General features: G+C 33.7%; 11 protein-coding genes and 1 pseudogene across 18 annotated transcripts; 5 read left to right on the forward strand and 7 right to left on the reverse strand.

Moving 5' to 3' along the window:
• Nucleotides 1-7050: 7050 nt before the first annotated feature.
• Nucleotides 7051-9212, reverse strand: LOC118031538 (protein DETOXIFICATION 48). The gene is made up of 2 exons (XM_035035975.2): nt 8931-9212; nt 7051-8790 (listed from the first exon to the last, which is right to left on the reverse strand). Exons 1-2 carry the CDS (start codon nt 9072-9074, stop codon nt 7267-7269), a joined length of 1668 nt encoding a protein of 555 aa, XP_034891866.1. The 5' UTR covers nt 9075-9212; the 3' UTR covers nt 7051-7266.
• Nucleotides 9213-11409: 2197 nt separating this feature from the next.
• LOC118031539 (sucrose transport protein SUC4) lies at nt 11410-22528 on the reverse strand. Of its 3 annotated transcripts, XR_004684545.2 has the most exons (7): nt 21627-22526; nt 18714-19459; nt 18131-18194; nt 17996-18039; nt 12947-13106; nt 11927-12019; nt 11410-11462 (listed from the first exon to the last, which is right to left on the reverse strand). XR_004684545.2 is itself a non-coding variant. In XM_073412693.1 (5 exons), exons 1-5 carry the CDS (start codon nt 22144-22146, stop codon nt 12948-12950), a joined length of 1533 nt encoding a protein of 510 aa, XP_073268794.1. In that variant the 5' UTR covers nt 22147-22527; the 3' UTR covers nt 12946-12947. The 3 variants fall into 3 exon arrangements, 2 of the variants coding, with proteins under 2 accessions (XP_073268794.1, XP_034891868.1); XM_073412693.1 differs by lacking the exons at nt 11410-11462; nt 11927-12019 and having other exon boundaries at nt 12946-13106; nt 21627-22527; XM_035035977.2 differs by lacking the exons at nt 11410-11462; nt 11927-12019; nt 12947-13106 and adding an exon at nt 13121-14946 and having other exon boundaries at nt 21627-22528.
• Nucleotides 22529-42336: 19808 nt separating this feature from the next.
• On the forward strand, nt 42337-45275 carry LOC118031540 (receptor-like protein kinase 7). Its single transcript, XM_073412441.1, has 3 exons — nt 42337-42802; nt 42892-44388; nt 44570-45275. The coding sequence occupies exons 1-3, from the start codon at nt 42424-42426 to the stop codon at nt 44971-44973; spliced, it is 2280 nt and encodes a 759-aa protein (XP_073268542.1). The 5' UTR covers nt 42337-42423; the 3' UTR covers nt 44974-45275.
• A 3320-nt stretch (nt 45276-48595) lies between these two features.
• LOC118031541 (NADPH--cytochrome P450 reductase-like) lies at nt 48596-53502 on the forward strand (annotated as a pseudogene).
• A 2775-nt stretch (nt 53503-56277) lies between these two features.
• On the forward strand, nt 56278-61339 carry LOC118031542 (uncharacterized). 3 transcript variants are annotated; one of them, XM_035035979.2, is made up of 6 exons: nt 56278-56691; nt 56772-56964; nt 57055-57144; nt 57940-58332; nt 59638-59791; nt 60058-61339. In XM_035035979.2, the coding sequence occupies exons 1-6, from the start codon at nt 56621-56623 to the stop codon at nt 61197-61199; spliced, it is 2043 nt and encodes a 680-aa protein (XP_034891870.1). In that variant the 5' UTR covers nt 56278-56620; the 3' UTR covers nt 61200-61339. The 3 variants fall into 3 exon arrangements, with proteins under 3 accessions (XP_034891870.1, XP_034891873.1, XP_034891872.1); XM_035035982.2 differs by having other exon boundaries at nt 56279-56691; nt 60109-61339; XM_035035981.2 differs by having other exon boundaries at nt 56281-56691; nt 60061-61339.
• A 772-nt stretch (nt 61340-62111) lies between these two features.
• Nucleotides 62112-66798, reverse strand: LOC118031544 (protein NETWORKED 2A). Its single transcript, XM_035035983.2, has 2 exons — nt 65687-66798; nt 62112-65124 (listed from the first exon to the last, which is right to left on the reverse strand). The coding sequence occupies exons 1-2, from the start codon at nt 65778-65780 to the stop codon at nt 62288-62290; spliced, it is 2931 nt and encodes a 976-aa protein (XP_034891874.1). The 5' UTR covers nt 65781-66798; the 3' UTR covers nt 62112-62287.
• Nucleotides 66799-66949: 151 nt separating this feature from the next.
• On the reverse strand, nt 66950-70423 carry LOC118031547 (uncharacterized). Its single transcript, XM_035035987.2, has 3 exons — nt 70240-70423; nt 68943-69511; nt 66950-67559 (listed from the first exon to the last, which is right to left on the reverse strand). Exons 2-3 carry the CDS (start codon nt 69391-69393, stop codon nt 67510-67512), a joined length of 501 nt encoding a protein of 166 aa, XP_034891878.1. The 5' UTR covers nt 69394-69511; nt 70240-70423; the 3' UTR covers nt 66950-67509.
• A 2262-nt stretch (nt 70424-72685) lies between these two features.
• On the forward strand, nt 72686-76866 carry LOC118031545 (argininosuccinate lyase, chloroplastic). The gene is made up of 6 exons (XM_035035984.2): nt 72686-73287; nt 73384-73764; nt 74132-74280; nt 74808-75099; nt 75399-75563; nt 76350-76866. Exons 1-6 carry the CDS (start codon nt 72991-72993, stop codon nt 76602-76604), a joined length of 1539 nt encoding a protein of 512 aa, XP_034891875.1. The 5' UTR covers nt 72686-72990; the 3' UTR covers nt 76605-76866.
• Nucleotides 76867-77171: 305 nt separating this feature from the next.
• LOC118031546 (kinesin-like protein KIN-4C) lies at nt 77172-81332 on the reverse strand. The gene is made up of 12 exons (XM_035035986.2): nt 81059-81332; nt 80632-80754; nt 80454-80564; nt 80258-80338; nt 80060-80131; nt 79793-79886; nt 79670-79701; nt 79047-79120; nt 78757-78819; nt 78502-78643; nt 77928-78332; nt 77172-77680 (listed from the first exon to the last, which is right to left on the reverse strand). The coding sequence occupies exons 1-12, from the start codon at nt 81200-81202 to the stop codon at nt 77492-77494; spliced, it is 1530 nt and encodes a 509-aa protein (XP_034891877.1). The 5' UTR covers nt 81203-81332; the 3' UTR covers nt 77172-77491.
• Nucleotides 81333-82281: 949 nt separating this feature from the next.
• LOC118031548 (kinesin-like protein KIN-4C) lies at nt 82282-92897 on the reverse strand. Of its 2 annotated transcripts, none has more exons than XM_035035988.2 (28): nt 92740-92897; nt 92444-92590; nt 92170-92316; nt 91922-92074; nt 91590-91843; nt 91159-91337; nt 90891-91015; nt 90554-90590; nt 90365-90456; nt 90160-90276; nt 89964-90077; nt 89796-89879; nt 89503-89710; nt 88995-89095; nt 88518-88616; nt 88320-88433; nt 88139-88255; nt 87968-88048; nt 87574-87645; nt 87424-87499; nt 87309-87340; nt 87100-87185; nt 86785-86856; nt 86450-86677; nt 86139-86283; nt 83765-83839; nt 83118-83654; nt 82282-82970 (listed from the first exon to the last, which is right to left on the reverse strand). In XM_035035988.2, the coding sequence occupies exons 2-28, from the start codon at nt 92552-92554 to the stop codon at nt 82557-82559; spliced, it is 3870 nt and encodes a 1289-aa protein (XP_034891879.1). In that variant the 5' UTR covers nt 92555-92590; nt 92740-92897; the 3' UTR covers nt 82282-82556. The 2 variants fall into 2 exon arrangements, with proteins under 2 accessions (XP_034891879.1, XP_073268433.1); XM_073412332.1 differs by having other exon boundaries at nt 92694-92885.
• A 10344-nt stretch (nt 92898-103241) lies between these two features.
• On the forward strand, nt 103242-109743 carry LOC118031549 (mechanosensitive ion channel protein 2, chloroplastic). 2 transcript variants are annotated; one of them, XM_035035989.2, is made up of 13 exons: nt 103242-103863; nt 103981-104031; nt 104246-104403; nt 104757-104880; nt 105005-105102; nt 105187-105300; nt 105647-105707; nt 106364-106513; nt 106662-106772; nt 107005-107172; nt 107290-107403; nt 108017-108073; nt 108558-109743. In XM_035035989.2, the coding sequence occupies exons 1-13, from the start codon at nt 103786-103788 to the stop codon at nt 109398-109400; spliced, it is 2127 nt and encodes a 708-aa protein (XP_034891880.1). In that variant the 5' UTR covers nt 103242-103785; the 3' UTR covers nt 109401-109743. The 2 variants fall into 2 exon arrangements, with proteins under 2 accessions (XP_034891880.1, XP_034891881.1); XM_035035990.2 differs by lacking the exons at nt 103242-103863; nt 103981-104031 and having other exon boundaries at nt 104265-104403; nt 104757-104855.
• A 125-nt stretch (nt 109744-109868) lies between these two features.
• LOC118031550 (O-fucosyltransferase 31) lies at nt 109869-113695 on the reverse strand. Of its 2 annotated transcripts, none has more exons than XM_073412565.1 (10): nt 113409-113695; nt 113267-113329; nt 113075-113156; nt 112889-112959; nt 112685-112773; nt 112388-112591; nt 111560-111830; nt 110972-111199; nt 110678-110815; nt 109869-110315 (listed from the first exon to the last, which is right to left on the reverse strand). In XM_073412565.1, exons 1-10 carry the CDS (start codon nt 113532-113534, stop codon nt 110106-110108), a joined length of 1482 nt encoding a protein of 493 aa, XP_073268666.1. In that variant the 5' UTR covers nt 113535-113695; the 3' UTR covers nt 109869-110105. The 2 variants fall into 2 exon arrangements, with proteins under 2 accessions (XP_073268666.1, XP_034891882.1); XM_035035991.2 differs by having other exon boundaries at nt 110618-110815; nt 113409-113694.
• Nucleotides 113696-117383: the final 3688 nt, after the last annotated feature.

Genomic DNA, 117383 nt, shown 5'->3' on the forward strand with positions numbered 1-117383 from the left:
GTGATTAATGGTTTTTTTTTTTCTTGGGATTTCCTTGATAGAGTATTGACTTGCTTAAGCATTCCAAATATCTGCCGGCAGATTAACAGTGTGTTTAGAAGTATGGCAGGGATTATTTTTTTAAAAATATTTTTTATTTTTAAAAATTTATTTTTAATTTAAATACATGAAATGATTTAAAAATTTTTAAAAATATTAATTTAAATTTTTTTAAAAAATCAATTATTTTTAAAAGCGTTTTGAAAGGAAATTACAAAGAGAGGAGATTAAACCCTGAAAATACTCTGCACATTCGTAGTCAACGTACGAGATCAGAGCAAGATGTCTTCTCCTAGCTAGCTAGCTAGGGAGTCTTCATCAATATGATGGATATAATTGAGTGGATGGTCGAGCCTCTTCTAGAGTACTGGAATTAGATTCACCCCATCACAAAATAAAATAAAATAAAAGCAAAATATACAAGGAGACTATAGCCAGGGTGCTATATTATTCTGCTGAGAGTAGGATATAAAAAAATAAAATAAAATTGAAAGCAATTAGAATAAATAAAAACAAATTTAATGCGTTCCTTGTCTTTATATTTATTTGTCAAAATAGTTGTTTTGCTAATAAAAGCCTGAAAGAAAGTCTTAACAGAACGAAAGATGTTTTGATGACCCTGACCAGGGGTGGAGCAAGAAAAAAAAGTTTGGGGGGCTAAAATATAAATTAGAGGGGTCAAGAAATATTATAAATATTTATAATTATAAATATATAAGGGAGGGGCAAGGGGCCGGGAATATAAATTCTATAAAATTACAATTAGGGGATTTTAAATAAAATTCTAATTTAAATTTTTGAAAAAAATACAGCCTTGTTTGAACTATAGACTTAAAGATAATATATATTTTTATTTAATTATACGAAACTAAAAATAGAAATCTGCAAGAAAACAACCAAATAAAGTTTAAGAAAAAACATGAAAGCTATTTAATAAAATAATACTCCAAATATATATTCTAATCAATCTATTTTAAATAAATTTAAATATAAATTCAAGATGAAAAAGGGAATAAAGGTGAAATAGAGGCAAGCACCCTGGTGGGCTAGTGTGCCTAACCCATAAAAAGACCACACTCGTAAAACTTTTTAATATTTTTTATAGGCTAAATGGGAAAGCAGCATTAAAAAAAATTAAACATCACATCATTTGCATGCAGAGTTTTCAACCATCAAAAAAGCAGGTCAATACAATGTAAAATGATTAAAAAAAAAAAAAAAAAAAAAGTCTCATCACGGAAAAGAAAAGGTAGAGGAGGAGAGGAGGAGGAGGAGAAAAGCAATATTACAATTCAAAGTATTTTCCCTCACGTGGTACAGTAAAGTTACCATACCTTTCAAGTTTTTGTTAATAGTAGTAAAAAACCTCTAATTAAATCATACGTTAACGGGAGCCAAAGTGGATATGCGGCAATGGGACACCCAGATTAGACTTTATGATAGACTCTATAAAACACATTAATATTATGCTGCTGTACTTTCAATTGGGGGGGGGGGGGGGGCACCCCATTTAACAAAAACCGAGATACATCAGTACCAATGTGCACGGACACTGACCAAGACAGTGTCCTCTCTAATTTCAACTCAGATATGTGTAAGAATATAATAAAAAAAAATAACAAAAAAAAAAGATAAAAATCAATATGCGACTATCTAGAGTGTAAAAAACCCAGTAGGGAAGAGAGAAACTGAAAAAAAGAAGAAGCAAGAAAGCAAGAAAAAAATCAACTTAAACTAGTTTGACTAACAAATTTTGTGACAATAAATATAAGATTTGGGATAACATTAAAAAAAAAAAAAAGATAAGTAGAAAAGGATGACTTAAAAGGAAATGAGAAAAAGCATAAAGATTGATTTTTAATACATTTGAATGATGAAATTAAAATAAACAGATTTAAAAATATAAAAAAAACTAAAACCAACTCTTGTTAACTTTTAAAACCGGCGGCTCCAGTCATGAAACGTAAGCTTATAGAAATCAAACCGAAAAAATAACAATGCAAAACTCTAAAAAAAAAGGTAAAAAGGAACGTTGGCTTAAAAGAAAACTAAGCAAATCCGAGCAAACCTTCTAAACTTGGTTAAATCTCTAAACTTACAACTCATGAAATATTAGACCCGAGCTTGATCATGAAGTTTAATTTCTAACCAATTTAATTTTGTAGGATGAAATCGTAAAAAGAAAAATATCAACTTTAAAAACCTACAGAAACAAAAAAGACAGCAATAAAAAGAATATGGATCAAATTTGATTTAAAAAAATCTATAAAGGATGAAATTGTAAAATAAAATAAAAACCTAAAAGATGACCCAAAATAAAACAAATAACTATAAAAAAAATTGGGATTGAATTTGAAAGATAAAAATAAACAAAAAAGGATGAAATTAAAAAATACTTATAATTTTATGATGCAACTGAGAAAAAAAAAGCTGATATATGGACAAACCAAAAGGATGGGAAAAGAGCAAGAATGCACGGTTAAAAAAATCACATAGAAAAGAGATTAAAAAAATAAATCCAATCACTAATTATGTAAATGTTGAATAATAGTTTTTTTTTTAAAAGCATCAACTAAAAAAATATTTAAGAAAACTTGAGCGAACATTCTACACCTAGGAAAAGGTCTCAAACTTGTAACCCATTAAATTCAAAATCTGAACTGAATCAAGAAGCTCAATTTCTAACCATTTTAACATTGATTAGCCAAAGTAAATCTAACAAACAATAGCAATTAAAAAAACCCAAGAAAACCCGAGGTATTTTTGAAATCAATGAAAGATCATAGAGAAAATAAATAAATAAAACAAACAACAATTAAAATAATGATAAGTAAATTTGAAAGAAAAATAAAATAAGAATGGATGAAATAGAAAAACAATTCTAACCTTACAAGATAGTTAAAAAATTCAGGCATGAAAGAAGTGACTGGGCATAAAAATATAAATTTAAGAATTAGTAAAAAAAAAAAAAAACCCAACAAAGAACAATAAATAAAAAGACCTTAGATAATCGGATCATTTTCAAGACCAACAAAAAATTCTACGGAAAGCAATATAAAAAAAAAAGAAACTTAGTCTTCAATTAAATAGACATTGAACGATGAAATGAGAAAATAAAGTAGCTTACACAAAAGAAAAAAAAAACCCGATAAAATATTCTAAACCTAATCAAATTTTAAAAATTCACAACCCGTGAAACCTTGGATCTCAGTGAAATCAAGAAATTTACCATGAACCAATTTTTAAAACTTGTTAAAGCAAAATAATTATCAATCAAAAGAATAAAGAATTAAATTTGATTAAAAAAAAAAGACAACAAAAGGAGGTTGAAATTGTAAAATAATTTCGAACTAAAAACAACAATAAAAAATAACAAGAATCAAATTTGAAAGATTAAAAAATTTAAGAAGGATGAAAAGGCATATCAATTTTATAAATTATTCAAGATAAAAAAAATCATAATAAAAAAAATGAACAAACATGAAGATTCAACAAATTAAAGGGTTGTTATTGAATTTTTAAGGGGTTGACATGAAAATCTAGATGAGAAAAAAAGAAAAAGAGGAAAAAAATATGGGATGTAGGTGCTAAACAGCCGTGAACTTGGAACATGCACCGCTTCATAAGGTCAGGAACATTGAGATCTTGTTTCAAATGCTGTCATGAAAAACTGTGTTTAGTTGTCGGACAACCACAAACCCACCACTCGAACAGTGCAAGGGTGTCCACATGGTAGTGAGTGTCACACATGCATCATTAAATTTTTTATATATTAAATTCAAGAACTTCCTTAAACACCCATCAAATCTATAATATAATCAATGTAAAATAATAAAAAAGTTGATTTTATCTTTAAGAAAATCAAAGTGTTTACAGTATTTTAAAAAATAAAAAAGACCAGAATATTTATAAGTAACAGGCATTATATTTCTTATTCAAAGATTAAATTTGTAAGATTACCATCCATAAAAAGCGAAATGATCAATTCAAACCTATATTATTTGTAAAAAATAATTGTTCCATGAAAAAAAAAAATTGTAAATGAGAGTCGGAATTAGGGTTCACGCACGCACCGTGGATCACAAACGTCCAAAAATCATATAACACTCCAATGATGATAGTCATGACAATATACTTTTGATTTGATGTTGCTGAAAATTCCAGATGGGAGGAAAATTCAAAGTACTCTCTAAGTGAGATAAATATTAATGTTTATTTTTTCTTTCTCCACAATTTAATTTAATGTAATTTAATTTTAACCTCTGCTGGAACCCTATGACTCCTCGATCGCTGGCTAGTTCCCAGCATGCATTTACTGATGTAGTTAATTTCTTTTATATATATATTGAAGGGTTTATTTTATTTTTATTGGGTTAATTTAATACTGTTTTTCAACTAAAATATATTGGGGGGATCACACCTTTCTCGTCCAAAAATTAATTTAATGTTACTTGTAATATATTGTGTTGTTTGTAGTTTCATAATGCTTAATGAGAAAAGACAAGACATCATGGACGGAAATAGTAGAATAACAAATCGTGAAGCTAGCTTGCAATAAAACTGTACAAGGCGATTGGTCCACACAAGTCATGGTCTCAACTCCGTGGACAAGATGATCTAATTAATGCTCACGCCATAGCACATCACGCCACGCAATTGATTTGATTTTAGAAATATAATAACGGTTATTTTATAAAATTTATTTTTAAAATTAATATATTAAAATAAATTAAAAATATTTAAAAAATAACCTGAAGTAAACAGAAAAATATTTTTAAAGTACAGAAACAAACATTACAATTTCTTGCTACAATTACAAGGTTATGGAGTCATACGAGGATGACTATCTAGATGGAGACGGGAGACATAAAAATAAATTGAGGAAAAGAGAGCAGAAGATAAGGAAAAGTGAGAAGTGGCCTAGCTTGTAAGACTACCTGCACACAAGAACACTACAGCATATAAATATTAGTCTAACCTGTACCACTCATGAACAGCAATGAAATGGGCCATCCCCCATGTTATCACCCTCTTTTATGGGTTTGTTTACATACACGTAAATATAAATTTATAATGTGATTTGAATTCACATGCTATATATATATAACTTGTTTTCTTCTTGTTGCTATTATAAACAGTATGCGTTTTGAATCCATATATATAACGAAGAAATGCATATTATTTAACATGCTGTGGCCTTGCGGGAGGAGGAGGTGAGCTAGTTATATTGCAGAAGCAGAGCAAAATGGAGCCTGGGATGGTGGGGCGTGGGCGGAGGTGGGGAACTGGGAAGCGCAGAGGCACTGCTCGTATTTTTGTCATCTGAGAAGTAGACAGAGGCAATAATAGCTGGATTTTGTTTCTTCAGTTTGAAGCAGGCCCCCCCCCCTCACGCCCCATCCAAGGCCTTCTTCTGTAGATACTGCTCTGATACTGCTGCCCATAATCATCATTCTTCACTGCCTCCTATGTGTGGGCATTCTTCACTGCCTCCTATGTGTGGGCGTGTGGGCGCGTGTTAACTCCTCTCTCTTCATCTGTGACTGTGTGTTGCCATTATTTCATACTGCGAGGGGCAACTTGACAGTGCAAGCGAAACCAGCAATATATTAATTACAACTTTACAAGTACAAATCCACGATATGATAAATTAAAAAATCATTGATTCCATATATAAATACGTGCACTTATGTAAGATCTAATGACATACGTACATTACATCATGGACAGAGCAGATGAGGGAGTTGCTAATTACCAGAGTGCTGTCAAAATACATACAAAAGTGATGCGTTTGAAGCACCAAGGGAGAGTATAGAACGAAAAAGGAACAATTGCTGGTATATTTTACCACAGCACTGTGCACATTGATAGTTACATGCATTAGCAAGCAATAGTTTTCGACAACAACAACACCTTAGGGTGCATGAAAAAGAAGAACATTTCCCTTTAAATGGTGAGAGGGATCCTCCTCATGAATCCAACTTGCAGAATATTTTAGAGGATGGAAAGGGATGAGGAGTGCTGCACCCCCGATATTGTCCTGTCAAAAGATGTGAATTACCGAGGGGAAAAAAGGGGGGGAAATGTGGATAACATACATTGCCATTGTCGGGCATATAACGGAGAGATAATGAAATAAAAAGGTGCAAAGTACAGCCCTTATCGATGAACCCATCAACCACGTGACATCTTCTTCTGAAAAGAAAAGGTAAAATTCTGCGGCATCTGTAATTTTTTGTATCTAATTAAATTAAGGGGAAGGTTGTTAGAAACTAAAATGAAAAAGATCACACCACCGAATATTAATTATTCCACACTTGAATTGATTATGAAATATTGATGATACAAGAAAGGTGGAATATATATATATATATATATATATAGAGAAAGTATTCTATGTCAAAGAACCATCTCAATTCAATAACTTAAGCTATTAGGTGAGGTTCTTGGATATGATTTATATTATTCTCTAACACACCCTCTCAAGTGAAAGCCCTTTGAACTTGAAACTTGCATAGGTTCACATTATCTTGTACTTAATTTTTATCAAATAAATAAGGATGGTGAGATTCGAACTCGTGACCGCTTGGTCATCAAGGCTCTGATACCAAATCAAAGAACCATCTCAACCCAATAACTTAAGCTATTAGATAAGGTCCTTGGATATGATTTATATTATTCTCTAACATTCTACATAAAAACTTGAATTAAGATATATATATATATATATATATATATATAGAGAGAGAGAGAGAGAGAGAGAGAGAGAGAGAGAGTGTGCGTGCTTTGGACAAAACTTAGAGGGTATTACGCTAATTTTTCCATTTTAGGCAGCCTAGGTTGTTACCTTATATGGAAGGCAACAGCGAGAAAGTTAAGCAAGATCCTCTCTCTCTCTCTCTCTCTCTCATCCACGCTTCAAAAACAACCGACAGATTAAACCTTTCCCCCCCCCCCTCTCTCTTTCCATCTCTCCTTTTCCTCTCAACTTGACAATGTGGAGAGCTTAAATAATTTCAAAGTATGTAGTAGTCTACTCTACCATGTTATTAATAATACATCATGGAGAAGAAAAAAGAAAAATAGAAAAAGGAGATGAAAGATAAGAAAAGAAAGTTGGTTCTACAGTACAAGTGGGAAATCAATGGGAAGTCTAATAAATAAAATTCACATTATCAGCTTCTGAAGAGCGGGGCAAAAATGAGGAATTCAAGTGTAGAAGTCTAATTAATGCACGGTTTGTGTTGTGGATATCAGTGGGTCTGTTTCAAGTGAAGCTGACTTCACAAGATCGTCATTAATGCACAATATGTCTTCAAGATTAGCCTTGTTACTGTTAGCTTCCTTAGTGGTCATAACCTCTGGCTTGGACGATGATACTGGTAATATTGGGGTAGTGCACGCTCCAGATGTTTGTGTGAGCAATCTTGCTCTGTCTACTTGAACCGTCCAGTCTGTTGTGCATAGAGCATAGAGCATCAACAAGGCACAAGAAGCTTGAGCTGCAAGCAATCCGAGCCAGAGTCCTGCAAACCCCATTTTAGCCACGAACCCCAGAAACATTGCAACTGGCATTCCCACCAAGTAAAACGAACCTAAATTGATATTTGCTCCAATGGTAGGCCTAGCACTCCCTCTTAAAACCCCACAACCAGTTGTCTGGGGGCAATTTCCAAGCTCGCAAAGCCCAGCAATTGGCAATGCTATTGATGTGAGCTCTAGGATTTCAGCATCGTTAGTGAAAAATCTGCCCCAATGATGCCTCATCAATGTTGTGAAAAGCATGGCCATAAGGCCCAAAGCGACCGCACATACCAGGGAAACAATCATGGAAACGCGGGCTTTTGCAGGGCGGTTGGCCCCTAGCTCATTTCCAACTCTTGTCGAGACTCCAAGGCTTAGAGATGATGGAAAAACATAGACTAACGACGTTGTCTGGATAAGAATTCCCATTGAAGCTACTGTCGCTTTTGGGTTAATGAGTAGTCCGCAAAGCATTATCATGAACTCATACCACCACCACTCAAGGCAAACAGAAACACAAGTGGGCACAGCAAGGGCTAGCAAAGATGACCATCCTCTAAGGCAATCCATGCTCGGAGAAACCCATGAATCTTTATATACACCAGAGAAGTAAATGAAAGAAGCGAGTGAGAGAAAGAGATTGAGATTGGTCCAAACCATGGCTATCGCCACCCCTGCAATTCCCATTTTGAAATGGACAACAAGAAGGAAATTCAAAGGGACATGGAGAAGAACAGAGATGGCTGAACAATAAGTTATCGGTAATGTAATGCTTTGCGTCCTGAGATAGATTCTTAGCGGGTGAAGAAGTGAAAGAAGGAAGAGATCAGGAATGGAAAAAAGAATGAAAGTATGGGCCACTGAAGATATTTCTTTGTCTTGACCACACCATAAAAGGATGCTCTTCATGTTTAGCCACATGAAGGATATTGGAACAGAGGTGGAGAGGAGGAGGAGAACAGTTCTTTGAAGAGTCAAGCCAAGTATCTTCCAGTGTTTTGCTCCATAAGCTTGTCCACAGATGGGTTCCATTCCCATAGCTAAACCAGAGAGCACAGAGTAGCCAGTGATGTTGGCGAAACCTATAGAGAGTGAGCCACCAGCAAGTTCAAGCTCCCCAAGATAGCCAAGAAAAAGCATGGAGATCATCGCTCTTGAATACAGAACAAGACCAGTCATTGCTGTTGGGCCAGATATCTTCGCTATTTCTTTGATTTCTTGCAAGGCCTGAAATTATGCAAACAAAAACAAAAAGGAAATGAGAAATGATGTGTGCTGTTGTCTTGTTTCTTGACAGGCCATCGGTACATCTTTGCTTATATGTTCATGTAGTTAGATAGCAAATGAAAACAGGTTATTATTGTTACCTCAGAAGGAGTTGGCCATCCATGTAACTGTTCTTCCTGATCATCATCGGTGTAAGGATCCATAGTTTTGTTTGGTTTATTACTGAACTGAGGTTTCTTGGTACAGAGAAATGAGGATGGTTTAGCTGGGGTTGGATTGCACATATTTCTCTGACAAAAAAAGAAAAAACCTCAAGAGCAAATGTTAATGAGCAAGCAAGCAAGCTCGGCTTGGGGGGGGGGGGGTGCCCTACAACTTCGCAAGTCCTGCAGGCTTCGTTGTTTGCTTTGTGGGGGTTTGAATATGAATACTGCTTGCAAGAATTGTGGCTCTATATATACTCGAGGGGCTTGGGTCCTACTGTTTGCTGGGAAGGAACGTGTCAACATTTTGAAGAGAAATTGCTGTTAAAAAGCGTTACTGGATTCTTGAGTGCTAGTGGGGGCCGACTCTTTACTCTTTTAAAGCCTCTCTCTCACGGCACAGTTGAGGTTTAAATAAAATAAAATTCCGCTTTCGAGGATTGGGGGAAGCAAACAGCTCTGGCTTAGGAGGTCTTATCGTGATTAAGATGGTCAAATGGGTGGTGATTGGTGGATTAATTTGTTTTTAACCGCCACAACCCGTTTGTCCATGGATGTTTGCTTGCAAAGTGATAATGGGGGGCTACCTTTTGTTATGGTGGACTTTGTTTTTGCTGATCGGACCTTTTTGCTTTAAGCGGATAATATTCTTTTTAAACCCTTCATCCATTTAGTGTTTTTTATTCTTACAAGAAAGGGATAATAAAGGACTTTATCTTGCGTGCCAAGTGGACGGGGTGCTGGATGGAGGAGCAAAGACGCCTATTTTCTGAAGTGACGGGGGCATAATGGTATATTTCTCCTGTGGGCAGAGAAATGCTTGCATGTTCTAAGGCATCCATCGATGGCATGATCCAGTCGTTGCAGTTTGCACACCCCATGTGGTTAAATTCACTAAGACTATGATCTTTGTTGTCTGCAAACACTTGAACATGAAAACGTCGCTTGGCTATTTTGCCCAAGTGGGGAGGTGACACGCTCTGTCTCAGGCCCCATCTTTTCTGGATTTCTCTCTTCTAACTCGTTCATTTGGGCTCATGAGTTGAGATCGGTGGAGGAGGGAAAGCGTTGTGGGGAGGTATAATAAAATAATACCAACTTGTGGTGGGAGTTTCGCTCTTCGGAAAGTGCGAAAGAGATGGGCTGAGATCTGTGTCGAAACAGATTCTGAAGAGATCCTAATCCTCCCAGGGGCGTTCTAATCTATTCCTAAACAGACGGTCAATCTCTGTATACCAAGAGATTTATAGAGATCCTAACTCCACAAAATCAAATTTCCAAGAGATCTGTAGAGATCCTCCTAACTCCACAAAATCACGTAACTTTCGAGTTGTCTTAAGGAGTGAGGGATCGTCCTTGCACCGTCCAGGTAACAGCGTTGGGTGATCGAGGACATCGCCGAAATTGAGAGAGAGGCACTGGGCTTGAGACACCAGCCATGCGATGGAATTAAGGGACAAAAGCAAGCCATGCTTGTGGAGCTAACTCGGGTTTTAACCGATGAACAAAGAGGCGGGTTTTGGGAGGGGCTTCCGAGGGATTAAAAATGTCAAATCCAGTGGATATAACAGTTTGCTCTTTCTTTAACAAATATAATTTGTTTTCTTTTAAAAAGGTTATCTTCTTCACGAGATGTGGAGGTGGATAATGTGTCATAAATGGGACCACGAGATTAATGGAGATGACAGTAGATGGCTGTATGGAGAACCGGCAGATGGAAGAAAGGGAACATTTGAGAGACAATTACGTGCTCCAATTGCAACCATTTAATTTGTATCCCTTTTCCCACAACAGAAACGAGACTGTCTCTCTGTAGGAGAGAGCCTTGGCTGTGTCTGTGAGGCAACAGAAGCAGCAGCCCTACCATCATCACCCTCCCAAACAAATTGAGTTCAACTTTTTTTGCCTTTTCCAGAGACTGGCCTGCTTCAAGAATCAGTTTCCCTCGGTTTCCCTGCATAAGATATTAGTTCTCTGAAATCCATACCCACCCATGTCAGATTCCATGTGTCTCCAGCTCAATAAATTGCTGTAGATGAGAGCAACATGTCATAAGATTGTACCAGTGGACAAAAATTAGTGTGTGATAATATGAACGAAAACCTATTTAGAATCCTAAAGTGGGGTTTTAAAAAAATGTTCCCCACCCCCGCTCCCATCGGATTGTGAACATACAAATTGACATTATTTAGGATCACATGGCGATGCCAACGCCTTTCACATTTATCATTTTACACCAAGTTGTTGTCATAGTGGGAATTCAAACAGAATTTTCTTGGGATAATAATAGTAATAGTAATAAAAAAAGAAAAACCAAATACAACGCCAAATGCAAGTTTCAATGTGGAGGAAAAGGATATGCAACAGCGACACGACCTTCCAGGATTTGACATTTAATAAAGATTATACTCCTCTAGAAACTCGAACAAATTCACAGATTCCATCCTCCTCACCCTGCCTCTTTCTTTCCTGAAAAAAGGTTGATGCTTAATTTCAGAATTAGTCACTGGTAGGAGATACCAAGAAATCTCTGCCTCTAATCACCATGTCAGCATGCTAATCTGTTCTTAGCTGGATGCGATTTGTGTTGATTAACAAAAACCACACATGTCAACATGAAAATCAGTTTATATCCGGATGCCATTTTTGTATGCATTGCTGATCTTTGCACAGGTAGGCTACACTGTCCCCCATGATGTGTTACATTCCCAGCACTTTTTTCTCAAAGCGCCCGCCTAGATTTTTTTAACATGCACATGCACGCATTCTAGTGTCTGAAGCACAGGTCAAGTATTTCCAAAACTATTCTGATGTATTTCAGAGCAAATAAGTCCAATGATGATATAGTAATACTACTGCCATGCAAACTTTTCCAAGTCTTCTGCCATGTCTTCATTTAATAGTTAACAGTAATTAGCTCAAACAATTTTTACCTGAGGCAGGTCTTTTAAATGATTCCCAGGCCTTATGAGAAAGCATTGTATGGAGGCATTGAAAGCAAAACAGGCTTTCATAGATACTGATAACTGCAATAAACACAAGAATTTATTCCAAGGTTCAGACACAACCAATGACAAGAAATACTTAATTATTATCACAAGTAGATCGTCCATAAAAATCAAAGAAGCATTTCAAAAAATCAGAGCATAAGAGACATGTCCCCATCAGGGTTTCAATCAGCACAACTCACATACTAACACCAAGCACAACTTTCACATGGAAAACTCAGGCACAAAATGCATGCGATTGGAATACATCATGCTAGGACCACCAAAAGCCAATCAGTAACCTTTGGAAAATGAATATTTTTCCATCACGAATAAATCCCAATCAGCAGCAACTTATCTTGGTTGGTGAGGGAGTGGTATTGGGAGCAGTCCAGGGTTTTGCTTTCTTTCCCATGGAAAAAGGAGAACTTTTTTTCATTTGGAGAAATTCTTCCCCAAATTTAGATGGCTTGTCTCACCCATCATTCACTAACAGCTATAATATATGTTTCCCTACTTGTGAGTTGCAATTTCGTGTTGTGAGTTGCCATTTCGTGTGACCATTGCTTTACATATGCATGTCTTCCACTGTTCCTAATACATGTTGAATGTATTGCAAACAGACACGCCTATCCACCGAGTCTTTTACATTTTTTAAGTAGAAGAGATCTGTAGTTGGCTAGGAAAAATTCTTAAAAACTACCCAACAATTCAAATCCTCCATGAAATTTCCTGTTTCAAAGAAACTCGGACTCGCAATATGCATATTGAGAGCACCTTCTCTCAGATCCACCTCATGGACTATGCTGACAACTGATCAGATGAAATTGCCACAAAAAAAAGGCCTTTAAATTGCATTATGGGAAAGCAATATGTTACAGAGGAAACTGGTAAACAACAAATTTTTGCTGCCCGTTAACATTTTGAGTTTTATCAACATCCAAAAAATAGGCGAAAAAAGAATACCTCATGAGAAGACCATGGGCTTTTGAACTCCTGATCGACGAATACCCAAGATGGCTATAATTCCAGCAGCAAAGGCAGCAAGTGCTCCAATAGCAATAGCTGGGGAGTTTCCACCACCAAATATTTGATCCCATGGTCCACTTCCGACAGAAACCACCACCTGTTTTTGACATCAGATTTTAACAAATAAATGACAACATAAGAAAATCCTAACATGATGTTTTCCTGCAAAAAAATTTTATCACATAAATCGTAGGGAATTCACTATGTAAAGGCATAAGAAATCATTGGAAGTACAATCTGCTGGAAAAAAGGATGTGTACTGCACAAGTACTCGCATTAACTGAAAGCATCTATCCGTCACCTGGAAATTTTCTTTGCAATTTTTCACACATTGCATCAGCATAAACATATAATCTAGAATTCCGCCTGGCATGGATTGAACCAGCTTTTGATTTATTTTATCTAGTTTGCTAAATTTACAGATGACAAAGGCAATATTGCACCAGTTCATGCCAGGCCACGTATCTATCTATCATAATCATGGTGACAAACTAGTTTACAACATTGCCAATTCTCCAATGGGATAGAACTGACATGTGAATAATAAAATGCAAAAGAGAGAGATTTTCACATCTTCTCAAAAGTTTCAGCAAGAAATTGCCAATTATGATTTAAGGTGCCCACCATTCAGGAGAGCTTTCCATATTTGACAGAGGACACCACTTCTTCTTTTAAGAGAACCAAAAGTACACAAGGTTCTTAATTGCAACAGATAATTGATTCAGAAAGGATAATGTTGCTTCACAAGGGCAGAACTTATTTCATCAGACCGAAAAATACAAGAGTTAAGCGGGTCAGAACACTTTTTGACAATAATTTTACGCAACATACAAATTATCTGAGTAGAAACTCACTTTTTGGCGGAGAAGTGGAGTATCAATATTTTCATTTTTGTGATATAAATTAACTATGCATTAATGTAAAAACAGTATTTTTTTTTAATTATAAGGTGCATAAAGAGTTAACATATATTAGTTATATATAGTTGTCAATTGGTTAGCTGATTGTTAACCTAACTTTTACCTCTTAGATTTTAACTCATTTAATTGTATAGTTGACTTACCTAAATGATTGATATGTATCTTGTATAAATACCACTTAATGATATGGATAAAAATAATTCAGTCTAATTCCATTTTTCAATTTCGCACCAGGGTTTTAGGCTAACCTAACTTGATTTCTTGACAAGATTTAATGACACTAGACAACTTTTAATGACACTTCATCCTGTTTTTTCTTACAACCACTTCAATCAACCCTAGTCTTCTATGTTTGATGAGCAATCAACTATGTCCAACAGTGACAGTTTTTGTAGATTCAGAAATCAAGATATTATTGCATTCTTCTCAGATCCATATTAACTGGATGGTACAAATTATCATGATTGGTCTAAAATTCTGGAAATGCATATTGTTGATGGGATGAAGGATTATATTATGGGAGGAAAGGTTGCACCCGTTGAAAATGATCCATATTATGATGAATGGGAAAAACAGGATGTTCTAGTTGAGCCATGGCTTATCAACTTTAGGACTCCTAATCTTATGTCACACTTTGTTAGAGGAGTTATCTTGATGCATCCAACTCTTCCCAGGTTTATAAACTAATAAAGAAAACCTTTCAATTACTTCAGGGTGGCAGACCCTCACTAAATACCATAATGAACTGAATTCCATTTTTTATGAAACTTCACTATCGAATGCCTAATCATAAAGTTGCTAAGACAATGTGGAGAAACAGAGAAAAAAGATGATTGAGGATTGAGTTTACATGTTTGTTGCAGGTCTTGATCACAATTTGGATCAAGTCAGCAGTTGTGTCCTAGCTACCTCTCCTTTACCCAGTTTGGAAGAAGCACACTCCGTAGTTTGTCGAGATGTGCAAAGATTGGTTATCATGAGAACTAAAGATCATATTGAGGCTTCGGCCCTTGCCATCTAGAACAATAGTTACCATTCAGTCCCTCCTTATTCATCACATAGCACCAAACACATAATAGATACTTGCTGGAAGATAGAAGCATGGTAATCCATTGTGGTTTAAGCTTAAGCAAGCTAAGAGAAAAAACAGGAAGTCCTCCCATATTGTTATTGACACATCTCAATCTTTTGCTTCCCATGTATCACAAGTCTTCTTGAAGAGGTAATTCTAGATTAGCTCTTGTTGACACAATTGAAAACAAAAAATAACAAAGTTTGTTATAAGACAAAACCTCCAAAGACTAAGAATACCGTAGCTATAGGGAAACACCCAAAATATTTATTTTTTATTCATCCAAGTCTACTTGTCAAAAGGCTAACACAACCTTTTCTATCGAGATTTTTGAAAATCCTAACAATTTTAAATGTGAAAAATAAAATAGAAAAATTATTACCTTTAAATAGAAAAACCTAATAATATTGAATAGGAAAAAAATAAAATTCTTAAATTGATTAAGAAAAAACAAAATTAACCTAGGAAAGTATTTATTTTTCCAAAAATCTCAACGTCATTAATTCTTTTGCTAATAACATATGGATTATTGACTTAGGAGCTATTGATCACATGACTAGCAATTCTTCCTTATTTGATTCACTAATGTCTTTGTATGTCAAATCTATTCAGGTTGCTAATGGGGCTCCTATGCTAATTATTGAAGCCGAGAATGCCTCACTATCACCCACACTCTCCATATCTTTTGCTTTACTTGCTCCTACTCTTTTTAATAATCTTCTCTATATTAGCTATATTGCCAAACATCTTAACTATTTTGTAATATTTTATTCTACCCATTATGTGTTTCAGGACAATCTCACAAAGAGATTGATTAGCATTGGTAAGGAGAGAGGATGTCTTTACTACTTGGAGGAAGCTAGAGCAAGTTCAACCAAAGTCTTCAAGTAGAGAAGATGTCAAGGAAAAAAAATTCTATTATGACATTGTTGGTTGGGTCATCCTTCATTTGCCTATTTAGAATATTTCTTTCCTAAGTTATTTTGTGATATTTTGTTTCTAGCTTACGATGTGAGCAATGCGTTTATGCTAAAATCATCTTGTTCCTATTCAATGAAAGTTCAAATCCTTTTAAATGACATTTATACTTGATGTTTTGAGTCCTTTTTCTACCCTTTCTGCTTTAGGTCTGAAATACTTTATTTTTTTATGATGATTTCACTAGGATAATCTTGGTATATTTACTATAAAATCTAAGACTGATATTATCCATGTTATTCCTTAATTTTACAAAATGATTCACACAATTTCATAGGTCTTTCATTCTGACAATGGTCGTGAGTTTGTGAATCAATCCCATGTTGATTTCTTCAAAGCTCATGACATACTCCACCAAACATGTGCCTACACACCACAATAAAACGGCATAGCAGAATGCAAGAACCAATATCTCCTAGAAGTAGACCTGTCATTATGTTTTATTATGCACGTTTCTAACCATTCCTAGGCTAATGTTGTCATGACTATTGTCTTCCTTATTAATAGGATGTCTGCCAGTATTATTGACAATCAAACCCTTTTCAGGATGTTATTAAGGTTTCACTTTATTCCTTCTACTCTCGATCTTTTTCCTAAGACTTTTGGTTCTGCGAATTATGACCATATTCACTCTCTTCGTAGGGATAAGCTTGATCCTCATGCCCTTCGATAGTTACACTAATTCCCAAAAAAGATACAAGTGTTTTCACCCCCTAAAGATAAATACTATATATCCATGGATGTTTGGTATGTGAAAAAAAGTGTTATCTTTCCAAGGATGTGTCCTTTGTCCCTCTTTTAGGGATGATTCGTAATAAGGCAGGACATTTATGATTGGCAAAAAAGAGATTGTGGAATTCAGGCAAGAGGGAGGATTTAGCTGCTTTGGTTGAGGAGATATCTTTGATACTGTAAAAGAAGAAGTATCCAAATATGAAGAGGGTAGGGATGAAAGGCCCACTTAGCTGTTCCAAAAGGGTCATAGAAGGAGGAACAAGAATGTAATTGTGAAGCCTCCACCTCCTTTTGATTCCAGTACTTCTCTTAATGATTTCAGGTAAGCCAAGATTCATTGTATTCCAAAAGGTATACTTGTAAAGCATGAAAGTTGAAAAAGGCACTGTATGGACTGAAACAATCGTCAAGCTTTTGATTTGGCTAGTTGAGTCAATCAATGAATAAGTACGGTTTTAAGCAAGCTTTGTTAGATCATACAATGTTCTATAAAATGAAAGGTGATAGTAATTTATTGGGATATCTCAAGCACTTAGCTAAAATTGTGTTTCAATACAAGGATTTGGGAGTTAGTTTGGATTTATATTTCCTTCATCACATTGTTAGATGTAGGTTAAACAGCACATGGTAATTCAGATTTGCTACTAATAGAAGCCAGAGAGAATGCATTTGCAGGGCTGCTGCCATATTTACCAAACTGCCACATTCTAAGATCTATAACTAACAACGTAGCTGAAGTCAAGGGTATTTCATGAAGTCACCTTTCACTCCATTTTTAATATTGGACTTAACCTGATTATCATGTGTATAAATTACTGAACTCTGGTCGAAACAAGAGGCAAATTATAAAATAAAACAAAAATTTGAGGAATCATTAGTCAGAAGGCAGAAGGAGACTCTGCATGGTTCTAAGTATCACTGGGGTCTGACAAGTACATGGAAATCGCAGCAGCAGGACCTATTATTATATGAGGAACATACTCCAGCAGGAAGAACTTAGTTTATGTCTTTAGAAGATTATATGTAGTTTGTGTCTTCAGGTGAAAGTAACTAAAGGTGATTTAATTTCTTTCTAATTAGTTGTTATTGGTGTATTTTGACTGCCATCAAAAGGCATGACAGTGAACAAGTCAGCATCACATTCAGGGTCGGAAACAAAATTTACAGATTATTTTCTTCAACAGTGTTTTTTTTTTAAAGAAGAAAAACTTTCTTTACTATTTGTCCTATTTTCAGCAGGCAGGAAGACAAGAGACTAAATAAGTGAGAGGAAAGAGAAACCTGTGGAAGCACAATTGCCAGATTAAGAACACCCATTGACAACCCTGTAAGAACCAATTATCGATTGAAGTGATTACTTAGCCATATCACCGAAACATAATTTTGTAAATACAGGCACAAAGGAGTAGTGCCCACCTTGTCCAAGTCCCAAGGATTCAATACGTGAGGAAACCATAGCATATGGAACACTGTAAGTGATCTGCAATCAAATATAATGACATCAGTTTTCTTCTGGAATAAGCCACAGAATAATACTACGATCAGGAAGCAAGCACAGCAAACAAATCTATATTTCCTTATCAATAGAGTACGGTCAAGTCCCAGCACATTGGCCCTATTCTGGCATAAAACTTCAATAAATGTAAATGTAAACAGTAATTCTCAATTCCCTTCTTTTCTTTTGTTCCTTCTCTTTTATGACTCCCATCATAATAGTAAAAACATTAATAATAAAAGGACTATCATCATAAATCACATGTTTCAGGTGTCATATAAGAAGAAAGTTCGTACTTTAGCCTTTCAACCTAAAAAATCAACAACTTGATATCAACTACATGGAGGGAGTGACCCTCAGCAAGCAGAGCCCACAACATACAGAGGACGCAGAACCCGTAGAAAAATGCTATTGTTTACTTGATTCTTGACTGCTGACAAAACATTTGACTAGAATATTTAGCAGAAAATCTAAAGATCCTTTAGTAGGAGTTTTGCAACTTACCGCCAATGGCATGCCAAGCACTGCAAAAATCACTAGTGCAATTACTACAATGCTATCTGGCGGTAGACTATGTCCCATGTAGCCAATATGGCTTGCCACATAGGAGAGTACAAGCATTGAAAGAAAGCAGAGAGCCATTAAGATGTTCGAAAGGCCCCATAAGAAACCTGCTCCCCACTTGCTGCAGAGCTTCTCCATGAGCACAGATGTCACTCCAAGAATTACTGAATTGAACATCAGACCAAATGCACCCATTCTGACTCCAGTGTTATAATTCTGTCCTTCATTTGGCTTGCCACCATAAATTTCTCGACCCATCCAGTCAGTGTCGAAGAGCAGAAATGGAAACCAACCAATCCAATTCAGAGCAGTAACAAGCAATATTATCCATACAGTTGATGGGAAACATCTAAAAGTCCCAAATAGCTCCCAGATGAAAGCCTCTTGTTCAGAGTTTGAATGGCCTGGCGTTTCCTCATCAGCGAGCATAGATCTGGCAGGTAAATCTAGAGGTGATTCTTGAGCTGCTGCGATGCTTATGCAGGCAGTAATTGCCATGAAAACAACATCGAGATAAAAGGCAGACTTGAGATTCGCACAGTCAATATTGCATGCAGAAGTAACAGTAAAAGGAAAAACCTTGTACCACCCATTATATGATCCAGTGGCAAAACCAAGAATATTACCAACAGCCATGAAAAGTGAGAAATAAGCATTTGCGACTCTAGTTCTTCGATGATCTTTTCCTACAATGCCAAATCACCAACAGACAAAAATCAAATTGCTGCGTATTTTTCCTTGTTTGATCTTTTTATACATAGCATGTACAAGCATATGGATCTTGTGCTTTGCCAGAAGAAAGAAGCATGACGCATGCACGTAGTCATTTTATCTATAGGACATCTCTTTTCTTAGGGAAAACATATAGATGATTGCCCATATCCTTGCTAGGTTTTCAGTTGAGAACCACAAAAATAACACCAGCAATTCGGAACTCTCTCCGCTCCTTATGGTTGAAGGTATTTTTGTTTAATTAAATAAATAGTAGTGTTTTGAGCCTCAGAGAAAAATAGCAGAAGGATTAAACACTGCTGCAACCCAGTATATAGATCCCTCTGCCTTACACGATCATGGCATTAAACCTTTTTTTGACTATTATTGTCAGAGATACATGCCAAACACAGCACAATTCATAAAGGCTTTGTTCCAGGTAGTATCCAAGAATTAACCACATTATGACCTCAAGTCCAATTCACATAGCTAAAGAACTTCTCCTTGGGACAAACACATTGAATAAATAAATAAAAATTGACAGGTTTAGGAACAATAGACAAACTTCAAATACCAAAGATTCAGCGATGCATGCCATTACAAATACCCAGTATCCATATGAATGAACTTTGGGTAAAACATAAGAACAGTGAACACATGAGCAGTTAAGAATCATTTCTTATAAAAAGGCTGTGCAAGGTACTTGGCATTACAACAAGGAAATTTGACAGTCAGTAGAGAAGTGAGGAGGTTCATTTAATCAGTTTGATCCAGTACTTAATCAGTTCCTGCTTCACAAAACAGTCCCGGCAATACCATAAGAAAGCACTGGTGTTAAATATTGATTATGACCCACTTTACATTGCATCATTAGAGTAGATATATTTCGATTCACTGAGAAGAAACAAGCCACTGACAAGAAACAGGCCATTCTCCCTGTTAAGAGTACATCAATGAGATTCTGTTCCTTTCGGGAAGCTTTAATAGCTAAGGTAAGCTTGAAGCTTCGGCTCCCCATGTTCCAAAATAGAAGATAGCAAATTGATCAAACAGGCACACATGTGAAGTATATCTTTCAAAGCTACAAATGAGCTGGATTGAAAATGCTCATTCACCACCCATTTCTTCCACAATCTTCCCATGTGCGTCGTACAGCATTTGTTCACAAATCCCAAATTCCAGAAAATGACTTCAAAATGCAAAATGAACACTTGTTACTGTTGTTAATCTCGAAGAAGATTTAAGTATGAAAGCTCCTCTGCCTGAGCCACGTCCAATATGACTTTCAAATTGTAAATTCATTTCATTTGAAATTCCATACTAATTACGGAAACCTAGTATTTAACGAATTATAATCAAGAAAATAGTTTTTTAATCAGAATGATATTCGACTGTCCAATTTCCCCGGTCGACATGGAGAAAGCGAACATTTTATAAACTGCTTTTAGTTGCCCCCATCTCCATATCTATTTAAATGCAAGGAAAAATAAAGAAGAAGAAGAAGAAGAAGAAGACGACGACGACAAGACAGAAACAAAGAAGCAAACTCAGATCACACAACATGGAGTACGCGGATCCCACCTAGAATTGATACATCTTTAATCATGCTATTGGACGATCAACACAATCAACCATACATACTAGGCCAAACCCACATTGGTCAATACCCACCACAACAGAGACTCCAATTGCTCACCAACCAGTCCGGCCCCACCAACCGATCTGACCCCACCAAAAATTCTAAACGCCGTGTAGCAAACCGAAATCATGTGCCATGGACATTATCGTCCGTAAAATGATCAAAAGTGGTTCCGTTTAGCACTCGTCAGACAACAACGGAATCTTAAAAAGATAAAGCAGCATCAATAATGAAAACTTAAATAATTAAAAATCATCAAAAACCCCTCTAATGATTAATCATTTAAAAAATAAATAAAAATAAGATGCCAAACGTAAGTCCGATAGGACACCTCACACCACCACATAAAAAGTTAAAAGGAAAAGGAAAACGAAAACGAAAAGGAATCGTAGCAAAATCATATTCTCAATTAGGGTTTTGATTTCATTTCAACTAAATTAATCTAATTCGCATAAAATCAAATCAAAGCAATGAACAGCTTTAAAATGAATTATAATAGTTACCAGTAAGATCAGCGAGAAGAGCACGACAAGGACCCTGGGTCATATTATTAGCAACATCGAGAATCCAAAACCCAAACACAAAAGCGCCAATTGCTCTTGGTCTAACACCTCCTCTATCGCCTAACCACCACCCAATGTCAGCGGAATGACCGATAATCAAAACCGATATCGCAATCAAAAGCGAACCCGCAAAAATAAACGGCCTCCGCCTTCCAAACCGGCTGGTGCACCGATCGCTCATGACGCCAACAAGAGGTTGCACAAACAATCCCGATAATGGGCCGCACAACCAGATTATACTGGCCCATTTGTGAGGGATTCCTAGCTCCTGCACGTAGGGTGTTAAGAGAGAGAGCTGTAACGCCCAGCCGAATTGTATCCCACCAGCGATTGATGTCACGCGGAGGAGTTGGCGTAACGGAACCCTGCTTGATTGTTGTTGATGGTGTCGAGTTGATGGGGGTCGGTTGGTTTGTCGAGACCTGCTGACTCGATGTGGCTCTGGGTTAGCGACTGACATGGTGGCTGTTTATTTTGTAGAGATGGTAAGCGGACGCAATACCGCGCGCTCGAGCCCGCTCTTATGCGTTTTGTGTTTGGTTTTGTTTTCCCCTCTCTTCTCTCCAGAACTGTATTTTTAGCTCCTGTAAGGTTGATTGAAGAGGCGAAAGGGAGAGTGGAAAATGGCGGTTTCTGTTGATAGATATAATTACGAAACTACCCTTATCGGTGTTGAGCACCTTACGTGTGGAACGGATCAGGATAGAAGCGGGTAATTGGGGGAGGGTATATTTCAGTAAATCATGGCTTAAGACGAGGGTAAGTAGTTGATATATGGTTATATTTGAACGAGGATTTTGGAGAGAGTGTGGTCGGGCGGGTTTGAAATAACTGGAATTACCGTATAAATAAATAAAAGATACAGCTAAAATGGGGTTATAGTTTTTGGTAGAAAGCGCTTTTGGTGCGAAGGACACGTAAGTGGTTGATCGATGTTTGGACCGGGGAGGTTCAAGTGTCCGAGATCGGCTGCCATGGCCCACCGGGACCAATTGATGTTGCTAACGTTTTCGGCCTGGCTCGAACAAATATCTTGTTTATAGTAGTTTGCTTTTTAGCTGTCAAGGTGCTTCATATGCGACCCTTGATCAATTATGTCAAATGATTATGCTGCCCCAGCAATCAAAAATGTCTAGGCTTCGTTTACGTGTTGCATTTAAAATAATATTTTTTAAAATTTAAAATATTTTTTATTTAGAAATATATTAAAATAATATATTTTTTATTTTTAAAAAATTATTTTTAATATCAACACATCAAAATGATCTAAAAACACCAAAAAAAATATTAATCTAAAACAAAACAAATAAAAAAAATTTACTTTTTTTTTAAATACAAAAAACAAACAAATATTAATCTAATACAATAGCTTCTTACCTCGTTATTATGCAAGAATGGCTTGGAGAAAGGGTAGTTGAAGATGTCACTCTAATATTAAACTAATATTTTTTTAATTTTTTAAAGATTGTTTTTTATATCAATATAAATACATTTTAATAAAACACTATTTGGAATGAAGTTACTAATACAGCCTTGTTTCGTTATTTTTGTCAGTAAGGGATAAAGAGAGAGGAAAGAGGTAACTGTAGCCACCAGGAGGAGAAACTGTTTGCTGTGATGAAATCCATTTTTCTAGCTATTCCGGACTCTGTTTGTCCACGTGTCGAAATTCCTGGGTCTTTATTTATATTTCTCTACATTTTTCTGTTTCAACATGAGAAAAATATGCAGTAAAATCAGGAAATGGACAGGAGCAAATAACCGAGCAAAGGACTGTTTGCATAGATCCACAGTAACACGTGAAACTCTATTGATATTTATGACGATGTCAAGAAAAAACAATTCGTCAATTTTTTTCTTCAGAATTAATTATCCTCAACGTTATAGGATTTGATTGGTTAGATTTTTATTATTATAGAAATTTACCTGTTTTTTAAGTTTAATCATTTGTTTTACTTTATTTTTATTTTTTAAAAAATTACAGTTTTCATCCTAGAAATTATATCGTTAAAATTATAAAATTACCGTGGAGTTAAAAAAAAAAAAAAAAACAGCCACTAAAACTCCCCCATATCTTCTATTCTAGCCGCCGCCGCCTGTGCTTGCATGCAAATCCCTGTTGCTTTTCCATCTTCTCATTGTCACCAATCTTCTTTTTTTTTCACTATTCGCATAAAGTTTCTACTTGGAGGATCGTCGCGTACGATGCAAATTCTACATGAACATGATAGTGGGCATTGCTTGACGAATTGGATGACCCATGCAATTAACTGCAGTTTCGTGCTTACTGGTGGTGATTTGCCCCTTTTCTCGCGTTTGTTTATGTTACAGTGCTTCTCTGTTTGAACTCTGTTTACCCTCTCGAGTTAATCATTATTTAAATCAGTGATCGAATTTCTTTTATTGCTTTATAAACATGATTTGATTTGATCTGCAGCATTGCGAAGACACCAATCTGGAAAATTCTCAAAACATTGATGTTTTAGGTTTGAAACTCGTAATATTGAGGCCCTCTTCATCTTACTTTGATGCATTTAGGAGAAACATATTCTCGATCTCAAGGTTTGAGCTCGGAAAGCTAAAGGAGGGAACAGCAATCTGGTGCATGTGTCGGTTGTGCTATGCTTTTCATGCACGACTACTGTAAAAAAATAAAATGTTTAGTCAGCACCCGTTTTGCTTCGATCAGCTTCCAACTTTTTTTTATTATTGTTAATAAGGTATCGGGTTAGTTTAAATGTATCTCAATTAATTCTACGAATCTTAAAATTAATGATCATATAAATTTTTAATGATTTTAAAATTTGTTAAACTTGAACTGATAATTTTTAAAAAATAATTTAGAATTTATACAGGACTAACATTTGATTTGCTTAAGAAACAAGTAATTATCATTTAAAAAAAAAAATTGATTGCTTCTAACACAAAGTAGAGTGTCCCCTGCCTTTTACCAAAAACAGAGCCTTTTGTTGCTAGGATATATTTTTTCTATTTAAAATGTTAAATTTCTTTATTATTTGTTTTAATAAATTATATAAATATAAAAAATTCAGTATTTTACATGATTGATATGTTTGTAGATAATAATTATAGTTGTTTTTTAAAGTATTTTTCATGCTGAAATATATTAAAATGATATTTTTTTTTAAAAAAATATTATTAAAATAATGTATGAAAATAATCCAAAACATAAATAAAAATTAATATTTAAATTTTTATAAAACATGATTTATATTTAAATCATTTTAGACCGCGTTTTCAAATAGCAGCTTCATTCAAAGCTTTTTTCTCTCTCTATATCATTGATTATGTTAAAAAGATGCGTGTGTTGTTATAGTATTTAACTTTCTTTTTTAGATTCTCGAAATTAACAACCACTCTGACAAAAAATATACATATATGCATGCACTCATGTTACAGGAAGACCAAGATGTTATAAATTGTTTAATATAAATAAAATATCTATAATTTAACATGGCAGGGTTTTTGTTGGTCATATAATTTAATCAGATACTATTTTAAATATTCTTAAGCACGTAGATAATCAATTATCAAACGCTGTTTTTGCCATTCAATACAACTTTCAGAGCATAATATCATATAAGAATACCAAAGAAACTCTCGACCATCAGACATGTCTCTTACGTTAACTAAATATATGGTTTGGTCACCAACAATGACATTAATTTAAATATTAACACATTATTATGATTTTGTTTGTATTATGAGTTATGACAAATACTTGACAGCTAAGTTTGTGTTCTTGCAGGCTCGTATATATAATAATTCTGGGCTTGAATCTATGATTTGAACCTCTTACCTCACATCAAAAATATCTTATGGATAGAACCTTATTATTTATTGGAAAGAGAAAAAAAAAAGCCACTCAACCTGGAAAATAAAAAGGAAAATTCTCAAAATGCCAGGATGAAGGTGATGGGCCTTCATACACGAGAAGGGCTTCCCAAGCCCGTCATGAACGGGCCCTTTAACGCTCTTCAACCAAACACCAATGGAGCACCCTCAAATGACCCCAACAGCTTATTCTATTGAACGGTACCGTTATAAATAAACCGTGGGCTTACAACATACGACGTCGAGGCAAGAAACACATATTGGATTCTTCGCTAACGGGCCGTGTCGGTCCTATAGCCACAAAATCCAGTTGGCGGTGGATTTTATCAGCAACGTTCTCGAGGCCTACCCTTCCGGTATAGTATGTTTGGGAGGTGTTTTTAAAAAAAAATTGATTTTTTTTAAAATTTATTACTATTATTATTGTAGTTTTAAATTATTTTTATTTATTTATATTAAAAATAAAATTTAAAAAATAAAAAATATATTATCTTAATACATTTCTATGTTAATAATTTTTTATTTTTTTTTAAAATAACATCTTTCCAAGCTCCTTGTCTCCTCTGTCCTATCGAGGCCTTCAAATATCAACCCTGTAACCATTTATTTTTTTAAGCAGAAACCATGAGTTTTCACTAAATTTTATAAGGCATTCCTCTAGAACTGAGGAAATTCAACAGTAAGAAATTCAAAAACAGACAACACAAGTTTTTTTTTTTTTTTTTATATGTAATGGCAAAACACACACAGGCACCTCACTCTCTCTATACACATACGGTCTCTTGCTTCCATACGTGCATGACTTTAAGTTATTTTCATTGTTAATATCAATACTCACTACAATAATAACTTTAGTTATTAGTCAACTCAAGCGAATTGTCGCCGATGATAATAAACTAACATTAAAATGCATTGATAGCCTAAAAGTTCGAAAAATATTACATTTATATATAACGATTTCAAGCTCGAATCTCAATAGCATTAAATCTTTTTTGATCATGAGCCATAGGACTTAATTTTGTATAAAAACTTTCAGATTGTAGGGATTTAGTTTGGTACAGGTAGTATATTGAGATGGAATGGTGGTTAGCAGAAACAGCCTGGACTCTTGGAATTAGTTGAGCACAGATTCTCTGCTGAGAAGATTCGGTTACCCTGCACTTTGAAAACTCTTTTTTTAAAAAAAAATTGTAAAACTAGTTGAATGATTCCTGAGTTTTTTTTTTTTTTTAATTTTTACCCGTGTTGGGTGAGGGTATCAGAATTTTATTTTGATTTGAATAATAATTTTAAATTTAAGTATAAATAGTAGGATATCCAATTCATAAATATCCATTTATCATCTATATTTAAAACTAATTTGATATAATGGTAACGATTATTTTTGAAAATAATTTTTATTTTAAAAAATTTATTCTTGATATAGCATCTTAAAAAAATCTAAATACACAAAAAATTAATTAAAAAATTAAACAAATTAATTTTTTTTAAAAAATACATTTAAAACACAAAACAACATTAATTTCATATACGGTGCGCATTATGGTCCCAGTCTTTTCTTTCCGGATATAATTCGCATGCGGTTGCTCAAGCGAGCTATCCGGGCGTCCATCAGAGCAAAGCCCATGTTGATGGAAGCAAAATGATGGACCTCAAATCTGCGACGAGCCCAATTTCAAGTGAAACTTCTGGCCCAAGTCCAGAAACTAATGACGGTAGACACCGTGTCAATAAATGATCATCGTCGATAGCTTGGGGTAATATAAGGTAGAATCTGGATGGTGGAGACTGACCTAAGTGGCAGCTTCAATTTTAGAGAGTGTTCAATATATTCTCTTCCTATCTATGTGGTCGACGGGGGCGATTTTGTCTTTTTAAATATGTTTATTTATATATAAAAAAAGAATAGTCTTTGTTTATTATAAAAGGAACTTGTAACGAAGGAGACTGGTGTTTTAACTTTCAACGCGAGGCCTGCTTCAGGTTTTGAATGGATAGATCTGTCCTATTCCATCCTTCTCAATCTATTAAACTAATATTTAATATAAAATGAATGCAATTTTAAAAATATTCTATGATTAAGATATAGGAATTGTTTATGTGTCATTGCATTTAAAAAAATATCAACAAAACTTTATCCTCCAATGAGAATCTAACACGAATTAGGTCCCTTTTACTGTACATGCAAATAAAAAGTATCAAAACATTGATATCATTTTTTTAAAAGAAAAGATTATGAGAAAAAACTCAAACTAAAAACTTTAAATTCATAATTTATTAGTATATATTTATTGTAAATTATGTTTACTGTCCTAAGTTTTAGTTTGAGATGTTTGGTTAGCTGTGAAAGCTAAGAAATCAAAATATAAAAAAATCAAATAAATCATGTTTTATAGTTTACAAATCCAAGTCAAGATTTTTAAGGTTACTCAAAAGTTTTAGTAGCATAATGTTATAAAATTATATATTAAAATTTCATATCACAATTTAAGTTATTGATTGACATGGTTTTTTTTATATATAAAATTTCAATTATAATACTATTTAAACCCTTATTATTTTTCAATTAAAATCTTTTGTCACAATAAAACTATGAAATCAAGTGGTAAAGTAGTGTTTATTTTCAAAAAATAAAAAATTTTATTTTGATGTATTATATATTTAAAAAAAAACACATTATCTTTTGATTTTAGTATTATAATAGAAAATTTCTGAATGCAATTTTATTAAATAAAAAAAATAAAATGACATAAAAAATATAAAAATCTTAGTTTAAATTTTCTTTCATGTATAAAAAACATATTACCATTGTTGTTTAAACACCACCACCATAACAACAACAGCACTTTATTATTATTATTATTATTAAAACAACTAAACAGGATTATAATAGTTTAATGAAATTTAATTAATTGATTATAAATGAAATTGAGCATATAAATTATACCTGTTGACAATACACTTAATCACGAAATCTTTCGATTAAACGCTGCATAGGGAACTGGCCATGACACCAGCCTCTGAAGATACGTATAAAACCTTGGTTTGTATTAAGTAACAAGCTTAAAAGGCTCCGTATCGCAGCATGACATCAAACTTCCGCACTAAATTCCAAAACTGAATGAATGAATAAGCGAATAAATAAATAAACCGACAGCACGTTATTTTTTAGTCTAACCATTTAGATTAGTTTATGTTCAGAGACTTAGTTTATTCGCACGCACTACCTTTGCTGACAGAATAAAAAAATTTAACTTGAAAATAATATCTAATTATAAAAAAATATATTTGATATTATTATTAAAATTAGTTTAGTGAATTAATCTTCAAGCCTTCTACTCTACTCCTTTATCTCATTTATATTTAAAATTAAATTGTGTATAAGTTATTCTATATAATCTAATTAATTTTATGAATCTAAAAACAAATTAAATAATTAATAAAAAACATAATTGACTTTAAAAAATTTTAAAATAATATTATTTTTAAATATCAAAATGATAATTAAATTGACCCAAGCTTTATAGTTTAACTCGTTAAATTTATAAACCAGGTTATGTAATTCATTAAATTTAATAGCTTTTTAAATATTGTATTTCTATTATATTTTAAAATTTTATCTCATAGAATTGGTTGATAAAATGATTAAAAAAAAATACAAGGATAGATTTTTCTTATAAAAAAAAGCAAAAAAAATTCCTGCTTGATGTTGACACATGGACATGTGATTTTTACTTCAAATCTTTAACTTGTCTTGTTAGTTAATGTCAAAGTTAATAACTGAGCTCCGTTTGATGAAAATTATGACCTAGGCATCTCATCTGTAGGAGCCAACTCAAGCAATTATCAATGACCAGACAAATGTTTCTTCAATATTCGTTTTCAGACAATGAACTACATGTTCTCTAGCTTATGCTAATTAACAGGGCAAAAACCCGCGATCAAAACTCAAAACAACCGCTGCCCCGCCCCAAACCTCCCTGTCAAGCTACGTGGAAACCTCCTTTATTTTTACTCAGACGACCATATTTGATTCTCGAATGCCCTTGTCCTCGGGGGGAGATGGCAAGTTGGGCAGCAACCTCTTGTAATGACGGGGGAAAATGACTTGCTATCAAGATACATAGACACCCATGTATAGAATCCAACACAGATCAGTTAACTGGGTTTAAAGGTCGAGGGGCCTCGTGAATTGTTTAGAGCTTGTTTAGTAGTATGGTTGTGGTTGTTTTTTAAATAATTTTTTATTCTAAAATGTATATTAATAATATTTTTTATTTTTTAAAAAATTATTTTTGACATCAGCACATAAAAATTATTTGAAAACACTAAAAATATATTAATTTCAAGTTAATAAAAAAAACAATAAAATTTAAATTTTTTCAAAAACACTTTTAAAATACAAAAATAAATAGTATTTTATTTTAATTTTATCACTTAAAACAGGTTACAGGCACCATGTTTTGACAGAAAGAAAGTGGTAATTGAAAGAGGAAAAGGTTCATTCAAAGTTGGATAGCTCACTGATAATGTGGTCAAAGTTGTGTGATGAAGTCGGACTGGTTAGATCGTGAGTGGATATGTCGTCGACAAAAGCTGGTCAGTGATGGCAATGGGCAGTGACGCACCCTGCACCAGACTATTTTTTGTGGTGTCCCTAGCGGTAATGGGCCCGATGGGCCCGATAAAAGCCTTATGTTCAACGTCGAGGAAGCACATTTTCTTTTCTACAGTCGGTGGAGAGCGAGAGAGATGGAGGGTTTTAGTTGTGAGAGGGCAGGTGACCGTTGAGGGTGTGCGAGAAAATGTGAACGAGTGGGTGGAAGACCAAGACCTTCCGAGTGGATTTATGAGTGTTCACGTTCCTCTTCGAAGTGGCAAGTGCTCAATTATTGGCCATATCTCGAGACTGGTCATCTTTGTCTCTAGTGCTTTTCCCCTTCTTTATATCATGATAATGTTTGAAGGGAAGAACTCACGATGGTGTGTTGCTTTTTGTCCGTTGTTGGGTCTGTTTATGGCTACTCTCGCGGGAATTATTGACAAATATCGAAGAGATCATGTGCTTGCCAATGTTTTCCTGTTAGGGTTCTCGGTTGTTGTACACTAAGCATTTCCATTGCCCCTATCCTCTACCTAAATATTCCATCTATCAATAGCAGTCATATATGTCTGATTATCTGGATTCTCAAGAGCATGTCTGCTTTCCAAAAGCAAAAAAAAATAAAAAATCAATGATATCCTTTAATAAACAAGCAAATAATTGATGAGCCCATTGGTTAGGAGTGGTATCATCAATTTCTAAAAAAAAAACTTGTTTAAGAATATGGTTGTAATTATTTATAAAAATATTTTTTATGCTGAAATGCATCGAAATGATATTTTTATTATTATTTTTTAAAAATTATTTTTGAGATCAACGCATTAAAATGATTTAAAATATATAAAAAAATAATTTTACTAAAATAAAATTTAAATTTTTTTAAAAATATGAATTGATTCGCATTTCCAAACATTCTCAACATCGCAAGGGCCAAACAAGCTTTCATATCGATTGTAAAGTAGCTTATTGTTGGCGGATATCATTTCGGAATTGAGTTTAATGGCTCCTCCGACAGTAATTTAAGGTTTTTATTTAATAAAAAAATTCAAGATTAAATAAAGTATATTTATTAATTATGTTTTATAGAATGAAAGTCGACTCCACTTAACAAAAAACACCAGGTATAAAATATAAAATGAAGATTAATCAAGGCTCCACTTGTTAAACATATATTAAAAAAATAAAAATAAAAATAAAAATATTTCTTAATTTTTTTCTTATATATAGTTTTTGCATAAGATCTCCGTTTACTTTAAATCTGCTACGGAAGACATACTTGGTTGGCCTTAATGCTGATCCTATTCATATTCTGCTATAAAATCAAGTATAGTGATTACATTATCCTTTAATTCATTCCGTTCTAATTAAAAGAAAACTACAAGGACTGTGCTGATAGCATGTGAGGTGAAGTGGACTATAAATAAATGTGGATTACAATAATAAATGACCAATTTTGCCCTCCACTACAAGATTATTGGGCCCTGCATTGGGTAAAATCATCCTTTTCAAATTGTCAAAAAAAGATCATGTACGAATTGAATAGAGAGATGAAGGTCTTTACACATGTCTTTAGCACAGTAAAAAAAATATCCTTAAAAACAAAACTTTCTAAGCCCTGGCTTTAGGCTCTTTATCACCATTTCATCTTTTTTACAAGTTAAATAATGCATTTGCCTTTAAAGTAAAAAAAAATCTGCATCTTTTTATTTTGGGTAATAATTAGATTGTTAAAAGGCTCTTTAGTAATTAAATTAATATAAATATTATTAAAAAAAACTTGATTAGCATATGTAATAGACGTGCTAGTATGTGAATTGTCCCCATGCTTTTTTGCTTTTTTGGTAGTGGGTGGGATGCGACGTGGTGATCATACAATGGCTTCTAAGATAGCGTTTAATCTAATATAAGAATTTTCATTAATTTTAATAATATCTCATGTTATCTCAAGTTTTTTTTTATTTGTTCTCTATTTAATCTAGCTTTTTTTTAGAATTTTTTTAATTAAATTAATTGATTAAATATAAACATTATATGCTCATTTTATTATATTTTAATTAATTTATTTTTGGATCGATGCTCTTATGATCGGTGTATGCGGTCTTTCTTTGGTAACAACATGAAACCTTTTGTAATAATGTTTGAACATTCTTCATAAGCTTTTTCTAGTGGCTAAGCAGTGTCTATAATGAAACAACAATAAATCTTTGAATGATTTTTTTTTTTTTAAATATGATTAATCGTTGTATTTTTTTTTAGTATTATTTTTTAAAAATTTATATTATTAAATTAACTGAATTTATTGAAACTGGTTAGATTAATAATCCAAATCTTATATTTTTTTTAATTCTTTAATAAAAATAATAACATTTTAATATTTTTTTATGTTAAAAAATAATATCCGGCTCGCAGAGTAGCACGGACCGCCAATCTGCTGAACATGTAAAAACAATTGGCAGACAGCGAGACATAAAATACCAAATTAAAACGTACTAGTCAATCAAATAAACCACTCGATCCATCTAGATGGTCTTGCCGAGATGACTAATATAGTATTAGTCAATGTATAGCTACTTTTTTAAAAAGAAAAATTAGGGATGAACAAGAGGATAGCACAAAGGTGTGGGTCCCATGTTTCTAAATAAACAATAAATTAAACTCATACTTTGATTACCATAAAGAATTCTAGAGAGAAAGAAAGCAATTATTTTTGCGTTGTCATGTTGTTTTTGGCCGTGATATCATCATCTATAAGCTGACAAATATCGCCGTCTAAGGTTAGCGGTTCTTTGTTTTCTACTTAGCCAACGATCCTGATGTGACCTCAATGCCTTGACTCCCTGTTAATTTGCATAATACAGAATTATTATTCGTATTTTCTTTTCGAATTATTGTGCAGGATATCTAATTTATTAATCTCCAAGAAGAAAGAAAAAAGCTAGATATAAAGGACGGTTTAAAATTAAATAAATTAAATGGTGTTCTTCCTTATTTCGTTATTATTCAAGATCAACAAATCATGACCTTCATTTACCATGTTCTAATCGTCTTCATCACCTGTCAATTCTTAAACCTACAGTTCGGTTATGTGTTTTGTAGACACATCCTGTTCGATTTAGAGCGTGTTTGGCAGTGTGGTAGCGGTTGTTTTTCAAATAGCTTTTCGTGCCGAAATACATGCAAATGATGTTTTTTCATTTTTTAAAAATCATTTTTGACATCAGCACATCAAAACGATCCAAAAAGTACAACCGTAACTCAATTTTAGCAAAAAAAATAAAATTTAAAATTTGTCAAAACGCAGTTACAAACACAAAAACAAACGCTTCTTTAAAGGCACTCGTGTATTTATGAGTTCTTTTTTCCAAAGAAGGACAGAGATTAGGATTGTGTAAAATACACGCATGCCTTATGTCACCGTAGCTGGGAATGTTTTAAAAATTATTTTTATTTAAAAATATATTAAAATATTTTATTTGTTTTTTATATCTGCCTGTTAAAACAATTTAAAATATCATTATCTTTTAAAAATATAGTTAAACCGCAATGCTAAAAAAAACCTTTGAACACCGTCATTTCGTCATTTTGGGCATGATTTTTTCCTATGTTTTTTTTAGGAATGGTCATGATACCTATAATTTAGGTTTTGTAGTATTTATATCCAAATTCAAACTCAAATTATATTTATGTTTATGTTTATATTCAACCTAAAATCTAATGGTATTAATTTTTAGCATCTAAATCCAAACCTATTAAGGTTTAAGTATCCAGACACCCATATATAGATCCAAAATTGTAAATATATATTAGACTATTAGATTAGTGAGTAGGGATATTTAGTTTATCATAACAAGACATGCTAAACATAAGAGTGTTTAAAAAATGAGCCTAGTATCCATATAAGTTTAAATCTATGAACATGCTGTGGAAAACATGCTTTCAACACCAATATAATTAAAATAGTACTAGCATGCATGCTAATCATATATTCAAACTTACAACTGATATAAAATCAAAGCTCTATCATACATACTAATAATAAAATTAACCATGTTTAAATAATAAAAAAAAGGATATTTACTTGTTGAAGCACTTTAAAGTAATGAATATTTTATTGTTTTGAAGGATGAATTATTTGTCATTAATGCTTTATTGCTCGTCACTTGTGCAACTAGGATGTTTGCAATATACTTTTTAAGATTTCAACAACACCATCTTAGTTTAGATGCGTTTCTAAACAAGGTATTTGAATAAAAAAATAATATGAAACTCAAATATTTTTCAATAAGATGAACCTAAAATCTAGATTTAGAAGGAAAACCAAAGCATAAAAAAGAGAAGGAAAATACTAAAAATAAGATGAGAAAGAGCATGTAAAAATATGAAAGATTCAAGTTGGAAACTCTCCCTTCACTCCTATTTTTATAGTGAATTTTGAAAGTTAAAAGGTTGAAGAATTAATAAGAATTAATTTCTACCATTATCAACTTTTAATTAGCTACTATAAATTAAAAATTAAATCTAGAAAAACCAAGGGTTTTTTTAGTAGGAAAATCAAGATTTATTTGAGATTAATTTCTTATTTATCCATAATTTATTTAAATCATGTTAATTAAAATGAATTTCCAACAATCCCCTACATGAATGAAATTGTCTCACAAATTAAAAAATTACTAAAATATTTATTGAGAGATATTGATTTGAATTACTACATTAGAATATGTAGCTTTTGACCTCGAACCTTTCTTAGTGAAATATTATCAAATTTTCTTAGCTAAATAATAAAGTTATGTCTTGAACCATTCAACCTTTTATGTAAACTAAGAAAATAGTATTCATATAGTTCTTCACCTATATATTTCACTTGGTTCTTCACCACTCATATAAGTGATTTTTCATTAAGAATATTCTATTTATACTCCGCTTAGTGTATTGAGATATGCAAATCATTAAGAGCTCAATTCACTCTTTCACGTTCCAATTAATACTTATTTCATCATAAGAATAAATAGGAAATAATAATTTTCAAATGCTGCCAAGAATGTTATGTGACTTTGTTTTCTATTTGAACATAGATCTTAGGATCTTCAATCAACTAGATATAATTATCATCATTACACTCTTTTATTTTTCAAGGATTTTAAGCCCATTTCTCTTGACGATTATACATAAGCTCTTTTGACAAACATTTGGTTAGCGGATTTGTAATATTTTTATTTAATTTTACATAGTCAATGGAAATAATTATATTATAGAGTAATTGTTTAACGATATTATATTTACGATGTATATATCTAAACTTCCAATTATACATTTTTTTTATGCCCTTCCAGTTGTTGACGGGTTATAATAATGGACACAAATAGCTAACACTAGTTTTGAAAATCATGAAATATCCTCTAAGAAATTATGAATCCATTCGACTTCCTATCCAACTCTATCAAGAGCAATAAACTTTGATATCACGATGGATCTAGTGATGCATGTTTATTTGGAAGATTTTCATGATATAGCTACTCGATCAAGTGTGATGACATATTCACTCGTGAATTTTGAATCCTTAGTATTGGATATTAAATTAAAATCAATATACTCTTCTACTATTAATGGGTAACTAATAAAGTATAGCATATAGTCCAAGGTTTACCTTAAGAATCTGAATACCCTTTTAAATGTCTTCAAAGAAAACTCTCGAACTTGACTTATTACAGTTTATGAATCAATCATCTTGAAATATAAGAATTTATCAACTATGAATTTTTTCATATCGATATCTTCAGCTTTGTACTTTTTATGCAAAGCTTTCCATAATACTTTTGCACTATTTATTGACATATCATATAGTGTATTATCCAACCAATTCAAGATGTAGATGTTGCATATAAAATCAATATGATTCCATGTATCCACACAACCACCACAATAGTATAGTAGATTTGTTTTTTTTATGATTTTGGCTTTTCCTCGGTCAAGAACTTTACCAACATTAAGGTGTTTAAATAAAATAGTATATTTTGTTGCCACCTCTTAAAATTCAATCCATTAAACTTTTTTAGATTTCTCATCATACATCATATAAGGTGACGGTGGAATCCTCATTACCAAAATAGTGCTTGTAAAAGCAACATTGATTGACAATCAAATCTTGAGTAAGAAAAGTAGAACACATGATATAATCTATAAAAGAAAAATAACCAATAATATTTATAAATAAATGCATTGGGTCCCAATAAGCAAAAGATAAAAATTATAATAAAGCAACATGATAAATAAAAATAATTAAACTATACAAGATAAAATCAACTTTTATTCACTTTCTTGGGTTGCTTTATTGAGTCTTATTTTATTCATTGTTATTTATTTAATTATCATTATTTTACCTATAAACTGCAACGTGTGCATTAAAAAAGAAAAAACTAAAAACAAAGGGCTTAATTTGCTACTGTTGTGGGTGGAGCTGCTGCTGGATCTAGCTAGAGTGTGGAAGTGATTTCTCAAAACATATTTTGCAATAAATTTTTTTCTCAAAACTCGAAGCTACTTCACTATCTACCAATAGGAGATCAAGCACTACAATTGAAGAGGAAGTTGACGATTATCAAAGAAAACATCTTCACTTTCCTGGAACGCTTGTTTAGGTGTTGAGAATGTGTGAGATTTTACCTGAAAGTGAAGAGAAGAGAAAAGAATAGAAGAAAGATTGTTTTAGGTTTTTTGAAGTGTCTTTTGGTTTTTTTCTTTGTGTTTTTATTATGGCTTTGGTTTTTTTTTTTTGTTGCCGTTTCGTATTCTTCTCTGTAGAAGCAGAGCAAGAAAGCAGAAAGTGATAGCTTTGAACAGAGAAAAGTTAGTTTTGAAATGATAAATTGGATACAAAACGTTATCTTGTAATACAGTTTTTTTATATTTTATTTTTTTATATCAGGTGTTTAAAAAATACAGTTGTGATTACTTTTTTAAAGTATTTTTTTACTTAGAAATATATCACAATAATTTTTTTTTTATTTTTAACATCCGCATATCAAAATAATTTAAAAACACCAAAAAAATTATTAATTTAAAGCAAAAAAAAATAATATTTTTTTAAAAAATATTTTCAAAATATAAAACAAAACAGTTATGTAGAGTTAATACCTTTGTAAATATGTTTTTACAGTCATTTTTTTCCCCATCCATTTACAAAAGATTCTTACTTCTGTATAAATTTACATGTGCATTTGAGAATTATATGTTAATTGGTATTGTAGTAATTTTTGTTTTTTTTAAATTATTTTTTTTCTAAAAATACATCAAAATTATTTTTTAAGTATTTTTTATAATTTTAATATGTTGATAGTAATTTAAAATTTTTAATAAAAATTTCTTGTTTGAAATTATTTTGAATGTCAATAATTGAATTCTAAATGGAACTCAATCTTTAAAAATATTAAAAAAATAAATTAGAGATCAACCCCTTTAGTTTATAATTTTAAAGAGAAAAAAAATTGATATTAAAACTAGTTTTTTTTTAAAATAACCATCTACCCATCCTTTTGTTTTTAGAGATATTTTAAAAAAAATAAGATAAAGATGACGAGAATAATATAAAAAATAAAATATATTGAATTTTATTTTTATATATTAATTTAAATTTAAAAAATACTATAATTAAATTAAATTATAATAGAGAATTAAAACAACCAGTTTAATCAGACAAGCATGCATCTTTGCTATTCACCGCATTGAATGAAATGAAAGACCATAGTCAACAATAAAAATAATTAAATTATCATTTCCTCGACGGGAAAAATAAATCTCAGATACAAAAACTCAAGGGGTTTATATAATCATGGAATATTAAGAGAGTATTTTCTGCTGTTAAAATGTTTTCTACGAGATTTGTTAGTTTGTATGGTAATAAATTGTTAGTATTTAAGTAATTATAATTGAGATAATTATAAATAGTGATAATAATCATGAAAGATAAAATACGATTGGATGGAAAAACGAAAAATCATATTTTTGAGTAAAAATATTTTAAAAACAATTAGGAATTAATAAGTACCCATAATTAAGGTATCATAAATTCCAGCTCATTACTACCCGAGTGGGAAGACGAGAATAATTTATATGGCTTCCGGTGAGAAAATAAAAATAATGTCGTCGATGATTCGAGCAGCCAACACTTTTGTCTTGGTCAATCGTGGCCCTTGATATGAAAATGATTAGAGAGATGAGCCAATTGTTTTCCACCATACCCTCACTTCCTCGCAAAGAAACAAAAAGAACTCCATCGAGCAGCCCACTACCACCGCAACAATCAAATCAAGTAATCATCATTGAGGCGCGTGGACCTCTCTCTGCTCTGATCACCACTGGAAAGCGAAGGGCTGTGCATTTACGCGCACAAGAGGAGAGTCTTGGTTTTAGATGCCTTTTCTGTGATCACATAACATTATCCACGTGTTTTCTAGACTATTTAGTGAGGTATTAAAGTCAACCTCGGCGGCTTGACGCTTCCGTGCTTCACCCCTCAACCAAATAAATAAAATCGAGGACACTCACAGTTTGGGTAGCAAGACTTTTCCGACTTAAGTTCACAGACTTATCAGAAATTTCTCAAAATAGATGGTTGAAGTTATTTGACGCTTTTTTTTAAAAAATAAAATATTTAAATTTTTGAATTTTGTTAATATGTATACAAGTATTTAATGGAAGAGTTTATCCCAAATACCCTCTCACAATTTAGTGAGTAAGACTTTTCCAGCTCACAGACCAATTAATTAGAAATTTCAATAAATTCTTAAATCACCAGGATTTAAATTAAAAAAAAATTATCAGAAATTTCTACAACCTCAGTTCTAGTGCTTTTAGATGGTCCTTCATAATAATTTTTTTTTCGAAGCACAGTTTCTTGAAAAGATTTGGCATTGATGGTCGAAACATGGTTTTAGAAGGTTATTATCATAATATCAAATCAATTATTATTATAAGATTATAAATGTACCCGACAATAAAGTATTCTAGGCTGCAAAATTGATTATTGATCCCCAAGGTTCTGGTGACCTAGTCATCATAGCGCCCGTTCCAATCTTCTCCTTACCATCTTATCGAAAGTGGTCTTCCTTTCATGTTTCTCCTCATTTTTAGAGACCGGGAGGCAATTAAAAAGCACCAAAGATGCGACCTTCTTCCTATAAAAGTAAAAAAAATCGCACTTCTTAGATACTTATATATTCTAAATTAATGGGATTCGCAAATGTACATTTACTACCAATGATTGGTTGTTGCCAATGGAAAAATTAATTATTCATCGGGAATTTAATAAATATTATTTTTAAAAAATATTTAATCTATTTAATATGATCAGTATTATAAAATACATTTAAAAAAGTAAAAATATATCTATAAATATATTTCCAAATACATTTTAAATCAAACTATACTAACTGATCAACTCCAATAGAGAAATACACTTACTTATCCGCAATTTTCGGGACAACTCCATGCTTGATACAATTACTGCATCTAAGTCGAAGCTCAACTTTTAGGAAGACAGTAACAGATTGTTCAACTTCTATCTATTATAACAAGGACTGACTTTGACATTAATAAAATGTACTTCGTTAATTCAGGCTTTCAGGTAATGCTGGTAGTTATTGCAGTCTCTTGTATCTTCATCTTAGATGGTGCTGTAAACCACCTTATTCTATCTTATTTTAGATAAAAAAATAGAAAATTAACCTATTAATAATTAATTTGCATTATATATAAATAAGTAATATAAAATAATTAATGTAAGATTACAATACTAGAATACTATATACATATTATATATTATATATTATGCACGCGTGAAAGATTGACTTTAAACTTAAAACTTAAAAAAGCCGTAGGAAACAACTTAGTAACCATCTGTTAATTTTATATCTGATAAGAGATAAAAATAACTTTTTTGAATTTTTTTCTAAGCAACCCTGTTGAATAGAATTTGGATTCGACATAACAATTCCATGCATGCTTTGAATTTTTAAACCCTTTTTATTTATTGAAAGATTAAAACTAAACCTCTCCGTTTACCTAAAAAAAAAATTCAAGTAGCACCAACTAACAAAAATACTCTCAAATCTAAAATGAAAAATTAAACCCTAAAGACAAGAGATTATTTTAAGCTAATGCAAATAAAAGATAAACCAAAAACACCACTCTTAGCCAATCAAAGCATTTTCTTATATTAAATGTTAAATTAATTATTTATTTTTCTAACACTTTATAAGTTAAAAATACAATCTATCACTCCTACACCCAAATATATTATTTTAATATATTCATGATAATGTACTATGAATTTTTAAAAAATATATTCCATCTCGATGATTTAAAAATTTAAAACAACCCTTTTGCAAAGAAAACTTACACCAACCTTGTAGCCTAAAGTCTTTAAATGGAAAGAAAGAATAGAATTTACTGTTCATGTCTACAATAAAATGTTTATTACAGAAATCCTGCGCCTCTTTTATTTTTTCTAGCCATGTTTGTTCCCGAAAAAATAAGTTTCGAGAAATTATTTTTCAAATTTTTTGTGTTGTTTGTCATTAGAAAAGCTTGGTTACGAAAACACTTTTATATCCAATGAAAAAACACTTTTCAGTCAATTTCAACAAAGAAAATTTGGCTTGGTATTTCAGTAAAAGTAATTCCTTTTTAGCTGTGTTTGTTTTCCGGAAATGTTTTGAAAAATTATCAACTTTCTTGTTTTGTCTAGCCATAAGAAAGTTAAATGAAAAACACCTTTCAGTGAAAAAAAATTTGGCTGCGTTTTCAAGGAATATTTCCTGAAAAATTTAGGAGAAAATACTTTCTCGGAAGTTGCTGAAAAATTTAAAATGTCATCTATTCCTGATTAATATCAAATTTGATCCTCAAAACTTTTACTTGCCCTATATATATTTTTTTTAAATATTTATTTCCATTCATCTCTTAAAATTTATTTTAAAGAGAGATTGGTCTATTTTTTTATAATTGCTATTTGTTTTTTCGCTTATATTTTTTTGTTTTGAAATTCATTTTTATCCTAAGATTTGGTTTCATCTATAATCTTGAGTTGGTGTATTATTTTAAATATTATTGAATGTTAATTATTTTATTTTAAATTTCTTTAATTTTTTTTTTAATAATATTTTAGATTTTATCATATTATTTTGCATTATTCACTTTATATTTAATTAGCGATACTATTCTATAAATTAAAATATTATATTTTGAATTCATAGTCATTCTCACTGATTCCAAGCCACTATAGAAATAGTAAATTGTTCCTCAGTTTAATTGTTAATAAACTTGAAAGAAGATAATACCAAAATTGTAAATACAGTATTATCACGCCTCTCTTTTCGCATACCATTAAGCCAAACCACCTGAGTATTACACCTTATTTTTCAAATACACCTACCAAAGTAATCAAGAAAAATATCTTAAATTGAACGTTTTTAAAAAAGAACTAAAATCCCACAAATAGCGGTTGCCTTTAAATAGAGTAGCAGTCAACCAGCAGCTCGGCTATTAGAAACGCAAACTATGTAGTGGAACGCACCGCAGTTTAAATAGCACCATCACCCTCTGCATATTCCATCCTTCTTCTCTTGATTCCAAAAAAATTTTGCTTCGTCCCCCAAAAAAAGACAGACCATCGTATGCCGTTTCGGCCGAAATGTCAACGGCCTCTTTCTTCCAAGCAACAACTTTCCCTTCTCTGCTTCTTATCTGTTTTCTCCTTCTTTCTCCAAGATCAATCCGATGAACTTCAAATACTATTAAACCTTAAAACTTCACTTAAGAAATCAAATACTCATGTATTTGATTCTTGGGATTCAAATAAACCCATATGTGAATTCACAGGAATTACCTGTAATTCAGACAAGTCAGTCAAAGAAATCGAGCTTTCGAGACAGAACTTAGAGGGTGTCCTTCCTCTTGATTCAATATGCCAGCTCCATCTTTGGATAAGTTTCTTTTGGATTACAACTTCTTGCACGGTACCATCACGAATTACTTGAACAACTGCACAAAGTTGCAATATCTCGATCTTGGCAACAATTTGTTCGCTGGGCCATTCCCTGACATATCATCTCTCAGTCAATTACAGCACCTGTATTTGAACCAGAGTAGGTTCAATGGCGGTTTTCCATGGAAGTCGCTGCAAAAATGACAGTCTCGTTAGCTCTAAGTATCGGGGACAATTCATTTAATCGAGCTCCGTTTCCAAATGAAGTTGTCAAGCTAACAAAACTGAATTGGCTTTACATGACGGATTGCAGCATCGAAGGCACAATTCCTGAAGAAATTGGAAATCTTATCGAGCTCACAAACATGGAGCTTAGTAACAATTATCTATCCGGAGAGATTCCTTCTCAGATAGTAAAGCTACGAAATCTCTGGCAGCTCGAGCTCTTCAACAACAGCTTGACGGGAAAGTTGCCGGTCGGGTTTGGAAACTTGACAAAGCTGGAAAAATTTGATGCGTCAATGAACAATTTAGAAGGTGATTTGTCTGAATTGAGATTTTTGACCAATTTGGTCTCTCTGCAGCTATACGAGAACGAGTTTTCTGGTGAAATTCCAGCAGAGTTCGGTGAATTCAAGAAACTTGTGAATATTTCATTGTACAGGAACCAGTTAACAGGTCCTCTTCCTCCAAAGCTTGGTTCTTGGACTGATTTTGATTTTATTGATGTGTGTCCGAGAATCAGTGACCGGATTCAATTCCGCCAGATATGTGCAAGAAGGGGACTATGACTCGGCTTCTCGTGCTTCAAAACAACTTGACTGGCGAAATTCCGGCTGGCTATGCAAACTGTAATACGTTATTGAGGTTCAGAGTCGGCAAAAACCGGCTCTCTGGCAAGGTTCCTGCTGGAATTTGGGGATTGCCCGAGGCGAATATAATTGACATCGAGATGAATCAATTCGAAGGTCCAGTGACCTCTGATATTGGAAACGCTAAAGCTCTCGGTCAATTGTTGCTCGGAAACAATCGCTTATCTGGTGAATTACCAGAAGAGATTTCGAAAGCTACGTCATTGGTTACAGTCCAGTTAAATGACAATCTGTTTTCGGGAAAAATTCCAAATAAAATTGGTGAACTCAAGCAGTTGAGCAGTCTTCATTTGGAAAACAATATGTTCTCTGGTTCAATACCGGATTCATTAGGCTCATGTTATTCTCTCACTGACGTGAGCATGGCTCATAATTCGCTTTCTGGTGAAATCCCATCCACTTTGGGGCATCTACCAACTTTGAACTCTCTAAATTTGTCGGAGAATGAGATTTCAGGTCAAATTCCAGGAAGCTTGTCATCTTTGAGACTAAGTCTTCTTGATCTATCCCACAATAGATTATCTGGTCCAATACCTCAATCTTTATCAATTGAAGCTTACAATGGTAGCTTCACTGGAAATCCTGGTCTCTGTAGCCGGACAATTAGCTCTTTTCAGCGATGCTACCCTAAATCCAGTATCTCCAAGGAGGTCCGCACGCTCATCCTTTGCTTTTCCGTGGGTTCAATGATTTTGCTTGCTTCACTCGCTTGCTTCTACCACTTGAAGAAGAGAGAAAAGTATCGTGACCGCTCCTTGAAGGAAGAATCTTGGGACTTGAAATCTTTCCATGTGTTAACCTTCACCGAGGATGAGATTCTTGATTCAATTAAACAAGAGAATCTAATAGGAAAAGGAGGGTCCGGCAACGTGTACAGAGTGGCCCTCGCCAATGGCAAAGAACTAGCAGTGAAGCATATTTGGACTGCAAACTCTACTAGCACTAAAAAGAGCAGGAGCACTACACCAATTTTGGGAAAAGAGGCAGGAAAATCTAAGGAATTTGATGCAGAGGTGGAGACCTTGAGCTCAATTAGGCATGTCAACGTGGTGAAGTTGTATTGCAGCATTACCAGTGAGGATTCGAGCCTTCTGGTCTATGAGTTTATGCCTAATGGGAGCTTATGGGACCGATTGCATGCATCAAGGAAGATGGAGCTTGATTGGCAGACGAGGTACGAGATTGCTGTCGGGGCAGCCAAGGGTTTGGAGTATCTACATCATGGGTGCGATAGACCCATAATTCACCGCGATGTGAAGTCTAGCAACATTTTATTGGATGAATTGTTCAAGCCTAGAATTGCTGATTTTGGACTCGCTAAGATGATTCAAGCCAATGGTGGCAAGGACTCCACCCAAGTCATTGCAGGAACCCATGGTTATATAGCTCCTGGTAAGTAAAATTATGCTCTTTACTTCGATTTTTTTCGTAGTTTTGTTCATGGGAAGATATGTAGGTATTATCTCTTTAAACTCCCCGTGTCAAGTGGCTAATTGAAGCATCATGGAATTGTGGCATTTCATTTTAGCTTCAAGTCCAGTTAATTGAACATAGACACGTTTTGATTTTGCAGAATATGGGTACACATACAAAGTGAACGAGAAGAGTGATGTGTATAGCTTTGGAGTGGTGTTAATGGAGCTGGTGAGCGGAAAGAGGGCAATAGAGCCAGAATATGGAGATAACAACGACATAGTGGATTGGGTCAGCAGCAAATTGAAGACTAAACAGAGTGTGTTTAGTACAGTGGACTCAAGAATTCCAGAAGCTTTCAAGGAAGACGCTGTCAAGGTGTTGAGAATTGCAATTCTCTGCACTGCAAGGCTTCCGGCAATGAGACCAGCCATGAGAAGTGTCGTCCAAATGTTGGAAGAAGCTGAGCCGTGCAAGCTGGTGAGCATAGCGATCAGCAAAGATGGTGCTCTTGACATGAGAAAGGAAGTGAGAGATACGGAGAAGTACAACCCAGACCAGTAATTAACTTCTCTTCCCGATTGCGTCCGTCTAGTTCGAAGATCTTCGAAGGAATTTCCGTGTGCTGGTCTATAACATGTATCATATAATTGCTTGTATACTATTAGCTAGAGTCTGTAGTTCATGTGTGTGTAATCTGCAAAATTAGCCTAGACCCGAATATTAGCTAGAGTCTGTAGTTTATGTGTGTGTAATCTGCAAAATTAGCCTGGAGCCGAGGCTCTTTTTTCTCCACTCTTTTTGGTGCTCGTAAGGGTGAAGAAGATGCTAATATCAATAAACAGATGGACCATTTTGTTGTCAAATGCCAGCTTGGTCGACTAAACCATGGCCTTTTTTTATTTTCTTTTTGGTTGTCAAAAGCAGCGTGGATCAGATCCTTTAGTTCATCACCCAAAAACTTCCATGCCCAGAGGGAAAAAAACAAGGAAAAAAAAAAGAGGCCGGACAAGGATTTGAATCTTCAGGGGGAAATAAAATAAAGAGACAGCCATGGTTGCGTATGCTTGAAAACCTGGAACCAGTTGTTGGGTCACCAGCTATCCAAAGGGGTATTGTGCACGAAGCTGCTATCGTACCTTATCAATCAAGCAAGAATCGAACAGAATCACAAATAAATAATTTGACGTTATCTCTTCATTTAATATTTTATTAAATCAGAACTAGTTCTGTAGAAAGTCCATACACACTACAGTCTAGAGGCCCCCCCCCACACACAGCAACCGAGCCCCATCCTTTGAATTCAATCCGTAAATTTTTTTTTTTTTTATGTTTTTAGATTATTTTATATATTAATATCAAAAATAATTTTTTAAAAACTAAATAATATATATATATATATATATTAAAAAATACACTTTAAAAAATAATCATAATATATTTTAAAACCAAAATATTTCCATACGCACAACTTTTTTTAAAGGTGTTCTTGGCACGAGGCATGAAATAAATGAGTTGGGTGACGATGGTTCCTGGCCTCTAGCTTTGACTCTAATTCCTTCTGTGTCCATATACATTGTGCACACATGCACCCCGTTATTAAAAATAAAAGAAGGAATATTAACCAAAAAAATAGTAATATTTTTTTTAATAGTTTTAGGTGTGTGAGTGCACTAAAAATTATTTTTTAAAATATATTTTACTTAAAAATATATCAAAAATAATATTTTTTATTTTTTAAAAATTATTTTTCAATATCAGCACCTTAAAATAATTAAAAATATATAAAAATATTAATTTAAAATAAAAAAAATTTAAATGTTTTTTTTTTAAAAAAAAATGGCTTTTAAAACAAAAATAAAGAGCTCTGGATTCTTTGTTTTTGTATTTTAATGGTGTTTTTGAATTTTTTTTAAAAGTAATTTTTTTTAGTATTTTCAAATAATTTTAATTTATTAATATTAAATATAAAAAATATATTTTTTTAATATATTTTTTAAATTACTATAATTTTCGTGGCCACGAATATATAACTCAAATAGTGTTTACACTTGACAGGCTCTTTCCTTTAAAGGAATATGGGCTCCAGACCTCTCTTGTGACGAAAAAGACTCGTCATCGCTGTACAATTTGGGCTCAAAGAAGCCCATAAACACTCAAAAAGGTGGGCAAGCACCTAGCCCCAAAATGGCATTGACGAAGCCGTAGCCCGTAACCCTGTTCCTGGTTACTTGATCGATCTCTCAACTGAAAGCTCATTACGATCGTCTAGAAAGTGGTTCAAGACGGTTTTTATTTTTAGTTTGTTTGAAGTTTGGTTGTAAATTTTTTTTAAATAATGTTTTATGTTAAAATATATGTTAATAATTTTTTATTTTTTAAAAAAATTATTTTTTATTATCAATAACAATTAAAAATAATTTGAAAAATACTAAAAATATATTAATTTAAAGTAAATAAAAAAATAAAATTTTTTTAAATTTTTTCAATGATGCTTGTAAAAACGCATAAATAAACAAATTCTAAGTTAACCTTCCCATAACTTTTGACAAAAATTTAGTAATGATTATTATTTTATTTTTAAAAATTTATTTTTAATATTAATATATCCAAAACAATACAAAAATATCAAAAATAATTTTAAATAAAAAATAAAATTTAAAAATTTGTCCAACTTCGCAACCTCACCTTCTTAATTAAAGATTTCGTAGTCAGCAATGGACAACTTTCCAGTTCTTCACAATTAATATTTATATTCGCCTTTCACCATGGAATCAATGGAAATTAATGTCAATTTATTATATCTAGATATCTACACTCTCTCGACTATAAGGTGGTTTTTGTTAAGTTGACCTCCTTTATATACCAACTCAGCACTCATAAATGGTATGGTGGTGATTTTAAATCTTGTTATCCTTCTCCTTCTACTGAACATAATCTAAAAAATCTTTTAAATTCGATAAAAAAAAAATCATAAATTTTTAAGATTTAAAACTAAATTTTAGTTTATATTTTAAACCGGAACCTTCTTCAATATAATTTAGAAGAAAATTTTTTAATCGCCAGCTATTTAGTTGTGAGCTATACCCAAATTTTTCAGAACATAAAAAATAATATTTAGCTGGTTAAAATTCTTTTAACATTATTATTAAATTTAATATAACAGTTTAAATTTTAAAAATCCTTACATGATTATTTGATTAGCACATGATTTAAATTAAATTGTGTAAAAATTATCTCGATATGACTTTATCGAACTAGGATAGGTTAAAGGAAAAAAAAGGATCAGATTCACCTTAATCAACCCATAATTTGTGAATTCATTTAATTAGATTAAATTTATTTTATTTTAATATATGATAAAAAATGCCAAAGATAAAAAAGGATCAGGTTCCAACAACTCGTTCCTACTCACAAAACTGCAGTTCTCTTATGACACAAAATGAGTACTCCTATCCTTAAGAACAAACTTGATATTTCCCAAGCTTTTAAACTGCTTCCCAAAATGTTGTCGTCTAACATTGGACAGCATGCTCTCATTTTTCATGACTATTTGATGATTATAAATGTTATATTTAAGCTATGCAAACCAGTTTTCCAGCCACCACTAATTTTAAGCTAACTCGTTCATGCATGTGTTCAACTTCAACTTAGAATTAAGTATATATATAGATATATGTTAAGTAATCTTATTTTCATATTCTACCATAGGAATCTCGTTTGATGCCTTAATTAATCATGAATCCTCTAATGATTTTATATTTGACAAGACAATTGCTATATCGAGACTTGTTGTTTTTTTTTTTTGCCAGTTTCCCTGGTAACTCTACTTAGTTAAGCTTTTTTTTTTTTTTGCTCTCTTTAGCTATTATAAAAATATCATTTTCTTCTAGTGAACTCTAGAATGATAACAACCTTTTCTCTTTTTATTCTGTTTTTCAATTCTTTTATTTTGGATAATAAATGTGGCTCACTCAGTTATCATTATTGATGAATTTTCTTAGCATTATTAGATTCATTTCGTTAAGATTATTTTTGATGATATCGATAATGTTATAATCAAAGATTTGATATATTTTTAAAATTTTTAATTTTTAATTTTTAATTTTTTTTCTCCTTTCTCTTGTCTATTTAATATTTTTTTTTATTGAATATTGCTATTTTAAATATTGACAAGCTATAAAAGTATAAAAGTTATGTTTTATAATCACTATTTGTATAAAATATGTTTTTTCATCAATTTTTTTAATTACACTATTCCACTAATATTTTAATTAAATGTGTTAATTAAAAGAAAACTACTTTTAATAATAGTAGATGTTCTCCGATGGAAGCAAAGTAAGTAGGAGCATAGTTCTTGGAGTTTTGCTCTTATTTATCTCCATGAAGATTGCGAGAGAATAATTCATAGAGACGTAATGCAATATAATGCTGGATGCATACTTTACTGCCATGGCTTGAGGGAATGAACGGGAAGATCATGGAAAAGTTGAAAGAAGAAAGGACTTTTTAGTTAGACAAGTGGAATTAGCTAAGTATTTTATTCTAGCAAATATAGAGTTAGAATGGAACTAGTTCTTCCTCCCGAGTTAAAATACAGTGTATCCGTTTCTCTGTGTCCCCCCCCCCCCCCAAAAAAAAATCTTGGCAGCGTTTTTAAGACAACCAAACCAAACCAAATCAAAATAAAACCAGAACAGAAAATGCGATCATACATATCTTAATCAAGGATGAGTTCTGGTGGTTCTAATTTGGTTAGGTTCGTTGAATCAGTGCTGGGGGTGTCTTTTGGTGACTCGGTCTCTGACTCTGTGTTTGTGATAATTACAACGTCTTTTGCGGTTGTATTTGGATTGGTGGTGTTTATATGGAAGAGATTCATCAGATCGTAGCAAGGTCGTGAAGCCGTTGGTGGTTCACAAGTCACTGTCAGTTAAGGATGAAGAAGAAGAGTCCGAGGCTCTGGCTGGGAAAACTAAGGTTACTATTTTTTACGGGACTCAGACCGGGACAGCAGAGGGTTTTGCTAAGGTAAATAAATGGGCCTACAGCATAATCATAATTGAAAGTATTTGAAACTATAATAATCGCGTTTACTCTTAAAAAACAACCAAAAAAGAAAATGTCGATAATCAATCTCGTTGTTTTTTCTGCTATCCTTCTCGCAGGTCTCACTTTTATGCATTTTGTTTGACTAGCTGTGTTAAAGTCGATTTTTATTTTACTAATCTCCCTGCTGAGATGTTGTCCTGATATTTGCTTCAAACAGCAGTAAGTTAATTTTAGATGTGGATTAGAGAGTAGCTGTACTATTTTTGAGCTTATATTTGGTACTGAGCTTGATCTATTGGAATTATTTGTAGTTTTTGATCGATTGATTTTGGTGATCCGTTCAAATTTGTGCTTACAAGTTTCTTGCATCTTGGCTGTCTTGTGGTGCCAACTGTGGCATTTTCATAGTTTTAGCAGAGCTTCACTGTTTACTGTATGCAATAATGGTAGATGGGCTGTTAATTTATTGGCTGATGTGTGACATTTCAATCGGGACAATGGTGGAACAGCTGGTTCTTGTGCATGGCAGATCATGTGCCAGGTTCTTAGCTGATAATGACCCCATGAGAAACTTCAGGGCTTAGCTCCATGAGATGTTGGAGCCTCACATCTCATCTAAAGCGGTGGTGGAATAGAGTGCCCAAATAGAATGCTACTCCTATTGTTCATGTTTTGTCGTAGGGGAGTCCTGTCATGCAGCTCTTGCTAAGTTACTGTACTATATGATTTCACGCAGAGATAGACATACTTCTCTGTCTTTGTACGTATCTATTATTTGATCTGAAATAAACAACTCTCAAACTATAGGATCATTTGTATAGCCTCCTGCTTTAGCATTCTATCTTTATTTTGATTTGGTTTATTTAATGTGTTACTTTGCATTGCTGTACTTTTATTTAATGTAGTTTTCTATTCATTTCTGCTAATTGTCAAAGGCATTAGCTGAAGAGGTCAAAGCAAGATATGAGAAAGCAGCTGTTAAAGTTGTTGACCTGGTAAGTTGGATGGAATTTTTTTGCAAATGACATTGGTTTCAGCATCGCTTGAGAGAATTGGCTTTTTAAGAATTTTATAGCATGTCTTCATGTTGTTTGTGGTTTGAATTAGGATGATTATGTTGTGGAGGATGATCAATATGAAGAAAAATTGAAGAAAGAGACTTTGGCATTGTTCATGGTTGCCACGTAAGATAAATTTTATTCTTGATCACACATACTTGTATGTTGATCATGTATTTGGATTTTTTGAAAACTCTGGCATTGGATGTTTTTGAGCCTGACATTGTAGTTATGGAGATGGAGAGCCAACTGATAATTCTGCTAGATTTTATAAGTGGTTTACTGAGGTTGGTGACTTTATTACAATGCCAACGCTGGTTTAATGTCTTCAGCTTTGTTTTACTAGAATTTCTAACTATATATATCCTGCAATGATGGTGTTCTGATTTCAGGGAAATGAAAGGGGAATCTGGCTTCAACAGCTTTCCTATGGCATTTTTGGCCTTGGTAACCGTCAATATGAACATTTTAATAAGGTAAAACCAGCAGGGCATGTTCTCTCCCCCCCCCTCTGCCTCACTTGGAAACTTAATATTATAAAAGCAATATCTGACAACATATTGTTGCGATAGCAAGGAGCTTGACGACCTGCTCTGCGAACAAGGTCTGTTTGCATTTGTTGACTTAGTGTTATTGAGTCCATATGGTTTTTCCAAAGGAGCTTGACGACCTTTTTTTTTTCTTCCTTTTTTTATTCTTTTAAAAAAGCATTTTGTTTATTTGCATTAGGTCTAATACACTAGTGCTAATAACAGTCTCATCTCTGATTTCTTTCCTCAGATCTCTTGAGCCCTCCTAAAAAGGTGATATTTTCACATGTTTGTTCGTTCAGGTTTATTTTCTGGTTCTTCTGTGTAATGATATATTTTCTTTATTCTTGGCTGTAAATTATGCTTTCAGGCTGCTTTGCTTGCTTTGGCTGCTCATGCCAGGGAACCTAGTGAGGCAGAGAGACTCAGGTTTTTATCATCACAGCAAGGAAAGGTCCGTAGGTGATCCATACTTTTTGTTGATATTTGTTTGTTCTGTTTTGTTGATACATGTCATCTGTATATTCTTGTTCGTCTAAAATGTTTTTTTTTTCTTAAAAAAATAATCCAGGATGAGTACTCTCAATGGGTTATAGCTAGTCAGAGAAGTCTTCTTGAGGTAATGGCTGAGTTTCCATCTGCCAAACCTCCCCTTGGTATCTTTTTTGCTGCAGTGGCTCCTCGCCTACAGCCTCGTTGCTATTCTATCTCATCCTCTCCTAGGTGATCTATTTCTTTGAAATGTGATTGTATCTTCTTGATGGAATTTTAAAAACATAGTTTCCTGATATGTATTCTGCAGATATGCTCCCAATAGAGTGCATGTGACCTGTGCTTTAGTATATGGTCCAAGTCCCACTGGTAGAATTCACAAAGGGGTGTGTTCAACTTGGATAAAGGTATTGACACAACCTCCAATATATTTCAAAGAACCACACTCTCTCACTTTCTGTACCACCCTTAATGTTTGAGATCATCTCTGCATTGTGCATCTTGGCTCGGCATCTCGGAGAATCTAACATCTGGCTGTGACCCCCTCCCCACACTCAAAAACTATATATATATATATATATATATATATATATATATATATATATATATATATATATAAAACAGAATGCAGTTCCTCTAGAGAAAAGGCATGACTGTAGTTGGGCTCCCATTTTCATCAGAACATCAAATTTCAAGTTACCAGCCAATCCTTCAACTCCAATTATTATGGTGGGACCTGGTACTGGACTGGCACCTTTCAGAGGATTTCTACAGTTGTGGATGGATTTGCTTTCTGATGTGTGTTTTTTTTATTTCTTTTTGTGGTGTGAACAGAAGAAAATTAATTAGTTGATTCCTCCAGGAAAGAATGGCCCCGAAAGAGGATGGTACACAGCTTGGTCCAGCTCTGCTTTTCTTTGGATGCAGAAATCGCCAAATGGTTTGGACCTTGACTATGCAAATTTCCTAATTTGATATTTATTGATGCTCAATGAATCTGTTCCCACTGATTTCCAATTTCTATTGTTTGCAGGATTTCATATATGAGGATGAGCTCAATAATTTTGTGGCGCAAGGTGTGATATCCGAGTTATTAGTTGCATTCTCAAGGGAGGGGCCAAAGAAGGAATATGCTCAACATAAGATGGTAGATAAAGTAAGTAATTGTAGACTGCAAAATTAGGTGGTTGTTGACGAGTTAAATGCTTTATACATATTAGATTAATTTCAATACCATCTGCAGGCAGCAGAGATATGGAGTATAATTTCTCAAAGGGGTTATCTTTATGTGTGTGGTGATGCCAAGGGTATGGCTAGAGATGTTCACCGGACTTTGCACACTATTGTTCAAGAGCAGGTACTTGTTACTTGTGCTAATGTTCTCATTGTTGCACTATTTTTTCTCATGCTAATTCTCTTACAAAGAACAGCACTAAGAAAATCATGCCCATGCGTGCGGTTTTACCCTTTCTCTGTTAAGTGGAAAGCACATGATGTGCAACTGTTTCATGTCTAGAACTTTTGTTGTCGATTCAACTTGGTCACTCTTTTTGAATTTACTGTGTTCTTCCCCAATGTTACATGTGTTTATATAGTATATACTGAGGAACATCGTGCATCTGAAATCCTTGTGCTTCTGTGTTTCAGGGAGGCTTGGACTCATCGAAAACCGAGTCTATGGTGAAGAAACTCCAAATGGAAGGCCGGTATCTAAGAGATGTCTGGTGATAACAACATTTTCACATTGAATCTGCCTTTGATTGCCGTAACCTCACCAAGTACAGCATTGAATTTATTCATCTACTATTCCAGCTTCTTCTGGACTCCGGAGTCCCAGCAGGGTTGGACAAGGACGGGTGAGAATCTGAAAGTTGATTACCCTAGAAATTTCAGACTGTTGTTCTCTGGCCGCCCCTTTATCACATTTCATTTTCTACCTTTTTGGTTTGAATAGGATCCTGTTAGTCTCTGCCGTCTCCTTGATGAGAGATCCCCAGGCAGGGAATAGCTTGTAGTTAGCTGCAAGATGTCAAAGGGGGCATGAAGAATGTTAATGATGGTTTGTGCATGAACCATTGTGGTAAAGTAAAAAGATTACAAGGTGGAAATAAAGCTGAACTTGCGATTTTGAAACTGAAAGTGGTCACAAGTTTATTTGTTTATTTATTTATTTGTGTGAATCAATGAGATATCTTTCAAACATTTTCTGATTGCTGAGCTAACCATCTATCTTGAAGTAAAATGGAGTTACTGAGGCTGGCACTTTGATCGGTAAGGTTGGAGTCCTATGGTCCTGCTATTCTGGAGGTCGGGTTAAGCAATGCAAACGTTTTTAAAGGGAAAAAAAAAACTGAGATCCATTTATTAACTTAATTCAGTTTAATAAACTTTATTAATTTAATGATATAATTAAAAAAATATTGACACAATGAATAAAAAAAAAATAATTAACTACAAAAAATAAATTATAAATGTTATATTTTTGAAGAGAAAAAAAAGTATGTCAAAGATTCATTGTTATTTTGTTGTGAACACTTCTCGCCACTAAAAAAAATACACTGAAATAGTTCTAAAGTCAACATGAAAAGCTATACGATGATATTTAGAAATGTGTCAACAGAGCAATCAACTAGAAAGAAAAACCAAATAAGATATCATGAAATAAATATTTCATGTTTATATTTAATCAATTAATTTAATTTTATTCAAAAACAAAATTTCTTGTAAAAAACTAAATTTAATACAAGATGATAATAAAAAGATTCAAGATAAACCAAGTCATTTTTAAAATCAATAAAAAAAAACATATAAAAAAGCATATAAAAAACAATAGGGATCAATCTCTAATTAAATAAATATTGAAGGATGAAAACTAAAAAAACATAAGTTTTTTTTTTTAAAAAAAGAAAAAACAAACAAACAAACTCTAACGAATCTTCTAAACATGGGTTAACTTCTCAAATTTGTAACCTGTAAATCCTAAACCTAAACTCAATCAAAAAGTTTGATTCCCAACTAATTTAATATTGAATAATGAAATAAAAAAAATCATCAATTTAAAAAATTTATCAAAGTAAAAAAATAGTAATAAAAAGAACGAATATCAAATTTGAAAGGAAGAAAGAAAATGAAGGATGAATTTTTTTAAAATAATTTTAAAAATTATCTTGAATAAAATAAATATCAATAAAAAAACAAGGACCAAGACTAATAAATGAAAAAAATTAAAGGAGGATGAAATTAAAAGATAATTTCTAACATTATACATTATTTATAATAAAACAAATAGTAATTGAAGAATATGAACCAATTTAAATGAAATAAAATTGAAGAGCTGCTTTGAAATTTAGAGGATCAAACATGAGAATCAATGAGAGAAAATAAAAAGAAGAAAACAAAAGAATAGTTCATCGATGTCAAACTTGAGGTCAATAAGTTACACATGCTACATTAGGATGAAAGGGCCACCGAAACAATTTCAACATCATCATAAAAGTTGGTGTTCGGTCTCCAGAAGATACCACACGCGCCACCCAAAAAAGCGCAGGCATCTTCCACTCGACGCCTTTTGTATGTGCTATCCATTTTTTAAAATTACATTTTATATTTATTAAAATATCAAATTGTTCATTAATTAACTTGATTATAACTGAAAAAATAGTGAGAATATGAAAAGCCCTTTGACATCAATTAAAGTATTTTTGCTTCTAAGGATAAATGAGTTATTTTATTGTGCTTTTAAAAAATAAAAATACAAAAAAAGCCCTCATCACTTGAATAGTATTTTTTTTTTCTTTTGAGATATATTTAGCCATTAAAAACATAAAAAGATCTAAATGTCCCGATTAATCTAATAATAACTAATAAAACTTGTGAAAAGATTATATTACCCCAATAGATCCTCAAATGATTTTGTTTGGGAAGGGCAAATTAATCATTATATTGTCATAATCCATAGTGCAATGGGTCTACAATGAAAACCTGATGCGCATTAATTATAATATAATTATGACATATCATCAATTTCTTTAATGAAAAATAAATATTAGGTCAGAGGTTGGGCTTGACTATTTCCTTTGTTTTTTTCGCTTATTTGAAAAAAAAAAATTCAAGATTCACTTTAATTTTTGGTTTTGACATGGTTCTTAAAAATTATATTTTTTATTTGAATTTTAATATTTTTTAATCATTATGCATCTAATATGAAAATTTGAAAATTTGATTCAAAATATTTTTTTTATTCCTAAAATTTTTAAACATAATTTTAATATGATTTTATCATATTTATGGTTTTTTAAACTTTCAATCATATATAAAATATGGATATATTATTTTAATATTTTTTAATTTACTTCAACAATTATAACTTTTTTTAAAGAGAATTCATGATTCTAATTAAAAATATCGAGTTTGCTAAAATAAAAAAAATATATTTTAATAAAAAAAATTATCTTGAAAAATAAAATTTAAAATAATTGTATCAACAAGCTTAATAATATTGTCAAATAATTTCATAAAAACTAAATATATTTTCTTTTTATAGATTTGCAAAATTTTTGATCCACCAGTTATGTAGTACGAATCTATAAACTAAATAAGACACCAATTGAGACAAAAATAAAGATACAAACAATCAAATAAAAAGAAAAAGAAAAAGAAAAAGAAAAAGAAAGGCACTTTGACATAAATACGGGCTCTGAATCTTTAATAACGTCTGTGAAATTGTGAATAATCACCGACGTGGACTTCCCGAGGGCACTGTCGTCATTAAGAACCTCAAAACGCCCTTTCAGCCCCTAACCTCCGGCTATTTTTATCTCTCCACTGTTCTCCGTTCTCTCTTTCCCCAAAAAAAACCCCCCGTCCAGTGCGTGTCTCCACGCTCTCAACGACTCGCTCTCTCCTCCTCCTTCCCCCTCGTCCTTCTTTGTTTTCTCCGTTTTTCCCATCTACGTGTTCAGTCTTTTTTGACATCCTCTTTCTCTCTGAAACCCTAAATTAGGGTTTTAATAAAATTCGGCTTAATGGAATTGAACCTCTCCAGTTCCTTAATATGTAATTGAAATATAACAACACATAATGATTGAGAAATCCAAGAAGAACAAAAAGGGAGTAATCAGTGAAGAAGATGTTTCCACTCTCTTACAAAGGTACGAACCTTTTTCTTTTCTGTTTTTATTTAATTTTTATTTTTGGGTAATTAAAAATTGGGGTTTTTTTTTGTATTCAGGTATACAGCAACGACACTCCTAGCGTTGCTGCAAGAAGTGGCTCAATTTGATGAAGCCAAAATTGATTGGAATGCGTTAGTTAAAAAGACCAGCACTGGAATTTCTAATGCAAGGGAGTATCAAATGCTATGGAGACATTTAGCATATCGACACGTTTTACCTGAGAAATTCGATGATGGAGCTTACCCTCTGGTTTGCTCTACCTCTTTGCCTGAAAAACTCAATGCCGCCTCTTTTTTTTTCTTCCTCTTTTATTTGGATTTGAATGTTTTTTTTTTACAGGATGATGATGATAGTGATTTAGAATCTGAACTGGAAGCTTTTCCTAGTGTTACTAGTGAAGCTTCGACCGAGGCTGCAGCTTGTGTTAAGGTGGGCTTCTATCCCACCACTATGATAGTGATTGTTTCTATATACTATGTGTGATACAATCTGTTGTTGTTTGTTTAATCCTTGTATAAATTTCGAGTTTTGGAGATTTTATGTAAGATTTCTAGTTCAGAAACTCATTTCAAGGGTTGAATGTGTCAAAAAGAAAAAGGATGAATTAGTTTTAAATTTTCCGTTGTCAACTACTCGCATACAGATAAAGGGTTGAAACGTGTCAAGTTAATTATAGTTTCCAAACAAATGTAATGATGTTCAAAGGGGCAAGGGCATTGTAAAAACAAGATGGTTTCCAGGAAACTACTGTGACCTCATAATAGAGCTTGAGGTGCAACTTTTTTATGTTTTAATCATTTAATGGGCTCCTCCTTAAATTTCGAGTTTTCAAGATTTTATGTAAGATTTCTAGTTCAGAAACTCATTTCAAGAGTTGAATGTGTCAGAAAGAAAAAGGACAAATTAGTTTTAAATTTTCCGTTGTCAACTACTCGCATACAGATAAAGGGTTGAAACATGTCAGGTTAATTATAGTTTCCAAACAAATGTAATGATGTTCAAAGGGGTGAGGGCATTGTAAAAACAAGATCGTTTCCAGGAAACTACTGTGGCCACATGATAGAGCTTGAGGTGCAAATTTTTTATGTTTTGATCATTTAATGGACTCCGTCTCTTTGAGATATTCCAAGAAGGCAAAACATGCTTGAATAATTTGTTTTATTTGATTCCTCTTCATTTTCTATGTCCAGTTACCTTATTGATGAGAATGGTTGTTTTGGTTAGGTATTAATAGCATCTGGTTTACCAAGTGATTCAACTCACCCAAACAACACAACAGTTGAGGCTCCCTTAACTATAAACATACCTAATGGCCGGTCGCTTAGAGCTACATCAGAAAATTCACAATCTGATGTGATGCGGGGGGTGAACATTAGAGTTCCAGTTTCTGTGCAGAAACTGTCTCTGCCTGCAGTGACATCTTGTCCTGCTTCTGAAATATATGATGCAAATGGATCAGGTAGTGGCATATTTCCTCCAAGAAGGAAAAGGAAACCCTGGTCAGAAGCTGAAGACATGGAACTGATTGCTGCTGTGCAAAAATTGGGCGAGGGGAATTGGGCAAGCATTGTAAGAGGTGAATTCAAGGGTGATAGAACTGCTTCCCAGCTGTCTCAGGTTGTTTTCCATGCATCAAGTGCTATTAAATTATCATATTTTCTCATTCTTTTTCATGCTTACTGTAATTAGATTCTTCAGGCTTTCATAGGTCAGTAAGAAACACATAGGGTTGATGCTTAGTCATCTAAACTCTCTTTGCTTTTGATGTTCCATTCTACCCCTGCAATATTTTGGTTTCAATTGCTATGTATAACGTGGTCAAATCATTGCTTTGGAGATTGCTTTACTTAGGTCATGGCTTGATCATTCATGGAAATGGTTGTTGTATATCATTTTCTTATTATGGACTCTAAGAGATCTAGTTGTTAACAATTCATTTGCAATGGCACATATATTTGTTGGTAGTGCTATGAGGGTCATCCCTTTAGATATTGTTGCGAGTGCTATTAACCATGGCTTGTCCGCAAACACAGATGTATTCTTCATAAAAATGTTTTAAGATTATAAAACATTGAAACATATTGTTGAAAATGTAAAGAAAAATCACTGAGAATTAAATGAGAACATGGCTAGACCTGATTAGTTCTGATATCTTGATTTTTTGCAAATACAATAAGAACCTCATATAGGATTAGCATGCATCTAAATTTCCATTTCAACATTTGTAGTGCACTTCTCTGATGACTTTGGAGTTAGTTTTTTTTTCTTTTTTCACAAACACTGGAGCAATTTGTTAACCATATCATCAAAAAGGAAATATATTGTTGAAAATGTAAATAAAATGAATGAGTGAGAATTAAGGGAGGATATAGCTAATCCTGATTAGTTTTGCTATCTTGATTTTTTGCAAATACAATGAGGACTGCATGTAGGATTAGTATTTGCTATCTTGATTTTTCGCAAATACAATGAGGACTCCATGTAGGATTAGAATTCATCCAGAGTCCTTTCTCAACGTTGGCTGTGCACTTCTTTGTCTGAACAGAACCTCAAGCAATTTTTTTAGCTGTATGATCGAGATTTGGTTCCATTGGTAAACCCAGTCCTTGAACTTTCATTAAGCATTGTTATTTAATTACTGCCGTGGAGAGCAATCCGTTGTCATCTAGTCCGGTCAGGATGTCTGGGTTCTCCCAGTTTTTCCCGGGTTCAAATCCCGGCAACGGATTTCTTTATTTTTTTAGTAAATTCCGATCTGCTCTCATTTTTGGCCATTGTTCTTTCCTTGTCTATTGTTCTGCTATGTTCATGTGGATGTAGATTCCATGAATTGCTGGTTTGTTTTTTAACTGTTAGTGTTCCATATAGAATTTTTTTTCCCTTTGCTTTTCTCCTCCTAATTACAATAGCTTATACAAGCAGAGGTGGGCCATTATTCGGAAGCGGCATGGGAACTTGAATGTGGGAACTGTTTCCATTGCCCCTCAACTCTCTGAGACACAGCGTGCAGCACGCGATGCAGTGAAAATGGCCCTCGATCCTCATCCAGCAGCCAAAAGTTTAATTGCAAGTTCTGGTAAATTATCCTTTCCATCTCATATTGTTTTTAAATTATTTAGGTGTGTTCTAGTATGGCAATCTTTAAAAATGTATTTAGGTGTGTTCTAGTATGGCAATCTTTAAAAATACAGTCTGCATTATGAATTTGTCTAAATGTAATAAACAGCTCAACTGCCTTTAAAGCACAATGGTAGTTTGTAGTTTGCTCTCTATGCGTGTAGTTCACATAGGTTTCAGCACTTGCGTGTGTGAGATTCTTACAATTATTCTTTTAACTTGAAGCAGCTGGGACCAAAACCCCCAATAATTGTGTGCCTCCTACCTTCACTGCAGAAGCTTCTCCTGCCCAACATCAATCTCAACAACGTACCATGATGACAAAATCATCTTCAATATGGCCAGTGGGACCTGCAGCAAAATCTCAAGTAATGTTGGCAAAAGCATCAGAAAAATCTATTCTGAGTTCTGATCCTGTGAGAGCTGCTGCTGTTGCTGCTGGGGCTCGCATTGCTACCCAATCAGATGCTGCTTCACTGTTAAAGGCTGCTCAGGCAAAGAATGCTGTCCATATCATGCCCACAGGCAGTTCTTCAATCAAATCATCCATGACTGGTGGTATTTCTACCCACTTAGATGTCAATCCCAATACTCGATTTATCTCCAGTGGCATGGCAACTGCACCCACTACCACACGTCCATCTGCAAGTGGTCCATTCCCTGGTTTGCCCAAAGCTACTTCACCACCCCCTCAGATAAAAGCTTCTTCATCAACAGTTCAGCATACACAATCAACCCCTGTCACATCATTCAATGCGCAATCTGAACAGACCAATTCTGGTTTGGCCAAAGCCACTGTACTGCCACCTCAGATGAAAGCTTCTTCGTTGACAACTCAGAATACACAATCCACCCCTATCACGTCATTGAGTACGCCTTCTGAACAAACTAATGCTGAAAGTTCGCCAAAGCAAGGCATTGTAACCATTAAGGATACAAAAGCTTTTGGGTCGCAAGAAGTGGCAAATGGCCAAGTTCTAAAGGATGGAGCTCATGTCTCTGTAAAGGAACCAAGTGAGCATTTTCAAGAAGTTAAAGCAGCTTTGACCAACCAAGAAGCTGAGTTGAAAAGTCAAGTAGCTGTTTTGGAGATTTCTAATGGTTCACCAAAATTGATAATGAATGAAAGTGGCCTGGTAAATGTCACTGGCAACCAGGTCAACGGAAGTCAAAATGCAGATGATAATAAGATGACTTGTTCACCTATCAAGGAAGCTGAAAATCAATCTGCAGTTCAGGAGAATGATCAGAATCAAAGTGTAAGTGAGAGGCAAGCAGATTTGCCAAGCTCAGCAAGCAATGAATCCTGCATAAAAGTGGATAGTATAAGCATAACAGAAGCCAGCGATGGAATGATGGACGGATAGGGTCAGAGTATTGAATGCAAAGTAGCAGTAGACACTTTCCTTTTCTGTTTGGTCTCTCTATTTGTATTTTAAACGAGATAGAAATTGTGTAAATTGATTACAGTTGTGGAAAGTAATGACTCGGTCCGTCCTTTTCATGATGTAATTTCTTCATGCTCGCCTGGTTTGATAGATCATGTTGCCGTAGATGCATTTGAACACTAATGTCATTGACAAAAAAATGAAAAATAAAAAATCAGATTCTTTTAGATGAAAATTTTTACAGTGTGTTTAAGAAGTAAGTAGTCATATTTTATTAATTATTTTTTAAATTTATTTTAAAAAAAAAACAGATACAACTAAGAAATTTTAGATAAAGACTTTATGAGGTATGGATTTTATTTATTTATTTATTTTGTATTCGTCTGTGTGTTTTTACTTGGAATTAGAGAGTAACTAATAAGAAAGATATTTTTTTGCGCGTGTAAATGCCGACTTCATCTTGAGATTTCATGTCACCCCCCCCCCCCCCCCCACCTGATACATAAATCCATCGACTCTGATTTCTTTTGGGGTAAATCATTGACTTTATGATTTAAAACCTGAAGTTTTCCTTATAAATTGCAAATAAGAAGACATCTCAGCCTATAAGCTGTGTAAGAACTGTTTGATTCATGTGTCACTGATTAATCTTTCATCTTTCCCGTACATGCTAGTTGGATTGTTGCAGCCAGAAATGCAGTGTGATCTGCATTTTCTGCAAAACCGATGTCAGATGAAAACCTCGGCATGGCAATTGGATAAATTAAAAATCTTAATTGATAAGTTGGGGTGGATTTAGCTTCTGCTGATCCTTTTTTCACTGTCTTGATCCAGAGAAATTCAAACAATGGGCAACAATATAGGGCTGAGGTAAAGAGAGGATCCGTGGTGTTGCTTAGTAAAAATATTTTGATTAGTTACTTAAATTTCACCCAGTGGGTCAGAAAAATTAACAAGGAACTCGTAGTGTTGCTTCAAGTTCTATTTGAAGAATCTAATACTACGACAGGCAAGCCAAATGAAAAAATGAAAAACGAAAGGAAAATGGAAAAGGAACAATCCAATCTTCAGTGGTGTTGTGGGGGTTTTCCATCCTCGAACATACTATATTGTTTCTGCAGTGCAGGGCTTGCGCATGAGAAGATTGACTGCTTTTGTCCCTTAAGTTTCTTTAACTTGACACCAAACAAGAAAGAGCGCAAGGGGATTCTAGCTTTGTGTGATGAACTCCTGTTTTTGGATGCTGAAATCCCGAGCTCCTCGTCCAGTCTTGTGAGTAACCTTTCAACTTCAACCTTGAGTCCTCTCACCCGATCCAGACCGGTTTGCAGCTCATCTGCAACCTTGTTGCTTTCCTGTTTCATGTTGAGAATCTCACCTTGAAACTTAGCTGCTTGATATTCACTTAGCTCAGCCTCTTCTTCTTTGGAACTTGGATTGGAAACTCTCAACAGCTCATCTTGAATATTGCATAAAGATGCATGTCTAGCATGCACTTCATCTTTCATTACCGAATTGTTCTCCAGCCATAATGTTAGTTCAGTTTGTATTTCTCTCAAATGTGTGAATATTGGCCGAGTCTCTGAGATGATATATTGACTCTTGTCATTTCCATCTCGCCTTGTTTTATCTCTTACTTTTGATAGCTCCACCTTTAAGTCATGGACTGAAGTTTGAAACTTTCGTATCTGATGCAAGGTGGTGCTAAACCTCAACCAGAACTCCAGATTTTCCTCCAGCAGTCCATCAATATCTGAACGGATCTTTTCTTCTACAGCTGAAGGAACATGGGGTGAATTTGCACGTTTCATCTTGATCACATTGCTAACCTCTTTCGCAGAGTACCTTCTATTATCTCCAGATACAGCTAATTCACCAATTCTTCCTCTGGCTTCTACATGATGTTCGTGATCTGAGTCAAAAACTGGCCGCCGAGGTGAACTTCGAGATGAAAGATTTGAATCCAGGAAGCTAGCTGCTTGTGTCATAAGGTCGGGAGAACCTTCTGCATGTGAGTACTTATATTTTGTCGAATCACCATCGTTATTTTCTTTGAGATTTTGTTGGTGAGAGCTCATTTCACGCAAAGATTGGATCTCTTCATCCCTCAGGGCAAGAGCATTCTTTAATTCCCTAATCTGCAATGCCAATTCAAAGAAACCGTCCCGATTTTTCTTCTCAACGTCACCGAGCTTCTTTCTTACTTCAGTATAATTCCGGAGGACCAAAGTATACTCTTCCAGCAGAAGCTTTTCCCTGTCATCTAACCCACTCGCCAACAACTGCCTCCAGTTGGGTTGATCCTCTTCATCTATTCCCAGTTCCTCTAGCCGAGCAGCAAGATCGTTTTCTTCCTCATGCAAATCTTTTTGATCATGTGTTGGGACATGATCATCAGTTACGGCAGTGAGCTTTTGGTTTGGTCCAGATTCCTCTGCTTTGATAGAACAATTGACAGCAGGAACGTCATCATTCCTCCCTTCCTTTTCCATTTCCATAGCCTTCGATACAAATGCATCATTGAAAGAAGCCAGATGTTCTTCTTGTTCTTCGACCCCCCTGCCTGCTTCGACATCAACAGCAGCTCCTGATTCTTGGATTGGTTCTTCTTTCTCAACTTCCTTGTCTGGTTTCACTGTTTGTAACTTCACTGACAAATGATCAATGGCACAACTTGCTTCAGTTAAACGTGTTAGAAGGTCTTTATTTTGATCTTTGATGTTTTCGGTGAGGCATTTCACTGTACGCAACTCCTCTTCCAACTCTCTTAGCTTGTTGCTCATTTTCTCTGAATTTTCCATCAGAGTCGCCTTATCCTCTTCTAGAGTCTTGATGTGTGTCTGGAGCCCATCTGAATCAGATTTTAGTCTGTTTACCAGAGCATCTTGAGAAGAGACTGCAGTTTCCAAATTCACAACCTTCTCAACTAGTTCATCAATTCTCTCAGCCAGTTGCATCACTGTGTGGGATGATTTTAAATCTGCTTCCAGCTCACCTTTAATCTTCTCTCGCAAAAAATTCGTATCATTTGGATCTATATCTTCTGATTCAGCCTCCTGTTCATCAGCAGGCTCCAGCAGATCTGATTGGTCAGAAAGAAACTCACCTTTAAGGGCTACGTACTTCTGCTGGACTTTCTTAATCCTTCGGTTCTCTACTTTAGCCTCTTCAGCTGATAGCTCCCGTTTCTCTTGCAACTTAACCAAAGTATCCTTACATGATTTTAGAGCAGTGGCAGCCATCAAAGTTCGGGCTTCATTATCATCAATAACATTGCTGATACCAAACTCATCTTGTAAGCCGCTGATTGTCACTTGCATTTCAGTTATCTGATTTTCAATTCCCCCGCACTTAGCTTGACATCGTTCAGATACGCTTTGTACAAACTCCTTCTCCGTTTGTAGTGCCAAAATTTCTTTCTGAAGCTTATCAGTTTTCTCTACAGCCTCTTCTCGGCTAAGGCCTGAACTTGGAGGCACATTGGCTTTAGCAGAGCTAGCAGTTCTATTTAGCTGTTGCCCCTTTCTGGACAATAACATTGTTTGGCTTCTGAAATCTTTCTTTGGCATGCTGGGTACCTTTGGAATATTTTCTTTGGAGACCTTGTGTGCTTCGTTGGGATCATCAGATTCGAATATTGTGGGATCACTTTCTTCAAAATCATCATCATCCATGGCAAATTGAACTTGTTCTGGGAAGACAGTGGCAATGGTGCGGTTGGCACTTTGCAGTTCTTTTGACAGATGATCGAATCTCTCTGCCAATGCTCGATATGCCCGGTAAGAGTCTTCCACATGGTTTATAAGTTCTGGCCTCCTCCTGTAGTACATCTCAGCTCTTTGAGCGAAGGAGTCCCCCGAATTTTCAATGATTTTGAGCATGTTATTAACCTTTTCCTCCATATCTGTCGTATCAAAAGTGTGTTAAACTAAAAATCAAAAACAAAAGAAAGAAGAGCCATATATGTCAATAAATAGCAGACTTGAATATTCTTATACAACCATAGTCTAAGCTAGACATTATTGAAAATGTTATCTCTGTCATTTTCCTGGTTTCTTGCTTTTTCTTAATTTGCTTCACATGTTTTGTGAAAAAAACAGAGAATTGGTAAGCAAATGCACGATTGATCTTAAACAATGTGGGATCATCGGAAGCAGAATTGATTTCGATCTCTTCGTTTGTATAATAAACATAGAGTTAGTTAGTTGCCATTGAGCATGTAAAATAATCAAGAACATAACACACACACACATATTCTGACTGAATGAAGCCTTTCCCTTGTGTGACCTAGCAAATCTCCAAACGGAAAACTTAAAGGAACCTGGCATGTTGTTGCGGACAATTGAAAAGAAGACAGGACTAGTTATGCATCAATCTAGATTCTAGATCACCGAAAGAGACCATACAGAAGACCATTAATTCTTAGAAACATATACAGATGAATAAAAGAAGACAAAAGTACCCACCTTGGAGGTTTTCTTCCAGCCATTTTGAATGCTTTGTCCTGATGTGGCTTGCCCACCACCATGAATATGCATTGCTTGCTGCTCTCTGCAGCATTGTACCTGTCTTTTCCCTCCCTCAAAATGCAAAAGAGATTCAACGCATTCGGGATAAGATACTGATGATAATAATTGTCAAAGAAGACGAGAAAGAAGATTTTGCCGATAGATAAACACAGCTTTTGCCTAGAGGGTCTCTAATGAGCAGCGGGGGAGGATATTTAGGGCCAAATTTTGTGCCTTTGACAGCCTCAGCATCGATAGGAACTCTTCGATGGATGCGGCCATGTTGAAGGATCCTTGATTTGGCAGGTTAGTTTCCTAGAATAGAGGGGGGTCTGTTCCCTTTCTTTGATTGCTAGTTGCTTGACAGGATTTTTGCTGCTTATTTTCGTTGTTTTGTTACATGGGCAATCACGGCATGGTCTGTTAGGCTTAGAAATGGACTCTCAACTTATTTTTTCAAGAAGTTCGACTATTTATAAAAAGTAGTGGCTCTTCAATTTGTTAAAACTGAACAAACTGTTTGTGCTTATCTTCTTCTTCTTCTTCTTCTATTTTTGGAAAAAATGCCCATCTTGTTTCAATCAACCGAAAGTTGACACACACAGTGCCACTCTGTTTTTCCGGTTAAAATTACTAACCGATTTCTGTTGTTTCAGCATTTACTCCAAGAACGAAAATAGAAAAACAAGTATAAATCAATTCTGTCGGCCAATCAAATAAAGCTTTGGTACGGTATTGTTATGTTTTTAAAACAGAATAAGGTTAAGATATGTTTCGGTCCAAAACATGATCTCTTTCTGTAATTTACCATGTGGCGCTGGCAGAGGCAGACAGACTATAGGCGTATATAGTACCACTTAGGACGTGACCTGCTGTCTGTTGTTTTTCCAGGAACAAATAAAAAACACTTCAACAAAATCAAAACTCTAACAGGAATTTATAGTTGGGAGTTAATTATAATTTACTGCCTATAGTTTAGAAAAACAAACCATTCGGTCCCGAAAATTATTTTATATATGATCTCTAAATATGCTAATATTTTTCCATTTCATGTTGTTTTGTTTTTATTATTGAAGAAATTGATTGGTTTGATATGAACTACACAGGAACTAGGTGACAATTAACACGGATAATGGGAAACGTGCCACAAGCTATCACCGTACAAATTACGAATCCCAACAGTTGAAGAGGACACAAGTTTCGAGAGACAGCGAGAGAGGATTCGATAACTATACAATATGTACACAATTCCTGCAATTATTTACATAGTTTTTACAGTAGAATTTGAAGCATGAACCTGCTTCTGTATGCGCAGCCATATTTACATCAAAGAATTAAAAGCATGCGCAACAAAACGCTCTCTCTCTCTCTCTGTCGTCTCTTATTTTTTCTCGCTGAGGTATCTGCCATCACACATTAATCTCCTCAATCGTGGACAGTGACGAGGGAGGGCAGCTGCAGGGGAAAACTCCTTCACGGTCAAGAAATGATTAGAAGCCAAAAAAACCCACCACTTTCAGCATATATTAGTACTAGCTAGGATAAGAAGAGCATCAGCAATCTTCTTCTACTGGCAAGCAATAAACCCGACCAACTACACTCTTTTTTTCTTCTTTTTTTTCTTTTTGCCTTTTTTTTTTTTCTTTTTCTTTCAAGTCCTCCCATATCTATGTACAATATTTTCTACGTTAAACAGCGGGATGGGTTCTGCCAGAAGATCCAGCAGTTACAGAAGTATAGCACAATGAACAGTAAAGTGAAATCATTAGCAGCACTAAATGTCAGATGTTCTGGACGGAAGAAAGCCACTGTTCCATGTATTTCTTGCTCTCTGCACATTGAAGTTAAATAAAGTTAAGAACTCAGCACAGAGAAACAATCACATTTTAAGACAGGTTGAAGGAGAAAAAATACATTTTGCTTCCACCAACCACTTAGATGCATACATTTGCAATCAATATGACATCACAAAAGGGATTAAACAGCAAAATGCCAATAAGCATAGATAAACAAGAAATAGGAGTGGAGTTTAGTACTCGTTTCTTTTTCTTAAATTTCATCAGCTGCGCTCAAATTGTGATCATTCAATAGTTCAGCTGATGCAAATTGCAAAACATATCTTAAAGGTAATTGCAAAACATATCTCAAAGATAGATAAATGTAAATCTTGGGATGAGTGCCGAGATATGGCAACTATATGAAGGGCGGGAAGGGCAAAGCAAGGGTAGTTCAGTAGGTAGGGTTCAGAGTCTTCAGGCATGGAAATTAAACTATGCTGAGAAGTTAACAGGTCTCAAGATTTACATGAGGCAAGTGAAAGCAAATACAAAAATACAGTTTCCCACAAAGAATCCAATCAACAAGCATCCTGCTTCTAAAAGCTGACCAGGAACAACAATTCATAACATAAAATCCATCAAGTAGATATCCAGATACATATTCACAAATATATATATATATATATATATATATATATATATAAGCAAGGCGGAACAATTTTCCTCTTCTGAACCTTGTTGGAAAGAGGAAAAGGGAAATAGAAGGCAACTCCTAAACACCTAATAACGCAGGAGATATTTTTGTGCATTGATTATGTATGGAATTCAAACAACAATCCTTTTATGCAGTGACAAGCAACTGCTCATTGACTACCAAAGTAACCAACCAGTAAGGGACAAAATGAAACATTAGCGTGAAATAATTCAGATTGCTGTCAAGCCTCTCAAACCTCGAAAATATGTATGTTTCTCCTTTTTAAACCTCTTAATGTCTAATAAATTATGGCTAGATTATAGCCCATGCCAAAAAGAATATTGTAAATAACTATAGCAAATTGCATTCCAATGTAGAAGTAAAGGCTCTCTTAGGCAATCACATTCTTTGTGTAACTTAGTTAAGAATGCCTACAGAAGAAGTTGAATGACTTTCCTTGCCACATCACAGTAATCATTTTTTGTTTTTAATGATTTCATAATAGCCTGTTCATTTATCATTGAAAGGAGAGCTGACAAGTCAGGTAGCAGAAACAGTTCTAAGGACTTCACCATCCTTTACACCATGGTTATTGCAATACTAATTGCGTGATAATCTACCTAGTGAACTGTTAATCAACACAGCATAAGGATACCAACACCAACAGTGGAAGAAGAAAATAGAAGATTTTGTAGAAGCAACCGAAATATAAAAAGAACTTTGGAAGAGCAATGACTCTTACCATCTGGAATGTTAACAATAGCACCAAACAGATTGTTCTTTTTATCCTCAAAGGCATTATCTTGAACACGGCCATAACATGGGACCAGCACAGCAAAACTATTGTCCGTATCATCATCACTCTGGAATTCAGGTCCATGAGGCTCTAACCACCCAATGGAATAATCCGAATCATCAGACTCTGACCCTGAAACACAGCCACCATCAGATGGCACAAGAACAACATCATATTCCCTATCAATTTTCCGCTCTTCCCGGCTGTGCCATTTTCTCTTAACCCTTCTAGAGGAGGATGCCACATTAGTCTGAACCAATGGAAATTTCAGAGTATCCGACGATTCCCACAAATCCGAGTCAGGTCTTGCGTTTAAAGAAGACCCGTTTGAAATTCTGGGTTCCTGATGCTTTCCACTCCATAACCACCATGAAAGATTGGTAAATGCCACAGCCATTAAATCAACAAAAAAATCACCCTAGCAAATTGATCACAGAAAAACTCAACAAACTGCAATTAATCCAAGGTCTGATGATTGAAGAGCGGAAATAGGCAAGATAACGAGTACTTTACCCCTGTGAAAAGGAATCAACAATAAACACAGTGTTAACACACAAAAATAGAGTAACTAATGTTGACAACCAAAACGAAGATAGCAACCTTATACAACAAAACAAACTAGCTTTAAATGAAACAAAAAAAAAAAAAAGCAATTGCCTTTCATGTTTTCCTTATGAATTCACTTTCATGATGAAACAACTTCGAAAGGTTGGATTTTTTTTTCACATTTTTGGTTCCATCCAAAATTTAACATCAAATAAAAAAAATCAAAGATTAAGAAAAGAAAAATTACGAAGCACAGGTTCAATGAACTATCACTGATAAATACAATGGATTTACATAAATTTAATGAATAAGAAAAGAAAAATTACAAGGCACGGGTTCAATGAACTATCACTGGTCAATACAATAAATTCACATATGAAAAATACAGAATTTAATATCAAAATAAAGAATCATTCAAAAGAAAATCTAAAAATAGAAAAGGACGCAATTGTACCAAACATAGATCTCTCCCAATCCATACAAAGCGAGCAGAAAACAGATTTCTCAAGCTCACCAGATGCACGTGAACTCAATATTGTTACTAAATAAATAAGAAATTTGAAAAATCAAAATATTCACTTTCTTTCGCGTTCTTGGCTGAATCAATCTCAGGATCAAGAAACCAATCAATTGCTAAAAGAAGGCTATAGGTTCAAAAAATCAAGATCAGATTACAAGCGTAATGTAATGCGGATACCTTAAAAACAAGGAGTTGTTATTGTGTTTCGAGCTTGTATCCGAACAGATGAATGAGAAACCCTAGTTTCGATAGATTTGTCTCCTCTTTTTTAGATTAAGAGAAAGAACAAAAAAATTAAAGAAAGAGGAGATTGAGAGATTTGAGTTTTGGTTCTAATTGGAAAGTTATGAGCAACTTACAAAACAAAACTAACTTGGTTTGTTATTCTCTGGAACCGAGTTTACTATATCACATGAGCTTTGTCTTAAACGTGTGAACATCGGGGCTTTTAGTTGGACCACCTATAGAATTAAGATTTGTAAATAGCAATCGAGTGATGGGTATGATTTACAAATAAATATATATATGTGTGTGTGTGTGTGTGACATGGATAAGTAACCTAGCTGAGATTCTATAGGAAGTTAACAAAAAATAATAAATAAATAAATCTTGGAGAACAAAAATTATTTTTTGATGGAGAATAAAAATATTGTTGAAGGAAAAACGAGGAGGAGGATAAACGATGATTAGGTGAGGGGAGGTTGAGTGTTAGTGTGGATACGGGTGCAGGGGAGCAGGGCTGATTAATTGGTATGGTCAGCTTTGTGGTGCTGGTGGGGTGGCTGCCGGGAAGGGAGGCTAGAGGAAAGGCAAGGGAATAAGCAATGACGTGGCGCGGGAAATGACCATGGATTTGCGTGTCTTTGTGGCTCAAGTAACCGGCGTGTGCTAGACACTGTAGCTGTGGTGTACAATACAAATATAATAAATGGTCATCAATCAAGCCCCGGCCAGCTTGCCGATTGGCTAAAATTTAATTTAAAAAAAAAAACATATTAATTTTTTTTATATTGGTTTGATATATTAATAAAAAATTAAAAAATATTATTTTAATATATTTAAGTAAAAAATCAACTTCTAATTCGTGAGCTGTTAATTAAAGAATAAACTATATGCCATTGTAAGTTTTAAACTACACATGGACTCCTTGAAAGTTTGGATTCTAATGGTTGGACGGAAGAATTTAAGGCCAAATCTTTGTGGCTTCTTTTTTCTTTCTGTCTCTAGCAGTGTGGGTGCTTGATGAAAAACCTCTTCTAGTGTAATTTCTTTATTTACTCATCATTAGCACCCCAGTCAATTAAAGCTGTGGATGACCTTCTTCCTCCTTTTGTTTTTGTCGTTTTGAAGGATTTATATTTTTATATTTTTTTATTTAAAAATATATTAAAATATTATTTTAAAAACTAATTCGAGACTACAAAAAATGAAAAATATTTAAAAACGTGTTAGACCATGCTAACAAAAGCAAAAGGATGGTACAGAAAAGGTATCAATAATGCGCAACTCTACATGCTCTCATATTTGCTTGGTTTTTCCTAGCCGCTAAAGCAAATCTCATGATGGCCATGGGCTTCAAAAGGGCATCAATTGTAGCTATCCTCGTATAGTTCATCCACAACCCTGAAGATAAGGGAAAAACCCACGTATGGCACTCTCTCCTCCTTCAACCTGCAGGGGGGAGGTCCACAGATTCTCTCGTCGGAACCACATGTTCTTGTGATCACGACGTGTTTCCATTCACCCTCCTGTTTTAATCAACCTGAGAAGGACTTGCGTGCTACATCGATCAACCAACAACTGGCACACATGGCGGTTTGTCGTCGTGACAACGACCATGCAATTTCCAGAAGCTAATCACTGATCATCTTATAATTATGCTACGATTTTTTCGTGCTGCATTTGCAAAACATACACAGAAGGCAGAGGGCATCTGTATCCATCTCTAATCAACCTGGAGGAGGGCCTACCAGCTACCGAACCCCTTTGTTCTTGGCACTCAATTATTGTGGGATCTGATAATTAATTAATTGCTGGTCTTGGCTCCACACACACAAATAATAATAATAATAATAATAATAATAATAATAATAATAAAGTAGTCTTTGGTTAATCTTCGATGCATTGGCAGGCGACTGTGCCAAGAATCAACGAAATTGATGGTTCGGAGACTTTGATATGGCGTGTCGGTCGAAGAGGATAAGTCCATGATAGTTAAGAGGTCGTTTTGCAATTTTGTTGTTAGAATCACTTGAAACATTTTGGCACTTTGCACTCAACGTTCACTCAAGAAATTGCTACGCCTATATGCTTGCTTTCACTTTACATGTATATACATACACCTTCACAAGTGTTGGGTTTTTTATTTTCTTCCTTGAAAGAAAAGAAACCAAGTCTCGTGTCATTTGAAACAAGTTAGCACTTAGAATTCATTAAAAAAAAAAAAAAAAAAGAGCTATTATATTTCTTTTTTATCTGCATGCTCCGCTCATATATTATACCTTGACAAGTGTGTGATAGCTCTTGAATTATCCCATTTCCTTTAGTCCTATAATAAATCAAATGGAAATCGGAAACCGACATGCATGTAAGAGAGGAATATACAAACAAGAGCAACAATTATTAGACTGTCGGCCTAGCAGTAAGAGCCAGCCTTTTGGGCGAAGCCGATCTGACTTTCTCATTAGCCTGGACCGGGATTGGTCGGACTTTGCAGCTGTCACCTCAGTACAGCTCTCCGACAAGCCCAGAGTGAGATAGGATTTAGGGGGCCCATATTAACCGATATCACTAGTCTATTAGGCCCAAGTCCTCCTCTTCCTAGTCCTCTCCACCTAAACCCCCAAAACGGGCAAAGACGCACGCACGCACGCACAGAGAAGAGTTGCGATTCCTCAAAACCTCAATTCGCTTATAGCCGTCTCTACAATGGAATCACAACTATTCTCCACTTCACCATCTACTTTCCACTTCCCCTCACCAAAGACCCTCTTCTCTAACAAAACCACTCACAGAAACCCAAACTTTTCTTCCTTTACGCCAAAAAGAAAACTAGCGATCCAGGCTAAACTCATGGAGAAAGAGAACAAGTTGTGGGGAGGTAGATTCGAACAGACCGTGACTGATAAAGTAGAGAAGTTCACCGAGTCAATCTCGTTTGACAAGGAGTTGTACAAGCATGACATTATGGGCAGCAAAGCTCATGCCTCCATGCTTGCAAAACAGGTCCCTTCTTGCTCTTGCATTAACAGTTTCTTGATTTCTTTCTTTAAGCAAGTGAATTGGGCTATTAAGCTTGTTATGCTGCTTTGTTTTTTGCAGGGGTTGATGAGCGAGAGTGATAAAGACAGTATTTTGAAAGGGCTCGATGAGATACAACGAAAGATTGAGGCTGGTGAGTTTGAGTGGAGGGCAGACAGGGAAGATGTGCATATGAATATTGAGGCAACGCTTACTGAGATGATTGGTGAACCTGCCAAGAAACTGCATACAGCGAGGAGTAGGAATGATCAAGTTTTGACTGATTTTAAACTGTGGTGTCGTGATGCTATTGATAGAATCGCTGCATCTATAAAAAATTTACAGGTTGCATTGGTGAAATTGGCTTTGAATAATGAAGGGCTCATTGTTCCTGGTTACACACATTTGCAAAGAGCGCAACCTGTTTTGTTGCCGCATCTGCTCTTAGCCTATGTCGAACAGGTTTGATTGCCTTGTTGCTGTTGGTTGGTGGGGAACATTTTAGAATCTTTATGTCTATAAGAACCAGAACTCACTTGTGGGGCGCTTACTGTGTTAACTGACGAGAACATTGAGACTTGCATGCTTGATCTGTCTACTATTGAAAAGCTTCAATTGGAAACTTTAGTAGTTACATTAAATATTGATTTGATGGTTGGTTGAGAATTTTAGGTGATTTTTGGACATGTTAAATGATTGGTTTCTCTGGCAATGGTCAGAGATGGTGTTATTACTGACCAAAACAGCCTTCTTCTTTTTTTCCTTGTCCCTTTAAATCAGTCTTGGTGTCTTCATAAGAGTGAACACTGACTACATTTTTTTATTGTAGCTTGAACGTGATGCTGGTCGCTTACTTGATTGTAAACTTAGGATGAATTTCTGCCCCCTGGGTGCATGTGCATTGGCTGGCACCGGTTTACCAATCGATAGGTTTATGACTTCTGAAGCTTTAGGATTCACTGCTCCCATGAGGAATAGGTAAGCATATTTGTCTTTGATATTTTTTATACTCTGGGGTGTTAATTGGGAATCTGAGAAAGATGGTGTTTGTCAGCTTACTAATTAGTTGTCGTCAAGACCATTTATATTGGTTTTTGACTGCCCCATTCAAGAATCTGGTCATTATTTCTTTCTCATACATTATGAATTATATCTTTTTCTGTTTATTGACGGCAGTGTGATGGCTTCCCTGGCTTATCTTCGTGATGACAAATTGCAAGATTTTGCCAAGCATTGGAACCTTTTTCAATTTTATTTCTAGATTCTTTCTTAATTACTGTAATATTAGTCTTATGCTGTGCGGATAACTCCTTTTTTGAAGCAGCACTTTCATGCTTTCTGCTCCACGTAAGATGTCAATTGTTGGCCCCTGAAAATGGGGCATGTGGGACCATCTGTGTGTGTTCTTATCGACTCTTTTATCTCTTATTTGCTTTTGAATTTCCCTCCCTTCTTGATACCTGGCTTCCTTGAGTAGTTGGTTATTTTTCATTTTTTTTATATAGCATTGATGCAGTTTCAGACCGAGATTTTGTCATGGAGTTTCTTTCTGCTAATTCCATCACAGCAATTCATCTTTCTCGATTGGGTGAAGAATGGGTGTTGTGGGCCTCAGAGGAGTTTGGATTTTTAACACCAAGTGATTCTGTTTCAACTGGAAGTAGTATTATGCCTCAAAAGAAAAACCCAGATCCCATGGAACTTGTCCGAGGAAAATCTGCTAGGGTCATAGGAGACCTGGTCACTCTTCTCACATTGTGCAAAGGGCTTCCACTCGCTTATAATCGGGATTTGCAGGTAGGCTCTTTTATAGATTTATCTGGTATTGATATGATAAAAGTTTTGGGATGCCTCTTTATTATGTCATGGGATACCAAAACATTTGCAGTTGTAGAGAGAAATTTAGCCTTTTTGCTCTTGAAGTTGAGATCAAGTTTACCTTTGGAATTGTGCACGCTTATCATTGTTTGATTTATATTAGTTATGCAGATGCATGCTTCCATACTTATCCTGCTATTCATCCTTCCCTTCTCTGCCATTGATCTTTTACCATTATTCAGATTTTGAATATATATGTATTTTTTTTCATGAGACAGGAAGACAAGGAACCTGTATTTGACAGTGTTAAGACAGTTGTAGGGATGCTCGAAGTGTCAGCAGAGTTTGCACAGAACATCACTTTTAACCGGGAGAGAATTCAAAAGTCTCTGCCAGCCGGCCATCTTGATGCCACAACACTTGCTGATTATCTTGTCAATAAGGCAAGTTATTGTTATTGATCGACTTCTTTTTGTCATTTAAAATAAGCTTTAATTTCTTCTACTTCCAAGTTTTCATCATGATTATGAGGAATGCAGCTACCTAGTAATAGTTCCCGGGACAATCAAAAACCGAACTGAGAGCTTGTGTCCATCACCCATGGACATCAGTTTTCCTATTATCCATTTCAACGAAGGAATTATTCCAGTAAATTACTAATCCAGAATACTATAGAAATGAGTTTCTGTAGGTTGTTGATGCGAATTCTTTTTCCTACTTATTGTAAGGTCAAGTGAGTTAAGCAGTGAATATTAACAAAATGGTTCAAGAAGAGGAAATGTGGCGAGGGGAAGGAGAAGGACTGCCTCGCTAAAAATACCTGGATAATTCTTACTCAAGGAGAGAATAAGGAGGGACAAATTGGTAACAGATGATCCTGAATGGAAAATCATACTGACACGAACAGTAATGCCAAACAGTTTAAGACGTGAGCAGTAATAACACCAATCACTTCTGAGGGCTAAACTGAGTGTATCCATGTAATAAACTGGCATTGTTTTTGTGTTCCTATTATGTTTCCAATTTATTTCTAGGCTTCTAAATTCCTAGAGTCTCTGAATTTTTTCTTCTGCATCATATTTAATTCTTGGTTCAATACCAGAAGTGTGGTGGGTCCTAGTTGTTTTGACAATTCTCCATTCACATTTTTTTCTATTCATTCCAATCCTTTTCGCTTAAATTGTTCAAATTTTCAACTGCCTTATATGTCTTCTTTTTCTTTTTTGTAGGGACTGCCCTTCAGAACAGCCCATGAAATAGTTGGAACATGTGTTCATTTATGTGTTTCAAGGAACTTGCGGCTTGAAGATCTAACTCTTGATGATCTGAAACGTATAAACCCCGCCTTTCACCAAGATGTATACGAGTATCTTGGAGTAGAAAATGCAGTTAATAAATTCTGCTCGTATGGTTCCACCGGGTCAGCTTGCGTTGCAAGTCAGCTAGATTATTGGGTTACTAAACTCGAGATTAGCAAAATCTGAACTTGATAATGAACGTTGCAGCAGATCCTAGATGGGGCACTCTGCAAGATAATTGAAGCCAATTTTCAGGACCAGGAAAATTGTCATGCAGTGGGCATCAGAGTTTAGCAATTACAAATCCGTTTAAGATGCCAACAAGAAGTGGGAAAATACCATTAGGCTAAATTTTGTTACTTTTGCATTACAATTTTGTCCAACCCGTTGCTTGTTGTATTAGAAGAACTCGAGTACATGGCATGAATTGATGTGGTTTTCCGGTTGTCGCATATCAGTTTTTAACTGCAGCTAAATTTGTTAATAAAGTTTGATCAGCGGAAACTTTCGTTCGATACTAGGTCTTTTAAGGCATCAAAACGACACCGGATAAGGAACAGGCCCGCCAATTGCTAGCATGTTCTTCAGGCACACACACCGGATAAGTAACCGGGTTGCGGCTGCTGGTTCCATGACTGGTGGATTAATCAGTGCAGGCGGCCTCTTAAGAAACTCCCCACCTTTGATGATTAGGCTATGTTTAATAATGTGCTAATGGACAGGCCAAATTTGTTTTTACATTGATCAATGATGTATCTGCTATCTGCAGCTGTGAACTTCAGCTATTAGCTTTCATTGATCCAAAATGCAATCTCTCAAAGCCTCCAGTTCAAATACAAATGCAGCTGGAAAACATCATTACAATCAATAGAAGTTAGGCTCACATCTGCCCATCTCAAAACGTAAGGGAGGGGTTCCTCAACCCACACTAGCAAAAATTGCGTTCATCCTGTGGCCACAAAATTCAACAGACTCCACTTCAGATTTGAACGCACCCCCCATTATTCATGTATAAATTGTAAAGTCGAGGTTCCCTGTCCTTGGAGTAGAACACAAGGTATCTTAATAAAAATTCATATGGCTGCTGACCGCTTTGCCCCTCTTGTTAACTTCAAAGGGATATCTGCTAGGGCAACTTTTTCCATTTTCCTCGGGCCTTCAGCATTTTCTGGCAGCGAGCAAGATTGAGAAGTGGTGTCGAGCTGCAGGGCTGATTTCTGCTTTCTTGTTTTCTTGACAGGTTTTATAGGGCTTGAATTCATCTGTAGGGATTCAAATTTTTGTTACAAAGCAATGGAAAAGGTCAAAAATAACAGCAAAGTACTGATACAGCTGATTACACTTCGAATCTTATGAAAAAATATTAAGAACATTGAAGGGGAAGTGACTGTGAAAGAAATAATTGCCTACTTCAACTTTCAAACATTACTGTTACCAAAACTGAAAAATTATCAAACGAAAAAGGCTGGCCCAAAAACAAGAACAGTTAAATGTGAAAGTGTAGCATACCCGCGCATTCCCAATTTCATGCAAAGGTTTCCTTACAGGTTGAAGATCATTATTCAAGTCAGTAGATTGAGACATGATAATATCTTTTCCTGTCTCGGATGAACTGGATACGTGCAACTTTTGAGCTACCTCTGATTGTTGGGAGTCATCCGCCTTGCTTGAGACTTTTCTATTGGTGCACTTCAAGGCTGCACACCCACAACATGTCCCACAGCTTCCTCCAGCAGCCCGACATTCACATTTTGTTGTCTTGCAGAGGGATTTCTTGCTGCACGAGCAGCAAGCACCTGATGCAGATTTCCCCATGACAGCAGTATTTCCTCCTGAACCTTCTGATTCATATGTATCCGTTCCTAATAGCTCAATACTACTTCCGACTGAAAAAGAGGACTGAACCACACCTACCTGATCAAAAAATGCCACCTCTTCATTAGATCCAAATTTTCTGGCCTTTCTGCATGGACTAATTTGCTTTTCGCTGAGAAAGATTCTAACTAATCAAAGCTTCCTTCGTACAATTCAAGCTCAAAAGATCAAGTAAAAGCAGGACATGGAACCAGCCAGATGCTCTTACCTGTGGGTTCCTTGAATTAACTTGTGCCTTGGCCATTCCCAGTCGACTGACCAAACTACTTAACCTGGTAACTTCTTCTTTCAAGTCCCTTAACTCGCTATCCCTCACTGTGCATTCAACTTCCTTATCCTGCAACAGGCACCTTAAAGAACACAGAAAGAACAAGTTCAATCAAAGGCATACTGATCACATGTACGAGTACGGAGGAAAGAAAACTGTAAATTGAGGGAAAACAAGTTCAGCAACTAAACACACCTGAAATTTTCAAGCCTTAACTTCTCTGCTTCTTCCTCAAACTTTCTGACCTCATAATCCATCCTAAAGAAATTTGATGGAACCACTTTGTATCAATTGATGGATGAGGATGGAAGAAATCAACAATAAGTTTGAAACTAATAAGATAACATGAAGATCAATATCAGGTAGAACGATAAAAACTTTGTTAGAAAACAACAAAGTAAAAAATTTACAAACATTGACACAAAAAAAAGGAATGAGGATGAAAGGATGAGCCATTTAGCATTGAATAGAGTACGAGGACTTACTCTTCCATTTGACGTTCATAATCAGAACGTATTTCCTCCACCCGTGCTGCAACTTTAAGCTCAAGCTCAATACCCTACACGATAGCATCTCAAGAGAGAGATAAATTAAAAAAGCCAAAGCATAAATGAATGACCCTATTTTCAGCACAAACAAAAGCTCACTCATATCTAAAAGGTGCAGTAACAAATAATAACGATTTTTGTCCCTTAATTCACTGCTGGAAATGAAAAAACTATAGCAGAGTTTAACCCAGAGTGCAGACCATATATACTTCAGTATGACCTTTCAAATCAAACCACGATAGCAAAAGGCATGTGTGAGCAGAAATTAGATAGCTTCAATGAGTGATATCAATCAATTGTTGGCATTTATCATTTCAGTTCTATCAATTCATAGACTTCAAAGGTGTTATTCACCAGAGGTATGTCCAGACAGTAACCATGATATCATTGGGCTAGAAGGAATTCACCCATGAGAATAAATCTATGTGCAAGTGTCATCCCAAACACCACCACTTAACATGCACATAAATACACATTCTGTAGAGCACCTCATCATTTACAGATCAGCATGTTCACAGAGGCACAGGCACACACAATCTAGTCATGCTCATCATCAGTACCTGGCTTCCTGCATTGTTGCCAGCTTTAACGCCTGTACAAGATTTGGGAATAAACAAAAAGTCAATGAATTATACTATTAAACAAATCAAACGTGAATTGTATGAAGCACTGGAACCACTTACCAGAATTTTTTTGAGACAAAGCCTTTCGAGATTCTAATAGACCCTTCAGCCGTTTAGCTGCCATTGAAGCTTCCTCTGTCTTTCGTTGCAATACCTAGTGTTGAAGCATAAGAATCAAGAAAAATGACTCTCTAGAAGTTATTCATGGAAAAAAGATAAATGGACCAGAATGATTCTAACAGATCTTCATTAAGGAATATAAATATTATTAATTAAAAAAAAAGTGTTTTGGGGAACATAGAAACTTTGAAAGAAGAATGAAATTACCAGCTTTTGTCTCTGGTTCAAAGCCAACAGCTTACGCATTTCGTACTGGTTCCTTCTTTGCTCTTTCTTCATCTGTTGTTATGGAAACTCAATACATTAATGTCAGACCTCCCTAAACACAAAAGTTTACATTCCCAAGCTACAAGATGCTAAAAACTGATTAAATGCAAGAATGGCTGCCTTACAGTAACCACAAACCTGAAGAACTTCTCTTTCCAGTGAAGCTTTTGATAGCCTGAATTGCACGGAATCTAACTTCATCTTACATAGGAGTTGAACCTTGTGCAGTGAGAAAAAAAAAAAAGAAGCAAATTTAGTGAAACAAGCAAGTTTTACATCCTGACAAATTAATTTGCCAAGGCATGCTCCATATATAGCAACAACAAAAAATCACCTTCTGAGCCTTTAATCTCTGAATCTCATCCGGTCTCCCTGATTCACAAGTCTTTTGTTTTAGCTTTGATAACTGAGAATGTGCATTTAGTTTCTTCTTCAATTCCATGACCTGAAAATGGCACAATATTTGTTACAGATACGCTAGTGCGAATATCATAATGTGACTTAAAACCCACCTGTTCTTCAAGGTTTCGTAACTTCTGGATGTCATCTTGTTTCCTTTTTCCAACACTGCCACCAACGGAAATCGGTGACGAAATTTTAGCTCCATCTTTTTCCTTCAATTCCTCAATCTCCCTCTGCCGATTCGTGAGCAAAAAAAAAAAAAACTTTAACCCTTAATTTTTCCTGTTTCCACTGAATCAATTGAGAAAAATACTAATACGACCACAGGCAATAGTAAATTCCCTTAGTTTGAAATTTCAAATTTCCAACTTCCTTATTTGAAAAAATATTTACAAGATTCTAATATCTTTTCGTTTCCTACAACTTCTAAGGAGACAAACAGATTTAAATTTTTTTAAGAAAAAAACTGTAAAGTGAATGTCTGCAAAATCGACACATCAGAAGCACGTAGTGTTAGTTTTTCAAACCGAGGGTTACCTTAAGAGCTTCGTTTTCTTTCTCCAAGTCGTGAACTCTCTTGTCGCAATCCTGGTTCTGATGTGGTTGGTCACTTTCGTCTTTAGATGGAGAAGAGGAATCGGCAATGCTTGATCGCTTCGATCTGCGATTTCCCTTCTTCATTTTAAGCGCCGATTATCTGATCGAATTGATGTAATCGTCTCCCTCTCGACGGCTGATTATTGGCAAGTGAAGCTGCGAGGATTCAGAAGAGCGTCTTTATTTTTGAATTTGATTTGGTTTCCCTCTTCCACTTGTATTATTATGTTATAAAAACACGAGCCTCTTTATCTTTACGGACACACAGATTAAAAAAAAAAAAACCTAATTTTTTTTAAATTCAATTATTTTTATATTTTTTAATTATTTGATATACTAACATTAAAAATAAATTTTTAAAAATAAAAAACATTACCTAAAAAGATGTGGTTTTATTTCCTGGAAATGGATACTGCTCAGACACACAAAGAATACTATAGAATTACTGTTCATTATTTAATATATCCTCAAAGTTTAATTTTTTAAGATTTGATCCTAATTGAAAATCAAGTTTTGATTTTTTAGGTAGGGGTGGAATTGAAATAAAAGGGATCGAAATGAAAAGGATATCAAACATTGGTGATGTGCTAGATTTCATGAAAAATACACTTAGATTCTTAATCTAAAAAAAAAAACATGATTTATACAATATTAGGTCTTTTTAAATTTCAAAACAATTATAAATTTATACATAGAATAAAGCATCTGTAACAAAATTAGGATTCTTTATCTCCTTGCAAACATTGAAAACTGAAAAAAAAATGGTTTTAAGAAATAAATTAGGAAAATCATTTTCCAATTAAAAAAAAATATTTTTTAAAAAAGGATAACATGACCGATTTGTGTTGTCAGTCTCACTAATTGTTTTGAATTATATGATTTAAATAGATTGTGATAAAAAAAAAAAAAAAAAAAAAAAGAAGCTGGAGTGGAAGTTTATTATCGTGTTTTCAGTTTTTTGTTTTTAAAAACCAATGTCATAAAAAAATATATAAAGCCAACAGTTCATTGTTAAAAAAAAAATAACCAAATAAAATGGTTTCCTTGTTTTATCTATTTTGTTTGAAAGTAGAAAATGATAACTAACAACTTCAATATTTTTACCATTTGTTAAAATGCGCTTAAATTTCTATCCATGGCATCAAATGTTCAGAGAAGAGAGGTGAACCTTTCAATGGGCCAATGAAATATGAATCTGTATCGACATTAACAACGAATTCATACAAAATAATAGGAGAGCAAAGCATCACATCGGAGAGACAGATATGAATCCCTAATCTAAGAATCTGTCTTGTTTGATTTCTAGAAAGAAATCAATTACACAATTACCCAGCACAGCGGAGTACACAATCAAGGTACCAATAGAGCTCCATGTTGACCTTAATTTTTTTCCAAACAAATCCATCCAAAAATAATCTTAACGGTACTGGTATACTTGTTAACGGCCGTAGTTCTCTTTCTCATCGGATGTTCTTTTCGGTCGGGCAGGGCTTCTGGTAGGAAGCACAGCGGTCTCTTTATTTATTGATTCTTCTGCTTGATCAGCATTCCTGTCTCTCAGAAAGATGCCACCATGTGAGGCTGATCTCATAGCCCTCGGTAGCCTCAAAGGAATTCCGGCCTCACTTGCACTATTATCTGTTTCACTTGCAGTGTTTGGTGCAGCCGATCGCATAGCCCTAGGTAACTTCAAAGGAATGTCTGCTTCGCTTGCACCATTATCATCAGCCTTTTGGGGGGCGGCAGCTTCGGTGTTTTCTGATCTTGCGGTGGGTGGAGGAACAGGAACAAGCTGAATTACTGATTTCCGCCATTTCTTTCTCTGGTTTGCGTTTGGTGCATTGGATTTGGCCTGCAGGAGATATGAATTAAAAGATAATAACGATAAAAAAGAGAGAGGAAAACTAATGAGAGTTGACCCGAAAAAAGAAAACCAATTTGCATCAATGAATTTGCAAAAAAAAGGAATCACTAATTGATTGCTTCGAAACGGGCATACCATCGTGTTGCCTATATCGGACAGAGGCTTCCTTCCCACCACACTATCATCACTTGTTTCTCTAGGCTTCTCAACTAGGGCACTTTCTAGCAACATGGCACCATGAGAAGCAAGGACCTGATTTGTTTCATTAGATCCAAGTTCCGAATCTGGAACTGTAGTAGCTCCTCTATTAGAACATTTATTTGGCATGCAGCCACACGATGCACCACAACAACCCCCAGATGCTCGACACTGGCACTTGGACGTCTTGCATAATGAGTATTTACTACAAGCACAACATGCTGGAACAGCAGTGGCTGCGTCACCAGAACAATCTGACTTGGAGTTTTCAGGATCATGGATATCTCCTGTACTGGAACGGGCTTTGTTTTTTATATTTATTTTCTTTCTCTGCCGCTTCCCTGACATTACCCATTCATCATCAGTCGCCTCTTTCTCTGATTGTACCCATTCATCATCCATCAAATCATTATCTGAATGTTCTGATTCAGATGTATCCATATCATCCAATATGATAGGGGTGCTTTGTGGTGCCTGAACAAACAAACCGATAAATAAAGAAAAGGGCTATGGGATTAGGGAACAGCGAAGAATTCATTTGTAAGACTATCCAGCAATACAACCTTATATATCTATAAATATACCTGTCTATGCATGTCGAGCTTGCATCCTTCAGAATCGGCCTCACTTTTGGTGGAGTAATTTTTCAATGCTGAACTCTGTTAATAGATCATGCAATCAGTATTTGATAAATTGAGAGATTGTTCGAACAAAATAGAAATAGGAAGATGAAGACAGAATTTTCCAAGTTAGAAACATCTACCTAATTTTACAAAATCCAAGGGGACAAACGCAATTCACGAGATTCAAGCAAGAAATATTCAATAAAAAAAAAACTATAAAAATAACTGATGACCTCCGATGGTCCCTACATACCCATCCCATTATATACTAGCTAACCTTGTCATCAGTTACCATCTGATTCTTTTTCAAAGATTAAAGATGTCTTATGAATGACTGAATACCATTTGTAAACGGGGGGCACTTCACATCTAAATCACTTTGCAAGGAACGATAGCTTGTATCCTTGTGTAGGAAAGTGTGTTTGAAATACGAAATTGAAGACAGAATTTTCTAAGTTCGAAACATCTACCAAATTTTACAAAATCCAAGGTGCCAAATGCAATATTAACGAGATTCAAACAAGAAATATTCATTAAAAAAAAAATACAAAAATAACTGATGACCTCCAATTGTCCATAAAAACATCCCATTATTTACTAGCAAATCTTGTAATTAGTTTCCATCTAATTCTTTTGCAAAGATGGAATATTTCTTCTGAATGACGGATACCATTTGTAAACAGGGACACTTACATCTAAATCACTTTGCAAGGAAAGATTGCGTGTATCCTCGTGCGTGGGAATATGTGTTTGGTCATATGACAATTTCTAATGATGCAAGTCATATTTACTAGCAAAACCACCCTAAAATACTATTTACCAGAAAATGTTGCTTCCATCTATCTTATCTTGGGTAGCAAACCTTTCAGCCTTGCATTATGTATCCACTTCTCCCCTTTCCCCAATTTAACAAGTGAGTGAAAGCAATACAAGTCATCAAAGAATTATCGTCGGATCATTTTAAAGCAATCAATCAAATCATTTCCACCTTACATGCATATGGATGTAAGATAAAACTATAGTGATCCGTGCCAATCAGGTTGACGTCAATAATGCATTATTGTATATCCTTAGACCACATACAATTAATTAACAAAAACAAAAACTTTGATTGTCAATTAATTAATAAAACATAATTTATTTTGATTTTTTATGAGATTATCTCAGTATTGTCACAACAGCATCGCTGCTTTTGGTTTCTATTTTTTTGTATAAAAAATAAAAGACTCAATATATATATACACATAACCAGCCTTAATTGTTTGCTTGAGACTATCAACTAAAATTGATTTTTTAATATGTAAAATTAATTTAAATTTTAAATTCTTGAAAAGAACTTACTCAAGTACTTTCTAAACCATGTCGACAGAACATAAAATGTTTTTAAAAATTTTGTATGATCACATATACTACAATGTACAAGAATATGTTTCAAGTCTTCTAGATGTGTTGGACCAATATTTTTATTTGTGTAATTTTAATGTTTTCATGTCCTTGTTTTTTTTACATTTCGCTAATAAAAAAATAGCAAGTGAAGAATATTAAAGAACAAGAAGAGAGATCTTGCATGGAAGTACATCTATATTATATTTTAAATTATTTTGTTTTGTTTTAAAGGTGAAAAATATAATTTTATATGATTATATTATGATATTTTATATTTTCTTTTGATTTTCTAATAATCTAATCTTAATTGGTATATATTTTAGATTTATATATTATACAGGTTAAATTCATTTGGGCGAGCACCTCGAGTATTTTCCAGGCTTGGTATTTTTTAGCGCCTTTAATAACACTAGGTTATTTTGGTCTCATAATTCGGATCGTAAATTTAGTACGTTTCTCAAGTTTTTCTTTGGATTTTTTTAATTGTTTTTTTTTTTATTTCATCTTTTAACATTAGATTGATTATGAATTACGTTTTATAATTTATTTTGATTTGCTTTATATGAGGTTTTCATTGTTTCATGATCAAGTCACGGATTTCACAGGTTAACCTCAGTTAATGTAACATGTTGTTATCTTAGTATTTAAAAAAAAATATCTTTTTTGGGTCAAACTATGTTTTTAAAGGTTGTTTATGTTGTTTTTGGACCAAACAAAGTAACCAAGTTACATTGAATCAACCCTTGCACTTTTTTTTTTCCTGCTGGAAAAACGTTAGCAATGCCTAGATTACATTAAACGAAAAATTAATCCTACACACAGCATAGCTCAGGTCACTGATATAATGCATATTAAGGACCATAAGCGAGACTGATATTCAACTTTTCCTTTTAAATCTGCTGTGTTACTCTAAACCAGATTAAGGAACAAGTAATTGAATAGAGCTAACCTGTAACTTCACTTGATGAAAGAGTTCTGCCTTCTGCATTTCAAGATGCCTGGCCAGACTAGTCAGTTTCACCACTTTTTCCTTCAAATCTCTTATTTCAGTATCCTTTTCTCTGCAGTCAACTTCTTTATCTCGCAACAAGCACCTAAAAAAATAGGAGTAATCCGGATAAATCAATTACACGCAACATGTAAAAGCAGAGCCCTGTTCACGTTACACTGAAAAGAAGCTAGCCAATCCAGATAATAAAACTCTGATCAAATATTTTGAATTAAGAAACTCAGAAAAATAAAACTGAAGAAGGTCATCACCTGGTGGAGGATGCTATATTGAACAAATAACTCATCACGTTTTTTGCATCAGCAAGTGACCGAACTTGATTCCAACGTCCTCTTCCACTAAAGCCCCGTCCATGCTCTTCTGCTTCTGACAATTGTGATGCCATCGAAACCAAGGTGCTAGAAGAAGCAGCAAGCATGTTTTCAAGAGCAAAAATCCTCGAATTTCTAGCTCCAGGAGACATCGCTGGCGAGCAATCACTGCATTGTTAAAGCCAATTATCTAATTGTTAACTTCCTCAAACTTAATGTTAACATAAAGTCATAAGAGGCCATGAAGGGAAATCGAGATGGAGAAAATGAATCACCTTGAATTAGTTTGTTTAAGTATCCCTGCTTCTTCCTTCAACCTTGCAACTTCGTTGGCCATTCTAGCTCTCCTGAAATAACAAGAGGATTTACTTGAATTAGCTAGCGTGGAAGAGCACTGATAGGCAGCCTCAAAGTTGTCCTTCATTTGGATAATATATAGCAAAATAATCAAGGTAACAAATCAAGTTCATCCTCTTACTGTATACTGATGAAGATACAAATATTCACACAGAGAAATAAATTTAAAAGGAAATGAATTGAAGATTTTTACAGAATATGCATGAAGTCAAGATGCAAAATCAGTGACTCACTCTTGCAGTTGACGCTCATACTCAGAACGTACTTCATGTATGCGTAATGTGACTTCAAGCTCATGCTCAATTGCCTGCATCAAAGCCTTCACATTGAAAATAAATTGTGTTAGGAGCAAGTCTCAGAAAAATAACAAACCAAAGCCTAACAATTATTTATTTATGCACATTCAAAATGCATAATTCTGTCTTAAGACTAAAAGTAGTACCTGAATTCCAGGGCCATTGCCATTTCCAACACCTGTAGTATAGGAAACTAAATTTTCAACAAAATATAGTTTACAGAAAACAAAAGGGAGGGGAGGAAGTAGTAAATCCACCGACCAATCTTTCTTGATTCTAAAAGCTCTTTTAGCCTTTTTGTAGCCATAGAAGCTTCTTCTGTCTTTCTTTGTAGCACCTGTTTCAAAATAACAAAAGTCAGTAGAATACTTCTGTAAATTAGAAATAGCGTTCTAAATGTACATCAATTACCATTTTCTGCCTTTGATTCAAAGCTAACAACTTGTGCATCTCGTACTCATTTCTCCTGCCTTCTTTCTTAAGCTGGTAATGAATAAAAAATGTGATCCAAAGAGAATTAATTTCCGTGTCATTTAGAATCTACGGAGGCATGAAAGCAACATCGAGGATCTAGGATAAATACAATTTCCTTTAACAATAACATTTCTAAGGAGAAGAATGAAAAGATATCTAGCGTTATAAAGGAAAATATTGTTTTATACTAGCTTTTTTACATCTGTGATAAATACAATCCTCTTTATAAGAAAAATATTTTATCTTAAGATTTGTAAATTATGATCGTACAAAATTTGATAAAATCATACATTAAATATTTAAGGACAGACAATTTTTTTCCTTTATGCACCTGAAGAACTTCTTTTTCCCTCGATGCCTTCCATAACCTGAATTGCTCAGATTCTTGCTTGATCTTATGTTGAAGTTGGACCTGGAAACAAATAGGCACATTAATACTGTGATTAAAGGAATTGTAACTTAAAATAACTATAAACAAACCTTTTGTCTAACAAAATCGCACCTTTTGAGTCTTGATTCTCTGAATCTCCTCATGCAGTCGTCTTGCAGCCTCATCACTCTTTTGTTTTTGTCTCAATAATTGAGCTTGAGCATCTTGTTTCTTCTTCAACTCTGCAACCTGCAAAGCAGAATATGAATCCGAGAATAATTGCAACTGACAGTATAAGTCTCTGCAGACTCACCTGTGCCTCAAGGACTGTCAACTTTTGAAGATATTCATCCTTTAATTTTTTAGCACCGTCATCAGAAGTAGATGATATATTGACAAGATTGCATCTCAATTCCCCAATCTCTTTCTGTGCATTGACAACAAAGACGGATTAATATACAAACATGAACCTTGAAAGACTGGAAACACATGTCTAGTATTACAAACGCACCTGCAAAACCCTCTTTTCTTGTTCTAAATCATGAACTTTCTTCTCATAATGTTGCTTAAGAACTGAAGTATCCACACTTGTAAAACGCTTCATTTCAGCCTTCAAAATTAAAGGAAAAGGGAATGAAGGGCAGTGCTCAAAATGCCAACAAATTGTAGAATAAAAATAAGGAATTGCAGGTCCTAGACAGTCAAAACATAAAGAATCATATACACCTACTAGTCCTATATTTAATTTATGTCAGAACTAGTAAGAGTTTCTTTTGCGGCTTAATTAGAAACTTTTGTGTGCGGTTGCTCATGAATGAGACTTTTGTGGTTCAAAATCTTCTTCCACCTCAAGAACTGGCAGGTCGTTTATTGAGCAGAAAACAGCAGCAGTAGTCAAAAAGTAGTTAGCGGTAGATATTACATCTAATTTTGACAGCACAGGAGTGGAAAGGAAAAATTATACAAAAAATAGTTGAGCTGCCTTTACCTCCTTTTGTTCAAGTTTTCTGTCCAATTCTTTCAGCTCCCAGTCCAATTTTTCTTGAAGAGAAGAATGTTCTAGCTCTTTTTCCTCATCTTCAACTTCATCTGTATTTGAATCAAAGGAAAATGATTTCAACAATTTTATACAGCTACATCTCATTGGTGAAAATAAAATGCAAAGTTGAATAGAAAAAACAGAAACAGCAAATAAAACGATGCTGAGCATTAATAGTTATCGAAGGTATAGCTTCTCTAACTAATGATTTTGTGTGACCTACCCATAAAGCTGCCAGATTTAAAAAAAATATGCATGGTTTTGTCGCACATGAGACCAGCATTACCAACATTAAAGATTAAGTATTCAACAACCAAAAAACAAATTTACCAAGTAATTCAATTGGAGTGTTCATCATGAAATGAAATACAAAAAAGGAGAAAAGACTTTTCAATAATATAAAATAAGAAAACTAACAATCGCACAACAAAATGAGTTAGAATTTCTTATATGTTACCTGAAATGTCTGCTGCTTTTGTGTCAGAATTGGATGAAAACTCATTTAGAGATTGTAACAAAGCATTTTTTGAGCCAAACCTCTCATCATCTGAGTTGATATAATCAACAAATTGAATACACTTCGAGTTGGACAAGTTTTTCAAATGCAGCAGCTCTCCTTCTAACTCTTGAATTTTTGATACATACTTTTTCACTAAATCATAATCCTGAAAGATGCTTTAAAACTGTGTCATAAAAGAATTTTGTATCTCCAAAGCTACAATAAGACTGCATCAATCAATTCACACTAACCTGACTTGTACTGGAGTCAATCTCATCCCATGATTTACCATTTCGAGCTGATTCAATTTGCATTATCAATTTGTCCTTTTCAACCTGAAATATTGACTCAGTTGTAATCGATGCAAAATAAACATTACAAGAAGGATAATAATTAAAGTAACACACAAACTTAATAACCTGAGCTTCGACAGCACGTTGATTCCAATGTTCGCAGGTGAGTTGTCTTTCATGAAGCTCTCGTTGTAGTTCAGCATTACTCCCTTCAAGCAATGATACTTTGTGTTTGAGTATCTAAAAGAACACATATCATTAAGTAGTTGAATTTAGAAGACAAGGAGCAGATGTGGGTATTATTTATCGCAAATTGATGTACCTGAAGCTCGTCAAATGGGATGGTTGCATCACCACGATAAAATAACAGTTCAGCCTGCAATTGCTCAATTTGGCTTCTCATTCGCTGCATTTGAGCAGACATTGGATCACGGTTGACCTAAGAACAAGGGGGGAAATGTCACGAACATGAAAAGAAAGGCAAGACAAAACAAAACACAAAAAACAAGTGAAGAAGGCAAAATTACCACTGCTTTGTTTTGAATATTGCGAGCACGATTTGCGTATTTCAAAGTATTCAAGGTCTCCTCCGCATTTGTGTCAGCAGGGCTAACACATGCTATAATAATACGACAATCAAATTGTTGAAGGGAGAAATATAAAATGCAAAAGTAAACTTCAAGGATTGCGATGCATAAAGATAATAAATGGCATACCAATCATCACCGTTTTGCTGTTTCCTCCCAAAGAATCCTAGAAATTCAGATTCCAGTAACAGCAATAAGCAAGCTTCTATCATGAGAGAATTCATACTTTAAACCAAAAGCAATCACCATGTAAAGCTTACATTTTCTGCAGTCAATGAAATCTCCCAAAACTATTTCGCAATATCGCAAATGATCCATCATTTATAGCTTTTATTTATGTTTTCTTGCCTTTTTTAATAAACAATTAACCCATATATTTAAGAAATCATATGATCATGAACCACAAAAGTTACAAGATTTTGTATAGATATTAGAGGCTTAGATCAACATTAACTAACTCCTTTACCTGTAACAAGCGTGTCAACTTGCTGTCGCGATAAGGAATATGGCCCCCTTCTTTCCTTTTCTTCTCGTCACCCAATGCACTTATCACATTTCCAAGGGCCAGCAAACCCTTATTGATATGGATGCCTAAAACACGAAAAATCATCAAATTTTTTAACAAGATAAACAAAATAAAACAAACATTGCAGGCCACCATTGCACTTTAAGCATTCCTGTTGAATCATATCAGGAATTCTCATTGTCAGCATTATAACAAACAATGGGACTACCTTCCTTGAAACGCATGCCATCTGCTCCTGTTCTTTTTGCACGTTCTGATCCAGCAAGGTCAACCAAGTGTAGTTTTGCACATAACATGTCATCACCGAATTCATCATTATTTACTCCGCTTGGACAGGAAGAAATTTTCTTTTGCTCCATGGTAATTGTAAATATAGCATGTGAGCGACTGGAAACAATGCAACAAGTCTTTAAAATAGTAAATTTAGATGAGAAAATTAGCAAAGAAAAGTGCAAAGAGATAACAACAATTGCATTACACATGTTTAGTTCTTTTGGTGGGATTAGACAACTTCAAGTAAAAACAGGTCAGAAAAGGCTTATTCATCAACCGTTTGAAACCATGAGCTCTTTGAAACCAACCATATGACAGAACAATGACAAAAACTAAGTTAGAGTAATGACATGGTGAAATCCACACCTCGATTGACTGTTCATGTTAGTACTGCCAGTTGCACGACATAGAGACCCACGCGACAAGTAAGATGCCATCTCCTCTATATTTCTAACTTCTGCTTCAGTGACACCAGCAAGCGTGATCCCTCCATTTACTGTTTCTCTTATCTGAATTGGTACTCTAGCAGGCACCGCAGGCTTTGCAGAATTCACCCCTTCGGCTTTAGAGAAAACTGCCGAATTGGGATCGAGCAAATCGAACACCTCTTCCTTAAATATCTGTTCATTTACCATCAGAAAATTAGCAGATGGCTTTACAACAAGTACACAGAGTTTTTGCATTGAAGCACATTTTACCTCAATAAATGAAACCCGTATCAAAAACTCTGTCGATTCTTGAGCAGTCTCCACTTTCTTAAATATACTATCCATTACTTTCGGTATAATCCCACTATTACTTCCTTCTCCAGTATAGCTAGTCCCCATAGTATACGTTTTCCCCGAACCAGTCTAATTTTTAACAAACAAGACACCCCGTGTTAAAATCATAAATATACACAGACTAGCAAACAAAATAAATCCATCAAACAAATTAGACGTTGGACCTGGCCATATGCAAGGACGGTGGCATTGTAGCCATTTAAAAGTGCCTCTACCAGTGGAGCAACACAATCGTTGAAAATATCTGAAGAAGGTGACGCCGTGCTCTTATACACGTAATCGTAAGTGAACGAATGCGAACCGATCTGAACCTGAATTTTTTTTTTAAGCAAACAGTCAATTTAACAAATAAAATCAGATATTTAACGGTATTAATTATTGAAACCTGGAAAATGTACGACAATGAGATTTGAAAAGGAGAGAAGGGCGATACGATACCTGCGGCTCTCCAGGAACAACGGTGATGATGTCTGTACAACCATTGAGAAGCTCTGGTGTGATCAACGGCCGAATATTTACTGCAACTCTCACGCACTCCGAGTTCTCCATCTCTGTTTTTTTCAAAATCGATTCGGGCACGAAAACCTAAACCATATCCAGTATTGAAACCACAAGCCAGATTAAAATCAAATGCACGATGACGTTAGAGAAACAAGAGAAAGAAGGAGAGATTTAAATCCACGCTAACATTTAGGGTAACGCATGAATTGATGAAACAGAGATCTGTGAGCTACCTGAAGGAGATGGAGAAATTAGGATTTTTTTTCTTATTGTTGAGGTTTAGATTATCAGAGAGAAAGACATGAATGAAGGAAAGGAGAGAGTGGGGTTGTGTTTTTTTGAAAGGGTGTGCTGGGGGATGGAATTGATTAATTATTGAAGTGGAATTAAGGGAAAGGCGCTTCAAGTCCGAATTCAAATGTTTAGTGAGGGTAAGTCACGTGGTGGGGATGTGGTGATAGGCAACGGCACAATGCGGTCTTTCGAGTTGTATTTTCAAACCATCCGATCCGGACAGCCTCGCCCCCTTCCTAGGTTTGTTTTGGAAAAATACAGCCAGTATCAATTCAAAATAACTAACTTGTATGGAGTGCAAAACCATTTTTTATTCATCAAGTCATATATATATATATATATATATATATATATATATATATATATATATAACTTTCAGCGTTTTTTTATAGAAGTTATTTTATCAAACTTTCTAAACTTATCCCTTCTTAAAAAGGAAAGCAAATCTATAATCTTCGAATTTTATGCATTATTGATCCTTTTCTTTTTCTTCTTTTCTTAGCATTGTGTTTTGTTGATTTTAAATTTATGACACAGATTACTTTTTATAAATCCCTCTAAAAATACCCTTTAAAGACAACATCTATAGTTATTTGGGCGAACTAATAAAATTGCTGTGCTTTCTTGTTATTATTGTTAAAATTATGGGTGAACTAATAATAATATATAATTTTATGAGCTAATATATATTTAACACGTGAACTTAAATTAATATTTTGAAAATTAATAAAATTAAACTTAACTTGTACAAAATTGATAAATCAAATCAAAATTATAAAAAATCAAGATTTTTTCCTCGAGTTTACAAGTTTATAGAAAATATAAATATCATTATTGACTCCTAAATTCCACAATTTCACCATTTTCTTTCTCCAAAAACTCTATTTTTGCACTTTCACTAAACTTACTAGAGCTCCATAGATTACACTGTAGAAAAACCTCCAACAAGGCAAACCCAAAAGTTGCAACAAATAATGGCACTTTGGAGGTATGGCATGATATTTCATTATTGTTCTGAGGATACCAAGCAGGTTACTTAGGTTTTGACTTGGGGTAGAAGGATAATAAATGAAAAGTTGACTCAAAGATTAACCGGAGTGAAGTAGTTGATCTTAGCACATAAATAACCATATAGATCTTTCTTTTTTCCAATTAAGTGAATAGAATCATATTAGCCACTAAAGTATTTAAAATAAATTGAGCATGGTTTTTGATATTATTCCATGAGATCCCTTGCAATACCAAGCATAAATAAATAGTATCATATATTCTTCAAAAAAAAGAATGAACAAGAGAGTTGTTTTTTGTTCACACACGAGATAGATGAAAACAAAACACAATCTCCTTTTGTTCTTTTGTTCAGCATTCTTGAGTTTTCATTTTTTTCGTTTAATTTTCTTTGGTCCACTAACATCATGAATTACAATTCTTTCTAAACTTTCATCAATATATAATTAATTAAAAAAATTAAGTTCAATTTTAGGAGACGAATTATTAAGGGGGTATCATTACCACCCAAAAATTGGTGTTTTTGGAGGGTAAATTTTGACCTCTTTACCCTCCAAGCAATATTATTACTTTTTTTTTTTTGTTTATCTCTCTTCTTTTTTTGTCTTTGAATACACACTGAATTAATTTTTAATTATCTGTCACCAATTATTATTAATAATTAAATGATTTTCTCCCTCTCTCCAGTAACATTTAACCTTTTAATTTACAAATACACCTGCCATCTTTAAAAAGAAAACTTCAATACTTTAGAAAATGTTATTACAATAAATATTTGTATGGTAATTTATCCATTAACATGGCACAAAGCTATTAGTAACAGTACACATTAAAATTTTGTTTGGTATTGTGGTTTAACATGTTTTTGAAAATTTTGATATTTTTTTTAAATTTTATATTGTTTTGATGTGTTGATGTTAAGAATAAATTTTAAAAAATAAAAATAATATTATTATTTTTATATATTTTTAAGTAAAAAATATTTTAAAAAATAATTTTAACTGTATTTTAAAATGAAATTTAAATCTTTATTGGATATAATAATAATAATAATATAAAAAAAAAAAAAGCACATGCAGAAGGGCCTCTTCAAAAGAAGTGGCGGCTAGATTTTTCGAAATAAGATCTCAACTACTTCAACGGCTAACCATTTTTTATTTTTAACTTGACCAATTTACTTTCTTGTTTGTGCTCGCTTTTGGAATCATCATTGCAAAATTTGTATCGAAAGGTAAAAGGAAAAAGTAGATAGGCAGTGTAACAGTCAAACAAAAAACAAAAAAAAAAAATATATCGAGAAAGAGATTGATTTCTCAAAGCGAGTATGTTAAGAGCGTGTTTGGTAGTATGGTAGCGGTTGATTTTCAAATAGTTTTTCGTGCCGAAATACATGCAAATGATGTTTTTTTCATTTTTTAAAAATCATTTTTGACATCAGCACATCAAAACGATCCAAAAAGTACAACCATAACTCAATTTTAGTAAAAAAAAATTAAAATTTGCCAAAACAGTTACAAACGCTTCCTAAATCTATGAAAATCTCTACTTTTGCAATTCCTATTTGAAATTGTAATAATAATTATAGTTTAAAGTATTTTTTATTTAAAAATATATTAAAATAATTTTTTTATTTTTAATAATTATTTTTAAAATCAACACGTTAAAATAATATTAAAATATATATAAAAAAATTAAAAATTTAAAAGAAAAAACATTATTTCAACCGTACATATATGATATGTTCGATTGCAGGCCAGCTGATAGCCACTGATGTTCACCAGTGCTTGACGATGTTTATAAATATTATTGAGATATTAATTCCGTACAAATATACAATAAAGCAGAATTTTCTTAATCAATGATTATTTCCGTCATATGATCTAGTAGGACGAATTTACTTATTTCCTCACTTAAATGCATCTCGAAATCACTTTTACGATGAAATAATGTATGGTGAAACCATTGCATTGTTTTTTGTTTAGACTTTAGACACGAATTAAAAACTAAAAAGGAAGGAAAAATTATTGTAGACTGTGGACACACTTCACTATTCATTGAAAACTATATAATTATCATTTTGCTCCTCACACACAAAAAAAATAATCGATGGCCTTATTGTTGTCCATTAGTTATTATGAAATTCATTATGAATAAATAAGTCTTTTTGTTTTTTTCAACACAGTGCAATTATTAAATAACTCTTGAAAAACAAAACATAATAAATTATCGCTCAGGGTGGTTTTCATCTTTTCCTTATGGTTAGCACATTCCAATGACAAAAATATTGTTAGAAAGCAAAAATTAATAAATTGACTTCCAGGAATTATTTTATCTTTTCACCCTTGTTTGTTTTGTTACAGTTACGTTGAGTATGGAGAAATTTAATCTTTTAATAAATAAAAAATATTAATAAAAAAAAAAATTAGCTAACACATGCAATGCATGAGCTAATGCTTCAGACACTCCATTGCTTTTAGGTAACGCGTGCGATGACGTTCTGCGATCAATAAGGAGATTCCTTGTTGACCTTTTTTTTTCCTTTCCCCTCTTCACCTTAATTCTTGTTCATGTCACTCTAGATTTTTAAAGTAGTCCATTCAATTTGTTTTTTTTTTTCGGATTTAATTCATATTCTTTTGATTAGTATTTTTTATTTGAAATGGTTTTTAAAATTTAATTTTTTTAATTTCATCTTTTTTAATTTTTTATTTATTATATTTTATCCTTCTTTGTTTTGGTTTGAATAATTTCGAGAGGTTAATGTTTTTTACAATTGTCATCATTTATTTTATTTTTTCCGATGCAGTTTGATTCTCCTTCCTTTTATTACAATTATTTTTTTGGAAATTTTTTTTAATTTAATTTTTTTTTTGTGATTTCATCCGCTGAAAATTAAATTGGTTGAGAATTAAGTTTCTTGATTGAACTCAATTTAAAATTACATGAGTTAAAATTAAAAATTAACCTGAGTTTAGGAGATTTATCCATATTTGCTTTAAAAAAAAAAGTATTTTTTTTAGTTTCATCATTCAATATCTTTTTTTTTTCAATTTCATCCTCCTTGAAATTTTTTATTTGCCAGATCTAATTCATTTTTTTATTTCTATTTATTTTGGTTTAAATAAATTTTAGGATTGATGTTTTTTTTTTACAATTTTCATCCTCCTTTATTCCTTTTTCCATGTGATTTGATCCTTATTTATTTTATTATAATTATTTTTTTTTACAAGTTTTTTTGTAATCTAGTTTTTTTTTTCAATTTCCATCCTCCAAATTTAAATTAATCAGGAATCAAACTTCTTGATTAAACTTGGGTTTATGATTCCGCAGGGTTACAAGTTTAAAAGATTAACTTATGTTTAGGAGACCCGAGTTTGCTTGGGTTTTTTTCTCTTTTTTTTAGCTAATGTTTTTTTATTTAGTTTTATCCTTTAATATTTATTTATTTTTTCAATTTTATTCCATTTAATTTTTTATCTATCAAATCTAGTCCATATATTATTTTGATTGCTGTTTATTTTGTTTTGAATGATTTTTAGGATTGGATTTTGTTTTTACAATTCCATCCCCCCTCGTCTTTTTTTTTTACGTGACTTGATCCTCATTCTTTTTATTACAATTCTTATTTATTTGGCAAAAATTTATTTTTTACGATTTCATCCTTCAATATTAAATTAGTTGGAAATTAAGCTTACTTGTTTTTTTTTAAGTTAATGTTTTTTCAATTTTATTATTAAATATTTATTTATTTTTTAGATTTAATCTTCCATTTTTTAATCCAACTCAGTGTCAATTGATACCCGATGAAAGCCCAGAGAGGATAAGTGAAGGAAAAAGAAAGAGACAAATTGTCTAATTGAGTTAAATCATCATGATCATGTCTATAAATTACAGTCGTCAATTTCAGGAGTCAATACAATGTATCATCATTTTTTCATTTTACTCCTTGAATGTTTTTGTGTTTTAACTATTTAACATTTTGTTATTTTACATTTGAGCTAGGGTTTGGCACACGTGAAAACAACAACGACATAAAATTTCTTTTTATAATCAGATTGCTATCTGGGTAGAGTGATCAGTTTACTCTTGACCAGTGAGGTAAAAAAGGCCACACCTACTTATTTATCAATTAATTTGATTTAATATACTAATTATGTTTTTATTTTTCATTTCAAATATTTTATCATGCGTATAAAAAATAGCGACACTTGCATTTTTAATAATGCAGTGACTGGATTTTGATCCATCCCATAGCAAAGTGTGGGCCCGAGTAATATGTATTAAGTCTAGAAAGAAAATATGAGTTAATAATGAAAGTCAAGATAAATAAAATGCTCCAATTGACTCTTTCACTCAAATAGAACCCTTATTAGTTACAATAAAAATTATTATAAGGATGGTAATTAATATGTTAATATTATTATACATTTCTTTCACTTTAAATTCACTATTATTTATAAGCTGATAGATGTTAAATATCACATCATATAAAACTAGAGTTTGTGCTATTTGAAAATACTATACATGTAAGTATGTTGTTTATAAAGATCAATTTAATTTGTTCTTTCCTATATTGAATGTATATGTCATTATAATATATCAAAAAACATTTTAATTAAAAATTTAAATTAATAAATGAGACTTTAAGATATAATTTATATTATTTTTTTTAAAATTTATATTATTTTGTGTTTGATTTTATGAAATAAAATAGAGTAAAAAGATTTAAATTCATAATCATCCGGTCAATAAAATTTTGATACTGTATTATAATATAATTTTAATTAAAAATTTTAAAATATTAAAAGAGATTTTAAAATATTATTAATAAAGTTTGTCAAACACATGACTCAACTACGAAACACAAGCTTCATTTGTAGTTTGTACATTCGACCCCGCTTAATTCCATTCATTTATACCTACTAATGGGGGAAAACCGTTACCTGTATTAATGGGCCAGGCCCGAGGCGGATTTTCCAAAAAAACATTTTTCAGCTTCAGACCAGAAGCGTTTTAAAAATTCGACAAAAGCAAAACTGGTTATGAACACATCTACAACAAAGGAGAAGACGAGTTAGTTGACAAAACCTTTGAGGCTGAAAGAACCACCAGAGTTGGACGTTGATAGAATGAAAACCACCGGAATGGAAGAGGTTGATTACAAGCTTATTTAATGGAATTACGGTGAAAAGAGAAAAGATGTTGTTGATAAGTTATGGTGAAAATTGGCTGGTTGTATGGATTATGGAATTCTGACAAGTTTATCTATGAAATTATGGTAAAAAAGATAAAAGATATTTTGTGATTTATAGTGAAAATTGGCTGCGGGGCTTGTGAAATCTTTACAGGTTTATTTGATATAGAATTATGGGAAGGATATGTTGGGCTTGTGAAGGTTGGTTGCTGGATTCTTTTCTTGGTAAATAATGGCTGATTATGTACGGAAGTAGCTGGGGAAAGTGGAGATCTTGTTAAAAACTAAAATTTATGGTATTTTTGGAAACATTGAAAAATGTTGTTTTTACAAAAAAAAAAAAAAAGCCCCCCTTTTATTTTTGGCTGTTTTTAGGCTTCATTGGTCTTCATTATTTAAAATATAATAGAGATATTTTTTGTTGATTTTTTTTTGCGCCAACTACCGATGATGTAATGTGCTATCTATCTTTAAAATTCAGGGTATAAAATGTAAATTTTAAAAAAACACTAGTTTGCAGAGTCAAATAAAGATCAAACCACAAAATGATCAAGGTAATTTTCTAAAAAACAAATTGGGGAGGGGGGGGGCATCTCCACATGCGACAATGCTAGCTGGCGCGTATGGCCTGACACAGGGGCTAGTAAGGGATGACGATGTGCAAGGCCACAGCCTCGTGTTGCTGCCTGTGCTTGCAACGGCAACGTTAGTTATCGTTACTAGGCTTGCAGCTGGTGATGGATAGTGTGCCGCCCACTGGTGGCTACAAAAAAAAAAACAAGTAGGGTAGAATTATAATTTTGCCCCTGCAAACTATGTTAAGGACCTTTATAATTTTTGAAGGTTATCTTTTAAAATTATTATTTTTAATTTCATTTTTTAATATAAAATAAATTTTATTTTATTTTTGAAATTTTTATCCTCATTACTTTAATTATTTTCATTATTTTATATAATTGATTTTTTTTTCAATTTAATTCTTTAACATTTAATTAATTGAGAATTGAGTTTTAAATTTTTTTTATATTTGATATTTCTAGTCTAGTGATTTAAATTATAAGTTTGAAAAATTAACAAGATTTATTTTTTTTAATTCCGTACACCATTTTTTTCAAAATATGTGCCATGTGATTTTCAATTTTAAATAGAGTAGAACGAATATAGTCGATCATGGAAAGTTGAAATACCTTGTCGGCTTAATTTGTGTTACAGCCTATAGAGGGTGAACATCCTTCAACTTTCAAGTTTCCAATGTGATAGTGCCGTCTCAAGCTGTTGGGTTATTCATTTTTACATAAAGATAAGAAAAAATATTAAAATGCCTGAAAAATCTATGTACTAGTTACCAAAATTAAGCCATTTCTTCAATGATCTTATTTATCTTTTGTTATACATTATAAGATCCTTTTTTATAATGATTTAAAAGATAAAACCTAAAATTCAACCTTAAATCCAATAATTCAAACCCTAAAACTCACAAACTTCCATTATATTTGATGGGCTGCCATGCTTTTATGCTTTGCCTACTAAAAAATTACAAGGATTTTGTTAGTTCAAAACAAGAAAAGAGAAAAGAATTTAAATAAAAACACCAGATTAGCAACTTGATTTGAATTTAGATAGCCACGAGGAGAGAGAGATCATGTATAGGGAGATTATGATTTATTGTTTGTGGAAATTTATGATTTATTATATGAGGGTAGTTTGATTTTTTATTTGAATTGAGAAATTCATTTGATCTAGAATATAAAGTAATTTATGAAAGAACAAAAGCAAGTAAGAAAAAAAAAAGATCAAATAAAAAAAATGAGTAAATTATAAAAGGCTCAATTTAGCCTTATATATATATATACTTTTTATTCCATAACATAAATTTGATAAATTTTTAATAAAAGATATTTTTAAAAAATTTAGTATATTTAGATTTCGATTCCTGCTTATTGATTTCTAAAATGTCAAACCTTACATATTAATTGGTAACGGTGACATAAATTCTGTTTATTTTTACATTTTAAAAGTATTTAAAAACAAATATTTTTTTTATTTTTTATTTACTTTAATTTAATATATTTTTAATATTTTTATATATATTCATAATTTCCAAATCACGATGACGTGGAAGAATTTGATCGTCCATTGGCGAAGGCCCACAAGAAGTGTAAACTCGTCTTCATACATGACAAAAGTAAATGTCCACCCGAGAAACGCCGTCGAAGAATATCCACACACGTGTTTTTTGCCGAAGTTTATACTTCTCTTGAAACTAGAAGGTCACTGTCCATGGATGAGTGCTGATAAGGATTGCCGTGTGTTGTTCAAATTTGTTCCATAAAATTTCACGACGTCCAACACTGCCCCTTACCCAACATATTCACAAAACAACAAAATTTGATTTGGAACTTTTGGGCACGTGAAATTGTTTTTTCAAAGCTTTCAAAATAATTATCTGGCATGTTTGATTTTACGCAGGATTTTTTTTTAGTTTGATTTTTTTTAATTTTAAATTAATTTTTGTTCATGTTTTTTAATTATTTTAATATATTAATATTAAAAATAAATAAAAAATATTATTTCAACATGTTAAAAAAATACTTCAAAAAATAATGACCATTATAATACCAAATAAACTCTTCAACATCAGATCACATTTTTACTATATTATTATAGTTAATATAATCATTCAATCTAAACTTAAGTACTTCTCAGAACATAAATTAGAAAATCTAATGAAAAGTTTTTCAGTTATGCATACTTGTTTTTGTTTTTTTTTTTTATACATAAAAAGAAGTCAATACTCATTTATTTGGTTTTTTATTCTTAGTCGTTTATACACATCAAGTACCAAACATCCTAAAAATTAGGATAAATTATTGACATTTTAAAGTGTACTCCTCTCCTTTTCTCCATATTAACCCAAGTTAATTATGCTTGCTCAAACATTATTTATATAAACTCATAAGCATTATTTATTAAAACAGTATAATAATGATTTTTCTATTTTTACATGAAATCGCATTAGTCATTAAAAACATTAAAATTATGACGTATTCTTTATTTAAAAATTGACTGGGGTAGATATGTTTTTTTTTTTTTTTTACTTTTTTATGCATGGCGAGATGACTATATTGTCCTTGAAAATTAAATTTTAAAAGTTGGCATATAAAGATCGTTTTGTCCCTTTACCTTTTAAAATGCAGTAACATAATAATTTTATCCCGGGAAGCAAAAAACTTAAAGCTTGTGTTCAAGGTTTTTCTAGTCTTTTCATCATTTTCTTCGCTACTATTAAGAAAAGTAAGGGTGATTTGGTCTTTTAAGTAAGTATCAAGTATCATTTAAATAGAAAAGCTTTTGGCGTTTGCAATGAACACGTTGGTTAATGCAAATCGCCTCCTTGCAGTCGAAAATCCCTCTCCACCATTTCCGGTTCAAAAAAACTAAAAAAAGTCTTATTTTTGGATGGCGTTCGGTTTTCGTTTTTGGGCAATGATTTCTATTATTTTTTTTTTCTTTTCTGCTTTAAAAATTCATATTAATTGTATAAAATTTTAGAGTTTCTTTTTATTTATAAAAGTTTTTACCTGAGTTTTAATTTTTTGATTTTTTAAAATTTGTTAATAGTTTTTTTTATGAATTTTTGATTTGTTTTTAATTTCATAAATTCAATTTTTAATTTATGATGTGTTATTTTTTTCAACTTTATTCTTATTCTTTTTATTTTTTTATATTTTTATGTTAAAGATCATTCTTTTTAATATTCAACATTTAATAATTTTTTTTTTATTTTTTTATTTTATATTTGATCATTATTTTATTTTTATATTTTTTATCCTTTTTTGAAATTAAATTTTATTTTCAATTTTTAACTTTAAATAAAAAATAAATTTTATTTTATTATTTCAATTTTGATATTATTTTTTGGGTTTTTTTAAAAATTAATTTTCTTTTAAATTATCCTCACCGCTAAGCGCATGCTAGTTGAGTTGTCGCCTTGCAAACAACAACACGCGTATCGCGCATGTTAGCAAAGGATGAGTCTAGAGCCGGCAAGGCGCCACATAAATTGCACAGTATGCTATAAAAGATTAAAAAATTCAAAGGATCCCATAAAAAATTACACAAAATCCGAAATTGTGTAATACTATTGGACCACGTGAGCACTAGCAAAATTCAACCTCATGCGCACGTTAGCGTAATCCCAACCATTTTGGCAACTTCAAAACTCTCCCTAACAAAAGAAGTCTCCGTTCATTATGTTTTTTTCCCAGTAGAAAGTGCGAAGAAACTTAATAGATAGAAACTTTAGGGTATCCAATTTCTTTACTCCTTCCCTCTTTATTTTCCCACTAATTGTCCCGGAAGATGTCATCGTTTGTTTTCTGATAAAAGAACTCAAAGTTGCAGTTTAGATTTTGATTAGGTTCTGGAGGTCTTTTTGTGTTTGGTTGTTGAGAAAGTAGTGGAGAGAAGGAAAATCGAAGCCTCTTCTAAAATAATTAGCATTAAGTCAAAGTCCTGTTGCATTAGGCTGAAAAGGAAAGTTATATTACAGTATTTTAGCTCCAAGATTCATGTTCTTGATTGCTGATGTAGTTTCTGTTTTGGTTCATGCACTGAAACTTTGATCTTGGCAGGTTTCAATAATTGTTTGTTCTGTACACTAATATACGTATTTGATCTGTGCACTCAGATTTTAAACATAGTTTAGGCTAGAGTTTCTAAGGTGAAGTGAGTTTGAAATATTGAGCAACAAGCAACAGCATCTTCTACATTGAATTTGAGTATGACGCGTGTTAGTTCTATGAAATTGTCTCATGAGCTAAGGGTTCACAATTGTCATGGATGCAATAATCAATATACTGTAAGCAATTCTTCGTTTTTATTTTTATTTTAAATTCATATGAATTGAAGTCCAATAAGCGAATACAAAACTGAAATTTATGTGGCCTGTTTATATTTTTCTGTTTTTTTTACACAGAGTGCGAGCAGAGTGCAGCTAGTTAATGCCAATCTCTCTTCTCAATTCTTGGTATGGATTTAAAAGAATTACACGTTACTTAGAAGCAATCCCTCCCAATTGCTAGTGGTCTTTTGTTTTAAATTTCTCATCTCAATCTGTCCATGAAGGTTATTGATGCTACTGTTTTATTCTCACTCTGTGTTACATTTCTTTTATGATGAGTTTTTATTTATTGTGTAAGAAGAGTCTGAACCATAGGAATTTTTGTGTCTTGCATATTTAGCGACAGGATCCTTGGGGTCTTCATTTTCTAAACAGCACACGTGGGCCACCTAGTCCTGTACCTTCCAGATGTAATGTGTTCCTCTGCCGATCTGTTCTAACTCCAGGTGGAGGGAATGAGATTCCTGTTCTGAAATCTGCAGCATTGGCCTTTACAAGGTATATTCACATGTCATTTACATCTTTTGTGTCCATCCCTGCTGAGCATTTGTTCCAATGGAGCGACAGAATTTTGTATCTCATATCCACATACTAATGCAAGTGCTGTGTTAAGATTTTCTCCCCTTTCTATGGCTAGAGCTTAATTTCTGGTTTATATTTGGTATTTGAGTTCACAAGTGAGTATAAATATCAATTGAACTGCAATCAACTGTATTTAACACAAAAATATTTTCACATCTTAAATTTGAATTGCATGACAATTTCCTGCAATACTTCATCTCCTTTCCCCCCGCTTATGGAATGTGTTGTCTAGAAAGAAGTCTTTTTAACACTTTTGATGTGCCATGCAGGTCCTATGATGCTCTTCGTGGAAGTAATCTGGTGCTTAAATTGATCCCAGCTATTGGTATCATTACCTTTGCTGCATGGGGACTTGGCCCCCTCATATGGTTGGGAAGGACTATTTTTCTCCATGTATTGATTATATTTCCATCTTACATGCCTTTTACTTTAACAGGGGTCTAATGATCCCTTAATCCTACTTTGTCATCTCAATCATATAATTCCAGATCCACTCCTTTTTGGCAATTTCCTGCAGAAATCTGATAATAGTTGGAAAAAGAGTAGCACATATTATGTTATGACCTCTTATCTTCAACCTTTGCTGTTCTGGACTGGAGCAACACTCATCTGCAGGTATGAGGAAGAAGCTGAGTTAATTCTTTTCCAGATACAGTACCCATCATTCACTTAGCACTAACTATAGCCAGTATATTTCAGAGCATTAGACCCAGTAATTCTACAATCAGAAGTGAGCCAGGCTGTGAAACAACGACTTCTGAATTTTGTACGTTCATTATCAACTGTGGTGGCATTTGCCTATTGCTTGTCCAGGTATGTCTGCCTGGGTCCCACACTTAGTCTTTAGGAATATATCCATTTATAGTTACTCTTAGAAATGGTCAAATACTTGATTGCTGGTTGATGGGTTCACTGCTAGCTCTTTCACTTCCACTAATCACTTAGCAACCCAATTTTTATGTTGGTTTCTGGTTACGCATATTGGTTGTACTTTTACTTTCAAGCTTCAAGTGCTATTGGATATCATTGGATGTTGATGATATGATACCATTCTTCAAGATTCTAGGTTGTCGATTGTCCTAGTATTTTGGTTTTCAATTTCATACGAGGACTTGGAACTATGTTTTTAGATATGACCATTTTTTTTCCCTTTTTACAGCTTGATTCAACAGGCACAAAAATTCATCACAGAGACAAATGAATCCAGTGATGCGAGAAATGTATGTTTTCCAAGATTTTTAAATTTTTCTACTATATTTAACATCTTTCTAGTGCTGCAGTTCTCAGGAACTGGTAGTGGAGAAGTGCATACTTTCATCATGGAACACTTGGAAGAAATAATTGATTAAATGTGGTGACCAACACTGAGACTTCACAGAATGCTAGGAATGTCTTATGCATATTAAATGTGTTGTATGTTAGAGAATAATATAAATTATATCTTGGGACCTCACCTAATAGTTTAAGCTTTTGGGTTGAGATAGTTCTTTGACACTGTATTTCTTGAAGTGGTCTATAATTTAATTCTTGGAATCAATGAGATCCAATGTGTAGCCAGATGAGAAAGTATCTCAAGCCAATACATTAGCTCACCATCTACTGAGTTCCCATAATAACCAGTGCAAGCTGCTTCTTTTTTTATCGATCATGCCATAATTTCCAAATGTTGGAACGCCTGCCATTCTCTTGAAAGCTATCACATTTTAAAGCACATCATATTTCAATTTGTTTTAGGAAGCATATCAGTGTTGTGTTTGATTCATTTGTTTTGTTGGGAAGTTTTTGCTCAAGGACTTGTGTGATTATAAATTTACCTATAGAGAGATTGCTTGTGATTTAAGTGCGGGAATAAAGTAGTTTTTTCTTGCTTTGGCAGATGGGCTTTAGTTTTGCTGGAAAAGCTGTTTATACTGCAGTCTGGATTGCTGCTGTATCTCTGTTCATGGAATTGCTGGGTTTCTCTACACAAAAGTGGCTCACAGCTGGAGGACTTGGTACAGTGTTGCTCACACTTGCTGGTCGAGAGGTAAATTATGGCTTACTAGGCATATCATTGCGACAACTCACTGCAGTTTTGGAATCACTCATTGTGGATTCTAATATTGAAGATACATCATGTGATTTTTGTTGACCTTAAATGGATCTTCACTTACCTGATTGGTTTGTGCATTCAGATATTTACGAATTTCCTTTCAAGTATAATGATCCATGCTACACGGCCATTTGTTTTGAATGAATGGATTCAGACAAAAATTGAAGGTTATGAAGTTTCTGGTACTGTTGAGGTTTGTCCTTTTCTCCTTCATCTTATTGTGAAGCAGGAAAATAGGGAGTATGAATAAGACTATTCAGAACATATCATGTATATGCATGTTATTTTTTCTTCAGTCAACTTCATCTAAACTGAAATAGGAATCAATGATATGATTCCTTTCTGTAAAAGAGAGAAGAAACTGAATTCTAGGTGCTTTAAGCATTTATTGTTCTTTATCTAATTAAACTCTCATGCTGTTCCAGCATGTGGGCTGGTGGTCACCAACAATTATAAGAGGCGATGATCGTGAAGCTGTTCACATTCCGAACCACAAGTTCAGTGTGAGTATTGTGAGAAATCTTAGCCAGAAGACTCATTGGCGCATCAAGACCCACCTTGCCATCAGTCACTTGGATGCCAAAAAAATTAATGTGAGGAGCAATATCAATTCACCTGCTTGTAAATATTTTATAACAATCTAGTACTTTTTGGTGCTTCTTTGACATGAAAGGAGGATATAAGTTAGGCGCTGCATTTTCTACATGCAGAATATTGTAGCTGATATGCGCAAAGTTTTGGCCAAAAATCCGCAAATTGAGCAGCAAAGGTTGCACAGAAGAGTTTTCCTGGATAATATCAATCCAGAGAATCAAGCTCTTATGGTAAGGCTTTAATTGCATTATACTTCTTCTGAGTTGATATTCTTTCACCTGCTTTTACAATGAAAGCCCTTACAAGAAAGTTGAAGTGACCTCTGGAAAGAGAACGAGAATTCATTTCCTTGGCCTTATTTTTGATTAATTTCTCTTTGGTAGTGAAATTTCTTTATTTGTCATGATTGTACATTTTATAGTGTCAAACACATGAAGTGTCTGGTGACTTGAGTTTCTGGACTTCATCAGTTTGCATCAATCTTTCTGAAATGATGTTTTTACTGGCTCATGAATGTTGAGCAGTATCAATGAATGTCTACCATCAGAAAAATAACCAAACCTGAAGTTTCCCAGATCACAATTATGAATCAAATGAAACATATAATTCTCTTTCTTCGAGAAAAAGAGATCTATTAGATCTCTTACATGTAGAGGTTGCTTTTTCTGCACAATCACATGAAATGTTTTTAAAGGCATCTGGATGGCCATATCTTCCAAATGTTTGACATTTTCTGTTGAGTATCTCAACTATGTGAGCTTTTCGAATGTGTTTATTATGGGTTTCTTATTTAGAAACACAACATTAACCTTTTTTCCATGTCATAATGTTTTTCTGATGCAGATTTTGGTTTCATGCTTTGTGAAAACCTCACATTTTGAAGAGTACCTGTGCGTAAAGGTAAGACTAATTTTTTATTAATACTTAAATGTGATTGTCCAGATATTATAGGCTATGATGACAAATAGTTTATTTCCGTTGCTGTTGTTAATATTTTCTCTATTGTATCTGAGTTGCAACTGTTAGAGTCCAGCCATGCTGTGATTATGCGTCTATTACTGAAGGATATATGAAAGAAACCTGAAACAAAACTCGCAAAGAGATTTCACTGTTGTCCAGAAAGCTTTTGCTCACCAACCAAGCATTCTGACAGCATTGTTTGGGATGCTGAGAGACCATTAATAGTAAATAATAGCAGAGCCACTCGGTTCCTATAAGCCATCAGTTTTTGGTCATCTACTTGACATAATAATAGTTGTAATGACAATGTATTGTTTTATCTGATGGAAGAGAGATCAACCTTATTGGATAGGGCGACTGCTGATCTGCTCTATTTTAGTACTTGAAGCAAAACTGACCTGTTATTGTTAATGGAATGGTACAGGAAGCAGTCTTCTTGGATCTTCTTAGAGTAATCAGCCATCATCGTGCTCGGCTTGCCACACCCATTCGTACAGTACAGAAAATATACAGCGAGGCTGATTTGGAGAATGTGCCATTTTCTGACTCCATTTTCACACGTTCTGGAGCCACTGCTAACCATCCATTATTGCTGATTGAGCCCTCTTATAAAATTAACAGTGAAGATAAAGTTAAAGCTTCAAATCGTTCACTTCGTGCTAATGAGGAAAAAGATGCAAAGGTTGAAGCAGCCCTGGTATCTGAGTTGAAAGCAGATACCAAGGCTGGATCAATGCCAGTTGCTGATTCAAAAAGAGATAAGGTCGTTGCAAAATCTACCTCCAACTCCAGCACAAATTCTAAGGTCACAGATGTCTCGGCATCTGATCCTCAACCTATCAGTTCAACGCCTGACAGTTCAGTTAAAAACAGTCCTGGAGCACAGCAGTCTAATGGAAATATGGGGGATAGGTGGCAGGAGACATTGGGACCGGATTCTGAATGCATAACCTCTAATGGAGCTACGCCTGAGGGGTCCTCAGTTTCTAACACAGAATCTGTCAGTGAAAGAACCGAGAGTCCTGACATTTCACAGACTAAGCAGGATATTGAGAGATCTGTTGCATCGCCATTAATGACCAGACCTTCATTGGAGGAGAACATTGTTCTGGGTGTTGCTTTGGAGGGCTCAAAACGAACTCTTCCAATTGAGGAAGAAATGGATTCATCTCCTTTCCCTTTAGAATCGAAGGAATTGGCTGCCAGCCAGAATGCAGGACCATCTCCTTCTGGCAAGGATAAGAAAGACAGTCGTGACAGTTCCTAGCACCTCACAAAGCGATTAGCAGGATGAAGGTGACCAGATGCTTGTTGTAGTTTATGCCTCTTTAACCATTAAATTTATGCAAGAATGCGGCAGCCGTGTTTTTAAACCTGGCCGCATGCAGTTCATTGTCATTACTAGTAGCCTATATCTGTAAATAATTGTCAAATTGAAAGTTCGGACTAATCAGAAGGTTCAGAACAATCGGGGGGGAATTGAGGCGAGGGAGGGAATAGGTATTATGGTCTACATAATCTGTTTACAGTGGATACTCGCCGGATGTTTCAGTTGAAGGACTTATATTTAAATTTCTGAGATATCTTCACAAGGAAATCGGATTGATGTATCTTGCAGACCAATTATCTCAAGCAATCACAGTTTCTAAAGGTAAACGAATATTATCTATCAACCACAATGACTCATCCGGACATGGCCGCCTGGCATTTGTATTATTTGTCCTCATTTTCAGAATTTCAAAAAATTGCTTTCATAATGGAACAGCATTAGAAGATGCTTTTCCAGGTGGCTAAATAGAAATCACCACCCATTCATTTACATTGTGACTAATAAATGCAGCATTATCGTTAGCTGAAACAAAATCTGATACTAAATTACATCTAAACATCAGAATGTACAAGCCACAAACAGAGTTTACCAGGACATCAATGCTTACAAAAATGCAATCTAAAAATTTAGTACCCATCCCAGTTACGACTGACACGAGCAGTCAGGGATAGGATACGTATATATCGACTGACTCTCCTTTCTCAGCCTGATCTGCCCTTGTCTACTTTTATGCCCACTGAGAACTGCATCCTGAAATTCTGGCCATTCCATGCTCTTGTTCAGGAAAAGCGGGCCCAGCATCACCATGTTTGGTCTAATGGTCTTCAGGTTTAGGTACGCTCTATGTCCAACCTGATAATAGAAGTACCCTGTCACCTTATGGTCGACAAAATTCATATTGCACCACAATATTCACACATAAAATCCAAAGTTATGCATCATGGTTAAATGCTACTTGTGGTATTGCAAAAGTTCCTTTCGCCAGAGACATTAGATATGACTGAGAGCATCGGATCTAACCCTTTCACATAGCCTATGAAAATTCATGATATGGATAGTACTTAATGCCATCTATGATCTTCAAGAAATAATTTGGTTTTATTCAAATAGCAAATGCTTAGAAATATAAATCAACAGAGATCTTTTCTTCTTACCAAAGCATTATGCATGTTTCCAGGAGAAGCAGAGATAAAGATGTCACTCTGCAAACTCACATAATAGTCAACTGCAGCCAACAAGGAAGCCTTGCCATCAACCTTTGCCAGTTCCTCTGCAGAGGCAAGGCTCTTTTTATGATCCACAAGGGGGAATAATTTCTTTAAAGCAGAGATCCTTGCTTCTCCACCATAAACCTGAAAATGGCATCCCTCCAACTGTTAAATTCTCACAGGAGAGCAAAGTCTATTATTTCAGCAAGGCAATTGACAAACAACATACAATACTAAATTGTGAATCCTGAAATAAATGTAAAGCTTCCCAATTTTCAAGAGAGAAGGTACGATGCTAACCTTGTGTGATGCAAGGTAGAGACGGGTGCTATTGCTGAAGCCCAAAGCTGCTAGCAGCAATCCAATCTCTTCAGGAGTCAATGGACAACGCCCTTGTTTTCTCAATGCCTCATCAGTGAACTGGGAGTTTAAGACTCTTCCCTGCCAAAGCAATTGACGGTATTTTGCTAGAGCAAGTCTTTCAGCTTTACCCCCACCAAAATCACATGATGAATGAGCAGCCATGTCCTGAATGGGGTCAGGTTAGGGTAAGAGCTATTGAAAAACATGCTTGCTTTAAAAGGAAACTCTAGAGTGATAAACAAATAGTATGTGATAGTAATCAAAGGCAATCATCAAGATGGGTGATTATAATGCATTTGTAGAAGCAGGTTTTAATTGACAATGCATAATCAACAAACAATTTTTAGATTTCTTAAAGACTATTGAGGTACGTACATTTACAAAAGATGAAGTGCAAGAAAGTTCATACTTTCCAAAAAAAAGTGTCCAATTCTGCAACTAACTCCTTTAATATAGTCCAAAAAGGTTCCCAGATCCAAATATGAAAAGTTTATGTCCATCATTTGAAAGATTTGAAGAACATACTTTATCAAAGCGAAGATGTAACACGACAAACTTTCCAGACCCCTCTGATTCGGTATCATTCATCCTGTCCTTTAGGAACCCAGTTCCAGAGGTATGAAACTTCTCAAACGGATGGCGGAGACGATTTACGAGTGCATCTCCTAGCACTCTGATATGAGGAACAAAAGTTAGTGCATGAAAATTGACTTTACAACGTAGGCGTTGGATATTTGGGGGCAATTTGTCAAAAGCCAGGCGATGAGAAAATGGGGCAATGGCAGCAATTCCATAACTGCAACATTAAAATTCAATTATGAGTGCAAGAATCAACACAGTGCAGTAAATTGAACATATATTGATTGGGGTCCTTACATATTTTCCAGCTCAAATCATGAACTAAGATAATTCAAGTGAATTTAGGCAGAATAGCTTAAAATGCAATGATGAAATTGAAAGCAGAGGTAGCTTATAATAAAGCACAATAGCTTCAATTGTCATGTGGCTCTTCAAAACAAATGATGCCAAGTAATCAATGCATAAAGCAAGCCACACTGCTCCATTTGTTTTTTATTTTGACAACACCCCTTGGTCACCAGCCTAGCTATTCTTCAATTATTTTCCTTAATGAATACAAGTCGAATAAAGAATGCCTGAAAGTAGACTTATCAACGTGCAAGGAGGACATACCAAAGAGCATCCATAAAAGGAAAATAAATTAATAAAAGAAGAATAGCAGAATTTGAAATAATTACCCAACAGATTCAATAAATTACGAGGAATGGCTTTCTTTTAACTCTGACAATAAAATCATTGGGGTCCTCAAAACAATTTAATAAAAAAATTACTAACCTCTGCAACACAGGCAATACATTTTCCAGATACCAGTCAGCTGAACCATGGACAGGTGCTGTTTTGATTCTCATAGCTCGTATGCCTGTAGCATAATACTCTCTTGTGCTCCACCAGTAGTCACTGGGTGGCTCTTTAACTATTGCAACATCATGACTTAGGGTATCAATAAAGTGTTCCACATCAAATATATCCGCAAATGAACTGCATGCAAGAACATGTTCACTTTAAGGTCTCGAGTTTCTACAGCAATCTAGAATGCAAGAGAGGTTGCAAAGGTAGCTTACTCGCAAATACCTTGTATCTTGCCAAACAGCATTCACTTCAAGGTGTGGGATCACAAGTGTTGCATTCAGTATTTTGGCAACGGCGACCGCATCACATATCTTTAGTAACAAGAACAAGAAATCACTGTAAGGATCAGTCAAATTCTCACAGAATGGATTTAAAAAAAGAAAAGAAGAAAAAACAGACATGTATTTTGGCAATTCAGTTACTTACTCCCATTCTTTGTTGGTTCAACCCTCCATCAAGAAACACTTGGATATATCCTTGAGACTTTGTTGGCAACGCTTGAATAACATTAAATATAAGAACCCTTGTTAGAAACTATATTTTCTCATTTATTTCCTAATTTAATTGACAACAAATCTAGTTTATTATTTTAGCTAAACAGTTAATGCTTACTGTGAATCGTGGTGGGTTCAATGCAAGGCTTCCATCCTTGGTAAGGCAAAGGAGACCACAACTCATTCTTTTGTCTAACAGGCTAACAACATAAATAAATAAATAAATGATTGAATGAAAAGGTAAAAAACTGCAAACTTGAAATTTCTTGACCAATTTTAAGAAAGAAGAAAAATGGGGGAACACACTTACAATATGGCGATCTAAAGCAGCTTTCAGTAGAGGCAAATGCCTGGGTTTTGGTGCATTCCACTCCTGCAAATGCAACGAATTTACAGATTAGTACAGGCACAGATAGATATGAAAAATGTTGTGAATAGAAAGCAGAGCGTACGGAGAAGAGAGAAGGATAGGATCTGCTCAATGGGCTGAAGAGATGAGGAGATAAAATGGGTAGAAGAAGGACGAAAAGCCCAGCAAAAGCCATTCGCTGTGACAGATTCTGGTGATGGTACTTCATGAGTTACCCGATTCCAGTTTCTAAATTCGGTTTCGGAAATCTGAAGCTAGTTTCATTCTCCGATTCGATTTCACAGGTGAGTGCTCAACTGGTTACTCTTTGTTTGCCTGCGGGAAAACGGGAAAGCGGTTGGTTTTTTGTATTGGGTTGATGCTGCAAGTGATGCGTCGTCTATGAACTTAATGACATGTCTTCTTCATTGTGAATCCACGATTCAGATTCACGTCCACGGCCCATCATTGATCATGATAGATTAGCTAACGAATTTCTCGGCCCAAATAGATTTTTTTAGTCGAATTAACAAAAATCAAGTATGCAAATAAAAGTAAAATATATTAATTAAACATGTCTATTTTATGGTAATTTTTAATTATTTATAATGAATTCTATTAAGATTATAAAAGTATAGGTTAATTTACGAGTTTCGAATAATTCTTAACAAGTCTCATTGACCATAATTGCTATGTGAATTCGAAACACAAATTATTACTTTTATGCTATGCATAGTTAGCTCCCGTTGTAAATTTTTTCTAGTGTTGAAAAAAGATATTCACACAAAATTAGTATTTTTAAAGAAATTGGAAAAATCTAAAACCCAAGTTATTAACTTAACTGAATTCAATAAACTTGATTAATTCAATAATAAGATTAAAAAAAAATCAATGGTAAACAAAGCAAAAACAATAACAATAATTAAACATAAAATATAAAATATAATTTCATTTTATGTTTATATTTAATCAAATAATTTAATTTAATTCAAAATAAAATTTATATATAAAAAACTAAATTTAATAAAGATTGAAAAATAAAAGATATGAGATAACCCATATTATTTTTAAAATTAGTGAAAATCATATAGAAAAATAAAATAATAGAGTAATTTTTTATTAAATAAATGTTAGAGGGGTAAAATTATAAAAAAAAAATACCAAGCAAAACCATGCAAATATTTTGAACAAACGATAATCTCACATATTTTTTTTTAGATATTAAGACAGATGTACAGCAGTTCCTTCCCTAACAAAAGAAAGCTCGGCTAATCTCAATAACTTACAATTCATAAAATTTTGGACATGGGCTTAATCAAAAAAGTCAATTTCCAACTAATTCAATGTTAAAGTGTGTATGTGTGTCTATATATATACATCAATTTAATAAATCTTCAAGGCAATAAAATATAGCAGTCAAAATAAAAAAATCAAATCTGGTAGGGAAAAAACTTAAAAATGATGAAATTGCAAAAGAAATAATTTTTAAAAATAATCTCAAATAAAATAAATATTGATCAAAAGAATGAGGATCAAATCTAATTGATAAAAAAAATTAAAAAAAAATACAATTTTATAAATCATTTTAAATAAAACAAATAGTAATAAAAAAACATGGATTAAATATAAATGAAAAACAAATTGAAGGGTTCCTTTTAAAATTTAGAGGATTATACATGAAAATTAAGGAAAAAAAAAAAGAAAGAGAAAAGAAAAGAAAAGGTTGTTGATACCAAACTAGAGGGAGGTTGTCACGTTCGTTGTGTTGTGATGGAGTGGATGTTAAGACAATTCAAACACCTCCCTGAATGCCACCATTTTGTTGTTGGACAATGCCACGCGTTGCACGTGCCAACCAATGTTTTTAAAAATAATAATCTATATCTATCAAAATAACAAACTACCCCTTAACCACCCTTATTGTAACAAAAAAAAAAATCATGATGAAAGTACAAATGCCCCTAAAAGCCAGCTTCATAAAAATTTGATTTTAAATGAACTTAAATCATTCTACTTTGTAAAATTAAAGCAAAATGATGAAATAGTCTATTGACACCAGGTCAACATTTTTTGTTTTTATAAGTAATTAAGTAATTTTAGAAAGACCTTTATAACCCTAGTTAATTTTACAATGACAAACTAACTCCTATAAAAGATCATACTACCCCCGATGACTAGTTCATTTTATTTTTTTTGTGAAAGACATAACAATCATTTCATTGTTGTAGTCCATAGTGAAACTACTCGTATTCTATAGTGCAGAGACTACAGTTTTAGTTTTTTTTTTTAATTAGTATGCGCATTCTTGTAAGGAGTTTTTTAGTTATATTATTAAATTTAGTTTGGTCTAATGGGTTGCCATGGCAACTTGCCGACCAGGCCCAAAATCAAGCTTAGTTTCAAATAAAATCATGTAGGAGTTGATATGGTTGACTTAGTTGATCTAGTGGGTCCATGAGTGACTCATTTTTTTTTTTTAAATCAAAACAATGTATTTTAATATTTTTTAATATTAAATAATGATGTTTTGGATAGACCAAATTAACTCACTAACTAATCATTCTATTCAGGTTTAATAACCTTTTTTTTTAGAATCTATTTTTTATTTATTTATACAAAAAAAAAACATAAAATTGTGAAGGAAAAAATGTCTTTTTCTCTCTCTCTCATGAATCGTCTCTTATGTTTAATGTATTTTTTTTTATGACTAAACTATTTTTTTTAGTAGCATAATTCATTGAATAAAAAGCAATAGTAATAAGAAAAAGAAATATTCACAAAAAACTATAACTATTTGAACTAAAAAGGAAAAAAAGTATACTTTTAATCAAAAGCTAGTTTTCTTACTCACATTTATTTTTTGTTTTGACAAAAAATAATTTCTTTATTAAAATTTTTTTGTAAACAAAAACTTATTATGATCACAAAAACAAGCTTCAAATAAAAATCTAAAAAAATCATGAATTGATCATTTTCATGCATCTACATGAAAAAAAATCAAGTTTCAAATCTATTTTTTTTTTAAATTAGATTTGAAAATTGATTAATAAAATTAAAAATACATATTTTATGCTCATTAAATATCAATGAACAAATTATTTTAAAAATTTTACATATTATGCTACCACATAATTTAAAAATCGACAATATCATCTTATAAAAAACCCAATCTTCTTAAAAAAAATTGCATATTTAAATAATAACTTGCATATTATTCCAATAAACTGATTTGAAGAGAATTCGTTTTATGAAAAATAGAAAAACAAATCTAAAACAAGGACAAACACGAATGAACTCGGACAAGCATGAAATATGAAATCTTAAAAATCAAGGGTCAAAATGGAAAAGTAATATTTTAGAGAGTAAACAATACTTTTCTGCATAAATGAACAAATGAACAGTAAAAATAAAAAAAAAGGGTTGCTTCTTTGTTTCTTTGTTAAATTTGGTCCTTTTCTTTTTAATTTTTTAATTGATAAAATCAAATTTTATTTTTCAAAATCAAGTATCAATGTAATGGTAAGATATTTTTTTGACACTACGAATACGAAAAAGCGCACGTTAACCAAAATGAATTATTTTGCTTAAAAACATGTGAATATAATATAAAATGATAAAAAAAAAAAAAAGGTTACTGGAAATGGACATTTGCTCAAGAAAAAAAGAAGGAACCATACACTGAAACAATCTACATTGCACTTGAATCTGCGCTACAGTGAAGTGAAACGAGTAGAAAAACAACATTCCCCTTTTAGTTTTTCTTATAATTATAATTATAATGTTATGGAGAGCTTACATAACATGTAAGAATATGACTCCGTTGTTAAAAACAATGAATTATTATTTCTATGGTGGCATTTAGCAGATTATATCCGTTGTACAAACATGGGTTTAATCAAGATTTATTTTTTTTCCTCATAGAACTAAAAGCATATTATCCTGAGGAATTTGTTTTTCAAAATCTACATTTAGGTTCAAACACGACTGGTGACGTGGAAAGGAAATCCTATTGTTTTTTAATCAAGACACCTATGTATTTATTTACATAAGGAATATAAATATATGTTCTCATTTCATA

Source organism: Populus alba, chromosome 11 (assembly GCF_005239225.2).
Source record: "Populus alba chromosome 11, ASM523922v2, whole genome shotgun sequence".
In the NCBI taxonomy this organism is placed as follows: domain Eukaryota; kingdom Viridiplantae; phylum Streptophyta; class Magnoliopsida; order Malpighiales; family Salicaceae; genus Populus; species Populus alba.

Excerpts from the sequence above, each read along its gene's own strand:
- LOC118031538 (XM_035035975.2), bottom strand. The coding sequence starts at position 9,074 with ATGTGCAATCCAACCCCAGCTAAACCATCCTCATTTCTCTGTACCAAG. Across the intron at positions 8,791-8,930 it reads GATGGCCAACTCCTTCTGAG|GCCTTGCAAGAAATCAAAGA; the intron begins GTAACAATAATA and ends GCATAATTTCAG.
- LOC118031539 (XM_073412693.1), bottom strand. The coding sequence starts at position 22,146 with ATGTCAGTCGCTAACCCAGAGCCACATCGAGTCAGCAGGTCTCGACAA. Across the intron at positions 18,040-18,130 it reads ATCCTTGGGACTTGGACAAG|GGTTGTCAATGGGTGTTCTT; the intron begins GTGGGCACTACT and ends TGGTTCTTACAG. Across the intron at positions 13,107-17,995 it reads TGGCAATTGTGCTTCCACAG|GTGGTGGTTTCTGTCGGAAG; the intron begins GTTTCTCTTTCC and ends TGTCAAAAACAG.
- LOC118031540 (XM_073412441.1), top strand. The coding sequence starts at position 42,424 with ATGACGGATTGCAGCATCGAAGGCACAATTCCTGAAGAAATTGGAAAT. Across the intron at positions 42,803-42,891 it reads GTACAGGAACCAGTTAACAG|ATATGTGCAAGAAGGGGACT; the intron begins GTCCTCTTCCTC and ends CAATTCCGCCAG. Across the intron at positions 44,389-44,569 it reads CCATGGTTATATAGCTCCTG|AATATGGGTACACATACAAA; the intron begins GTAAGTAAAATT and ends TTGATTTTGCAG.
- LOC118031542 (XM_035035979.2), top strand. The coding sequence starts at position 56,621 with ATGATTGAGAAATCCAAGAAGAACAAAAAGGGAGTAATCAGTGAAGAA. Across the intron at positions 58,333-59,637 it reads CTGCTTCCCAGCTGTCTCAG|AGGTGGGCCATTATTCGGAA; the intron begins GTTGTTTTCCAT and ends TTATACAAGCAG. Across the intron at positions 59,792-60,057 it reads AAGTTTAATTGCAAGTTCTG|CAGCTGGGACCAAAACCCCC; the intron begins GTAAATTATCCT and ends TTTAACTTGAAG.
- LOC118031544 (XM_035035983.2), bottom strand. The coding sequence starts at position 65,780 with ATGCTGCAGAGAGCAGCAAGCAATGCATATTCATGGTGGTGGGCAAGC. Across the intron at positions 65,125-65,686 it reads GCTGGAAGAAAACCTCCAAG|ATATGGAGGAAAAGGTTAAT; the intron begins GTGGGTACTTTT and ends TTGATACGACAG.
- LOC118031547 (XM_035035987.2), bottom strand. The coding sequence starts at position 69,393 with ATGGCTGTGGCATTTACCAATCTTTCATGGTGGTTATGGAGTGGAAAG. Across the intron at positions 67,560-68,942 it reads TATTGTTAACATTCCAGATG|AGAGCAAGAAATACATGGAA; the intron begins GTAAGAGTCATT and ends TTCAATGTGCAG.
- LOC118031545 (XM_035035984.2), top strand. The coding sequence starts at position 72,991 with ATGGAATCACAACTATTCTCCACTTCACCATCTACTTTCCACTTCCCC. Across the intron at positions 73,765-74,131 it reads TCTTAGCCTATGTCGAACAG|CTTGAACGTGATGCTGGTCG; the intron begins GTTTGATTGCCT and ends TTTTTATTGTAG. Across the intron at positions 75,564-76,349 it reads CTGATTATCTTGTCAATAAG|GGACTGCCCTTCAGAACAGC; the intron begins GCAAGTTATTGT and ends TCTTTTTTGTAG.
- LOC118031546 (XM_035035986.2), bottom strand. The coding sequence starts at position 81,202 with ATGAAGAAGGGAAATCGCAGATCGAAGCGATCAAGCATTGCCGATTCC. Across the intron at positions 80,565-80,631 it reads TACGAAACCTTGAAGAACAG|GTCATGGAATTGAAGAAGAA; the intron begins GTGGGTTTTAAG and ends TGCCATTTTCAG. Across the intron at positions 79,121-79,669 it reads GCAACAATGCAGGAAGCCAG|GGTATTGAGCTTGAGCTTAA; the intron begins GTACTGATGATG and ends GCTATCGTGTAG.
- LOC118031548 (XM_035035988.2), bottom strand. The coding sequence starts at position 92,554 with ATGGAGAACTCGGAGTGCGTGAGAGTTGCAGTAAATATTCGGCCGTTG. Across the intron at positions 89,096-89,502 it reads AAAAGCAGCAGACATTTCAG|ATGAAGTTGAAGATGAGGAA; the intron begins GTAACATATAAG and ends ATTCAAATACAG. Across the intron at positions 86,857-87,099 it reads TATGAGCGTCAACTGCAAGA|GAGAGCTAGAATGGCCAACG; the intron begins GTGAGTCACTGA and ends TTGTTATTTCAG.
- LOC118031549 (XM_035035989.2), top strand. The coding sequence starts at position 103,786 with ATGACGCGTGTTAGTTCTATGAAATTGTCTCATGAGCTAAGGGTTCAC. Across the intron at positions 104,881-105,004 it reads GAAGGACTATTTTTCTCCAT|AAATCTGATAATAGTTGGAA; the intron begins GTATTGATTATA and ends AATTTCCTGCAG. Across the intron at positions 108,074-108,557 it reads AAGAGTACCTGTGCGTAAAG|GAAGCAGTCTTCTTGGATCT; the intron begins GTAAGACTAATT and ends GGAATGGTACAG.
- LOC118031550 (XM_035035991.2), bottom strand. The coding sequence starts at position 113,534 with ATGAAGTACCATCACCAGAATCTGTCACAGCGAATGGCTTTTGCTGGG. Across the intron at positions 111,831-112,387 it reads GTATTGCCTGTGTTGCAGAG|TTATGGAATTGCTGCCATTG; the intron begins GTTAGTAATTTT and ends TTAATGTTGCAG. Across the intron at positions 110,816-110,971 it reads TCTACCTTGCATCACACAAG|GTTTATGGTGGAGAAGCAAG; the intron begins GTTAGCATCGTA and ends TGCCATTTTCAG.